The 144,179-nt window shown below is 42.7% G+C and overlaps 1 protein-coding gene across 2 annotated transcripts; it reads right to left on the bottom strand.

Annotated features, from left to right (window-relative positions):
• Positions 1-23,342: 23,342 nt before the first annotated feature.
• Positions 23,343-118,732, bottom strand: SERINC4 (serine incorporator 4). 2 transcript variants are annotated; one of them, XM_073618519.1, is made up of 13 exons: positions 118,506-118,732; positions 118,106-118,276; positions 115,874-116,041; positions 113,164-113,339; positions 95,985-96,064; positions 83,405-83,498; positions 81,071-81,282; positions 73,597-73,692; positions 71,487-71,613; positions 43,296-43,368; positions 42,911-42,956; positions 31,587-31,740; positions 23,343-24,645 (listed from the first exon to the last, which is right to left on the bottom strand). In XM_073618519.1, exons 2-13 carry the CDS (start codon positions 118,190-118,192, stop codon positions 24,432-24,434), a joined length of 1,527 nt encoding a protein of 508 aa, XP_073474620.1. In that variant the 5' UTR covers positions 118,193-118,276; positions 118,506-118,732; the 3' UTR covers positions 23,343-24,431. The 2 variants fall into 2 exon arrangements, with proteins under 2 accessions (XP_073474620.1, XP_073474621.1); XM_073618520.1 differs by having other exon boundaries at positions 118,513-118,732.
• Positions 118,733-144,179: the final 25,447 nt, after the last annotated feature.

The raw sequence follows: 144,179 nt of genomic DNA, 5'->3' as shown, positions 1-144,179 counted from the left end.
CGGGAAGTGAGAGGGAAATCTCTTCAAAGTGAGGGAAATTGGAATACTTCTCTAGTCCCAGTGACAATTGTCACCAGGACAAATGGAGGGATACAGTAACGAAGAAAGCAATAAAAACCTGACAGACGATCAAACCCATTTCCCATTCTATCCAAACTAAAAAAAAGTGTTACTAAACCCAGGACTCTGCATTCACTATATCTGGTCTCCCGTAGTACACAGAACAAGGAAATGCAATTATTTTAGTAAATTTAAACTGCCTAATATCCTTTCTCATCAGCAGTATATTGTAACCTTGTGACTTCTATGAGTCTCTGGTTAAAGCTTGTAGGAGAAGTTTTCATTCTACTCTGACTGTCCTATCAGGATGGAGGACCCCTGACCTTCTGTCTGGCCAGTGCTGATTGACCCTGTGCTGATCACATGCACCCTCCCAAGAAAAAAGAAAACCTCTCTAGCAATACACACCAAATTGAGCATGTGCAGCCTGTCCCCTAGTTCTGTATTATCAGGAAATATATTGGAGACAGTGGAAGAAGGGGAGGATCAGAGAAGACGAGATCAAACAGCCTTTTTACACAATGCAGAGGATTAACCCCTTGGGCTCCACAGTGAGCATAATAAGCATGCTTTTCTGCATATACAGACTGATTTTGTTGTCGTGGGTTTAGTAACACTTTAATATTAAAATAAAAATTGATCGGTGGGCCCCGAGATAATGGCAGGTAAAACTGTATGCAAAATTAAGCTTTTCCTTTAATTGTCAATGCCAACATTTCAAGCCTTCCTATTGGCCATTTAAAGGCATCATAAACCTTTTACCTGCACCATGTGCTTTTAACCTGCATAAGATGTACCTGCTCATATTTATTTGCCTAAGTTTGTGACAGTTTTACAGACAAGAACGTTAGCTTTCCAGAGTCTATTAAAATTGATGATTTTTTTAGCTCCTTACACTATGTTGGTAAATCTAGTAGTTAATTTTTTTACTCACATGCATTCATGATTTTCCGATACAGTCAAGCTGTGTTAATCATAAACAATATTTTGAAGTCACAGTTGAATTATCTTGCTGACACATAAAGATTAACAATATTTCTATTTTTCAGTGTGACGGGATGCTTAGAGGATTAGTCTGCAGGATCACTTGATTACTTCTCATGGTTCTGTAAATTGCCTTGTGTGAAAACTGTATCCAGCCTATGATGAAGTATTATTATACAGAGACTGGAGGCATTTTACAGAGCAAAAATGAAATTGCTGTCACTATATAAGCTTAGCTATAGAATATCCATTAATTTGGAGATACATAAACAAAAATCCATCTTGGTTTTCAGTAAATCAAATGAGAAAACTTGCAAGGCACCCACATGTTGTACGTCACTAATGAGACAATTTAAAATGGAACTATGATTTTTTTTTTTTAATTGTTCTGATTTACATAAAAAAGGTATCATCTTAAAGTGATACTAAACTCTGGTTTAAAAAATATATTACAAAATTATGGAAGACGAGAAATCAGTTTGTACTAATAGTAATAGACTGGAAGAGATCCACGCTAATTGGGAGCCATGGGTTAATTATAGCACAGTGAACAGGAGTACATAGTTTCCTTTCCCATAAATCCCCCCCCCCCCCTTTTTTTTTTTCTCTTTTCTCCATGTTTGTTGGTTATATGTTTGTTTATTGACTGTAAAAAGAAAAATGAACAAATAAAGCTTCTAAACAAAGATTTTAAAAAATTTTATATATATACATATATCTATATCTATATAGATATATATTCTATTATTCAAGTATGTATTCTCATCAAATTTGTTTATTAATTTGTCAATCTTTGTTATATTTAAAAAATGAGTACATACAAGGATGGTGGTACAATATTCAAATAGCAATAAAGCTAAACATATTGATTTATGAACAGAATGATTACATAACAATGTAAAAATGTAAAGAGTAGAGCAATGAATAAACCAATAAAGTATTGCATCGAAAGCATTAGAAAATTCCATCAGAAGGAAAAAAGTAAGCTAGTGACTATTGGTTCATTTTGCAAGAGCAGTAATTAGGAGATCAATCTAATAGGTATATATTAAAAACTGAAGAGATAATTGGGGTGACTTGCTAAAACCGGAAACCCCAAATTACGGCGCACCTCCGCATAGAAACCAATCAGCTGCAAGGTTCTATTGTCAAAGCCTAATTTCATAAGGTGAAGTTAGAAACTGATTGCCCCCCATGCACAGCTTCACTAGATTCTCAAGTATGTATTCTTAAAGTGGTTGTAAATCCCTGAAATGAAAAATAAACAAAGCATATCGTTTTATAGTGTGTACTTGTCTTGATCCAAAGCACCAGGTCTGCTTCCTATCTGATCTCTTCCCTGTGCTATCTGCATGAGTCACTGCTGAAAGTCTATGCCTAAACCAGATAATCCCCAGGAGACGTCTCTGTCCCCCCTCTGACACATAGCAGGTGATTGACAGCCTTAGCTTTGCATGTTTCCCAATAAGACTGTGAAGGGGTGTGTCATTTCTCTCCACTCAAGTCTCAGATTACACTCAGCTTCCTGCTGTGCAGTGTGTGATATCAGATCCCTGTCCACTGCTTTCATAAATGCTTTGTAAAATGTGTGCTCTAGAATGCCGTAGAGGACAGAGGCCAGCGGATAAACAGGTACACCTTATGTAGGAGGATTTGATTCAACTCTGTGTATCACCTGAGCCTAGTGACTTTATCATGTATATGTAAGGGTTGACAACCGCTCTGACTCAAAAAAGTACCCTCTCTTTCTCACTCTCAACATGGACATAGCTCTCTATAGAAAGGGATAGCCTTTATCCCTACCTATATGCCTAGCGGTTAAAGGAGTTGTGAAGGTATAAGGTTTTTTATCTTAATGCCTTTTAAACATTAAGATAAAAAACCTTTTCTGTATAGCAGCCTCCCCAGCACCCCCTAAATTACTTATCTGTGGTCCCTCTCTCTCCAGCAATGTCTACGATTCTCTCGGCCGTCCGGGACACTCCTCCTGATTGGCTGAGACACAGCAGCGGTGCCTTTGGCTCCTGCAGCTGTCAGTTAGTCAATCCAGGGAGAGAGGGGGCGGGGCCGGGTCGGGGCTCCATGTCTGAATGGACACATGGAGCTGTGATTCAGCTCGGGTGCCCCCATAGATTGCTGCTGGCTAACAAAAACATTATGAAAAACAGATGAAATCCCATAAAAGTGAGGAAATCCCTGGTTGTCACCAGAACTCGCCCAATGGAAGTTTCCCCTTCTATTCCTGTTCTGGAAATGTGGGATTTTATTGATAATGGTAAGCAGGACAAATAGGATGAATTTCCCTAACTGGCACACAGACAGCAATCAAAACCTGATAGGTATTGTAATCTCTCTTTCCTCTATCCAATGCAAAAGAAAAAAGTTTTGCCTTTAGTTATACTTTGATTTCCTCTGTTGTTTCTATACATAGCTTGCAATTACATATAGACATGGTTGTGCTTTGATGTCAGTTTATAAGTGCTATCTGTGTCTCAGAGATTTCCATTATCTTCAAGTCTATTTCATGGGTGTCAAAACAGGGATTGACTTACTTAAACCAGTATGTTGCTTAGCATAGTGAATTTGCACTTAGTTTAGTGAATGAAATGAAGCTCTGTTCATCCAACCAAAGGTGGAACGGTGTGTACACTTTAGTTAGCCAGCAGATGGCCCAGGGGTTAATGGTGTTAGCTCAGTTCCTGGGTTTTTGGTCCTAGCCGGCCCACCTGTGCTATAAAAAGGGGGACCAGCTAAGGTTAGAGGCTGCCGAAGTGGGAACAAGAACGTGGGTATCAGGGGATTTAAGTGCTGCAGACTCTTTGCGGCGATGCTGAAAGAACCACAAATTGGGGAGGACATCCAAGCCATGGACAATGTCATAATGGATTCCCACACCGTAGTATGCCTGGGCCACTACATTATTCTAGTTAGGATTAGGGACAGAATGTTGTTCAAATTGAACTGTATGCTGCATCATGTTCAGTAAAGTTATGTTAACTGTTATGAGACTGGTCTGAAGTTATTCAAAGGTGTGCATGTTGATTTTGGCATATTCCAAAGAACCTGGGTCTGTAATAGCATTATGGGGTATGAAGTAACACTACTACAAAAGGGTTAACTCCACTAGTTACGAAGAGGAGTTTAGTTGCTTTGGGTAACCACATGAAGGAACATGCCACATGGTACCTGGTAAGGTGACAGGACCTCCAGTAGTGAGGGGGTTGATGTTCTGGCTCCCTCCTTAGCGGTTGGTATTCAATAGCAACTGGATCCAAACCCACCTTACGGAGATCTAAGGCCTGATAATGAGGTAAAGGAAGGAAAGATAAAGTGAGAGCACATATGAGGTCCACGCTATGTGCTTGGAGTGAGGTAACAGCAGAGGTACGCTGGACTGGTTGATTGGGTGAAGACTTAGCACGTCCCTCCTAATGCAACATACATCAAGTTACAGTGTGTAGTGACATGGGGCAAGTTTTCAGAGGAACTCTGTACTTTATTGCTGCGCACAGTGAAGGCTCAGCTTCAAGTCAGGAAACTGCCTTAACGTTGGATTCTTCACATGACTGCAGTCCCCACCTGGTCCTGAGCATTAAGTAGTGCCCTCAGCGTGAGAGGTGCCCCCACAGGCACAGATGACACCATCCACATGTGTGCAAAAAAAATTATTTTTCATTTCCTTGCATGTGATTGGGTATTCTTTGAAAGGAGAATTTTCACAAGATCCGCTAAGCTAAGGGAAGAATCACTTTTCAAAGTCTTTTAGTAAATCAACCCAATCACTTCAAATAAGGCACACACAGAATATAAAACCTGACAGATGTTCTAAAATACTCTATATACAGTTAGGCAGCCCATTCAATGCGTTGCATGAAAAAAACTGACCTGATTACCCATCCACACATTCATGATGGATAGGGGAATTCTGACAGCAAGGAGACTTCCCACCTTCAGAATACACTAATACGTGATACAGGTGTAGCACCCTGATGTTTAGGCAGGGTTGCTATCAAATTTAGTTGCCAGGTGATACTTGCCCTGGCCAATCGTTAGGAGATTGATTGATTCCTCTCTAAATATGGACTTGTTGCACCCTCTCTCTTCTGTCGCTGGGAGGCACTGTACTAGTGACATTAGATAAGACAGGGGCTTTGCAGGCTCCAACATGAATGAATGGGGTGTCTCAGCCAATGGGCAAGGATGTTCTTTGGTCCCTTGGCTTGCTGGGAGAGCCTATTTATTTGGGTGGAGTCAGGTGATCGGGGTTCTGTGCCACCTGGACAGCTGTCTGGGTAACCGTGTCTTGTACTGCCCCGGGCTGCTAGGCCAGAAGCCTGAGGCCTATCCCGGGGACATCTGGCTGCTAGGCTGTCTGAGGCCTATCCAGAAGCAGGAGAGCAGTGTAGGGTTGGGACTGCTGGCTTGCAGTCCAACCAGAAGTAGCGGTTCAGCTGGACGGGGAACCAGCTGGGGGCAGAAGTAGAAGGAGAAGCTGTTGCCACTAAGGGACCATCCACCTGGTTACTGGAGACCACCGTGAGTAATCTGAAGTCAGTACCAGAGCAGTTTTCTTGCCAGCCAGGGACAGTGAAGAAGTGGGAAAACTTCAGTGAGTGCCAAGCCAGGGACCCAGCGGGACAATAGGTGACGCTTGTGGAGCATCAGCTGCTGCCAAGCCAGGGACCTAGCGGGTCAGCGAGGATTAAGCTTGAATAGCATTTGTGAGTGCCAAGCCAGGGACCCAGCAGGGAAGAGAGGGTGACGCTTGAGGAAGATCCTGAGTGCTAAAAGTGGAAGAGCTCAGGGGATCCAGTGGCTATTGGATCTGAAGTCTAGTGAAAGACTGGGAGTTCGTGAGAGAAGATCCACAGTGAGTGACTGTGGAGTAAGCAGAGAACTCTTTGTGTTGCCAATAGTTGAATACACTACCGTTAGTAACTACTACAAGACTGTTGCCATAGGAGACAGTGGTCCTACCTATACAGAAGTTGTGTCTGGCTGGAGGCCTTCACCTGTAAAGCTGTCTTCCTATAGAAGTCTCAGGGTCTGCCAAATATCATTGCATCTACTTAAGGGTGTCCTGGCCCTAACCCTCTCTGCCACAGTTCTGTTCAAGAGACAATAAATCTCTTTGCATCCAAAAAGTGTCTGGCACCCACCATTTCATCTTGTATTACACCCACCATGCCTTGCAACCCACTCTACACAGAAGGATGTCAGCTGTCCCCGACTCTGGAGGTCACCATTAGGCCTCAAGGCACTCCGGACTTTGCTACACAGGCAAATATCCTGCAGTGATGATCAAGCTGGGAAAATCCGATAAGCCGGTTGTACAGGAGCTGATCAGTGGATTGACTTTGATGCATCCACAGTGCCCACACATGGATCGAAATTTAGTTGGTCCCTGCTGAACCGGCCGAATTCCGATCCATGTATGGAGGCTGTTTGCCTGTAGTCTCACTTTATATGTCCTTGCCAGACCTGGCCACCAACTTATGGCTTCAAGATACTTTTGTCATTCGGCCTCAGAAGTAGAAGCAGCATGTCCCCAAGTCTGTAGGTGTTGATAAATGGAATTAGTCTTATCCAAAGGTCACACCTAAATTATACTGAACAAGATTGACAAAGCACTTACCTTGATACATCAACAAACACGATATTAGACAAAGGGGCTATAATGACAGTAATATGTACTAAAAGAACTGATAACTATTAGGCAGTACCAGCTTTTTGGTCACAGTTTTTTTTTGGGAGCCCCAAATATTCTCAGATACCACTGTCACAACACAACTGGAGTGAGCAGATTTACATGTCTAGCCACTTCAGCCCTGGAAGATTTGGCTGCTGAATGACCAGGCCATTTTTTGCGATTTAGCACTGCGTTGTTTTAACTGACAATTGCGCGGTCGTGCGACATTGTACACAAATAAAATTGACGCTTTTTTTTCCCCACAAATAGAGCTTTCTTTTGGTGGTATTTGATCATCACTGCGGTTTTTATTTTTTGCGCTATAAACAAAAAAAGAGCAACAATTTTGAAAAAAACACTATTTTGTACTTTTTTATTTAAAAAGCAATTTTTTTCTCAGTTTAGGCCGATATGTATTTTTCTACATATTTTTGGTAATAAAAATCGCAATATGCGTATATTGATTGGTTTGCGCAAAAGTTATAGCGTCTGCAAAATAGATAGGGATAAATTTATAGCATTTTTATTATTATTTTTGTTTTTACTAGTAATGGCGGCAATCTGCGATTTTTATCTTGACTACGACATTATGGCGGACACATCGACAATTTTGACACATTTTTGGGACCATTGGCATTTATACAGCGATCAGTGCTATAAAAATGCATTGATTACTGTAAAAATGTCACTGGCATTGAAGGGGTTAACACTAGGGGGTGACCAAGGGGTTAACTGTGTTCCCTGATGTGTGTTCTAACTGAAGGCAGGATGGGACTTGCTAAGGGAAGAGATAGATCGGTGTTCATACTTTATATGAACAAATGATCTGTCTCTTCTCCCCTCAGAGACACACAGAGATCCCGGTTCTCGCTGGGCCACGAACGATCATGGGAGCCCAGTGGTGATCGCGACCGCCGGGCACTTGTATCAGTTAGGGGGCGAGCAGCGGGAGCGCGCCCCTAATGGCCATAAAAAGAAGTGACGTAACATGACGACGATTCGCGCAGCCGAGCCATTTTTCCGCATTACAACTGCAGCGGCTGCTCGGCAAGTGGCTAGACAACTCGATTCCACAGAGATCATTCACAACATATGCCGCTGTACAGCAATCTAACCATGAATGGATAGAAAACTGATGTGACAGATGAACATAACTCATTTGGACGTTGATCAGATGAGCTGTAAAATCCTCCGGCCATTGCTATTACTCTCTGTCTATTGTGCAAAGAAAATGGTGGCACCATGAATACTAATCAATAGAGATTTGGCTGTCATACAATAATACAACAAATTGTTTGCTAGAAAAATGTGACCATTCTATGGTTGCTGATGATATGATTATACATGCCTCTGTATAGAATGCATATCTTAAACTGAACCTGTCAGTGGAGAAATATGAGAGCTGCTACTGCTGACTTGTTTTTACGGTGCATGCTCCAATGCCGCCATCTTCATCCATACTTCACTGACCTATTGAATACGCTGTTCAAGAATCATAATGGTTCTCTGGATGTATATCCATTTATATTTATATCTTAGTGTTGTATTGACGCACATTGCATAGCTCCCAACTGTCCCTGATTTGGAACAATGTCCCTCTGTCCCTCATTCCTCCTCATTTGTCCCTTATTTTGGTCTGATCTATATAGTTGTATATAAAATGAACTCCAAAAAGTGTTTCCCAGTGCTAAACCTTTCATTCAATTTCTAAATTGCTGCATTTATAAATACATTTTTGTACAATTCAACTTTAAATGGCGGGTGGGGGTGGGGGTGGGGGGTGTTAGGGGGTGTGTCCTATGCAGTGCTGGGACAAGGCCAACTGGTGCCCAGGGTGAAGATGGCAAACTGCCCCCCCCCCCCCCCCCCCAGGTATAAAGAGTCAGTGTCCTTTCAAAACTAGAAAACACTTAAAACAATACAACAATACAATACTGTAGCTTCAGCCCCATCGCAGTATATGTACTGCGGCGGATCTGCAAATGGACCCCCTCCCCATCCCCCCTAGTCCTGCTAACCTGGAGTCCAGTGATCCCCTGCACTGACCCCTTTACATTACACATACCCCTGCATCTCTGGATCCCTTTGCATTACACATCCCCCTGCACCTCTGGACCCCTTTACATTACACAGCCCCCTGCACCTCTTGACCCCTTCAAATTACACAGCCCCCTGCACCACTTTACATTACACAGCCCCCTGCATCTCTGGACCCCTTTACATTACACAGCCCCTGCGCCTCTGGGCCCCTTTACATTACACAGCCCCCTGCGCCTCTGGGCCCCTTTACATTACACAACACCCTGCATCTCTGGGCCCCTTTACATTACACAACACCCTGCATCTCTGGGCCCCTTTACATTATGCAACACCCTACACCTCTGGGCCCCTTTACATTACACAGCCCCCTGTGCCTCTGGATCCCTTTACAATACACAACACCCTGCACCTCTGGGCCCCTTTACATTACACAGCCCCCTGCACCTCTGGACCCCTTTACATTACACAGCCCCCTGCATCTCTGGATCCCTTTACATTACACAACACCGTGCATCTCTGAACCCCTTTATATTACACAGCCCCCTGCGCCTCTGGGCCCCTTTACATTACACAGCCCCCTGCGCCTCTGGATCCCTTTACATTACACAGACTCCCCCTTCAGTGTAGCCCCCCCGTTCAGTGCAGACACCCCCATTCAGTGTAGCCCCCCCATTCAGTGCAGATGCCTCCTTCAGTGTAGCCCCTCGCTCAGTGCAGACACCCCTGTTCAGTGCAGACCCCCCCTTCAGTACAGATGCCTCCTTCAGTGTAGCCCTTCACTCAGTGCAGATCCCCCCTTCAGTGTAGCCCCTGTTTAGTGCAGATGCCCCCGTTCAGTGCAGACCCCCCCTTCAGTACAGATGCCTCCTTCAGTGTAGCCCCTCACTCAGTGCAGACCCCCGTTCAGTGCAGACGCCCCCGTTCAGTGCAGATCCCCTCTTCAGTGTAGTCCCTCGCTCAGTGTAGACCCCCTTCAGTGTAGCACCCCTGTTCAGTGCAGACCCCCCTTCAGTGCAGACACCCCCCTTCAGTGTAGACCCTCGCTTAGTGCAGACACCCCCCTTCAATGTAGCCCCCATTCAGTGCAGTGTGCAGACACCCCCCCCATTCAGTACCTCAGATCAGCGCGGCGGCACATGCTCAGCAGATCCCCTGTTTACACATAAACAGAGAGGAGGGGGAGGTGGCTTCACTCTGCTCGGCTGTGCCTGGGTGACATCCGGGATCGCACAGACAGGCAGCCCGCAGCCGTGAGAGGAGGGGATGGTAGGTGCAGAGGTGTCACCCTGCACCCACCGCACACCCCCTCCTCCTTGCATCACAATATAGATCGCATCTCAATGCCTGCTGTGCCTGTCACTGCGGCGCTACCACAGCTTCAATCCCGGAGGGGGGGGGGGCGGCCTGACACCCCCCCAAGTGAGTGGTACCCACTTAGTATGCCTCTGCACTCGGCACATTCTTTGCAAGCAGGCGCAGTGTTGTAGGGGCGGCCAGTGGCAATTGCTAAGAAAGTTTAACAGCACACTGTCTGCCAGCACTGCGCCCCCTTCCTACATAAAATTGCTCCGCCCAGGGCATCCGCCCCTTCCGCCCACCCCTTGTCCCGGCCCTGGTCCTATGCCTACCTACTTTTGCCAATAGGTGTCCCTTGATCCCATCTCAAAAAGTTGGGAGGTATGCACATTGCATTATTGAATGGGGTACACAATGCACCAAAATGTACCACGAAAGGTGAGTGCACTGGTTGTATCAATGCAGCACGCACAACACAGTAGTGCATTACTATGGTGGAATTTACTAACAGTGGAGAGTGCAAAATCTGGTGCAGCTGTGCATAGTAGCCAATCTGCTTCTAACTTCTAATGCCCTGTACACATGACCGGTTTTGCCGTCGGAATAAACTCTGAAGGTTTCTCCGACGGAACTCCGATGGAATTCGGCTCAAGCAGTCTTGCCTACACACGGTCACACCAAAGTCCAGCCGTCCAGAACGCGGTGATGTACAACACGTAGGACGGGACTAGAAAAAGGAAGTGCAATAGCCGGTAGCCAACAGCTTCCGTCTCGTACTTGCTTAGGAGCATGCGTCGTTTTTGGTCTGTCGGAACAGCATACAGACGAGCGGTTTTCCCGATAGGAATTGGTTCCGTTGGAAATATTTAGAACATGTTCCATTTCTAGGTCCGTCAGAATTTTCAAAAAAAGTCCGATGAGGCCTACACACGATCGGAATAGACGATGAAAAGCTTCTGTCAGACTTTTTCTGTCGGACATTCCGCTCGTGTGTACGCAGCATAACACTCAACGCACCCTGGTAGTTCATTGAGAACTACAAGCCAACAGCTGCAAAGGCTGTCGATACTTGTCATTTCCCATTCACCGAATGTGACAGCTAGCAGGGAGAGAAGATCCCCCGCTAGCTGTCACAACGGGGGGGATCGAGAGAGGGAGGGTGTGTGGGGGCCGGTCTCACAGTTACATGTTACACCCTGAATATGGGTATGACATGTTGCGAAAGGTGAACTTATCCTTTAAATTGTATCTAAACCCAAAAGCAAACAATGTAATATATTGCACCTTACCAATCTTTAAAACTGGTGGCTCCATTCATTTTCTTATTTGAGGCTTGTTTTCCTTTATTTTCACCTAGTTATACAGTCAGTATGTCTGTTTTTTTTTTAAACTTGAAGGTTGTAGGTTAGAAGCTTGAGATATGTAGACAGAGGGTAGAGGGCAGAGACAAATCATTTACCACTGGATGCTTACAATTTACAAATTTTACTCTTCTATTTAAAACCTTTATCCCAAAAGGAAAAAAAAAACTGTTTTTGTAACTCCTTAAAAAATGTTACCTGGAGTTTGGCTTTAAATTGTTATTTGCTTGTGTAAGGTCCTACTAAATCTGCTATTGCATCTAACACTCCCCTCTCCCCAGATTGATAATGCTGCTGTCCAAGGTTTTCTCTGATGTTCCTCCATCCAGATTGGATATACCCTATTGCCGCGTACACACGAGCGGACTTTACTGCAGACTTTGCCCGGCGGACGGGATTTCGTCGGACAATTCGATCGTGTGGGCTCCAGCGGACTTTGTTTTCTCAAAAGTTGGACGGACTTAGATTTGAAACATGTTTTAAATCTTTCCGTCGAACTCGCGTCCGGTCGAAAAGTCCGCTCGTCTGTATGCTAGTTCAACGGACAAAAAGCCACGCTAGGGCAGCTATTGACTACTGGCTATGAACTTCCTTGTTTTAGTCCGGTTGTACGTCATCACGTACGAATTCGACGGACTTTGGTGGATTTTGTGTAGGCAAGTCCGTTCATTCAGAAAGACCGTCATAAAGTCCGTTGAAAAGTCCGCTGGGCAAAGTCTGCCGTAAGGTCCGCTCGTGTGTACGCGGCATAAGGCTCAATTCCCATTGATGCTGTGCTAATTGGTGCGACTTTACAGTGCGATTTGTGTTTTGACAGGTGCAAATTTCTGTGGGGACTGGGCATAGCTGGATATCAAATTTGCACCACACCCGCACTAAACTCGCACAGCACCTATTTTTTAACCGGATCAAAATCGCACCCCATCGATGTGAAAGGCCTTCAAAGAAAACAAAGTATTTTCAGATTACATGCAAATCTATGCCTTTTGGATCGCATCAGATTCGCATCAGTGTGAACCGGGCCTTAGGCAGAAAGTGTGTTATTGGCCAGATCACCAGATGAAAATAAAGTAGAACAGCCTAAAAAAGAAAGCTAATACAGCCACATTTAAGGATTGGAAAGCTGCAGTATATAACAGTTTTCCCTTTGAGTTTACATACAGTATCTCACAAAATTAAGTGCACCCCTCACATTTTTGTAAATATTTTATTATATCTTTTCATGTGAAAACACTGAAGAAATGACACTTTGCTACAATGTAAATTACTGATTGTATAGCTTGTATAACAGTGTACACTTGCTGTCCCCTCAAAATAACTCAACACACAGCCATTAATGTCTAAACCTCTGGCAACAAAAGTGAGTACACCCCTAAGTAAAAATGTCCAAATTGGACCCAAAGAGTCAATAGTTTGTGGCCACCATTATTTTACAGCACTGCCTTAACCCTCTTGGGCATGGAGTTCACCAGAGCTTCACAGGTTGCCACTGGAGTCCTCTTCCACTTCTCCATGATGACATCACGGAGCTGGTGGATGTTAGAGACCTTGCGCTCCTCCACCTTCCGTTTGAGGATGTCCTACAGATGCTCAATTGGGTTTAGGTCTGGAGACATGCTTGTCCAGTCCATCACCTTTACCCTCAGCTTTTTTAGCAAGGCAGTGGTCGTCTTGGAGGTGTGTTTGGGGTCCTTGCGGCCCAGTCTCCGAAGGGAGGGGATCATGTTCTGCTTCAGTATGTCACAGTACATGTTGGCATTCATGGGTACCTCAATGAACTGTAGCTCCCCAGTCCTGGCAGCACTCATGCAGCCCAGACCATGACACTCCCACCACCATGCTTGACTGTAGGCAAGACACACTTGTCTTTGTACTCTTCACCTGGTTGCCGTCACACACCCTTGACACCATCCGACTCAAATAAGTTTATCTTTGTCTCATCAGACCACAGGACATGGTTCCAGTAATCCATGTCCTTAGTCTGCTTGTCTTCAGCAAACTGTTTGCGGGCTTTCTTGAGCATCATCTTTAGAAAAGGCTTCCTTCTGGGATGACAGCCATGCAGACCAATTTGATGCAGTGTGCGACGTATGGTCTGAGCACTGACAGGCTGACCCCCCACCTCTTCAACCTCTGCAGCAATGTTGGCAGCACTCATACGTCTGTTTCTCAAAGACAACCTCTGGATCTGATTCTGAGCACGTGCACTCAACTTCTTTGGTTGACCATGGCGAGGCCTGTTCTAAGTGAAACCTGTCCTAATAAACTGCTGTATGGCCATGGTCACTGTGCAGCAACTCAGTTTCAGGGTCTTGGCAATCTTCTTATAGCCTAGGCCATCTTTATGTAGAGCAACAATTCTTTTTTTCAGATCCTCAGAGAGTTCTGTGCCTTGAGGTGCCATGTTGAACTTCCAGTGACCAGTATGAGAGAGTGAGAGTGATAATACCAAATTTAACACACCTGCTTTCCATTCACACCTGAGACCTTGTAACACTAACGAGCCACATGACACCGGAGAGGCAAAATGGCTAATTGGGCCCAATTTGGACATTTTTACTTAGGGGTGTACTCACTTTTGTTGCCAACAGTTTAGACATTAAAGGCTGTGTGTTGAGTTATTTTGAGGGGACAGCAAATTTACACTGTTATACAAGCTGTACACTCACTACTTTACATTGTAGCAAAGGGTCATTTCTTCAGTGTTGTCACATGAAAAGATATAATAAAATGATTACAAAAATTTGAGGGGTGTACTCACTTTTGTGAGATACTGTAGATACACTTTAAGGCAATGTAAAATTGTCAATGGGTCCTTAGGGTCTCTGAACAGATGTAATTATATAATGAAGAGTGCAGATGTGTACTATTACAATCAACAGCTGCATCCCCTCCATCACCACAAGGATATTATTTCATATTGTTTGGCCGATTTAGATAAGGTCACCAGGGCCAGATGCAAAAGCATATGAACGTAGATTTAAGAGACGATCTGAAAATAGAGTTTATTGCATTAATTCTTAATTAGAAAACAAAATAAAATAATTATATCAGTGTGTTTTATTGTTTTAAGAAACACATACATATATACAACGTACTGTATATGTGTTTATATAGTATATACAGTATGTAGTATATACACACACCCATAAATACACAAACTATTTCTGTACTGTTAGCACTGAACATTGCTTACGTCCTACCTCAGTGCAATTCTATCAGTTCAGTTATGCCTAGTACACACGATAAGAATATCAGACGAGTGATCGTCGTTTTTTTGTTTTTGCGCGCTAGTCTCATATCGAAAACCAATAGAATACTAAGGTTGCAAAAATTCTCGCAGGACAGAATAAAACTTTGGAAGTGATGTAATGTTTTGTATTGTATTGTAATGTATTCTTTCATTTCTGAGCATGTGTGGTCTTGGTCACAAGGTTTTTTTTGTTCAAATACCATACTAATTACACAAAAAGAGAAATATTTTTGTGCATGTCTCTTCGGGTATTTTCACATGAATTGCCGTGATTGATTATCGAAAGCTGTGTACTAATGATCAGATTATCTCACGATCGTTAAGAAAGCGGTCTTTTTCGGCCGATTTTCTTGTCGTGTGTACTGGGCTTTACGATAGGGTGAAGACAATGCACGCCCTAATGCCTAGCACGCTCAGGTTCAGCGAGTCAGTGCAGGCCCAGAGGAAGACTGGGAGTTGGTCTACCTCTCAGTCCCTCCTCTCCTTAGCCCAGGGAGAATAGCAGGCCCTACAGGGAGGAGAACCCATCTGCAAAAACACAAATAGCCTTCGGCAGGCCCTGGGACCAAGTGTTCCTTATTGCTGTTGGAGCTGTGTTGTGGTCTGTGACCCATGAAGAGCCATGTTATTAATTGAGGATTTCAAGCCAAGAACGTTAACCACATCCAGCCTTGTGGTACCTTTATTCGGTCATGAAGGAAAAAAGTTTGGGACTTTATATGAGGCATACAATAAAAACTAGGTAAGAATAATAGTAACACTTTTATTAGCATAAACATATATCATATCACATTGTAAAAAAATGCATATGTGGAACTATTTCATATATGTACAAGTCATAAAACATGGCAATTCATATATATACATAACTAATTAAGCAGCACATGGTAGTAATGAGTATTCATAGATATACATATGTGGATAAACGGTACATAGCAGTAACTGGTGTCCATACATATACAAAGGTGGCTATAAAGCACATTGCAGTAACCAGTGGACAAGGTAAGAGTACTCCATATAGTAAAATTGGTAAAAATAATTAAAAAAGTGATGATGTAGTCTAGATGGAACTACAGGTAAGTATACTAAAACATGGCAGCATCATAGTGCTCAATGCATTTCATGGACATGGCCACTTCTTTAGAAGATGCATCCAAAAATCTGTAGAAAAATGTAAATTTCAATATAATCTAATAGTAACTACAATGTCAAAAAGGTAATAGTAGGGGAAAAGAATGGTCCCAGTCCTAACTACTCACATAGGGCTAGGATATAGGAGCATGTTCTACTGTAGCTTCAGTACCGGATAGGCTTAATTTTTCTATAGATTTTTGGATGCATCTCCTCCTGACACAGTGGCCATGTCCACGAAATGCATTGAGCACTAGGATGCTGCCATGTTTTAGTATACTTACCTGTAGTTCAATCTAGACTACACTGTCAATTCTTTTATTATTACTTGTCCACTGGTTACTGCAATGTGCTGTATATCCACCTTTGTATACAGTTGTGTGAAAAAGTATTTGCCCCCTTCCTGATTTTTGCATATTTCTCACACTTAAATGATTCAGATCATCAAACACATTTTAATATTACACAGAGATAACCAGAGTAAATCCAAGATGCAGTTTTTAAACTATTATTTAATTCATTAAGGGAAAAAAGCTGTTCAAACCTGCTTGGCCCCATGTGAAAAAGTAGTTGCCCCCTTCCATGCGGAATCGTGAATGAACTGTGATTAACCACAATTTTTTGGAAAGCTGAGTTAAATTTCACTTGCCACACCCAGACCTGATTGCTGCCAGACCTGTTGAATCAAGAAATCACATAAATAGAAGCTGTCTGATAAAGTGAAGCACGCTAACAGATCACAAAAATCCACACATCATGCCACAACCTAAAAAAAAATCAAGAACAGATTATAAACAAAGTAATGTACATATATCGGTCTAGGAAGGGTTTCAAAGCCATTTCTAAGGCTTTGGAACTCCAGTGAACCACGGGGAGAGCCATTATCCACAAATGGAGATAACTTGGAACAGTGGTGAATCTTCCCAGGAGTGGCCGGCCTACAAAAATTACTCCAAGAGCATGACGACTCATCCAGGAGGTAATAAAAAAACCCAGACCATATAAAGAACTGCAGACCTCACTTGCCTCAGGTAAGATCAGTGTTCATGATTCAACAATAAGAAAGAGACTGGGAAAAAATGGCATCCATGGGAGAGTTCCAAGGCCAAAGCCACTGCTGACCAAAAAGAACACAAAGGCTCATCTCACATTTACCAAAAAAAATCTTGATTATCCCCAAGACTTTTAGGCAAGTATTCTGTGGACTGATTAGACAAAAATTTAACTTTTTGGAAGGTGTGCGTCCCGTTACATCTGGCATAAAACGAATACAGCATTTCATAACAAGAACATCATACCAACAGTCAGACATGGTGGTGGTAGCGTGATGGTCTGGGGCTGCGTTGCAGCTTCAGGACCTGGACGACTTACCATAATTGATGGATTCTGAGCTCTACCAGAAAATCCTAAAGGAGAATGTCCGGCCATCAGCTCGTGACCTCAAGCTCAAGTGCACCTGGGTTATGCAGCAGGACAATGATGTGAAACACAACAGCAAGTCCACCTCCAAATGGTTCAAACAAAACAAAATTTAGGTTTTGGAGTGGCCTAGTCAAAGCCCGGACTTAAATCCAATTGAGATGCTGTATCATGACCTTACACAGGTCATTAATGCTGGAAAACCCTCCAATGTGGCTGAATTAAAACAATTCTGCAAAGAAGAGTGGGCCAAAATTGCTCCACAGCAATGTGAAAGACTCATTGCCAGTTATCGCAAATGCTTGATTGCAGTTATTAGGTTTAGGTGGCAATTACTTTTTCACATAAAGCCTGGCAGGTATGGACAGCTTTTTTGCCTTAATAAATAAAACCATCATTTAAAAACTGCATTTTGTATTTACTTGGGTTATCTCTGTGTAATAATAAAATTTGTTTGATGATCTGAGTCATTTAACTGTATCAAATATGCAAAAAAATTCAAAATCAGAAAGGGGGCAAATACTTTTTTACACAACTGTATGTGTGGACACCAGTTACTGCTATGTACCGTTTATCCCCATATGTATATCTAAGAATACTCATTACTACCACGTGTCACTTAATTATTTATGTATATATATATATATATGAATTGCTACTTTTTATGACTTGTACATTTATGAAATAGTTCCAAGCATTTTTTTGCAATGTCATATGATATATGTTTATGCCAATAAAAGTGTTACTATTATTCTTACCTAGTTTCTATTGTATGCCTCATATAAAGTCCCAAACTTTTTTCCTTAATTATAGATTTAGGGATAGAGATGCATGATGCATGTGTCTCATATGCAATCGCACCTTTTTCACTTCCCCTTTCCTTTCATTAATACTTTTATTCGGTCGTCATGAATTCTCTGAAGAGAGAGTTCTACTGGTGTACCCTGGCTGTCGGGCCTGAGCAGGTATCGTATTGCCCTAAAGTTTAGTTTACATTGGGGGTTGGCTCGGCTGCTTGCTATGGTCACGCGTGAGGTAGTCTGATTCTTGAAAACACTGACGAATCTCCAGCTGGGCTATTGTATGCTGGCAGCTGCCAGCAGCGGCGGCCACAATACCCAAACGGTGACTGCATCTCCTCCTCCCCTAGGCCAATGACAGAAATGCTGCTATAATGGGTTACCCCTCAGCTGCCTGGGCCAATGACACCATTATTAAAGCTGGAAAGAAATCAGGGATACATTCTTTTAACCAGGGACGAAATCAGGAAGTTTTTTTTTTCCCAGGGACAGTCCCTACAATCGAAACTCCTCAAAACTCTGGACATCCGGTCATCCTAGCTTATAGGGCCACCAACCAAATGAATATTGGCTGGTTCATCAGGAACCAGCTAAAAATGTAAACAATGTACAGTGGGGAAAATAATTATTTGATCCCCTGCAGATTTTGTAAGTTTGCCCACTTAAAAAAAGTGAAGGGTCTATAATTTTTATCATAGGTGTATCAACCAAAAATCCAGAAAAAACACATGATATAAATGTTATAAATTGAGTTGCAGTTCAGTGAGTAAAATAAGTATTTGATCCCCTACCATAATTCAGGCTCCCACAGACTGGCTACAGTATGTGTTCATGTAGTACACAGATTAGGAAAAGAAGGGGAGGGTAGGAGCGTGAGGACAGTTGCTGAGGTTGTCCAAACATACACTCTAATGCCCTGTACACACGGTCGGATTTTCCGATGGAAAATGTGTGATAGGACCTTGTTGTCGGAAATTCCAACCATGTGTAGGCTCCATCACACATTTTCCATTGGATTTTCCGACACACAAAGTTTGAGAGCAGGATATAAAATTTTCCGACAACAAAATCCGTTGTCGGAAATTCCGATCGTGTGTACACAAATCCGACGGACAAAGTGCCACGCATGCTCAGAATAAATAAAGAGATGAAAGCTATTGGTCACTGCCCCGTTTATAGTCCCGACATACCTGTTTTACGTCACCGCGTTTAGAACGATCGGATTTTCCAACAACTTTGTGTGACCGTGTGTATGCAAGACAAGTTTGAGCCAACATCCGTCGAAAAAAATCCTAGGATTTCGTTGTCGGAATGTCCGAACAAAGTCCGACCGTGTGTACGGGGCATTACCCAACAAAAGTTTTTTGGTGGACTATCCTGGTACTGATACACACTAATACATTGTGGTAAAAATTAAATCAGTTATTACATATTAAAAAAATGAAGCGGTCTGTGTACCATGTAACTAGTAGAGGACTGGTTAATCTATGAAAAAACTCCATCATCAGATACTTCTTGAGGAAACCTTTGAGTATTTGTATAGTGCTTTTGAAATTTTATTGAGATCTAAATGTTTTTTTATATGTAATAAATTATTTTAATTTTTACCAAAATTTAGCACCTCAGCAACTGTCCTCACGCTCCTACCCTCCCGCTCTATTCCTATATAAATTCTGGATGATGGTACTTTTTTACTCCTAACATTGGGCTGTGTTATTTGAGGCTATAAGGTGAAGGTGCTGCTAACGACAACTCGTTATGTGTATAAGAGACATCTGTCCACAAAATCTCTTTTTTCCATTCAAACCTCACCATCATGGGCAAGACCAAAGAGCTGTCAAAGGACATCAGGGACAAGATTGTAGACCTGCACAAAGCTAGAATTGGCTACAAGACCATCAGCAAGAAGCTTGGTGAGAAGGAGGCAACTGTTGGAGCGAATATTTGCAGATGGAAGAAATAAAAGATAACCATCAATCGCCCTAGGTCTGGTGCTCCATGCAAGATTTTGCCTCATGGGTTAAGGATAATCATGAGAAAAGTGAGAGATCAACCCAGAACTTCATGGGAGGAACTTGTGAATGATCTCAAGGCAGTTAGGACACTGTCACCAAACAAACCATTGGTAACACAATACGCCACCATGGATTGAAATCCTGCAGCGCCCGCAAGGTCCCCCTCCTCAAGAAGGCACATGTACAGGCCCGTCTGAAGTTTGCCAGTGAACATCTAAATGATTCAGAGAAGGATTGGGAGAAAATACTGTGGTCAGATGAGACCAAAATTTAGCTCTTTGACATTAACGTGACCCGCCATGTTTGGAGGAAGAAACACAGTCCTCACCCCTACACAGCGCAACAGAGAGAAGCCACCTCCCTCTCCTCTCTTTTTACATCTACGGAGGAGAAGGAGGATAAAGGAGTCTGAGGGACACACGCCGCTGTGCCTATCCCGCGCTGTTCTGAGGTCTGTAAAGTTTTTAATGTAATGCAAATAGACATGTGCTGGGGGGGCGCTATGGGAGGGGAGAGAGGCGTCTGCACTGATGGGGGGTCTGCACTAATGGAGGGGAGTCTGCACTGATGGAGGGGGGTCTGCACTGATGGGTGTCTGCACTGAGGGGGATCTGCACTGATGGAGGGGGGTCTACACTGATGGAGGGGGGTCTGCACTGATGGGGGTTCTGCACTGATGGAGGGGGATCTGCACAGAGGGGAGTCTGCATTGATGGAGGGGGTCTGCGCATAGAGAGGGGTCTGCACTGATGGAGGGGGGTCTGCACTGATAAAGGGGGTTCGCACTGATGGGGGGGTCTGCACTGAGGGGGGGGTGCACTGATGGAGGAGGGAGATTGGCCTGCACTGATGGAGGGGGGTCTGCACTGATGGAGGAAAAGGGTCTGCACTGATGAAGGGGAGGTCTATACTGATAGTGGGGGTCTGCACTGAGGGGGGGTCTATACTGATAGAGAGGGTCTGCACTGAGGGAGGTCTATATTGATGGATGGGGGTCTGCACTGAGTGGGGGTCTATACTGATAGATGGGAGGGTCTGCACTGAGGTGGGCTATACTGATGGAGGAGGGGTCTGTACTTAGTGAGGGGGTGTCTGTACTGAGAGAGGGAGGCTATACTGCAGAAGAGGGGTCTGTAATTAGTGGGGGGGTCTGTACTGAGGGGGGGCTATAGTTGGTGGAGGGGGGGTGACACCAATTTTTTCTGCCACGGGTGACAAAAACCCTAGTGATGCCACTGCAGTCAAGCACGGAGGTAGAAACATTATGCTTTGGGGCTGTTTCTCTGCTAAAGGTACAGGACGACTTTGCCGCACTGAGGGGCCAATGGACGGGCCATGTATTGTAAAATCTTGAATGAGAACCTTCTTCCCAGAACACTGAAGGTTGTGGATTGGTCTTCTGGCATTACACTGACCCAAAACATACCGTCAAGGCCTATAGAAAAATTTATGGAGAGAGCTGAAACTTCGAGTTGCCAAGCGACAGCCAAGAAACCTTAAGGATGTAGAGAAGATCTGTAAAGAAGAGTGGACCAAAATCCCTCCTGAGATGTGTGCAAACCTGGTAACCAACTACAAGAAACATCTTACAGTGTTTGCCAACAAGGATTTCTCCACCAAGTACTAAGTCATGTTTTGCTTGGGGATCAAATATGTATTTTACTCACTGATACATTTATTTTTTCTGGATTTTTGGTTGATATTTTGGTTGATATTCTGTCTCTATCATTTAAAATTATAGACCCTTCATTTCTTTGTAAGTGGGCAAACTTACAAAATCAGCAGGGGATCAAATCATTATTTTCCCTACTGTATGGCCAGATTATGAGATCTAAAATCCACAGCATATTGATGTGAAAAAAAAAATGGCTGTTTGCAGTACTGGCAGCTTAAGCTACAAGACGATAGGGAGCAGGTTTCCCGTGTTCTATATCTGTACATAAGTGCCTAAACACAAAGTTGTCATGACATTAAACAACACTGTGTTTCTAAACAGATCCGATGGACATTGACCCCTCAGCTTTAGAAGGCTTGGCTTTTCCAGTGCTGTACACATCCAGCCTGACCTTGTAAAACAAGGTAATTCCCTCCCAGGATATTATGGGACACTTCAGGTAGCTCTGGTGCAGTAATCCCATTATGTATAGATGAGAGCAGAGGTATGCAGACTGCACAGCTTGTACGCACGTTCTATTGTGTTGCCTGTAGTTGTCAGGTCTACATGGCTCGCTCCCAGGATACTTTCTCGATAAAACTTGTTTGGCATTTCATGATAAGAAAAAAAAAGGTTGAATAAAGCTTAAGAATCACTAGAAGAGTTAATAGCTTGCAGTCATTCACAAAAATTAAACCCACAACAAGGACACCCTTACAAAAACAACCTTTGTAAGCAAGTGTCATTCATTCCTGGAGAATTCAGTGCCTTTTGTAAGGGTCAGTGCAAGAATGTCAGTTCACCAGAGATTTTCCACAGTAATGCTTCTTTGACGCTTAATTTATTGGGCGTTGGAGGAGCTTTGAATATACTGCCCACACAAAGGCCTCACCATCACCGCTCTGCTATACTGTCTAATATATGGGTGTAACTAGGTGGATAATGAATTTACTGCCTGACAACATTGTACTGCTGTGCTTTGGAAAATCCTCTTCCACTGCCTGTATCAGTGATCCAGTTGCTCAATCGCAGCTTGGGTCCCTTTTACTATACAGAGAATCACCAGCTGAAAACAACATCAGAATCATTGTTGTAGCCTCAATCATAATAACTACTTCAATCTTGAGCTGTTTATAAATAACCTAAGGGATGGGAAATTGTTAAAGCGGACCCTCACTCACTTTTCTTCTCTATCTCCCTAGCTCTCTCCCCCCCATATTCTAAAAAGTCCCACCTTTTTTTTTGCTTTTGCATTATTTTTTATAATTTGTCCAACCCCACTCCCTCGTCACCATTTTCACCAAGGCAACAATAATGATGTCCTGCTCTCATATCTACATCACAAATCCCAGGAGGCTGCAGGAGTAGGACAAACCGTGGTCGCTGTGTGGAGTTGGCAGGTATCATCAAGGGTAGGGTTCCTAAAGCCGGAAAAGGCAGCCAACTCATGAAGACGGATGTGGACCAGGATGGTGGCACAGGACTGACGCTGTCACACCTGAGCAGCAGATTGCAGCAGGACAGCACTGGATCAGCTGGATAGGTGAGTAGGTGAATTGAGGACAATGGAGCATAACATTGTATGATAACACATGATAAGTAAGCGGGTGTGAAAAAATAAAAGGCAGGGGGGTGAGGTACCTCTTAATTGATGATTTGTTTATTTTCCAGTTTGCAAATATACTGAACAGGCTTTCTCGACCAGGGTTCCTCCAGAAGTTGCTAGGGATATCTTGAGCAGTGAGCAATGACAGATTGATCTCCCACCTACAATGGCTACCAGCGAGGCAGTACCCACTGACATTCAATATACGCGGTTACTTCTACACTCACCAATCAGAGCAAAAGTTTTTTCATTGAACACCATAGTAAAAGGCCATATCCCCACTAATCACCAATGTAAGGGGCATTTCTCCATTGACTACCTATTTAAGGGGACACTTTTCCAGTGCTGACTAGTGTGAAGAGACATTTCAATTTTTACAGTCTGTACTACTTTTCTGGCCATTCGTATTCATTTATTTTCATTGTTGCCATATAGAACAATGGAGGGTTGTAACATATTTGGCTCTGGGTATGCCATATTCTTTATTCCTTTGTAGAAAACGCTCAACAACTTACTGATCTGTTATTTTACTGTAAAATGTAGCTATAATATTTTTTAACAGGGGTTGCTTGGGACATCAACATTTTTTGAGGGTTCTTCCAGGGTGAAAAGGTTGAGAAAGGCCATTGAAAAATATAACAATCCAATAGGAATTTTGTGCAAAACCGGGAGCAAATGAAAGCAGATGTAAAGCAACCAATCCAATGTCAGTTGTCATTCTAGGGAAGATCAGAAGATGAAAGCTATATCCAATTGGTTACTGTGGGCAACACCACTATATTCTCATATCATTCTGCCAAGCATCTGATAATGTTTGTTGCCTTAACGTACAAAGAAAAAGGTATTAAAAAAGGTTCCTATGGAATTGAACATTTAGAACTGTGTTGACTCATTAAAGTGGGACAAGGTATGACTGCTAAGAAATAATGCATTAACTCCAGGGTTATAGTACATTATATATCCCTTCTCATCACAAAATGTAATTTTTTTTTTCAGTGCTTGTATTTTCATCCAGTTACCTCCACTACAGCAAGTCCTTCCATAACACATTGGATATGCACTGAACTCATCAAACCAATGTTCAGTCTGAATGTCATTGCATCAATAAATATAATGGGAGTTACTACTTAGAAACTGTGACTCTGCGTAATTGCCTCCGTCCCAGCATATGCTGTGGAGGTCCATTCTTCTGGTTTTGTCCATGTCCAGGAAGACACGTTGGTGCCAAAAGTATCCACAAATAAAGAATCACACATGTCCAACAAGAGGCCACCTTGATCCAAAACGTGGGCCAGCTGCCATGGGTAAAGATGGACTCCAGAGATGAATCTTCATAGCTACAAAGGAAAAGGAGTAGCATGAGAACACACTAATCTTCAAACATTAGTCATGCTGATAATTAAACATTACTCATATATAAGGTGTGAGGTGTTTGAATAGATTACCATGGTGTGTGACCTTATGAATACACAGTGAACACCTCGCTATACTTTCTGGGGTAAACATTTCTCTGCTTTAAAGAGCACCTATTGTGTTGGAGAAAACAATATACTGCAAAGGAGAAAAGGAGGGAAGGTAGACATTGTCCTTATTTTTCTCTTTGCTTTAGAATACATTGGAAAGCAGTGACAGCCTGTGCATTGGGGGCGCATGGGTGCTGCCCCCCTGACACCTCCGCCGCCCTCCCTATTCAGATGCCCGGCCCCTTTTAGGACACCAGACACATGAAATACTATGGTGGGGTTAGGTGGGGGTAGGCGGGGGGGTGTATTTTGAAGCACGTGATTAGAACCAGAGGCTTTAATAAGCTTCAAAATAGGGTGGGCTCAGGACACAGAGCACTGCATCCCGATCCCACCCTGTTGTATAGCATAGCAAATTATTTTGATATTTTCACACTAACGTTCCCCCCTGCCAGTCAGCAGGCAGGTCAGCGAGACTTGTCTCCCGATTGGCCAAAGCATTAGGCGATCCTATTGGATGCCTAACGCTTTGGCGGAAGAGGAGACACGGCAGAGGAAGCCTGAGGAGCTGAGCGGACACGGAAGCCGTAGCTGCCGCTTCCCACCAAGGAGGAGAGCCGCCGAGGAGGAGAGCAGCCACTTCCCACCAAGGAGGAGAGCAGCCGCTTCCTGCCGAGAAGGAGAGCCGTTGAGGAGGAGTGCCCCGTCACTCCAGGAGAGGAGCAGAGCCCCACCACACGAGCGGTAAGTACCACCAGACCGGCCGCGGGGGGGTTAGTGAAGTGATAGCCAGGGGACGTTCCTGGCTGCATTTCATGGGCACAAGTGGCTGCATATACTGGGCACAAGTGGCTGCATTTGATGGGCACAAGTGGCTGCATTTGACAGGCACAAGTGGCTGCATTTGATTGGCACAAGTGGCTGCATTTGAGGGGCACAAATGACTCCCTGTGATGGGCACAAGTGGCTGCATATGATGGGCACAAGTGGCTGCATATAATGGGCACAAGTGGCTGCATATAATGGGCACAAGTGGCTGCATTTGACAGGCACAAGTGGCTGCATATGACGGGCACAAGTGGCTGCATATGATGGGCACAAGTGGCTGCATTTGATTGGCACAAGTGGCTGCATATGATGGGGCACAAGTGGCTGCATATGATGGGCACAAGTGGCTCCATATGATGGGGCACAGTGGCTGCATATGATGGGGCACAGTAGCTGCACATGATGGGGCACAAGTGGCTGCATATGATGGGCACAAGTGGCTGCATATGATGGGCACAAGTGGCTGCATATGATGGGCACAGTGGCTGCATATGATGGGCACAAGTGGCTCCATATGATGGGGCACAGTGGCTGCATATGATGGGGCACAGTAGCTGCACATGATGGGGCACAAGTGGCTGCATATGATGGGCACAGTGGCTGCATATGATGGGCACAAGTGGCTGCATATGATGGGCACAGTGGCTGCATATGATGGGCACAAGTGGCTCCATATGATGGGGCACAGTGAGGCTGCATATGATGGGGCACAGTGGCTGCATATGATGGGCACAGTGGCTGCATATGATGGGCACAAGTGGCTGCATATGATGGGCACAGTGGCTCCATTTGATGGGCACAGTGGCTGCATTTGATGGGCACAGTGAGGCTGCAATTGATGGGGGGTTCAGTATCTTTCAGTTTGTTTGTGCCCCCCAAAAAATTTTGAGCACCAGCCACCACTGATGGAAAGGTAATATTAAAGCTGAATTCCAGGTATGATCTATATTGCATACATACATTGGTCCAGCTTGACACAATGTAAGTATGTACAAAAATCAGTCATAGCATTATGACCACCCACAACAGCCTGTTCAGGCATGGACTCCACTAAACCTCTGAAGGTATGCTGTGGTATCTGGCACCATGCCGTAAATCATAGCTCCTTAGCCACTTCAGCCCCGGAAGATTTGACCCCCTTCCTGACCAGAGCACTTTTTGCGATTCGTCACTGCGTCGCTTTAACTGACAATTGCGCAGTCGTGCAACGTGGTACCCAAACAAAATTGACGTTTTTTTTTTCCCACAAATAGAACTTCCTTTTGGTGGTATTTGATCATCTCTGCGGTTTTTATTTTTTGTGCTATAAACAAAAAAACAGCGACAATATTGAAAAACATTTTTTTTACTTTTTGCTATAACAAATATCCTCCAAAAATATATAAAAAAACAAATTTTTTCCTCAGTTTAGGCCGATATGTATTCTACTACATATTTTTGGTAAAAAAAAAAAAATCGCAATAAGCTTTTATTGATTGGTTTGCGCAAAAGTTATAGCGTATACAAAATAGGGGATAGTTTTATGGCATTTTTATTATATATTTTTTTTATTAGTAATGTCAGCGATCTGCGATTTTTATCATGACTGCGACATTATGGTGGACACGTCGGACACTTTTGCCACTATTTTGGGACCATTGTCATTTAGACAGCGATCAGTGCTATAAAAATGCACTGATTACTGTGTAAATGACACTGGCAGGGAAGGGGTTAACCACTAGGGGGCGATGAAGGGGTTAAGTGTGTCCTAGGGAGTGATTCTAACTGTGGGGGGGGCTACCTAGGACATGACAGCGATCACTGCTCCCGATGACAGGGAGCAGCAGATCTCTGTCATGACACAAGGCAGAACAGGGAAAAGCCTTGTTTACATAGGCATCTCCCTGTTCTACCTCTCCACACCAAAATCGCGGGCCACCAGAGAACATCGAGTCCCCAGGACCCATGGGCACACTCCCACAGCGTGCGGCGGGCGCACTCGCATGCCCGAAAGGCAGCAAATTTAAAGGGACATACCTGTACGCCCATTTGCCTGCCTGCGCCATACTGCCGACGTACATCTGTGTGCGGCGGTCAGCGAGCGGTTAAAGTCCTGTAAGTTGCAAATAGGGGCCAATAATTTTGGAGAAGACAATATACTGCAAAGGAGAAAACAGGGAAGATAGACATTGCCCTTTTTTTTCGTCTTTGCTTTGGAATACTTTGGAATGGTAACATTAAAGTGGTTATAAAGCCTATAGTTTTTTTTACCTTAATGCATTCTATGTATTAATGTAAAAAACGTTCTGTGTAACAGAATCCCCGGCCCTGCCAACCCCCCCCCCCCCCCTGACCCCAGAAGAAGAGGATCTGAGCTTCTCTGTGCAAAACCATTGCACAGAGCAGGTAAGCATGACATGTTTATTTTTTTATTTTAAAAGGGGAACCTTTAATATCACTTTAAAGCCGAATTTTAGGTATGATTTTTATTGCATAAATACATTAGTCCAGCTTGGTACAATGTATGTACAGTATATCTCATATCTGAGGGGCTGATGGGGAAGATGACAATCATTGAAGTAGTCAGCACTACCAGAGTGATAGGCTCTATTTTCCAGGTTTTGTGCCGAGCACTTTTCCCACTGCTTACTGATCACAATGAATGAATACAAGGCATTCTCTGATAGTACGCGGTGGTGGAGAGGGGCAATATTGTCAAGATCTCCACCTCATCCAACGAGATAGCAAATTAAAAAAAATTCTGTGAATTTTTGAAGTGCTGAGTGAGCATCCCCCCTGTGGTCAATGTGCAGTGGGGAAACCATCCAGCATAGGACGCGGGCGTTCGTGGCTATCACTGTAGTAGCACAGACTATTACAGTGATTGTCAACTTCCCAACATTGGCATACTTACACCAGTGTAGAGAAGGTCTTCAGTGTGATACTTACTGAATTCACTAGATGAAAAAAGCACAGGACCTTCTTCCTTGTACTCCTGCTTTACGCCATTTATTTGCTACTACCAGTTCATACACAAGGCTATATGTACAAGAGGGGAGTCATTAGTAAGCGCTAGTCAGTGTGAAATGCGTCAACTTTGTCCCCTGCTCCCACAGTGTCCGGTTTGCTGTATGTGGCATTTTTATATGTACAATAAAGTGGATGATGTTTACAGAAGTACGGCCACTTGGATCTTATTTGTTTCCATTTTGCATGGCTGGATAAGTGGAACTGGCACCCAAGGAACGGTAGAGAGGATTGTAGTGGCGGATCCACCTGGAGCAACAGCATATACATTTTATATGTACAAGAGTGTTTAGGAGCCTGGTGTTCACGAGGAGAAGGGGGCCTTTGGTGGTCCTACATATAAAGCACTAACTGATCCTGAAGGGTAAGACTAGTATTAAAACAGCAAGGGGCATCCATACTCCCAGCCTTCTTGCTATGAATTACCAGTCTGTATATTTGGTGTACTGAGATGAGTTAAGATCATGGTATACTTTTTTAGTGGAAAAAAATTGAAAGTTTTTTTTTCTATAGTTAATAATCTGCAGACTGGTTTGGTGGATCGGTCACTGGAATTGCTTATGTTTGTGAATAACTGTTGTTCATGAACCAACATAAACATATTTTGATCTGAATCCCAAAAAAATGCTTTGATCATCTATATTAAAAAAAATCTACAATCTGATTTGCTGTTACTTGTTGGAAGGTTCACAAGTGGGAGAAGTTATTCCACTCTTCAGATAATTAAACTGGGACATGGCCAACTTTTCTATACTGCACTGCAGAGAAGGCCATATCTGATAGCAATGAGCTGCTTTATGCTATATGTCTGTACACATTCCAAGCATGTGCATTTTCCTGAGTATTGCAAAACACTCCTAAACTTACTCCAAACAAACCCATGTTTGAGTCAGACCAGATATAATAACCTCATTGCAGGATCGTATCATCAGATCATTAGATGCCAGCTGGTACATTCAGTTTTTCTTAGTTTCCTCCCAGACCTCTTTGAACGGGTTAATATAATGTTCAGAATGTCAGAGCATGATTAAAAATGCGGTCCACCCTCCACCATTCCAAGTGGCAACATCTTCGCCTATCAGTAGGTTACTGGATTAGTGCATCAAGTATAGGGATGTGTACATTAAGTGCAGGGTGGAGGCACAGAAGCGCCTGGTGTAGTCCCCCAAATTGGCCCCCACCTCCTCACCGATCATCCCGACTGTTCCTTGTGTCCTCCTCTGTTTCCTCCTCTGTGCTCCTAATGTCTACCTCCGCTACCCCTCCGTGCCCTCCTCTGCTCCCCCTCCATGTCCACCCCTGGTCCTTCTCTGCTCCCCTCCGTGTCCTCCTCCAGTTCTTCTCCACTCCCCCTCCGGTCCCCCCGTCCCAGATCTGTCAGGATGGAGAGCGGAGGAAGGAGCCGGTAAATGTGTCATTTATCGGCTCCTTCTTTTTCCGAATGGACAGATTCAGTGATCAATGACTGTCCATTCATAACTGAGCATCGTAAACTGAGTTTGGAATGCTTTAGTTTATGAATGGAGAGCAGACTGTCTGCTCTCCATTCATCTTTAGTGCAGCTATGGCTGCAGAGAAATGGACTGGGGAATCTCTGTTCTCAGTCCCTTTCTCTGTCTCAAAGGGGAGATGTCAGGACTCCTTATATCTCACCAAAAGGAAAAATTGTAATAAATAAATATTTAAAAGTAAAATTGTAAAGATAATAAAAAAATATTTACAAAAAGCACTGACAATGTCCACCCCCCCCCCCCCCCAAAAAAAAGTATTGTAAAAAAAAAAAAAAACAAATATATAAATTGTAAGAAAATATAATTAAACAAAAAACTACGGACACAGTCCACGCCTCATCAGTGCCACCTATCAGTGCCCATCAGTGCTACTGTCAGATGACATTAAAAAAAGTATTTTAGTACTTGAAAAAATGTATCGGTACTTGTTCTCTTTCTTAAAAAAGTGGTATCAGTGCAACCCTAATACTTACATTGTGCTAAGTTGGACCAAAGTAGCTATGTAATAAAGATCATACCTGGAGTCCAAAAAAAATAAAAAATTGGGCCCCGGGCAGCTTAAGTCATAATATGCTAGTATGGATTGCATACTAGCACATTATGACAGACTTACCTTAGAATGAAGTCCTGTAGCGGCACACTGTCACCCTTGTGGGTTTGCGGTGTCTGGCTGTTTGAATGGCGCATATGTCATTCATTCGGGTCGCAGCACAGCACTCTCAATGGATGGGCATACTCAAGTATGCCGTCTATTCAGAGTGCAGTGCACATGCGCCAATCATGTCACCAGTCTCTACAAATTCCCTGTTCCTAAGGCTCGAATCACACATAGGCGATTTGAATCGCGGGCGGAATCTTCACGATCCAGCCCTAGATATCAAATTGTGGCAACGCAGGGCGCGTTTGCGATGCCATTACTTCTTAATGGCACCCCAATCGCGGCGCGATTTTGCGGTGTGATAAATCACGCTGCAATCGCGGCAAATCGCAACGCACGCCGCTGTCGCCCAAAAGAAGCTCCTGCTCCTTTTTGAGTGACATGCTTAGTGTGTTGTGATTTTGCTGCGATCACAGAGTGATAAATCGCACCGCGATTGGGGTGCCATTAAGAAGTACTGACATGGAAAACGTCTTGCGACAATTTGGAATTGCAGGCAGAATCGTGGCGATTCTGTCCGCAATTCAATTCACCTAGGTGTGAATGGAGCCTAAAGGTAAGCCTTATTATAAGCTTACCAGTAGGTACAAGTTATGAAGCGGACTTTACTACCACCTTAAGAGACTTCTTTTTAAGACAAGTTGCTGCGCTCGCTGAAACCTCCCACACGAGAATGTCAATAGGCACAATAAATGAGGTATAAGAGCTCTTGTGGACTCTAGCTAAACATTCAGTAAATCACAGGGTCATTTCTCAGCCCGCCTCTTGAGCAGCAGGAGGACTAAGCACCTGAGAATGTGCGGAATGCGCACCTGAACCAGTTGGTGAGCGTCATCATCACATAGAGAGAGGCGAGCACAAATACAAAGTGGAAGAAAGAATAACTGTAGATTACACTTTCCCGTTCATCGTGAATCACCGCTTGTCCACCACTGGCGTCCGTGTCTTCCTCACAGCTCCGTTCCCCTAATAGACAGGAAGTAGATTGTGACTGGTATAAATCTGGTACATATCAATATATATATAAAAAAAATAAAAACAAACCTGGAAAATAACCATAACCAATATGTACCGGTAACATATATAATGGAGAACCAGTAATGATTTGGTATACTGATAAACCAGAAACAATAACATATTTAACTATTTTATCCACCAAAAGATATGTGATTCTGTTCCGCCAGTCTTATGATTTGGAGACCTCCATCACACTGCATGACCAGAAAAAGGACAATGCTATTTCCTAGTTGTGGCTGACAGCATCAACCTCCATCCCTAGCCTGCTTGTTCACCTCTGTCTAGGGCCACCATCAGGGGGGTACAGCCATTACAACTGTAAGGGGCCCCCGGGGCGCCAGAGGGGCCCGCCCGGGCCAGAAGAAGGCAGGGTGGGTGAAGGGGAGCCGTGCTGTGCATTACAGAAACGATCTCACAGCGTGTGCTCTCTGTGACATTGAGCTCAGACATCGAGCTCTTTACTGCCACCTCTGGCTACTATGCGCATGTGCACCCCTCGTGTACTGGGCTTTTCTGTGTCAGCAACATGTCAGCTGTGTACAGGAAGGGGCCAGAGCCTTGGGTATGTGTGGGGCTGACATATATATATATACAGGTGTGTGTGGGGGGCTGGCATATATACAGGCAGTGGCGGTGCGCCCCCTCTCTCCAGTCACCCACCTCTATGTATCATGGATAGATTCATGCATTACATTGCATGAATCTATCCATGGCCGCTGTAGCCATCCCCTATTCAGGCATCCGGCCCCTTTTACCGGGCGCCTGAATTACAGCAGCGGGCGTGTATTTTTGAAGCACCTGATTAGAGCCATAGGCTCCAATAGGCTTCAAAAAAGGTGAACTGTGAGCGCAGAGCATTGCGCTCGCAGTTCACCCAAGAATATTCGCTTTTCTAACACTGAACCACCTCTCCGCCAATCAGGAAGCGTGGGTGTGTTACCTACCACCTGACTGGCTAAAACCACAGTCGCTGTGATTGGACGCCTATCAGGAGGAGGAGAGGAGACCCATGGAGGACACAGCTCACCACTGTCACCCACTGCAATTGATGGGCACAGTGGCTATGTTTGATGGCACAGTGGCTGCGTTTGGGCAAAGTGGCTGCGTTTGATGGGCACAGTGACTGCAATTGATGGGCACAGTGGCTGCATATAATGGGCACAGTGGCTGCATTTGATGGGCACAGTGGCTGCATATGATGGGCATAGTGGCTGCATTTGATGGGCACAGTGGCTGCATTTGATGGGCACAGTGGCTGCAATTGATGGCCACAGTGGCTGCGTTTGATGGGCACAGTGGCTGCATATGATGGGCACAGTGACTGCATTTGATGGGCACAGTGGCTGCAATTGATGGGCACAGTGGCTGCATTTGATGGGCACAGTGGCTGCAATTGATGGGCACAGTGGCTGCAATTGATGGGCACAGTGGCTGCGTTTGATTGGCACAGTGGCTGCGTTTGATGGGCACAGTGAGGCTTCAATTGATATGTTTTTTTCTGAATTTTTCAGTTTGTTTGCGCCCCCTCCTGAAAAATTTTGAGCACCAGCCGCCACTGTCTACAGGTGTGTGTGTGTGTGGGGGGGGCTGGCATTTATACAGGTGTGTGGAGGGGTGCTGACATATATACAGGGGTGAGGGGGGGACTGACATATATACAGGTGTGAGGGGGGGACTGACATATATACAGGTGTGTGGGGGGACTGACATATATACAGGTGTGGGGGGGGACTGACATATATACAGGTGTGTGTGGGGGGGGGACTGACATATATACAGGTGTGTGTGAGGGGGGCTGACAAATATACAGATGTGTGTGTGGGGGGGCTGACATATATACAGTTGTGAGGAAGGCTGACATATATACAGGTATGTGTGTGTGTGTGTGGGGGGGGGACTGACATATATACAGTTGTGAGGAAGGCTGACATACAGTGGGGCAAAAAAGTATTTAGTCAGGTACCAATTGTGCAAGTTCTCCCACTTAAAAAGATGAGAGAGGCCTGTAATTGTCATCATAGGTATACCTCAACTATGAGAGACAAAATGTGGAAACAAATCCAGACAATCACATTGTCCGATTTGGAAAGAATTTATTTGCAAGTTATGGTGGAAAATAAGTATTTTGTCAATATCAAAAGTTCATCTCAATACTTTGTTATATATCCTTTGCTGGCAATTAGGGTTCGCACCAGAACATGCGAACAGGAAAAAAGTTCGTTCGAACATGCGAACACCGTTAAAGTCTATGGGACACGAACATGAATAATCAAAAGTGCTAATTTTAAAGGCTTATATGCAAGTTATTGTCATAAAAAGTGTTTGGGGACCTGGGTCCTGCCCCAGGGGACATGGATCAATGCAAAAAAAAGTTTTAAAAACGGCCGTTTTTTCAGGAGCAGTGATTTTAATAATGCTTAAAGTCAAACAATAAAAGTGTAATATCCCTTTAAATTTCGTACCTGGGGGGTGTCTATAGTATGCCTGTAAAGGGGCGCATGTTTCCTGTGTTTAGAACAGTCTGACAGCAAAATGACATTTTGAAGGAAAAAACTCATTTAAAACTACCCGCGGCTATTGCATTGCCGACAATACACATAGAAGTTCATTGATAAAAACGGCATGGGAATTCCCCAAAGGGGAACCCCGAACCAAAATTTAAAAAAAAAATGACGTGGGAGTCCTCCTAAATTCCATACCAGGCCCTTCAGGTCTGGTATGGATATTAAGGGGAACCCCGGCCAAAATTTAAAAAAAAAAATGACGTGGGGTTCCCCCTAAATTCCATACCAGACCCTTCAGGTCTGGTATGGATTTTAAGGGGAACCCCGCGCCAAAAAAAAAAAAAAAAAACGGCGTGGGGTCCCCCCAAAAATCCATACCAGACCCTTATCCGAGCACGCAACCTGGCAGGCCGCAGGAAAAGAGGGGGGGACGAGAGTGCGGCCCCCCCTCCCTCCTGAACCGTACCAGGCCACATGCCCTCAACATTGGGAGGGTGCTTTGGGGTAGCCCCCCAAAACACCTTGTCCCCATGTTGATGAGGACAAGGGCCTCATCCCCACAACCCTGGCCGGTGGTTGTGGGGGTCTGCGGGCGGGGGGCTTATCGGAATCTGGAAGCCCCCTTTAACAAGGTGACCCCCAGATCCCGGCCCCCCCCCTGTGTGAAATGGTAAGGGGGTACATAAGTACCCCTACCATTTCACGAAAAAAGTGTCAAAAATGTTAAAAATGACAAGAGACAGTTTTTGACAATTCCTTTATTTAAATGCTTCTTCTTTCTTCTATCTTCCTTCATCTTCTGGTTCTTCTGGCTCTTCTGGTTCTTCCTCCGGCGTTCTCGTCCAGCATCTCCTCCGCGGCGTCTTCTGTCTTCTTCTCCTCGGGCCGCTCCGCACCCATGGCATGGGGGGGAGGCTCCCGCTCTTCTCTTCTTTTCTTCTTCTCTTCTTCTCTTCTTCTCTTCTTCATTTTCTTCTCCGGGCCGCTCCGCAATCCATGCTGGCATGGAGGGAGGCTCCCGCTGTGTGACGGCGCTCCTCGTCTGACAGTTCTTAAATAACGGGGGGGGGGCGGGGCCACCCGGTGACCCCGCCCCCCTCTGACGCACGGTGACTTGACGGGACTTCCCTGTGGCATTCCCCGTGACGTCACAGGGAAGTCCCGTCAAGTCACCATGCGTCAGAGGGGGGCGGGGTCACCGGGTGGCCCCGCCCCCCGTTATTTAAGAACTGTCAGACGAGGAGCGCCGTCACACAGCGGGAGCCTCCCTCCATGCCAGCATGGATTGCGGAGCGGCCCGGAGAAGAAGAGAAGAAGAGAAGAAGAGAAGAAGAGAAGAAGAGCGGGAGCCTCCCCCCCATGCCATGGGTGCGGAGCGGCCCGAGGAGAAGAAGATAGAAGACGCCGCGGAGGAGATGCTGGACGAGAACGCCGGAGGAAGAACCAGAAGAGCCAGAAGAGCCAGAAGAACCAGAAGAACCAGAAGAACCAGAAGATGAAGGAAGATAGAAGAAGCATTTAAATAAAGGAATTGTCAAAAACTGTCTCTTGTCATTTTTAACATTTTTGACACTTTTTTCGTGAAATGGTAGGGGTACTTATGTACCCCCTTACCATTTCACACAGGGGGGGGGCCGGGATCTGGGGGTCACCTTGTTAAAGGGGGCTTCCAGATTCCGATAAGCCCCCCGCCCGCAGACCCCCACAACCACCGGCCAGGGTTGTGGGGATGAGGCCCTTGTCCTCATCAACATGGGGACAAGGTGTTTTGGGGGGCTACCCCAAAGCACCCTCCCAATGTTGAGGGCATGTGGCCTGGTACGGTTCAGGAGGGAGAGGGGGCCGCACTCTCGTCCCCCCCTCTTTTCCTGCGGCCTGCCAGGTTGCGTGCTCAGATAAGGGTCTGGTATGGATTTTTGGGGGGACCCCACGCTGTTTTTTTTTTTTTTTTTTGGCGCGGGGTTCCCCTTAAAATCCATACCAGACCTGAAGGGTCTGGTATGGAATTTAGGGGGAACCCCACGTCATTTTTTTTTTTTAATTTTGGCCGGGGTTCCCCTTAATATCCATACCAGACCTGAAGGGCCTGGTATGGAATTTAGGGGGACCCCCACGTCATTTTTTTTTTTTAATTTTGGTTCGGGGTTCCCCTTTGGGGAATTCCCATGCCGTTTTTATCAATGAACTTCTATGTGTATTGTCGGCAATGCAATAGCCGCGGGTAGTTTTAAATGAGTTTTTTCCTTCAAAATGTCATTTTGCTGTCAGACTGTTCTAAACACAGGAAACATGCGCCCCTTTACAGGCACACTATAGACACCCCCCAGGTACAAAATTTAAAGGGATATTACACTTTTATTGATTGACTTTAAGCATTATTAAAATCACTGCTCCTGAAAAAACGGCCGTTTTTAAAACTTTTTTTTGCATTGATCCATGTCCCCTGGGGCAGGACCCAGGTCCCCAAACACTTTTTATGACAATAACTTGCATATTAGCCTTTAAAATTAGCACTTTTGATTTCTCCCATAGACTTTTAAAGGGTGTTCCGCGGCATTCGAATTTGCCGCGAACACCCCAAATTGTTCGCTGTTCGGTGAACTTGCGAACAGCCAATGTTCGAGTCGAACATGAGTTCGACTCGAACTCGAAGCTCATCCCTACTGGCAATGACAGAGGTCAAACGTTTTCTGTAAGTCTTCACAAGGTTGTCACACACTGTTGCTGGTATGTTGGCCCATTCCTCCATGCAGATCTCCTCTAGAGCAGTGATGTTTAGGGGCTGTCGCTGGGCAACACGGATTTTCAACTCCCTCCAAAGGTTTTCTATGGGGTTGAGATCTGGAGACTGGTTAGGCCACTCCAGGACCTTGAAATGCTTCTTACGAAGCCACTCCTTCATTGCCCGGGCGGTGTGTTTGGGATCATTGTCATGCTGAAAGACCCAGCCACATTTCATCTTCAATGCCCTTGCTGATGGGAGGAGAAACAGCCTCAAAGCATGATGTTGCCACCCCCATGCTTCACAGTAGGTATGGTGTTCTTTGGTTGCAAATGAGCATTCTCAAACTCTAATCAAGAAGTGGATAATGAGGGGTTCTGTTGAAACCGAACCACGGTCAGGTAGACCAACTAAAGTTTCAGCCACAACTGCCAGGATAAATTGTTCAGGATGCAAAGAAAAACCCACAAATAACTTCAGAAATACAGGACTCTCTGAAAACATGTGGTGTGGCTGTTTTTAAGATGCACAATAAGGAGGCACTTGAAGAAAGATGGGCTGCATGGTCGAGTCGCCAGAAGAAAGCCATTACTACACAAATGCCACAAAGTATCCCACTTACAATACGCCAAACAGCACAGAGACAAGCCTCAAACCTTCTGCCACAAAGTCATTTGGAGTGATGAGACCAAAATTGAGCTTTTTGGCCACAACCATAAATGCTTCATTTGGAGAGGAGTCAACAAGGCCTATGATGAAAGGTACACCATTCCTACTGTGAAAATCAGAGGTGGATCGCTGTTGTTTTGGGAATGTGTGAGCTACAAAGGCACAGGAAATTTGGTCAAAATTGATGGCAAGATGAATGCAGTATGTTATCAACAAATACTGGAGGAACATTTGCATTCATCATCCAGGAAGCTGCGCATGGGACGTACTTGGACATTCCAACATGACAATGATCCAAAACACAAGGCCAAGTCGACCTGTCATTGGCTACAGCAGAATAAAGTGAAGGTTCTGGAGTGGTCATCTCAGTCTCCTGACCTCAATATCATTGAACCACTCTGGGGAGATCTCAAACTTGCAGTTCATGCAAGATAGCCCAAGAATTTACAGGAACTGAGGCTTTTTGCCAAGAGGAATGGACAGCTTTACCATCTGAGAAGATAAAGAGCCTCATCCACAAATACCACAAAAGACTTCAAGCTGTCATTTATGTTAAAGGGGGCAATACACGGTATTAAGAACTGGGGTATGTAAACTTTTGATCAGGGTCATTTGGGTAGTTTCTGTTGTCATTATGATTTAAAAAGAGTAAACAAAGTTGATTGATAATAAATGGCTTCAGCCAAACACTAACCATGAGTGAAAGAAAAGTGTTTGTGTTATCATTCATATTCTCTGAAAATGGCCAAGAAATCATAAATTCTGCCAGGGTATGTAAACTTATGAGCACAACTGTATATATATATATACACACACACACACACAAACGTGTGCCTGAGCTTTGGTGTGCACACCCTAATACAATAGGCTGAACACATCTATGGCATGGTTAGCTTTAGTTATGAACTCAGCGGGTCACCAAAGGAACAGTCATTCTCTGTAAATGCTGAGTGATCCCAATGGCCATTACAGCCAGTAAACAAAAGCCATACAGTATCTATGTATTACACAATCCTCCACTGACTTTGACACTGAAAGAAACCTTCTTTTAAGTCTCAATTTTTCATGCCTCCCCTTGTGCCTGGCCTAGGCCCTAGGGGAACATTTCTTTGCCAGCTCATCTCCATATACATTTTTTCTTTATGATAGATGTGTTGGTGACAGTTACTGAGATACTGACTGGTACTCCCTGTCTCTACAAATAAGAAAAAAAATGTCTGGGAACACATAATTATGGTACACAGTGGTGAGTAATAGAAACCCACAAATCACATCATACAGCTGTCTGGCACATCATCCTCAGCACATATTATCTGGTGTAGGTACTTGTAGACAGATGTACATTTAGGGCTCCCAATAACATCTATATGGATGACACAATAACTTTGCCACCCTGAAAGATATACCTTTCAACATTCAGTTTTTCTCAGCATGAAGTCATAAAACACGGCATTGGGTCCAATGGAATCCATTTTCTCATTGAAAGTATTTAAGATATGTCTTGCCTCCCAGTAAGTATGTTATCCAAAGAGATAAACCAATCCACTTGCGCCATTTCTCAACCATTTTCCCAACATGTTTGGGATTTTAGAGTACTCTCAGTGACTGTTATTGTATTTATCTTTTCATAATAATAAGCACAATCACTCTTCCAACTCATGCAGTTATGTGTAAATTGGAGCTTGAACTATTGAGCTTTGTAAGCAGGTATTTTTCAGCACAGCAGGTAATACTAGTTTGGCTAGCTGAGATCTCCAGCTGCTGACTCAAAATGAAAATACTAAATGTTCACATACAATATCTCATATTTACTTGACTAAAAGAAAAAAATATATTTTAAATCGTTTTTTTGTTTTTGTTTAACTTTGACACCTACCAGGCCCTCAGTAACATTGTTTTATAAAAACGGTGAATAGCTCAGTTTACAAGCTGAGGACTGCAGCATCAGTTGGCTTCATTATATGTGCCTCATTCACTATGGCTGGCCCTGAGTCAGAAAATGAGGACAGATGCACCTATACAAGTAATAATAAGGGGTATTTTTATAAATAATTTACTGCGTGAATGTCTCAAGCATTCACTCAATTCTCACAAATAATCCTGTATTTTGCTTAACCACTTGCTTACTGGGCACCTAAACCCCCCTCCTGCCCAGACCAATTTTCAGCTTTTAGCGCTATCACACTTTGAATGACAATTGCGCTGTCATACAACACTGTACCCAAATGAAATTTTTATCATTTTTTCCACAAATGGAGCTTTCTTTTGGTGGTATGTGATCGCCTCTGGGTTTTTTATTTTTTGTTAAAAAAATTAAAAAAGACTGAATTTAAAAAAAAAAATACAAAACCGTTTTATATTTTGTTAATAAATTTTGCAAACAGGTATTTTTTCTCCTTCATTGATGTACGCTGATGAGGCTACACTGATGGGCACTGATAGTCTGCACTGATGGGCACTGATAGGCTGCACTGATGGGCACTGATAAGGCGACACGTATGGGCACTGATAAGACGGCACTGATGGGCACTAATAGGCGGCACTGGTGGGCACTGATAGGTGGCATTGGTGGGCACTGAGAGGTGGCACTGATGGGTGGCACTGATGGGCAGCACTGAAGGGCATTGATAGGTGGCACTGAAGAGAACTAATAGGTGGCATTGATAGGTGGCACTGATGGGCACTGATGGGTGGCAGTGATGGGCACTGATGGGTGGCAGTGATGGGCACTGATCGGTACTGGTAGGTGACACTGACAGGCAGTACTGCTAGGTGGCACTGATGAGGCACTGATTGGCACCACTGGTGGGCATTGATAAGTGGCACTTGTGGGCACTGATAGGTAGCACTGATTGCTGGCACGTAAGTAACGTGGGCACTGTAGGCACTGATTGGTGGGCACTGTGGGCACCGATTTTTGGCACTAATTTGTGGCACTGGCAGGTGGTACTGGTGGGCACATAACATGCTGCTCTTGTTCGGAACCGATGTCTCTGCAAACTGAAGCCAGTGATCAGCTTTTTTTCTTTTCATGCTGGCAGCGTGAGAAGTAAAAAAAAAAACATTACCGATCCTCTGTTTACACCACGTGATCAGCTGTCATTGGCTGACAGCTGATCACGTGGTAAGGGGCCAGGATCGGCCTCTTACTCAGATCTGTGATCACCCGAGTCTCATTGACCTGATGATCACAGAGCGCGCCGCGCGCTCCCATCAGGGGGGCGTGGCGAGGCTGCAAAGGGGAGGACGTCAATAGACGTACTCCCTGGCAAAGCAGATCCGCGCTGTAGCCGTCGTTCGGCTATAGCACGGATCTGAAGGAGTTAATATTGTTATTTCTTATGATCGTCAGTGCCATCTAGTGCCATAATGCAGTATTTTCCTGATTGATGTATTTAATACTGCATTGTGAGCACTAGATGGAGCTGATGATCATAGGAAATAAGCATATGAGGCAAAATACAGGTTTCATTTTTTCATACTGTATTGGTCAGGTTACCAGGTCAAAATAAAGGAAAAGAAACTAAAAAAGCAAACTAATGCAGACATCTAAGAAGTAATCTGCAATATATTATATTTTTGTTTTTGGGCTTTAATACCACTTTAGGATAAAAACAGGCAGCCCTTTCACCATCCATTATCCTCAGCAACAGATATGGGGGCAAACCATGCATTGGCACTGGGTTTCAGTTGAGGCCTATTTATATAAAGCAAACGTCTTTTGATCCTTCTATCCTAAAGTGGTTGTAAAGACAGAAGGTTTTTTTTTTCTTAATGCATTCTATGCATTAAAATAAAAAGCCTTCTGTGTGCAGCAGCCTACCTAATACTTACCTGAGGTCCCTCTCTGTCCAGCGATGTCCACGAGTGTCCCAGCCATCCAAGATTTACCTCTACTGTTGTCTTATTTTTTTATTCAAAAAAGTGATTTTTTTTTCCAAAAAAAGTGCACTTGTAAGACCGCTGCGCAAATAAATGACAAAAAGTATTGCAACAACTTCTATTTTATTCTCTAGGGTGTTAGAAAAAATATATATGTAATGATTGGGGGTTCTAAGCAATTTTCTAGCAAAAAAACCTGTTTTGTAAACACCAAATCCCAGAAAGAGGCTTGGTCCTTAAGTGGTTAACCGGTACCCGACCGGCTCACACAGATATACTGCAGCACAATGGCTCTTCTGGCCGAAATCCTGTATGGGTACGTCCTTCCATTTTTTGGCCACCAGAGGGCGCGTGCGCCGCCGGCCATGCGTGATCGTGTGCACGAGCGCCAGCACGGGGATTTGTGTTAACACACAAATCCCTGTGCTATCAGAGGAGAGGAGACATGTTGTTTGTTCCCACTAAATAGGAACAGCGATATGTCTCCTCTCCTACTCAGTTCTATCCCCATACAGTTGAAACACACTAAGGGAACACACATTTAACCCCTTGATCGCCCCCTAGTGTTAACCCCTTCACTACCAGTGACATTTACACAGTAACCAGTGCATTTTTATAGCATTGATTGCTGTATAAATGTCAATGGTCCCAAAAATGTGTCAAAAGTGTCTGATCTGTCCATCGAAATGTTGCAGTACCGCTAAAAATCGTAGATCGCCGCCATTACTAGTAAAAAAAAAAAATTAAAAATGCCATAAATCTTTCCCATAGGTTGTAGACACTATAACTTTTGCACAAAACATTCAAGATACACTTATTACAATTTTTTTTACCAAAAATATGTAAAAGAATATATATTGGTCTAAACTGATGAAGAGATTTTTTTTTTTTTTTAATTGGGGGATATTTATTATAGCAAAAAGTAAAAAATATTGTTTTTTTTTTTCAAAAAATGTCTGTCTTTTTTGTTTATAGCACAAAAAAATAAAAACCGCAGAGGTGATCAAATACCACCAGAAGAAAGCTCTATTTGTGGGGAAAAAAGGACGCCAATTTAGTTTGGGTACAGCACTGCATGACCGTGCAATTGTCAGTTAAAGCGACGCAGTGCCAAATTGTAAAAAGTGCTCTGGTCAGAAAGGTGGTAAAACCTTCCGGGGCTGAAGTGGACTGGTCCAAACACTCATGCATACTGTCCTGGACTTTTCTCATTGGGTTTAACAAACTCTACCTACAGTGTCAGCACAAATACTGGTCAACATGAGGTGGGCTGAACTCAACCCATGAAAAGCTTAATACATTTGAGCCTCAAAGACATTAAAACACTTCACAGATTCCTCACCTCTTTCTTCGTCTTCTTCAGGACAACAGAAGCAGCAGGACGCTTTCTACATAAAATGTATAAGAAACAAATTTTATAGATGTCTAGAGTAAGAATAATCTACAATTTAACCTTCAACATTGCAGTCTGCCGGTATGTCCTATCTCACGTCTGACTCCAGCTCAGTGCACTGTGGATCATTGTTCTCTTTTTGCTCAATTTACTGCAGTTATTCTCTCGGTGAATATGCTGATCTGAACTAGCAATGAACCTCCTAATATCCCCTGTACTGAGCACATGTAATGCTTACCCACCAGGAAAGAAATGCAAGCAAAATGACTTCTGCTAGCAAACACAGATTATGTCAAATAGATGTTTCTTTAACTATTGCAAATATTATACTAACTTGAAACTCGTAGGTATAGACTTTAATCATCCACATTGGACCAAACATTTCTGCAAGGTATGAGGCTTCATTACTGCAAAAAGAAAACAAAAAGCTTATACTTAGTATGCAATGCATCAGACATTTAAATATCATGTAGACACTCAGTAGCAACAAGCTGCATTACTTTTCTTATATATTCTTTATTTATACAACAATATTGACAATCTGTTAAATACAATATCAACTTGAGTGTTCCATAACATAGGTATCTAATTCATCAATTCATAGCTGCATAATATTATATAATAAATCCCTACATCCTGGCCCACTACACTGGTTCTTTCCTTCCCCTTTTTCTCCTTTTCCCAAAAAAATAAAAAATATCCTTACCCAATTTCCTTTCCCACCCTTTTTCCCTCCACCCATGTTTCCCCCCCCCTCCTCCCCCACCAACAGATGGACACGACAAACTCTGGGGGATCAAATGCCTTATTCTCCCAGTTAGCTTTCCAAGAGTGACTTTCCCTCATCTGAATATATAAATTTTACCCAGTGCGACCATGTTTTAATATATTGTTCTCTTTTTTTTCCCGAGCCATGTGCACTAGGTCCTCCATTGCTTTAGAACTCCTCACCTTGTTAAGCCACATAGAAATTGTGGGGGGGTTAGGGTCTTTCCAACGTAGGGTAATACATGCTTTAGTAGCATTGACCAGATGACACAGAACTGATTCCCTATGTGTCTGGGTTGGCAATTGTGAGCAGTGTAACAGGAAGAATATGGGGTCTTCTCGTATTGGCCAACCCGTAAATTTTTGTGCTATCCTCTGTACCTCAGACCAATAGTTTTTAATCTTAGGGCATGACCAGAAGATATGAAATAAAGTACTTCGTTCTTCCTGACATCGCCAACAACTGTCTACTACTTCTGGGAAAATCTTACATAAAACCGACAGTGTACGATACCACCGCGTCAGTAATTTATAATTCATCTCTTGGATGCGTGTGCAAATCGATGTATTTAATGAGAGGTAGATGATGTTATGATGCTGATCTAAGGTAAATGTCCTATTCAAGTCTTTTTCCCATTTACTGAGACTCGGTAACTGAAAATATTCTGTAGGGGCTACAAGCAGGGAGTATGTCTTGGAGAGGGTATTTCCCAGGGGTTCTCCTTTCTCGCAATATGTTTCATATTGTGTTTGCTGTCATCTATAATTTCCCGGGGGTCCTAATGACCTAAAAAAATGACCCAACTGCAGCGCTTGCCATTACCTTAGCCTATATCAACCTCTGGGTGCTTCAGCATGACAGTCGTGGGCCAGCTTTCTGCCTCTAAAAAGTGAGAGGCTTGAAAGAATCCTCTCTCCAGTATACTACTAAATGATCACGTCACTGCTCCTGTTGGGAAACCCGGGTTTACCAGTATTGGATATAGTGGTGATTGTATGGACGAGAGTCTAGAGGTCTTGCAGACCATATGTCCTATTCTAAGTGTAGGGCCTACCGCAGGGTGTTTCTTAAGAGGAATTGGTAATCCTGCGTAACACCACATTGCCCTAGGTAGGGGGATGGAACTAAACTGTTGCTCCATAACCATCCTTAATATAAAATCTCTATGTCTGCACCAATCAACTATTCTATTGAGGTGTGCCGCTTGATAATATTTAAGTGTATGCGGTACCGCTATCCCACCCAAGTTTTTGGGCATTGTCAAAAGGCGTCTACAGAGCCTCGGTTGTTTCTGAGCCCATATAAATTTAGTGAAAAATGTGTTGATTTGCCGAAAGAAGGCTTCTGGGATTGCAATGGGAAGTGTTTGAAACAAATATAAAAATTTCGGTAGTATTCTCATCTTAATGATATTACAATGGCCAAACCATGAGTGTAGTCCCCGATACCATTTATCTAGCAGGACCCGAATCGAACTTAACAGGGGTACAAAATTCAACACAAAAATATTAGTCAGGTTTGGCAGGATATTTGTACCTAGATATTTCAATGCAGATGTCCATTTAAATTTAAAATTAGTCTGGTTTGTAAGTTATGACGCAGAGATACAGGTAAGGTAATCCCCATACCCTCTGATTTAGTATAGTTTATTTTAAAGTTTGATAGGCTTCCATACTTCTCTATTTCCTTCATAAGGTTAGGTAAAGAGACCTGTGGCTTAGTCATTGAGAAAAGTAGATCATCTGCATAAGCTGAGATTTTATATTCAGAATCTCCTATTTGTAACCCTGAGATATGCGGGTTTAGCCGGATTTTATTCAAGAGAAGGTGAATAATAGGGGTGATAAAGGACACCCCTGACGGGTGCCATTTGAGATAGAAAAGGTGTCTGAGAACACTCCATTAATCTTTACCATTGCTTGTGGGGCTGAGTATACACTAGTAATCCATTGAAGCATTTGATCCCCAATACCCATATGCTTTAGCACCCCAAACATAAATTCCCAATTCACCCTGCTCGAATGCTTTCTCAGCATCGGTGTTTAAAAATACACAAGGGACACCTGTACGATTAGCATGATGTATCAGATTAAGCGCTTTTATAGTGTTATCTCTCGCTTCTCGGGAGGAAATAAACCCCACCTGGTCCAAGTGTACCAGCTGGGGAAGCTGTGATTGAAGACGGGAGGCCAGTAATTTAGTCAAAATTTTGAGGTCAACATTAAGTAAAGAGATTGGCCGATAACTGCCACATTCAGTTGGATCCTTTCCTTCTTTTGGAATGACAGATATATATGCCATTAATGTAGCTGGCGGGTATCTAACAGATTGTCCTAGCCCGTTAAATACTTTGGTCATATGTGGTCCTAGTAATGGTAGAAAAGTCTTATAATATTGTATGCTAAATCCGTCTGGCCCCGGTGCTTTCCCCAGTTTAATGCTGTTTACTGTTTTTTGTAGTTCTTCAACTGATATTGGTACTTCCAGCTCCTCGCTAACCTGAGATGGGAGACAGGGCAGCTGTGCCGAGATAAGATACTCCTCTAAAGAGGGGGGAGTTATAGAGGATATTGGTAGGTTGTATAAGGAGGCATAAAATTCCCCAAATACCTGTGCAATATCATTTGGCTTAGTGATCAACTGTCCCTTTTTCTCTTTTATTTAGGGTATGTATGTTGCCATACGTTGTTCCTTAAGGGTTTTAGCCAGTAATTTACCGCATTTTCCTCCTGATTCATATGAGACTTTCCTCCCAGCTTGTATTGATGCCTTAGCTTTAAAACGGAGGAGATCTGATACCTGTCTCCGAAGATGGACCAGGTCCTTCCCCGTTTGTGGGTCCAGTATTCCTTTATGTTGTAATTCTAAGGCCTGGATGTCGGCAAGGAGTTTTGTTAATTGTGCCTCCCGTGCTTTCTTAATCTGGGACCCATGTTTAATTAGGATCCCTCTTATGACCGCTTTATGTGCCTCCCGCACTATATCTGGATCGCTTCCTGGTGTATCATTCATCTCAAAATAGACCATAAGTTCCTTAGACACATCGGTTAGAACTTCAGGGGTTTGTAATAAACTCTCGTTCAAGCACCATTGCCATTCCGAAACACAAGGAGAGTTAGATAACGAGAGACGCATCATAACCGGTGTTTCGGAATGGCAATGGTGCTTGAACGAGAGTTTATTACAAACCCCTGAAGTCTGACCAGGTTATATTTCCTATAGAAATATCTAGTTCCGAAGGTAACAGTTAGTGTGGGACCAAAAAAAGATCTATACGTGAATATGACCGAGTAGTGGGGCTCCCCACCTTTTGCCCTCCAGCATTTAAAGAAACAAGAAAAATAAAAAAATATGCTGCAATACTTTTCAAGTGTAAATTACTGTGGGTTCCAATGCTGTCCTGATAATATTACAAGTACAAAACAATAAAGGTAAGACCTTTGGGTGTCTGTCAAATAGCTTAATGAATTAAAAAATAGAAAGCCACAACTATGAACCATAAGGCACTGGTGCAATTTCAGATGTGACTTGAGTAGGGTTGCCACCTTTTCTTCAAGCCAAACCTGAATACTTTAGCGGCTGCATTTTTTTGGTCTGGGGGGGTGAGGAGAGTTAGATATGTCTGGGGGGCAGTGGTGGCTGCTGCTCAAAATTTTTTGGGGGGGTGCAAACAAACTGAAAAAGTCTGAATAAAAAACATCAATTGCAGCCTCACTGTGTCCCATAAAATGCAGCCATCGTGTCCATCAAATGCAGCCACCATGCCCATAAAATGCAGCCTCCGTGCCCATAAAATGCAGCCTCTGTGCCCATCATATGCAGCCTCTGTGCCCATCATATGCAGCCTCTGTGCCCATCATATGCAGTCTGTGCCCACCATACAGCCTCTGTGCCAATCATACAGCCTCTGTGCCCATCATATGCAGCCTGTGCCCATCATACAGCCACTGTGCCCATAATATGCAGCCTCTGTGCCAATCATACAGCCTCTGTGCCCATCATACAGCCTCTGTGCCCATATTTGCTGGGGGAGCTTGTGCGGGGGTCAGATATGTGCTGGGGGGCACTTTGTGAGAGAAGTGGGCCAGTGCAAGGGGGAGGGGGTGTAGGATATGTGCTGGAGGGGTCCCTTGGTAAGGAAGAGAGATAATGCTTGGAGGGGTTGTCAGATTTTAAATCCAATCCACACTTCTAGCATATCTTCCCCCTGCCAACCCCCCCCCCCGCACATATTCTCCTAACCCCTTAATCACTCCACATATTTACTACCTTGTCCTCCTTTCCAGCCGCTCTCTCCCCCTCCAACCTCCAACTACAGAGCATAATAAAAACTTTCTACAGACCTGATATCAGCACATCCCTGCTCCCCCCTCCATCCTTGTGTGTGTACAGAAAAGAGAAAGAGGAGGAGGGGAGGAGCTTTGATACACTGACACTGTGCTCTGCTCTGCTGAACCAAGCTGCTGTCACGGAGAGGAGAGGGGAGACATTTCAATCTCGCTGCAGTCGATTGTCATGTGAATGATGTGTCCGAGTCTGGGGTAGAAGTAAACCCAAACACATCATTCAATAACCGGACTGTCCGGGAGAAAACCGTACAGGTGGCAACCCTAGACTTGAGTGCCACAGAATTGCATGACAATGAAAATCACATTGTTTTTAATAGTGCCCATTCATATCAATGCAACTCAGCACAGCAAAATTTTGTTAAAGGTTCCTCTTTTTGGTGCGATTCCAGCATGATTTAGCCCCAAAGAATATGCAAACCACGTCAAAGTAGCATCCAAGTTGCACTACATAATCCCACTGAAAGTCAGATAAAAATTGGATTACAGCAGTGTGAACCTAGCCTGAGACCATAAGGTAAAGCACACTAAAGCCTAGTAGCTTTGATGGGGCTCTGTAGCTTACGCATGTACATGTACACTATATTACCGAAAGTATTGGGACGCCTGCCTTTATATGCATATAAACGATAATGGCATCCCAGTCTTAGTCTATAGGGTTCAATATTGATTTGGCCCACCCTTTGCAGCTATAACAGCTTCAACTCTTCTGGGTAGTCTGTCCACAAGGTTTAGAAGTGTGTCTATGGGAATGTTTGACCATTATTCCAGAAGCGCATTTGTGAGGTCAGGCACTGATGTGGATGAGAAGGCCTGGCTTGCAATCTCCGCTCTAACTCAGTCAAAAGGTGTTCTATCTGGTTGAAGTCAGGACTATGTGCAGGTCAGTCAAGTTCTTCCACCCCAAACTCACTCATCCATGTCTTCATGGACCTTGCTTTGTGCACTGGTCCAAATCATTTTGTAGAGGGGGGGATTATAGGTGGGGTCGTTTTTCAGGGGTTGAGCTTGGCCCCTTAGTTCCAGTGAAGGGAACTCTTGTGCTAGAAGAGGTCATTTGGTAGATGGGAGGGGTATTTGTGCTAGGAGGGGGGATTCGGGGGGGGGGGCTGTGCTGGGAGGGGGGATTTGGAGTTTGGGGGGGGATTTGTGCTCGGAGGGGAAATTTGAGGGGTATATGATTTGTGCTAGGAGGGGTGAATTTTGTTTTGTTTTGGGGGATTTTGTGGAGACAGAGGATTTGAACTGGGAGAGGAAATGGGAGATGTCTGCTGAGAGGCAGTATTTGTACTGGGAGCGGGACTTAGGGGGTAAGCAGGCAGATTAGTGCTCAATTCCTTTTTTGGGGGGAGGGGTGTTTTGTTGACACATAATGCCCATGCATCTTTGGGGGGGGTGCAGTTTGGCATTTTCGCCCTGGGATCTAAATGACCTTGTCCCGGTACTGTTTGAGAAGCATACTGTATATCCACATATCACTTGGGAACGGGGGGGCACATTATTAGAGCAAATCCTGCGTAGATTTAAACAGAGTTCATTTCATCAACCTGAGGTTATGGGTAGAATGCAAATGATAAACAATTGAAGTCAGTCCTCAGGGATTTATGTGGTAGAACATTTATCCATATACATCAAGATGTCAACTAAATTGAGCATTAATATCCACGGGATAATCCAGAATATATCCACACAGACCTCCCCAGGATTACTATCTGATTTAAATCAGAATTCCATCCAGTAAACAGTGAGTATATTTAGGGTAATGTAACAATTTAATCGTGAAGATTGTAATCAGGAAATCTTCATATTTACACCAACTGTTTTGCCCAATTGGTCCAACTTCATAACATCCATAAACATAGAGATCATGTCCAAATGTTATCTGGAAAACCCTCTCTGGTTTGTCTGTGGCATCAAATGTAATCTGAAGGTCCAAGACCAAAATTCAATGACTTTGACTTAAATGTGAAAAGACTACAAAATGACCAGACAACCACTATCTATTTGGTGTAAAATCGCCATAGAAGCACCTTATTAAAACACAATAAACAGAACTAAATACAAAATAAGAAAACACAATATATAAAACAACAACAAAATATCAGTGTAATTGACCCTACAAGAGATAAGGCCTTTGAAGGCACCTATATAATCACAACAACCCAACTGTATGTGCAACCCTGTGAAATGTCCCCAGCCACTACTACACTGCCTCAGGGAAAATTAACAACCATGTACCCCCAGATACAGCCTAATCACATTCTAATGTTACCAATGTAACCTATTGTTAGGAAGTGACACCCATACCTAGGATAGGCTCAGCCCATAATTCTCTCCAATTTTTAACCAGCACAGCCTTCAAAGACCCTGAGTGACAACAAAAATGAACTATCACAGCAAAATGCTCCATCAGCTTGTAGGCTTATTCTATGGTTTCCTGGGTCACTGGAGAAGCTATTCGATGGGATGCTGCCGCCCCATGTCACTCTGGTGGCCATCTTGGGTCAGGTCAGAGTCTATTTGAAAACCTTGTTCTCCATATTGGTGCCCATCTCATGTGTGGGTTGTGTAGGGAGAGCCAGAAGCAGTCTGCACATCTGAGATCTGCTCCGCTACACACTGATGTCACATTCTATGAGCGTTTCCGGTCAGACACCTTCCCGACGGGCTTGTTGTGAATGATTGAATTCTACATTAATACAAGTTCTGTTCTCTGCAACTGGACTCTGAGTGTTTACTGACGCCACAGCACGCTGCGCCTCCCCACATGCTGATTAGCAATAACATTAAATTAAAAAAAAAATGTTGATGAGGTTGTGTCTAGTTCCTGCCTTTAATTCCCACTCACTCTCCACCTACCCCCTAGATTGCTTTAGAAGATGAATAGAACTAGGCACCTTTAAACATATCTGGTGGGATTGTCCTAAGAGCACATACAAACCAATATTCAGTATATTCCTAGATCATCCCACTAGGAAAAATCCCCTAGGAGCCCTACTCAACAAAAAGCTTGATAACTGCTCCCATCATGAGTTTTGCCTCCACAATCATATCTCTATTACCATTAGGAAAACAATAGCTAGGGCCTGTAAATGCTTACATTTTAAGAACTTGATCTCAAATAACCCAGTGCCTGATCTATGAAAAGATGTATGCAATTCAGGGTCTGGGTCCCCTGAATTACACATTCCACCAGGGCCATCTTTAATATTGATTGGACCCTGGGCAAAATTTTTCTTGCCCCCCCCCCCCCTGCAATTTCACTCTCCACCTGCTCTGAGACATACAATAAATAGCAGCTAGACTTAAAATCAGTTTACTGTATCAGATCAGGCAGAAATTGCGATTGGTTGCCAGCAGTTACAGCATATCATTACTGCTTACTGACTGGTTGCTAGAGGTTACAGCACACATTAGGGCTCACTGATTAGTTGCTAGAGGTTACATCACATCATCTCCTCACTGCAGGGGAGCATGATATACATATGAATGCTGCCTTTATTTACATATCAATGCCGCCGTCCGCAGCTATTTACTTAGTAATGCCGCCACTATTTATATATGAATGCCGGCTATTTACATGTAAACACAGGGTCTGCAGGTGAGTCATCTGTACACAACAATAGGGCAGAGCTGGGCAGCATTATGACCAGCACTTCACACTGAAATATCAGGACACAGCACAAGACTAAAACTTCAAGGGACAGGGGAATTTAAACTGGGATAGTTGGCAAGTATGAGGCAGCTGCTTTGGGCCCCACAACAATGACAGGGCCCAGGGCAGCTGCCCCTTTTGCCCTGCTTTATAGATGGCCCTGCGTTCCACTCATCTTTGACACACTCATAACTGTTTAATTGGACTGCGAAAACTAACCTTGGTCACACATTACCCATTATTCTGCCCCTCCCTTTTCCCCTCCTCTTCCTTTCTCCTCCTTTCCCCTGTTCCTACCCTTCATCCCTTCCTCTCCCCTGCTCTCTCTACACCCTCACAACCCTCTCATTACCCCCCTCATTCCTGTACTTTCTTTATGTGAAATAAATTTTTTCTTCTATTGAAGGAATTTGACTTCACTCCATGAGATGTGCACCATTCTAGGCTTTTTTTAATATCCCTATTCTGTTATGTCACCTCAAAAATGTGCCTACCAATATTTAACCTTCTTAGCGGTATTCCTGAGTGTGGCTGGGAGTGAATTTTCAGTACCAAAAGCGGTAATCCCCGAGCCACACTCGGGATCACATCACAGGATCCAGGCAAAGTTAGTTACCTTGTCCCCAGGATCCTGCAATGTCCTCCTGCTCTGTGTGTGAGCCGTGTCTCCGCTCGATTCATCACAGTGCCGAGCTCTGTTCCCTGCGAGCGTTGCTACGCACGGGGGGCGGAGCACGGCGCCAAATTCAAAAAGTTAACAACATACAATACATACAGTACACTGTAATCTTACAGATTACATTACTGTATCAAATTATTTCACATCCCTTTTGTCCCTAGTGCTTTGTCCAGAGCCCTGCATGCAGTTTTATATTATAAATACTATTCTTTCTGCCTGGAAACTGGAGATTGTCCATAGCAACCAAAAAGTGTCCCTTTATGTCAAAAGTGGTTTTAGACCACCTAGAAAACAGCGATAATAAATTAGAATCACTCGCAGAATTGAGCAATAATGATTGGTGGGGAAATCCGTCATCAAACACTGAAAGTAATGACAGTGACAATTCTGCAACTGAGTAAATTTCAGCGTTTTTAATTTGATTACATTATTGAATAATTATTATTATTATTATTTGTTATGATTGTAGTTATTTTTTTATTATAATTTATTATTTCGTGTGTTTAAAACTTTATCATATCGGGGATGTCTACTAGACTCTTGTTTGGACAGATTTAAGTGTTATTTCTAAGAATTACAGACCTGCAATATAAAACGATTTGAGCATCAAAAATCTGACATAATCATATCGCCAGGGAAGTTAATGTTGTTAATGCTTTGTGGTAATTTAAATGTAAACACCTTTAATAAAAAAATCTGTTGAAATAGAAAGAAAAATGAATAAAACTTAGCCCCAACAAGTAAAAGTGTATTACCTTGGGCTAAATAAAGATAAAGATACTGTAATGGAAAAGGGCCAAATACCTGCTACATAATACAGTTACTGCGACTTCTTAAATTGGAACTTTACTCTCTCAATCAACATTAACTATTTAATCCTTATGCTGTTAGCCTTAGTAAATAGATAGGAAAGCACATTATATTTACTTTTTTAAACATTTTCTTACATTTCTTCAAAAAGGATGCCTTACATCTCAGAAATCTTTATGGGTATTTTCTTTTATCTGGAGGAGGGGAGGAGGGGCTTTCTCAGCTAAGCACACCCTCCTGCCTGCATGCCTGAGCTAAGGGCAGATGGATTCCAGGAAGTGAATGCTAAATTAATCATCTGCCCTTGTGCAAGATGGCTACGGCTAGAAATGCTAGGGGGTGTATCTCAAAGTTACTTCTGAACAAAATAAAGCATGGAGACATGGATGGATGGGTGAGTTTGCTGTGACTATTAACCGCTTGCCTGCTGGCCACTTTTGTCCCCTCCCTGTTCAGCTTTCAGCGCTGTCGCACTTTGAATGACAATTGCACGGTCATGCAACACTGTACCGAAACAAATGTTTTAAAAAATTTTTATTCACACAAATAGAGCTTTCTTTTGGTGATATTTAAAGTGGATGTAAACCCAATGTCATCCTTTCTAAACTACTGCCATAGGGGTTATCTATAAGGATATACATGCCTCCTGCATGTATCTTTACCTGTCAAATGTCTCCCCTCTGTCTGTTATGAGACCCGAAAAACTGCAGATTCTGTGGGCGGGTCTGTTGTCTGGAGCTCGGTGGGTGGAGTCATGATGTCAGACTCCCCGCCCACCTCTACACTCCACTTGTCAATATGCATATCCTGTGTATTTCTTACACTGAACTTCTGCTATGATCTCTAACATCCAGTGAAAAGACAGGAAAGTAACCACATGACTTCAGTATGCCAAATCATGCTGAGGTGTGGAACAGCCAATCCTTGCAGAGTTGCTGACGAAAGGAGTGGGGGAGGGAATTAAAAAATAATGCATGTCTTAGGCTAGTGCACGAGATATGTAAATCACCTGTCACTCACAGCAAGGGGGAGGATTTGACAAAGTTTTTCTGTTTGTCAAGATTTATCTCACTGAACAATAAAAGAGGATTGCTCAGAGATGGATTAACTCTGTGTGGCAAGACTGGGCTCAAATGATAGGAAATCTTATACTCTACAGTATGATAAAAAAAAATTCGGGTTTACATCCACTTTAATCACCACTGGGTTTTTTTTTATTTTTTGCTAAATAAACGAATAACGAGCACAATTTTTGAAAAAAATAAATACAATTTTCATAGTTTGTTATAAAATTTTGGAAACAGGTAATTTTTCTCCTTCACTGATGTGCGCTGATGAGGAGGCACTGGTGGGCACTGATGAGGCTGCACTGATACGCGGCACTGATGGGCACTGATGGGTGGCACTGATAGGCACTGGTAGGTGGCACTGATGAGCACAGATTAACAGCACTGGTGGGCACTGATTGGCAGCACTGGGGCACACACATTGGCAGCACTGGTGGGAACACATTGGCAGCACTGGTGGGCACTGATTGGCAGCACTGCTGCACAGACATTGGCAGCGCTGGTGGGAACACATTGGCAGCACTGGTGGGCACTGTTGGGTCTACACTGATTAACAGGACACAGATAATCAGTGCCCTGATTATCAATGTGCATGTCCCTTTTAGAGAAGCCAGTTATAGGCTCTCTTCTTCGATCCTCATGCAGTAGGCATGAGGAAAGGAGTGCAGATCACCGGCTTCTATTTACATCTGTGATCAGCTGTGTCCAGCTGATTAGCTCTTTACCTCAATCTTTGATTAGCAGTGTCCTCCGGAGTGCCGTGCGGTGGGCCTGCAACAGGCGCGCGGTGGGCGCAATCACGGGAGGCCATCATATGATGGCCTCCCAGGACTAGCCGTCCGCTCTGTAGCCGTCATTTGGCTATAACGTGGTCGACAAGTGGTTAAAAGTGAATTCAATTGGGTTTTCAGTTTGTGGTGCTCGGATGCAGTTATGTTCTGCTTTAATAAACTCTAAACAATGCCTAAACACAGTATGACACACATTTTATGTTAGCAAAATATAAAGTGTGAAAGAGATGGCATCAGCACTTTACAGGGAAAAGGAGTCGTGTAAAGTCAGATCTTCCGTCAGCAAATCTTTATTGAGCTTCTAGAAGCCTGACCTCAGTAATACACTAAAGACAGAATAGGATTGCTTCCTTCTTAGTGACATAAATCTGATGCACTTAGGTAGCGGCCAATACTAACATTTTCAACAAAAGAAGCATTTCTGGTGCTCCTTAAAAGGGTGAGATCTGCCTTAAAGCGATATTAAACCCAAAAACAAAAATGTATTATAATGCAGCTTACCAATCCAGGGGTGGCCCGTGCATTGTGGGCGCACGGGCGCCGTCCCCCCTAATCCCTGCCGCCACCTCCCTATCCATGCGGCCAGCCCCTTTAAGGACGCCGGACGCATGAACTCCTATGTCAGCGTGGGAGGGGGTGTTTTGTTTTTTTTTTTAGAGCCTGAGGCTCTAATAGGCTTAAAAAAAGGGTGGGCTTGGGGCGCAGAGAGTGCGCTCTGATCCCATCCTGTTGTGTGACCACAGCAAATTAATTTTCACTAGTTTTACACCATAGTGCCTCCCCGCCAATCTGGAGGCAGGTCAGTGAGCCCTGTTTCCCGATTGGCCAAAGCTTTGGCGGAAGAGACACACAGGGGAGGAAGCTGATCTGACTCCTCCATTGCCACTGCTGCCCACACTGAGACACAGGAGGAGAGGACCCCACAGCCCGGTAAGTGCTGGACCTCCTCCCACGGGGGGGGTAGTACTGCTGGTGTACGTGCCCCATGCTCCGCGGAATGGAGGAGGAGACACGCGGGAACCATGGAGGATGCAGGAGCCATCGCCTGCCCATCCCACAGCTCGCTGCCGTCACCTGAATGGGGTAAGGGTAAGTGTCGGTCTGATGGCGGGCAAGCGGGAGGGTCACAGTGGCTGCATTTTATGGCCAGAGAAACTGCATATAGTGGGCACAGAAGCTGCATATGGTGGGCACAGAAGCTGCATATGAGGGGCAGAGAGGCTGCATATGACGGGCACAGAAGCTGCACATGATGGGCACAATGGCTGCATATGATGGGCACAGAGGCTGCATTTTATGGGCACAGTGGCTGCAACTGATAGCACAGTGAGGCTGCAATTGATGTTTTTTTTTCAGTGTTTTTCAGAATTTTTCAGTTTGTTTGCTCCCCCCCAAAAAATTTGAGCACCAGCCACCAATCCTTAATTGTGGTGGCTGCAGTAGTATTCTGGTTTTTTTTTAATACTTTTTTCCCCTTTATTTTCACCTGATGATTTAGCCAGTAACACATTTCATGTCTTAGGCTAGGTTCACACTATACTGGTTTCCTGGCGGCCACATTTTACTATTCCTTTTTCCTCACTGACTGTGATTGACAGCAGAAGGAGATAATGGCTCCTGCTGTTGTCTCTCTGTCCAATGAGGCAAGAGAGAGCTGAGAGAGCTGCTGCTCTCCTACACATCGCTGGATCAAGATTGGACACAGGTATAAGGGGGGGGGCTGCGTGCAGAAGGTTTTTTACCTCAATGCTTAGAATGTATCAAGGTAAAAACCTTCTGCTTTTAGAACCACGTTAAGAAATAATGACACCTCTGCTAACAGCAGCATGGTTTTGATGCAGGTGTGGGGAATAGTGTGATTACGTGCAGTCTCATACACAAATACAGCCGTGGCCAAAAGTTTTGAGAATTTCAAAAATTTTAATTTTCACAAAGTCTGCTGCTTCTGTTTTTTTTAGATCTTTTTGTCAGATGTTACTGTGGTATACTGAAGTATAATTACAAATTTTTCATACATGCAAGACTTCTGCAGTTCACCCTGGCATGCTGTCAATCAACTTCTGGGCCACATCCTGACTGATGGCAACCCATTCTTGCATAATCAATGTTGGAGTTTGTCAGAATTTGTGAGGTCTTTTTTGTTCACTTGCCTCTTGAGGACTGACCACAAGTACTCAATGGAATTAAAGGTCTGGGGAGTTTCCTGGCTATGGACCCAAAATGGCAATGTTTTGTTCCCCAAGCATCTTGGCTATCACTTTTGACTTATAGCAAGGTACCATTCTTTATTCATGGCTATGTTCTTAGGAAAAATTGTGAGTGAGTCCACTCCCTTGTCTGAGAAGCAACCCCACACATGAATGGTTTCAGGGTGCTTTACTGTTAGCATGACTGATGGTAGAACTCACCTTTTCTTCTCTGGACAAGGGTTTTTTTCTGAATGCCCCAAACAATTAGAAAGGGGATTCATCAGAAAAAATTACTTTACCCCAGTCCTCAGCAGTCCAATCCCTGTACCTTTTGCAGAATATCAGTCTGTCCCTGATTTTTTTCCTGGAGAGAAGTGGCATCTTTGCTGCCCTTTTTGACACCAGCCCATCCTCCAAAAGTCTTCTCCTCACTGTGCATGTAGATGTACTCCCACCTACCTGCTGCCATTCCTGAGTGCCGATCCCGCAGCTGAATCCATTGTAGGAGACGGTCCTGGCAATTGCTGGACTTTCTTGGGCGCCCTGAAGCCTTCTTCACAAATGCAGTGGAAATGTTTTTGATGGGATTAAGTTAATTTTCATGGCAAAGAGAGACTGTGCAATTAAAGTGGTTGTAAACCCACTTTCACAAAATCACATAATCCATTCTGTATCTTAATGCAGTTCCCCGGCTGTCTCTGTGTTTTATTAAAAAAAGACCTCCTTTACTGTATTTCACGGCGGCTCCCGGCGCTCATGTAACCGGCCGTGTCTCCTCTCTGCCCTTTGGACAGAAGCAGCGGGAGGGGCCGAGATTCTCCCGCTGACGTCAGCGGGACGTGAGGAGGAGAGCAGAGAGGAGACACGGCCGGTCACGTGACCGCCAGGAGCTGCTGTGAAATACGGTAAAGGAGTTATTATTTTAATAAAACACAGAGACAGGGGGCGTTGCGTTAATATACAGAACGGATAGTATACAGAAATATTTGGTATTCCTGCACCAGGAGGGGGATGGGGCAGCACTGTCACTAAGTGACACGCAGAGAGGAGGGGGGGGGGAGGACAGAGGAGACAGACACAGAAGAGCAGGCTGTGGATGACGGAGGCACGTAAACTGACCATGGTGTCAGGGCTCAACAGCCATGATTACCATGGTTAGTTTACAGAGGGGAGGGGAGTGACTGTCAGGATCAGCCAGGTTTTTTAGGTGTTACAGGGGTCCAAATTACACAGCACGAGCACTGTGCTGTAAAAAATGCTTTAAAGAAGTATGATCCATTTTTTTTTGGGTTAACAAACACTTTAATTGCAATTCATCTGATCACTCTTCATAACATTCTGAAATATATGCAAATTGCCATCATAAAAACTGAGGCAGCAGACTTTGGGAAAATTAATATTTGTGTCATTCTCAAAAGGTTTGGCCATGGCTGTACAGTGTGAACCTAGGTTTAGAGTATCTGCAGCAGAGGCACCTTTGGGCAGCAGCATTGACTAATAATTGATATGGACTTGACTAACACTTTTTAAGCAGAAACAGGTTTTTTTTTTTATCATTTTGGGATAAAAGTTTTACATAAATTAATTAAATCTGACCATTGGTAAATGGTTTATCTCAACCCTCTTACTGCTACTTTTGCGGGACTGCTAGGTCTGTTGAAGCAAGTAGAAAAATAATAGATTTACTGGCTGGATAACCAGGTGAAAGAAAAAGGATAAAAAAGCCTAAAAAAAAAAAAAAAAAAGGAATGCAGCCAGCACATTTAGGCAGTTTTACATTTTTGTTGAAGGGTTTACTATCACTTTAAAATACTGTGCAACCCAGGAGCAATAACCACTACTGTACTATTTTCAGTTAAATACTATGTTTGTAACCAACAAATAACTGTAATTAGAAATCTACTGTATATAACAATTTCATATTTAAAAGCACCACCTACTACAATGTGCCTGAACACTGTATAAAAGTAATTAGGACAGGAGGCCATAAAACAAGATGAAACAAAATGCCATTTTATACATATTCTGCCCATATTCAGCTCCAAAATTTTAATACTACAGTTCATTACATGTACACCAAAATGCAATAATATGTAGAAAGATGAAAAAGAGTCAGATAAATGGAGCAGTCAATAAAAAAGTAATGTAAAGCAAGTAAACTGACCATGGTGTCAGGGCTCAGCAGCCATTATAAACCGTGGTCAGTTTACAGGGGGGAGGGTATAGCCAGGCAGGATCAGCCAGGTTTTTTAGGTGATAGAAGGGGCCAAATTACGCAGCACAAGTACTGTGGTGTATAACATGCTTTAAGGCAGTGGTCATCAACTCCCATCCTCAGGGCCCACTAACAGGCCAGGTTTGCAAGATAACTGAAATACATCACAGGTGATATCATTTGCTGCTCAGTGATTGCAGTATTCTAGTCGGCATCTCCCCAAGGTAATACATAAAACCTGGCCTGTTAGTGGGCCCTGAGGATAGGGTTGATGACCACTGCTTTAAGGGAACAGGATCTGTTTTTTGTTTTTTTAGAGTAACAAACGCTTTAAGTGTGTGTCGCAAAAATTTCCCAATTTTCCTTTGGGATTAATAAAGTATTCTGTATTCTGTATTGGGCCTTGACATGAGATAGAACCCAAGCTCATTCCTATTCAGGACCATTTATGGACAGAACCTCCCACAGGATACTCAAGTGAGTCTGTAGGCAGGTGCTATCTACTTTCTCCACTGCAGGTGGTGCTATTCCGCAGCAGCACTGCAGTTGGAGAGGAAGTCAGGAAGAACATGGTTCCTGTATGGTTTTCTGGGTCACTGGGGAAGCAATCCGATTGGATGCCGCCAACCCATGCGTCTCCAGCAGTCACCTTGGGTCAGGAAGAGCATTTTAAAGCTCTGGCTCCCAAGTTTGGTGTGCGTTTTGCGAGCTGGTAGAGTAGGGACAGGTACCCCATCGTTCCCCCCCCCCCCCCCCGGTAGGGACAAAACTAGCGTCAGGAAAAGGTTTCTGACAAGGAGGGAAAGTGGAGGGTTCGCAACCTCTCTAGACATCTGCCTGCTTGGGCTCAAGATGACCTGGCCACATTCTTTCCCTATCTACAGATGCTGTCTGTTCGACTGAAACCTGCTTCTACACGCTATTGGAACTGTGAGTGTTCCCGGCTGGGCTGCCTTTCCACTGGGTGTTTGCGAACTGGCTTTGCATTATTTCAATACAAATAATTTAATCGCACTGTAACTGTGTGTGTTATTGCCGCTGCACCCCACTGCACAGCTCAATGTTCAGTAAAAAGATTGTGTCTATGGAGGAGCAATTTAGCCACTTCAGCTCGGGGAAGGTTTACCCCTTTCATGACCAGGCCATTTTTTGCAATACGGTACTGCATTATTTTAACTGACAATTGCGCGGTCGTGCGATACTGTACCCAAATTTGATGAAAAAAATTCTGGACGATGCCAGATCGTACGATTTTCATTTAATCAGTACAGCTGTCATCACTTCGAATTTTTTATTCTGTCATATGCGAATTTTCATGACTTTAGTAAACTCATCAGATTGATCTAAGATTAGCATGCAAAAAAAAACGTACGATCATTCGTCCGATAATCTCATCATGTGTACTGGGCATAACTGCCACTTTTTTCTGGACAGCTTTGGTCTGCTAAACAAAAAAAAAAATTACAGACTTACTGGCAGGAGCACCAGGTAATAAAACTATGTTACAGGGTTACGGGGGGACTCAGAAAAGATGCTGTGTAAATGGTTGTGACAGATTGCATTGCATTTCATTTTTGATGTTGCCCATAGTTCCACTTTAAGGAAACTATAGATATCACACAATCTAGCCTATATTTGGCCTGTATTGACACACACACACATATATATATATATATATATTCATTATGTAATTATAAATGGTATATTATATTAACTTTTATTATTAGAATACATAATTATTTGCATTGCCTTGTTGTTCTTATGGCCAATATAGTGTTGCCTGTCCAAAACATTCTTTTTTACAAATTTGCCATTAGTATGGTTTTTGTCAAACCCTTTATATCACTTTCCCAGTCTATAGCTTTCATTAGTCTCAGGTATTAAATATTTTGCAGTATATTTAGCTGAAGGCAATACATAATATACAAAATACCGTATGTGTTTTTTCCTAGAAACAGGCTCCCGCAAGTATGTGTAGTTACTACAGGTATAAGTGAAAGAGCAGCGCATCATTGAAGAGCCGTGACAGCAGCAAAAGAACAATAACTGATTTAGTCCTTAGCAGTTATAACCCCAAAAATACAAAATGTAATATATTGCGGCTTACAGATCCTTAAATGTGGTGACTGTATTAGTTTTTTTTTTTTTTAAAGACTTTTTCCCCTTTTTTTTTACCTTGTGATCTGGCCACTAACAATTACAACGGAACTCATAAAGCAGGGGTCAGCAACCTTTTTCCACTTATTGGCCGGATTTAATGCATGGAGGGCTGCATTCACCTGCTAATAAATGAAGATAATAATCTGGACCCCTTTACATTACATAGCCCCCGCACTTCTGGACCCCTTTACATTACACAGCCCCGCACCTCTGGACCCCTTTACATTACACAGCCGGAATTTACACAGCCCCCCTACCCAGCCCCCCCTGCATATTACACAGCCCCCCCCCCCGCATATTACACAGCCCCCCCCTCTCCCATGTTATGTTTTAAAATTGTGCACACTCATGGAATAGCAACAAACCACAGTACTTAAAAATTTCCACAGTTACAGGGGAGGTCTTGTACTAGAATTATTGCTCTCGCTCTAACGATCGTGGCGATACCCCACATGTGTGATTTGAACACTGTTTACATTTGCGGTCATAACTTACGTATGCGCTCTCTTCTGCATGCGAGCACGGAGGGATGGGGCGCTTTAAATTAGTTTTTTGTTTTTTTCTTTATTTTATTTCATTTTTTTATTTTTACACTGTCCCTTTACAAAAAAAAAAATTCTGATCACTTTTATAGCTGTCACAAGGAATGTAAACATCCCTTGTGACAGTAATAGGCAGTGACAGGTACTCTTTATGGATCTATAAGATCTTATTTATAAGACCCCAGATCCCTCCTTTGCACTTTAAAGCATTCAAAACACCAAGTTTGACAGTTTTGAATGCTGTCATTTTTTAACATTTGGCACCTTTAAGTCTTCTGTAAACCGGAAGTGATGTCATGACATCGCTTCTGGGTTACTAGATCCGAGACCCGATCGAAGCCAATTACGGCTTAGTTTGGGTCTCTGGGGACATGCCGGCTGGTCGCTCGGGTCTCCCTGTCGGGAGTGCCTGGGCAAACCATGGAAGGCGGCGGGATAACAGCCAAGCGTCTTCTTAGCCGTATCGGTTGTTATCCCAAGAAAGCCGACCGGGGTTAATATGCCCGGGGTTAATATGAATTCATCACGTGCATTGACAGCCTGGACACTTAGCAGCGGAGGGCTGGGTGCGGCCCGCGGCCCGTAGGTTGCCGACCCCTGTCATAAAGGGTGTGGTAGACATGCTTTAGAACTCTGTCAGCTGCCGTTTCAAAAGTGTTGGTGCTTGTGGCCAGTTCATGTACCTGTCACAAAGTCTGCTGCCGGTGCTGACCACTGAGGCCATTGCATTGATCACACTGACTGGTGCATGGCCGAGGAGTTTTGTAATAGGATCGGATGGAGAACTGAGAGACTAATTCCTCATCAGTCTTGTCTATATGCTTTACATTCGCACACGTTCCTGGAAACAGGGCCCATCAATAGTGGTCATGGCAGGGACTACCATCTGGTTACTGGAAACATCACAGATAAATACACATATTCGCCAGCACACCAGGATCTTGAAATGTCATCCAAAGGTTTTAATTGCAGAAGGATTACACGCAAGAGAAAGTGCAACGTTTCGGAGCCTCGCAGGACCCCTTCGTAAGGCAGGTGGTAAGTGAACCAATGACAAGACAAAATATATGTATAACATCCACCATTCAGAGTACAAGAAAAACTAGTGCCACCCCCTCCATCTGATGTCAAATGACGTCATACTCCTGCCAAAATAAACTAAAATACTGCTGCCATTCAGAAAAAACAAAACTACTATTGTATAATTTTGCTCAAAGAGGAGGGGAGCCGGGTCAGACCGTTATTGCCAATGAACGTGATTCCAAACAAATTCTCCATCAGGTCCACCTGGCTATTGATTGACAATGCATGGCAGTGGGCAGATCCATAGCTGCTATTTCATTCAATATCAATCAACAGTCAGACGGATCTGATGGGGAACTAGTCTCTCAATTCCCCATCAGGCTCCACCAACCCAGCAACAAAATCATTTCCCAATCAAGAGCATTGCCATATTTGGGTAATGACATCACCACTATCCCGACCCCTTTTTTTTGCATATAGCTTTAGGCCTGGGAATCTTCTGGCTGAAAGATGTATGGGTCCACGAATACAGTACTGTTCGAGTGTATCTCCATACGCCAGCTCAGAGCTGGTCTTAATTGCCTCCAGTTTCCAAATAAAAGAAATGTAGGTAAGAACCTGTTGCTGTCATAGTGGAGGTATTAAGAACTATTCAAGCTTATTTCCCCTTTTTGGACAGCAGCATTGTCAATTTGGGGAGAGGGTTGTGTTAGATGGACTAGCAGATTTAGGTGGACCCGACCAACAAATTAAAGTCAAACTTCAGCTAACACCTCTTTAAGCAGTTACAGCAACAGTTCTTTTTATCCTTTGGGATTACGTTTTACATAAATGAATAAAAGTTGATCATTGTAAGCACCCCTATCAGGATTAAATGGTGTGTCTACACCATTTAATTGCCACTTTTTCTGGACAGCTTCGTCTGTTAAAGGAAGTTGAAAAATAACAGACGCAAACTGGCTTTACACCTGAAGAACTTTGTTAGAAAACTGTCATTTTCAAAACATTTCTTTGATTACCAAAGAGTTAAAGGGGATGATTAAACAATCAGTTTTGACCAGAGAGTGAAAAAAAAACAAAGGACAAGGATGGAAAATATTTGTTGAATCCAATGGGAATGAACTAACTTGTATTTGTTGAATTCGCCTCCTGTCCAGTCCTATGCGTGTGCATTTGTCATCATTTCTTCAATGGAAATCAATACTTTGATATGGAGTTCTTCAAAATTAGTTGAGTCCAAGTGGAACTAAACCCCCCTATCCTTTACAAAGAAGCTGCCCTCTTAGCCCCTGTTTGATTGGTAGTTGCCATGGTGCTGCACATGTGATCAGTTACGACACCAGCCATTTGATGGCTTGACAGTTTGCTTGAAAGCACAGGCAACTGTGACAGTTATCACTCATGGCATGTCTTGACCAGTGGTGGCCCATCCATTAGGGGTGCAGGGGCACCGCCCCCCCCCCCTAATCCATGTGCCCGGCTCCTAATCTACATGCAGGACGCTGGATGCCTGGATTCCAATGGGGTTTATATATTTTTTGAAGTACCTGATTAGAGCCTGAGGCGGGTCCTGAGACCCGATTGGCCAGGGAGTCTCAGGACCCACTTCCTGTTCGGCCATGAAGAGAAGCAATGCCTGTTCGGCTGGGAGGAGAAGCAATGGCCCTGGCTCTTCCCTCGGTAAGTTGGAGTGAGGAGCAGCCTCCTAAGGTAAGGCCACTGATCGCCGCCTTCCTGCCTGTCTCCTGCGGGGATGGAGGGGTGGGGGTGGCAGGTGTGTGAGTGAGGGGACAGGCTTGTTTGGATGTGAGCTTGTTGGCGGAAAGTCCGACTGTGTGTACGCTCCATCGAACATTTGTTGTCGGACTTTCCTCCAACAAATGTTGGCTAGCAGGTACTCAAATTTTCCTCCAACAAATTTTTGTTGTCGGACTTACCAGTTGTGTGTACACAAGTCCGTCGCACAAAAGCCCGAAGTACAAACACGCATGCTCGGCATCAAGTACGAGAAAAGCGTACTCGATCGGTCGAAACGTCCTTTTTATCAGCTCGCCGTATGTCCTGTACGTCACTACGTTCGTAATTGTTGGCCAACATTTGTGTGACCGTGTGTATGCAAGACAAGTTGGAGCAAACAACCTTCGAACAAAATTCCACGGTTTTGTTGTCGGAAAGTCCGAACGTGTGTACGGGGCATAAGACTTACTAGCCTGATCGCCAGATGAAAATAAAGGGGATTAAAAGAAAGAAAACAAATGCAGCCACCATGTATATAATTATTTTTGGTCTTTGGGTTTAGTACTGCTTTAACAAAAACTCCAGCTTGTATAAATCAGTCTAATAGCAATGAAATACTACTGACAGGACCACACCTGTATAATGCTTTACAAGGAAGACACTTTCCTCATCGTAATCATTTTATTGGGAGCAGTCAAGTCTTTTATGGATGACCTTTTCTCCTTGCGGCAGTAAAAAGCTTGGCTATAGAACAATTACAATGTGGTTAGAAACATTGACGTTGGCATAGTCCTAGCATAGACCCATAAGTAGGACTCTATAAGAGAAAAAACCTCCAAAGGGCAGCTGCGGCTTGCCCGGTGTTTTCAGCCTCCAAGGTTGCTGGCTTAATTAAAGAAGATATTCTGCATGCCTGGAGAACCAACAATTCCCCACGGTCCCCTTCTGCTCTGCTCGTGACCTTTCAGCGTTTCCACTCAGAGCTCAGTTAAGTATAGTAAACCACATTATTTATAACAGCTGCCAATGCCTTATTGCCTTATTCAGATACCGTAAATATTTTCATGTTTTTGCCAACCATACATGCTGCCTCCCCTTGCATTCCTTGCCACATCCACAACGATGCATTTATTAGTACAGGATAAGCCCAACTCATCATGTTGCAAAGAAAACAAGTTGCACCTGTCCAAAGGATAACATTTGTAACATGTCTGGCAACTTGGCACACAATTACCCATTCAGAGATTTGGTCATGTATGTTCTTTTTGACCACTTAATATTTTACTACCTATATCTGTCTCTCATCTATATACCTGTACTGAGATACTGAAAGGTAGTGAGGAAAATGATGTTATAAATGTAATAAATTATGAATATCCCCCCACGCTCCAATTAACTCAAATGCGAAAAACAAATATTACAGAATTCAATTCATACAATACTGTAATCAAGTGCTGCTACTTTCAATATCAACCGTAAAATCAAAGTGAAATTACAAAAATTCAATATGACTTAGAATTGTAAGTCCACAGAAGCGCAAAACATCTTTCACCAAACCAAACCAAACCAGTCATCACAAAAACTTTAATATTGGACAAAAGTCTAATATAGGTCCTCTAAAAAGTGATTCAATGCAGAGATATGGTCCCCAGTGATGTCCTATTGGGAATACGTCACCCAGAATTCCACCACCGCTGTGTGTCACATCAGACCCACTCCCATCAATCTGCAACTCTGCTTAAGGATCAGTTGTTGAAAATCTCCTTAGTAAGCCACTCCACAGTAGTGTAATTCTGGGTGACGTATTCCCAATAGGACATCACTGGGGACCATATCTCTGCATGGAATCACTTTTTAGAGGACCTATATTAGACTTTTGTGCACTAATATTTAAGTTTTTGTGATGACTGATTTGGTTTGGTGATAGATGTTTTGCTCTACTGTGGACTTACATTTGTAAGTCATATTGAATTTTTGTAATTTCACTTTGATTATATGTTATATGGGCTGTGTATATATTGTATTGCCCCGTACACACGGTCGGACTTTGTTCGGACATTCTGACAACAAAATCCATGGATTTTTTCCGACGGATGTTGGCTCAAACTTGTCTTGCATACACACGGTCACACAAAGTTGTCGGAAAATCCGATCGTTCTAAACGCGGTGACGTAAAACACGTACGTTGGGACTATAAACGGGGCAGTGGCCAATAGCTTTCATCTCTTTATTTATTCTGAGCATGCGTGGCACTTTGTGCGTCGGATTTGTGTACACACGATCGGAATTTCCGACAACGGATTTTGTTGTCGGAAAATTTTATAGCCTGCTCTCAAACTTTGTGTCGGAAAATCCGATGGAAAATGTGTGATGGAGCCTACACACGGTCGGAATTTCCGACAACAAGGTCCTATCACACATTTTCCGTCGGAAAATCCGACCGTGTGTACGGGGCATATGTGTGTATATATATATATATATATATATGTATATATATATATATATATATATATATATATATATATACACACACACAGGGCCGGGGCAAGGGTTGGGCAGGAGGGACGGCTGCCCTGGGCACTGTGGTATCATGTGAGGTGCTGCAGCACCACAAGGAGATGAGGTGGAGGGGATTTGTGTTGGAAGGGGGAATTTGGGGGGGTTGCAGGGGATAAGTATTGTTCTTGGAGGGGAAATGGGGGGTATACGTGGTGATTTAGGGGGGTTTGTGTTGGAAGGAGGATGGCGAAGAAGATTTGTGCTATGGAGTGGAATTGGGGGAATTTGTCATGGGAGGGTGGGTTTGATGTGGTGGGGAGAAGATATGTACTAGGGGAAATTTTAGGGGGGATTTGTGCTAGGCGGGGTGAATTTTTTTTTTTTGGGGGGGGGACTGAGCTGGGGGGGATATAAGGGATGGGGAGGGCAAAGATTAGTGGTGAGATGGGAGATTTCAGCAGGAGGGCAGATATGTACCGGGAGGAGGGGGTATTTATACTTATGAAAAATCAAAAGTGCTAATTTTAAAGGCTTATATGCAAGTTATTGCCATAAAAAGTGTTTGGGGACCCAAGTCCTGCCCCAGGGGACATGTATCCATGCAAAAAACAGTTTTTAAAATGGGCATTTTTTCAGGAGCAGGGATTTTAAGAATGCTTAAAGTGAAACAATAAAAATGAAATATTCCTTTAAATATCGTGCCTGTCCCCTTAGTCTGCCTGTAAAGTAGTGCATGTTTCCCATGTTTAGAAAAGTACCGCCTCAAAATGACATTTTTAAAGGAAAAAATGTCATCCAAAATTGCTCACAGCTGTAATGTATTGCCAGATCCCGGCAATATACATAAAAAAATCATCAAAAAAACAGCGTGGGTCCCCCCCCAGTCCATACCTGGCCCTTCAGGTCTGGTATGGATATTAAGGTAAACTCCAAGGCAATTTTTTTTTTTTAATGGTGTGGGGGTCCCCCCCCGTCATCCATACCAGTCCCAAAGGGGAACCTATGCCGTTTTTTCTTAATTCTGTCATAGGGCTCCCCTTAACCACTTCAATACACTATTATATATATTGTATACTGCACTATATACCCTGCACTGTATTATATACATACTATACGGACTGCACTATATACTCTGAGCTGCAGTATATATACTATACGGACTGCACTATATACTCTGCTGAATATATCAAATACACTGCCTGTAATGACTGAATATAGAGTTTACACTGTATATAACCCCAAGCAAAACATGACTTAAGTCTCGTACACACGATGCGATTGTTGACAGGGGATTGTCTGTTGACAGACTGTGGCCTAAAATCTCACCGTTAGTACGCTCCTTTTGACAATTGTCCAACTTTCTGCCGCCAAATGTTGGATGACAGGCTAGTAAATTTTCGGTGGACAACGGTTGGTTGTCAGATTTTCTGATGGTCAGTACACAAGTCTGTCACACAAAAGTACAAACACACATGCTCAGACTCAATGCTCACCAAACACGAAATTAGCAGAAGGGGCCCAAAGGGTGGCGCTCAAGAGCTGAAATTCCTCATAGTACGTCACTACGTTCGTGTTTGTTGGCCGATAATTGTGTACCATTAGTATGCAAAACAAGATCCAGGCACACGCCTTTTTGACAAAAATCAGATGCTCGGTTGGCCAACAATCGCATCATGTGTACAAGGCTTGGCGGAGAAACCCTTGTTGGCAAGCACAGAGGTAAGATGTTTCTTGTAGCTGGGTACTAGGGATGAGCTTCGAGTTCGAGTCGAACGTAAGTGCGACTCGAACATCGGGTGTTTCGCCCATTCGCCGAACAGCAAATTTTATGGGGCGTTTACAGCAAATCCAAGCGCCCCATAATGCACTGCAAGATCGCAGTGCATTGCTGTATGATGATTGGCCAAAGCATACACCTGACCTGCATGCTTTGGCCAATCTCAGCACGCTCCTCAGCGAGAGCCATAATTGGCCAAAGGCAAGGTGCCTTTGGCCAATCATGGCTCAGGGGGACAAAGTCCACGCCCCACACTACATAAGGCTGCTTACACAGCGCCCGTATAGTGTGTTATAGTGGACGGAGATAGAGAGATTGAGCTAGATTAGGCAGGCAGGTTAGTTAGTTAGTTAGTTAGTTAGTTAGTTAGTTAGTTAGTTAGTTAGTTAAATATATACTCTGCATTCAGCGTAGCCTATATATACAGTGTAAACTCTATATACTCTGCATTCAGCATAGCCTATATATACAGTGTAAACTCTATATACTCTGCATTCAGCATAGCCTATAAATACCTATTTTACTCACTGAACTGCAACTTAATTTATAGCATTTGTTTTAGGTGTTTTTTCTGGATTTTGGTTGATGTTCTGTCTCTATCATTTAGAATACACATGTGATAAAAATTATAGACCCTTCATTTCTATGTAAGTGGGCAAACTTACAAAATCTGCAGGGGATCAAATAATTATTCTCCCCACTGTATACTTGCATTGATACAATCTGTAACTATGCTACAAAATGCATCTCTAAACTCCAATCTTAAAGCTGATCTTGCAACTAAGTAGCAAGGTCCTCGTTTTCAAGGTGCAACCCTCCCCCCCCCCCCCGCCCCACTAAAGCACTGGAAGAAAAAAAAAATGTAGGGGGGGGGAGATTGAACTTTTCTGCTGGATTCTGTGCACGGTGTGTTATGCCCTGTACACACGATAGGATTTTCCGACAGAAAATGTTTGATAAGAGCTTGTTGTCGGAAATTCCGACCGTGTGTAGGCTCCATCGGACATTTTCCATCGGAATTTCCGTCACACAAAGTTTGAGAGCTGGTTCTCAAATTTTCCGACAACAAAATCCGTTGTCGTAAATTCCAATTGTGGGTACACAATCTTGACGCACAAAGTTCCACGCAAGCTGGGAATCAAGCAGAAGAGGCGCACTGGCTATTGAACTTCATTTTTCTTGGCTCGTCGTACGTGTTGTACGTCACTGCGTTCTTGACGTTCGGAATTTCCGACCAACTTTGTGTGACCGTGTGTATGCAAGACAAGTTTGAGCCAACATCCGTCGGGAAAAAAACATGGATTTTGTTGTCGGAATGTGCGATCGTGTTTACGGGGCATAAGGGTGATGTCATCCTTCTTCTGGTGAGTTCTCAGAGAATACTGAGAAGCCCACATCTTGGAAAAAAATGATCCTGCACTGCAGCATCTTGCGTGAGATTTGTCATACCCAGCATTCCCCAGGATCTACCACCTTGAATAAGCAGTCCTTGCCTGAAGTGCAAGATTCACTTTGAAATAGCTTTGGATTGGCAATACCTGTGAGTTAATGAGTTAAAATAACATAATTTAAATTACTCATCAGTCTCAGTGGATTGAACCTATAGCCATTGACTTTACTAAAAGCCATAACAGTTACCAATATCTTAATCTGTGAAAAAAATCAAAAATCCATGAAAAATACAATTAAACCTATTTTCCTTAGGGTTGGTTGATGATATTCTATTAGCAATGAAGAGTTCAGTACGCAATGAATCGTCGCTCTTTGCTACAGATTTTAAGCAAGAGAAAAGCAAGGATTTTATTTATGCAACTTTGGCATGACTTCTGAATACACAGTAGTAATAAAACCTAGCTTCTTTTCTGTCCGCATTATTAACCTTCACAAACTTGGGTGTGAAATCAGTTGAGTTATTCCCATTGGGGCAATGTGTTTTCCATTGATTGCGCATATTAAAAGCACCATGATCCTGCCATGTGAATATTTATTGTCTTAGCAGTTATGTCTTTGTACCTGTTCTAAGTCAATGTACAATCAGTCCACCTCACTAGCTAAAACCAGCTAGGGCAAAAGGAACAGTATATAAGTTCTCTGTACATTTAATTCCAATACAAAATGCACATTGAAAGATGTTGAAAGACAGCAGCTTGTGCTATGACTTTATCATGTCAAAGTGAAAATCTATATTGGAGAACAGTCTCCTACTTTTTTCTTTTCATTTGGTATTTCTAATTATATGCACAAATTGAAAAAAATATGCACCTACCATGCAAACAAGACACACAAATACATAATGACTGTCCCAATAATGGCAATTGAAGTGTCTTCGGTCTGCATTCCATCCCTGCTGATACTTGGAACGCACACTGTGAAATTCTCCCCTCGAAACTGAACTGCAAGATATGCAATTAAAAAAGCAAAATGAGAAAGCAATATATATAGTAGGAGGAATAGTACCCCGTCGTAGGTGTCAGTGAGAAGAATTGTTGTAGTCCAATTGTTTATATCAGTAAGAGGAATTATGCCCATTGTGTTGGTGTCAGCGGGAGGAATAGTGCCTCCTTGTTGCTGTCAGTGGGAGGAATACTGCCTGCAGGTCTGTCTTTAACAGGGGGCTAAAGGAGCAGCTGCCCTGGGCCCAGTCATTGGTGTGGGGCCCAAAGCAGCTGCCCCTGAAAGCAGAGTTCCACCCAAAAGTGGAACTTCTGCTTATTTATTTCCTCCCCCCCTCCGGTGCCACATTTGGCACCTTTCGGGGGGGGGGGCTGTTTTTGACAGGTCCTCTGCCCCACTTCTGGAGACAGCACCACGGCAAAGCTAGGCCTCCCTTCTTCTTCCTCTGCCTCCGAGCCACCTAGAAAGTGCAGCGCGCTTCGCACATGCACAGTAGGAAACCAGCTGTGAAGCCGAAAGAAAATGTTTGCCCTGGGTCCAATAAATATTAAAGATGGCCCTGACTGCCTGGTATCAATAGGAGTAATAATGCTTAGGATCAGTAGTAGAAACAGTGCCCCAGGGCCTGATAAAGGCAAACAAAGAGATGCATCTGGCCTGCAGGCTTAAGTTTGGAGACCACTGTGCTAATGAGTTGTCTTTGAGGGAAACGGTGGTGGTTGGTTGTAGTTAGCTAAATCTCTAGCTAGTTTAGATGAGAAATAAATATTTTTTATTTTAAGCAAGCCACAAAGAACCTCTCCATTGCAGTTGCAAGAAGGCCAATCTGAAAAACACTTAACTGTCTATGGTGGTGACAAAGGCTATCAGATATGGGCTTCGGTCATGTGCAGAATAGTTGCATTCGGAATTACAAAAGCACTTATACTAGCAATCATATCAGAACCACATACAATGTGGTTTTTATATGACCGTGTCTTCTGTACTGAGATATTATTTATTGTTTATCTATATCAAACTATACTACCTACCTATTTTGAAGCAACTTCAAGACATTTTTGCCTTTTGCAAACAGCTGGTGTTAAGAAACTAATCTGAGAAAGGCAGAGTAAAAGTAATACCCGCAGAAAGGAAAGCATTGCTATTACACAGTAGGTAAGACAAAAGTGATTCAAGGGGGTTGATTTACCAAAGACAAATAGACTTTGCAAAAGAAATTGCACTTTACAAAGTAAATTTCCCTAGAGCTTAGTGAATGAGGTAAAGCGCTGCTGATGTCCATCATCCAATCGTATTAAAGCAAAAAAAAAATGTTTTTTTTAATTTTCCTTGCATGTGATTTTGTAAAGTGAAATTCCACTTCATTCACCAAGCTCTGGGGAAAATTACCTTGCAAAGTGAACAGCTTTTTTTTTTCCTTTAGTAGATCAACCTCAAACTGGTGATAACATGCGTGAGACATAGTTGATGGGATGTGACATTTGGGATGTTTTACAGAAAAAGATAAATAGAAGAAAAAGGGATTTTTAAAACAATGATCACAGAAACATCAGAACATGATACCTTCTAAGATATGGTAATGGCAAGCTACTAAATGTCACAAAACAGACATTTCTACGAACAGAAAGAGATAAAAGGGGCCATTTTAGACTCAAAGCAGTAAAATGGTAAAGATAAAAAAGACAAACTTGTTTTGTTTATTGTGAGCTTGTCATGTAAGAGAATGGCCGTGTTCCATTATAATGTGATGACAATGAGTGTTTGATCTATTTGGGAGACTTTGATATAAAACCTCCATGGTGAACACAATCCCCATTATTGATGGAGTCTAATAGACTGCGCTGTGGCTCATAGAGCCAGACTTGACAGCTCCAGAATGGAAAGGTTCAACTCAGGACACAGCTAGTATATCAATATTTGAAACCACAATGACAGTGATTGAAATGCTTTGTTCTTCACAACATCATCACTTTTTCACTGACCTCTTTCCGGAGGTCGGCTAGAAAGAGCTGAAAATGTAAGGTATGTGACATAGCAACTGATGATGGAGGCTTGCAGCAATCCAGAACGAGGTTGCTCTAGAAAACAAGAAATAGAGTTATAGAAATATTCATTTACATAGTTAAATAGTAAGGTTGGAAAAAAAAAAACCACAAGTCTATTTAGTTCAACCAACAGAGAAATAATTAAATAAATAACTACTAACCAATCCGTGACTGCTGCTCCTCTCTGTCAGTCTCTTCATTGGCTTTCCCCTACCCCATCATATAAAATTAAAAATACTAACCACAACATACAAGGCCGTCCACAACACCGTCCCCAGCTACATCACCAACTTCATCTGCAGATATCGTCCAAATCGTCCCCACCGCTCCTCCCAGGACCTCCTGCTCTCTAGCTCCCTTGTTACCTCCTCCCATGCTCACCTTCAGGACTTCTCCAGTCCAGAGACTTAAGAGACATTCTCTTAAACTCCCTGCCCCAGTATGTCTGGTCAGCTCCTAACCTGTCTGCCTTTAGGCAATCCTTGAAAACGTATTCAGGGAACCCCACCTCCACCTAAGAACTATACCCAAGTCGCCTCCATCAGATCATCCCCCCTATTACCTTTTGTACCTACTCCCCCTACCTTTAGATTGTAAGCTCCATGAGCAGGGGGCCTCCTATTTCTTCTGTATTGATTTGTATTGTAATCATACTGCCCCCCTTTATATTGTAAAGTGCTGTGTAAACGTATATAAATCCTGTATAATAAATTTTATATAATAAAATATACAGAATTATATAACCACAGCTGATCCAGAGGAAAACAGGAAAAAATCCTATACACTATGATCCAATCTTTTCCAGTGGGGAAAAATAAATTCCTTCCTGATCCCCCATAATTCACTGGATCAGCAATCTCTGATGTTGTTGCCTATACTGTAAATGTTAATGAATAGCACTCTGTCACACTTGGTGAAAAAAAAATAAAGCATGTTTTGCTTTTGTTCGTTATAATGGTGTAAAGGCAAATAATCTAAGTCAGGGGTCTACAATCTTTCTAAACAAAGGGCCAATTTTCTGCTCCTTAGTCTTCAGAGGGGGCAGGACTGTGGCCGGTGGGAGTAGAAAATGCTTTGGCAAAAGAGGGAGTAAACAGTGTCCCATCATTGATGTTTGTGAGAGGAATAGTGCACCAATTTTGTGTTCAGGTGGAGGAATAATGCCCCATCCTTGGTGTCAGTAGAAGGCATAGTGCCCCATTGTTGATATCAGTGGGAGGAATAGTGTCCCATCATTGGTATCAGTGGGATAAATAGTGCCCCATCCTTGGTATCAGTGAGAGGAATAGTGCCCCATCCTTGGTGTCAGTAGAAGGAAGAGTGCCACATTGTTGATATCAGTGAGAGAAATAGTGCCCAATTCTTTGGTATCAGTGGGATGAATAGTGCCCCATCCTTGATATCAGTGGGAGAAATAGTGCCCAATCCTTTGGTATCAGTGGGACGAATAGTGCCCCATCCTTGATATCAGTGGGATGAATAGTGCCCCATCCTTGATATCAGTGGGAGGAATAGTGCCCCATCCTTGGTGTCAGTAGGAGGAAGAGTGTCCCATTGTTGGTGTCAGTGTGAGGAATAGTGCCCAAGGGCCAGTTAAAAGCAAACAAAGGTTCATAGTTTGGAGACCACTGATCTAAGTCATCATAACAAACAATCTCCAGGAACCATTAGTGGAAGGAATAACCCTGGGAACAAATGCAACTGATGCTTATGGTGTCGGGAAGGAATTTTTCCTGATGTAGATAAATTGGCAACTGAGTGCAATTGTATTCCCTTACTCTTCCGATCAGAAATTTATCATAAAATGATCAAAAAAGGTGTCATTTTATAAACCTTTCTAACAATGAAGTAGAATGTTTTATAAATAAAATGTATCTAAACCCAAAATCAAAAATGTGATATGTTGCAGCTTAATGCCGTGTACACACGATCGCACATTCCGACAACAAAATCCATGTTTTTTTTCCCGACAGATGTTGGCTCAAACTTGTCTTGCATACACACAGTCACACAAATCTTCTCGGAAATTCCGATCGCAAAGAACGCGGTGACGTACAACTCATACGACAAGCCGAGAAAAATGAAGTTCAATAGCCAGTGCGGCTATTGACGGATTTTGTTGTTGGAAAATTTGCAGATCCAGATCTCCAATTTTCCAACAGAAAATGTACGATGGAGCCTACACACGGTCGGAATTTCCGACAACAAGCTCCCATCGAACATTTCCTGTCGGAAAATCCGACCGTGTGTACGCGGCATAATAGTTCTTGGTGTGGTTTCTACATTAATTTTCTTTTTTTTTTCAAGATTCTTTTGCTTTATTTTCACCCACCATTATGATCCTGCAAATAACACTCTTCCTGCCCTAAGGTGGCTACGTCACTCCTTCACTCTATCTATGGAGGGGATCACGTTGTCACCCTAGGCTGCTCTCCTGACATGAACTACAAACAAGTACATACAGTGGGGACGGAAAGTATTCAGACCCCCTTAAATTTTTCACTCTTTGTTATATTGCAGCCATTTGCTAAAATCATTTAAGTTCATTTTTTTCCTCATTAATGTACATACAGTACCCCATATTGACAGAAAAACACAGAATTGTTGACATTTGTTGACATTGTTGACATTTTTGCAGATTTATTAAAAAAGAAAAACTGAAATATCATATGGTCCTAAGTATTCAGACCCTTTGCTGTGACACTCATATATTTAACCCAGGTGCTGCCCATTTCTTCTGATCATCCTTGAGAGGGTTCTACACCTTCATTTGAGTCCAGCTGTGTTTGATTATACTGATTGGACCTTATTAGGAAAGCCACACACCTGTCTATATAAGACCTTACAGCTCACAGTGCATGTAAGAGCAAATGAGAATCATGAGGTCAAAGGAACTGCCTGAAGAGCTCAGGGACAGAATTGTGGCAAGGCACAGATCTGGCCAAGGTTACAAAAAAATTTCTGCTGCACTTAAGGTTCCTAAGAGCACAGTGGCCTCCATAATCCTTAAATCGAAGACGTTTGGGACGACCAGAACCCTTCCTAGAGCTGGCTGTCTGGCCAAATTGAGCTATCGGGGAAGAAGAGTCTTGGTGAGAGAGGTAAAGAAGAACCCAAAGATCACTGTGGCTGAGCTCCAGAGATGCAGTCGGGAGATGGGAGAAAATTGTAGGAAGTCAACCATCACTGCAGCCCTCCACCAAACTGGGCTTTATGGCAGAGTGGCCCGACGGAAGCCTCTCCTCAGTGCGACACATGAAAGCCCACATGGAGTTTGCTAAAAAACACCTGAAGGACTCCAAGATGGTGAGAAATAAGATTCTCTGGTCTGATGAGACCAAGATAGAACTTTTTGGCCTTAATTCTAAGTGGTATGTGTGGAGAAAACCGGGCACTGCTCATCGCCTGTCCAATACAGTCCCAACAGTAAAGCATGGTGGTGGCACCATCATGCTGTGGGGGTGTTTTTCAGCTGCAGGGACAGGACAACTGGTTGCAATCGAGGGAAAGATGAATGCGGCCAAATACAGGGATATCCTGGACGATAACCTTCTCCAGAGTGCTCAGGACCTCAGACTGGGCCGAAGGTTTACCTTTCAACAAGACAATAACCCTAAACACGCAGCTAAAATAACAAAGGAGTGGCTTCACAACTCCGTGACTGTTCTTGAATGGCCCAGCCGGAGCCCTGACTTAAACCCAATTGAGCATCTCTGGAGAGACCTAAAAATGGCTGTCCACCAACGTTTACCATCCAACCTGACAGAACTGGAGAGGATCTGCAAGGAGGAATGGCAGAGGATCCCAAAATCCAGGTGTGAAAAATTTGTTGCATCTTTCCCAAAAAGACTCATGACTGTATTAGATCAAAAGGGTGCTTCTACTAAATACTGAGCAAAGGGTCTGAATACTTAGGACCATGTGATATTTCAGTTTTTCTTTTTTAATAAATCTGCAAAAATGTCAACAATTCTGTGTTTTTCTGTCAATATGGGGTGCTGTGTGTACATTAATGGGGGGAAAAAAATGAACTTCAATGATTTTAGCAAATGGCTGCAATATAACAAAGAGTGAAAATATGAAGTGGGTCCCCACTGTACCTCTATATCTTCATTACATGAGGGGGAACCGCAATTGGTAGTTTACAGAAGATAGCTAGGAAGGAATATATTCTTGAGTACACCTTACAGGAAGTGATAAGGACATTTTTGGTTTTCTGGCTAGATTAACAGGTATTTTCTGTATTTGCTGAAAAATTTTAGCTTGAAAAAAAAGAAGAGAACTAATGCAATCACCACATCTAAGGACTGTAAGCTGCAATATATTACATTTTTGATTTTGGGTTTAGCTATCCTTAAAAGAAGATAGACTGTAGAGGTAATATATGTTATCATCTGGATACATTTGCTTCATCAAGCACCCCATGTAACATCAGAATTTAGATTGGTTCCTACTGGGGTAATGTGCGTCAGTGCTCTTTGCAGCACGCTATTAAATACAACCACAGCAAGCCTATAATACTCTATTTTATTCCGTTGGACCATTTCAAAGCCCCGACAAAATATCCTGGCGGCTTCTTAACTGTGGGGGATACAAACATCAAAGTGGGATGATACTCAAAGTCCCGTTTGGTACAAATGTCAAGATACAAGAATACCATTCACATGCTAAGTAGACAAAGTCATGACCTCACATGGCCTCACTATATGATCGGTGCCAATTGAATTACTAGAGGGGGGTAGGAGAGAGCTGACGGCTCTTATGTGATTTCAGCATGTTTATTTACTTGATGGTCAAAGGGCAATCACTCTTTAGACAAGGCCAAATAACGATTAGCATTGCTGCCAGACTGGAACACATGCAGGGTGTAATGTCAGCTGGCTATTATTTTTTCACAACTAAATCTTTAATGTTCCTGCAGTAGAGTACACACATGTATCATAACAGTAATTCAAAACTTTGATATAATTCAAAACCTAAATATAATAAGTTATGTTTAGCGGAAGTTATTCTTTAAGCTTAATGATGACGTAATCATGTATGCACAAGCCTGTTTGACTCACTGCTTCAAAACCACACATACTTGGCAATCTATAATTGGATTTATAAATAGATATAACATAGCAGGTTAAGTCAGCAAGCAGCCTACATGTGCCAGCTTTTTCTTTGGAATATCAGAATACAGACACCAATAGAGTAGTAAATATGGTGTCATCAACCAAAGTCAATAAAAATGAAGGCACTTTTTTAAGGTCAATTTTTCTATACTTAGCAAAAGAATATTTTCAGAAAACCAATGGCCAAAAATAGTTCAGCAGATAACCATAATTTATGTGACAGTCAGTGCGGCTAACGGTGCAAAATGCAGTAACTCAAAGTGAGCAACTAATCAGAAACTGGCTTTTACCAGTCATTCCTAAAGTGATCCTGTCACTTCTTTACAGAACAAAATAACAAGTTTCTTTTAATAACCCACCTCCTATGGTAATGATACCTTCCTTACGCTCTTCCACTGCTCTGTTCATCTAACAGAGCCCCGAATAAGTAGCCCATGTTGGTTTGTGTTGGAGCTTTCACAAGGCTAAGGATTTTCCCGTGGCGTCAACACTGCTCAGGCCTGGCAATTGGCCAATCAGATGCAGAGCAAAGGGGAGTGGGTAAAATTCTCCGACATACCAAGTAGTTCACAAAGCTCTGGCTGGTGAATGGAGCAGTACGAAAGCGTCAGTAAAGTATCAGGTGACTGACCCTTCTTCTCATAAAGAATGGCTACAATGTATGGGGGAACCCTTAGATTAGAGAAGTATATCTATCAACATCGGGGTCGTCCTCGTAAATTCGAAAACGTATGGGGTCCCTGGTTGGACACCCCAGGCTTGAGTCCACTAGACTGGTAATGGACAAACTGCTCATAGGCTAGGCAGGATACCCCTAACTAGTGAACTTAAAGTGGAAGTGCATGAAAAATCTAAAATCCATGCATCTATAGACAGTGACACCAGGGATCTAACCCTAACCTCTCTATCCCTGTAAAGAAAAGATGAGTATACATACCTTTTTGGAAGCCGATCTGACCCGCTCCAACCCGATCTCCAGTGCCGAAAGCTCTGCAGAAGATACAGAGGACAACGGCTGTGAAATGGCAGGGAAGTGACGACACCCATAAACTTACTATGGGGCTTCCATTGTCCTCTATCTCCTCTGCATCCACCTCTACAGTAAAGCCGCGGCTGACAACTCAGTTTGGAATCCGGTCGGAGCATTTCAGATCGGCTTCCAAAAAGGTATGTATACTCTTTTTTCTTTACAAGGATACAGAGGTTAGTGTTAGATCCGTGGTGTCTATAGATGCAGGGATTTTAGATTTTGCACGGACTTCCACTTCAAAGCGGAGTTCCACCCTGAAAAAAGTTTTTTTTTTTAAAGTCAGCAGCTACAAGCACTGTAGCCGGTGACTTTTAATAAGGACGCTTATCTGTCCAGGGAGCCCGCGAGGTCACCCCCCAAAAAGGCCCCCCCCCCCAGGCCGATCCTAGTAGCTAAGGGAAACTGGCAGTGGAGCCTGCAGGCTTCACAGCTGGTTTCCTATTGCACATGCTCAAGTCACGCAGTGCTGTCTGAATGGCCCTGTTGTCTTCTGGGACACACACAGGTCCCAGAAGGCAGCAGGGATAAACTACTAAGGTAAGTGAAAAAAAAACTATCCAAAAACGATGGGTGGTCTCTCCTTTAAGGACAAGTTCTAAAGTTGGGTGAAACTCCTCTTTAAGCGTATGTAAATATAATGTAAATCGCAGCCCAAAATCGCAAAAAGCAGTACAAAAACTACTTTTTGAAATCGGTGCAGCGGGTCAAATGCAGCGGCGCAAATACAGCGGCGCAAATGCAGCGTCGCACCGATTAGAACGGTGCCATTGCCGGAAATTGCCGCCGTTTTGACATGCGAATTGAAATGTCAAATCGCATGTCAAATTGTACCAATGTGAACCAGGGCTCAAACTCTTTTAAAAAAAAAAAAAAGTATCAGATGAGCTTGTTACTTTGTCACTAAAATCTGATTAGTAGTTATGAGCTAATGCTCTTTTCATTAGGTAGTTACATACATAGTTAGGTTGAAAGGAAAAGTCCATCTTGTTCAACCTTTAGAAAAAAGAAATAAATAAAAAACCTCTATATAAACAATCTACTGTATATACCCCCAGTTGATCCAGAGGAAGGAAAAAAACCCCTAATAAGCAAGTTCCAATTTGCCACAATGGGAGAAAAAATTCCTTCCTGATCGCCCAGAAGGTAACTGAAATATTCCCTGGATCAACAATCTCTGGATCAAAAATCCATCATTTACTTCATTGAATAAGTCTTGAGCCTATAGATCCAATAGATACAATGTACACAGTATAAGAAGACTTACTGAGCTGTACACAAGGTGTGATTGAAATGAAGGACATGATTATACACAGGAAGATGTTAATACTGATGAGTCCTTTGTTCAGTAGGCAACCAGCGGGATGGGTGAAATACTTGTATAGTAAATAGAAGGCCAGGGAGGCAATGGAATAGAAGAGGAGTGTGGTGAATAGGACAGCAATATACCAGCGCTTGTCTTTAGAAGCACCGGTCAACCTGGAAGAAAGAGAAGACATAAGAATTCACAACACAAGCCATGTAGAACCATTTATTTCACATATTAAGCCAGTGCCTATGAGCTTTGATCCCTGTTATCTGCTGAAAAATAACAGAGAACAATAAAAGGAGAAACACAGCATTTGTTAATGAGATCAAACTGTCTAGAACAGACTTTCTCAACCATTTAAACAGAGGAACCCCATGAAATACTTTTTTTGGGCTCAATGAATGCAATTTACAGATCAAGGTACCTTAGTGGGTAGGATGCTCCCTATGTTTGAAGGCATTAGAAAGAGTGCCCCCTACAGATAGCTAAAAAGATCGATGGTGTCAGTGGTTACTCATCTCAGAGGTAGAAGTTGTTCATTGAACAAGGAACTCCTGGCAACCTGTGGAGGGGCTTAATGCCGCGTACACACAATGGGACTTTCCGCCAACAAAACCGTGGATTTTTGCTCGAAGGATGTTGGCTCAAACTTGTCTTGCATACACACCGTCACACAAATGTTGGCCAACAATTACGAACATGGTGATGTACAAGACGTACGACGAGCCGAGAAAAAGGAAGTTCAGTAGCCAGTGTGGCTCTTTCTGCTTGATTCCGAGCATGCGTGAACTTTTGTGCGACGGACTTGTGTACACACAATCAGATCTTCCGACAACAAAGCTTTGTTGGCTGAAAATTTGAGAACCTGCTCTCAAACATTTGTTGGTGGAAAGTCCGACAGCAAATGTTCAATGAAGCATACACACGCTTGAACTTTCTGACAACAAGCTCACACACAACATTTCCCGCCGGAAAGTCCGACTGTGTGTACGCGGTATTAGAGTCCGACAGAACCCTGGATGAGAATAGCTGGTCTAGAACTTTGAGGACAGCAATGTATCATTATTAGCAAGGCCAATGTTTAGGAAAAACTATTCAATTGTAGGTATTTCTAGTGGTGTCATGACTGAAATCCATACTAATGGATGCCACTTCTGTAATCCTCATATATATATAAATATATATATATATATATATATATATATATACACACACACACAGTATACTACACTGATGAGCGACAATCAAGAAACATTGCACTAAAGGTGTAACATCAAACATGACCACAGTCCAGCCTCAAACCTCCCCAAATGACAGAATCCACGGATTTTTCAACCTGCCATCTACTGTCAAATTTGAAATTGGTGAAGCTGTGCATGGCTCCACCTGCACAGCCTTGTCATTCATTTACAGGGATTTTGGAATGATAAAACTACAAGTCCCATTTTCCGGCGTGGCACTGATACTTCCTCCAGCTTTTTGCTGAAGATCTGTACTGAGATGCAGACCTGAGCTCAAGGAACGGTCTGCAAGAACCATTGCCCGGAGTTGCCATACTTTGCAGGCAAAAAAAATGCACATTTTTGCAATACGGGTGCATTTATTATTTTGAAGAAGGTGGAGCTCTTGTTTAACTCCCTCACCTTTTTAAACTAAAATTTGGAATTTAAACATGCCTATTGCCTCTTAAAGAGGAACTGCAGTCTGCTCACATAATTTGGAATAAAAACACCTTTGCCTTTCTGAAGCTTCCCTCCAACCGCTTTGCATATTATTTTATATATACTGTGATTCTGTACTTGCCAAATATGCTGCAGAAATCTCCCTCCACAAAGTCTGGCTGCAGCTATTTTAACTGTGGGTAGCTGAAGCTGCTGCCTGTTCACTTCCTGGATTTACACAAACACACAGAGGCACACCTCCAGCTCCGCAGCCCTGCAGCTTTCATTGGCTCTCTTATGACTCATCCTCCCTTCCCTTCCTGGCAAACTATCACGAGAGTGAGAGAGAGAGCTGTGCATGATGGCATAAGCCTAGGCTAATGACCAGACAAGAAACATGAAGTGGGCTGTATAAGGTATTTACTATCCAAAGTTAAAACAACAAGGGCAGAAGATTTAATAGATGGAAAGTTGAAAAAATGAATGAAGGTCTGCTTTAAATGGAATACATCCATGGATAATTGAGGATAAAAAAAGCAGACTTGTTTCTGGCACCTTGCCAATACTGCCCCCATGTGGTGACTGACTCTATCACATACAGTTATGGGTTGTACATTTGTGGTTCTCTCACCAGTTCTTGTTCCAGGTGTGAGCAAAAGCTGTTATCAGTATCAGCTGGATGAGGACAAAGGAGAATCCACCACATACACCAATATAGTGCCATACTGCGGAGACAAAAACAAGAGTTCCAGGTATTTCGGAGATTGGTTTGGTTTCAGGTAAATTAGGCTAAACTTCCTAAACTTTATTCATTCATCCATCCCTTTTTTTCATTCATTTATTTCGTATGGGTTTATATTTTTTCCCATAAAATCGAATTGGTAATAAGTATTTTGATATAAACAAGTGGGATGTACTACTAGAACTTCCCTAATAAAAAAACAAATATGGCACCTTTTTTTTAAAAAGCAGACATGTCTATCTGTCAACATTAAAGGCTGAAGTTTTGATAAAAAGTAATAATTAGCTACAACTGCAGTCACATAACCTGGCTGTAATAAAGGATGCCCCAGACCGTGCAGGCTGTAGGTTCCTATAGAAATCTTCTCTTCTTTGATGCCCGGTCCTCTTCACAGTGCGGGAACGTGGTGCCAGCTGTCACACTAAGACATGCTGTTTGACTAATGCGTGTGCATGTATGTATAGGTGAGCACATTCTTATGAGCATGCGTGCATGTCCACTGCTGCCCATTTAAACCTAAACTCTGCACTAGTTCTTTGCTGTATGGTCTTCAGCCTTGTTCCTGTGATCCAGTCCTGTTGGGCATCTGTGATCCTGTTACTGACCCAGCTTCCTCTCTGACTTTGCTCTCGGATTTTCCTTGCCTGCTCATTTTCTCCTGTCTGCCTTTGCTACCGACCCTGGCCTGGACTACTCAGCATGCTTCTGCCTAGTGCCTCTGTACCTCGCTGCCCATTTGTTCCCAACTTCTGCCTGTTTCTAAACAGTGGTGGCTGGTGCTCAAAATTTTTTGGGGGCGCAAACAAACTGAAAAATTCTGAAAAAAAAACCCATCAATTGCAGCCTCACTGTACCATCAATTGCAGCCACTGTGCCATCAAACGCAGCCACTGTGCCCATCAATTGCTGCCACTGTACCATCAAACGCAACCACTGTGACCATCAATTTCCGCCACTGTGTCATCAAACACAGCCACTGTGCCATCAAATGCAGCCACTGTGCCCATTAATTGCCGCCACTGTGCCATTAAATGCAGCCTCTGTACCATCAAACGCAACCACTGTGCCCACCCATCAATTTTCACCATTGTGTCATCAAACACAGCCACTGTGCTATCAAATGCAGCCACTGTGTCCATCAATTGCCGCCACTGTGTTCATCAAACGCAACCACTGTGCCCATTAAACACAGCCACTGTGCCATATCAAATGCTCCCACTGTGCCATATCAAATCCTGCCAGTGTGCCATATCAAATGCTGCCAGTGTGCCCACCATCTGCACTTACTCTGTCTCGGTAGGACAGCTCCTTGATGCTCCTCAATGTCTTCTCCCATCCTCTCTTCCTGTCCTCTACTATGATTGGACGCCTGATAGGCGTCTAATCACAGCTTCTGTCGTTTCAGCCAATCAGGTGACGGGTAACAGATCTGAGCACCTGATTGGCGGAGAGGCGGTTTAGTGTTAGCCAAGCGAATATTCATTCGCTTGCCTAACACAGCTGAGTGGCCGGCGCTCGCAGGTCACCTTTTTTGACACCTATTAGAGCCTAGGGCTCTAATCAGGTGCTTCAAAAACACCCCCCACAGCTGTAATTCAGGCGCCCGGTGCCCAAAAAGGGGCCGGGCGCCTGAAAAGGGGGTGGCAGTGGCGGCCATAGATAGATTCATGCAATGCATGAATCTATCTATTGGTGATAGTGGGGGTGGCAGGAGAGAGGGGGCGGCGCCCGTGCGCCCTTATGGATGCACCGCCACTGTTCCTGACTCTGATTCTGCTTAGGTCCTGGTGTCTGTCCATTCAGCTGTCACTTAACCAGGTGTAGGACCTGACTCCACCATCAAGTGGGTGCATCCACAGTTCATCTCCAGCTATACCTGTGCTCCTCAGATACCAGCTCTCCCAAGTTCCTGCTCACAGTGTCTACAACTTGCTTCACCCCTGCAGTCCCTGTCTCAACATCCAGGGGTGCTCGGATAGAAACTGTGAAGAGGTCACCCTTGTAATCTCAGGCTGTGCATATAAGTACAGATTAATAGCTTTGCATGTAACATTAAAGTACATTGAAGAAGTGCCCGACAGCCATCTGCCATCTTTCTGTTCTCTCCTCCACTGGCAAAAGTCCATGCATTGTTTTCACAGAATGCAACAAATTTTCCAAATGGTGCCGAGGATCCTGTCAATAATCCACCTCTCCCCCATCATTTTGTGAATGTGTTGCATTGGTTAGCGGTTCCTCAATGTACTTCTATGTTAGATTCAAAGCTATTAATCCCTGCAGCACCAGAAGTTCTGCTCTGTGAAGAGGACTGGGCATCACTGAAGAGAGTATTTCTACAGGAAACATCAGCCTACCAGATATGGGACATACAGTATTCCATTGCAGCTAAAAAAAAAAAAAATTAACCAAACTGTGGCCCTAATTTTATAATTCAATGGACCTCTGATTGGGTCCTCTTCATGCCCTGAAACTGTCACCTCCTGCTTTCCCCACCAAAGGAAAACTAAGTGACTTGGCCCACTACTGTAAATGATGGCTCATCTTCTCATATATAGACATGCTGTAATGATCAGCCTTAAGCCTTCCACATTTGCCAGTAAATTACACAGTTAATAGTTACATTTCACAGAAGCAAAAAGTTAAACTTATAGTTCTTACTTCCCATCACATTTGGCTTTACAGCTCACAGAGCACAATGAGTTGCATTTTGAATGTAGGGACACTTAGGGGTGTATTTAAAAAATAATTCAGAGCTATTCTTCCTGCCAAACTGCATGTACATTCATTCAGGCATAATTGAATGTTACTAGGCTATTTTCCAGGTCAGATGTTTGTCATTCATAAGAATAGCATAAATGAGGAAAATACAACATTATGGCCACTAGATGGAGCTAATAATCCTAATGAAAGCATGGATAAGAAACAGTGGTATTTAGTAAAAATCAGCACACATTACACATAGTTAGGCACACATTTAACCCTCTGATTGTCCTAGATGTTAACCCCTCCTCAGCCAGTGTCATTAGTACTATGTCAATGTATAGTATTAGCGCTATTCACTGTATTAGTGTCACTGGTGACGTCAGTGGCAGTTAGTCCGTTCCCACTCAGTGTCGGTTAGTGTCAGATTGGCTGCCGCACTATCGCATTCAGTGGTGGCCTGTCCATTAGGGGAGCATGGGGAGGGTTTGAAGCATTAGATTATAGCCAGAGGCTCCAATAGGCTTCAAAAAAGGGTGGGCTCGGGGCGCAGAGCACTTAACTCTGAGTCCACCCAGTTGTGTGACAATTGCGAATGAACATTCACTATTATCACACTGATTATCTCCTCCCGGCCAATCAGGAAAAGCGGGTCGTGAGACCCATTTCCTGATTGCCTGACAGGAGAAGTCTTCTGATTGGAGGAGAAGACGTACGACCGAGGAAGAAAGGAGGAGACGCAACGCAAGGGAAGTCCAGGACACGGACTGAGAGAGGGAGAAAGCCACCGCCGCTGCCTGTCAGCACAGGGTGAGTGAACTGGTGACGGGGGTGTGTGGGTGCAGTGGGGGCTGGAGTGACAACGGGGGGGGGGGGGTGGTCAGGTCCGTCTTAATTTTTTATTGGATATGTTTCATAGTAGAAAGCAAAAAATAGTGTTTTTTTTTTTTTTAATTCTTGGTCTTCTTTCGTTTATATAATAAAAAACCCAGTGGTGATCAAATACCACCAAAAGAAAGCTCTATTTGTGTGAGAAAATGAAATAAATTTTGTTTGGGTACAGTGTTGCATGACTGCGCAATTACCAGTTAAAGTAGCAAAGTGCTAAATAGCAAAAAATGGCCTGGTCATGAAGGGGGTAAAACCATCTGGAGCTGAAGTAGTTAAGTTTTAGATAATGCTGGACACCGGGTGGCACAAATGCACGCCTATATTAAATATTTATGAATACAATGAAGAATTTATATACAGTGCCTTGAAAAAGTATTCATACCCCTTGAAATTTTCCACATTTTGTCATGTTACAACCAAAAACGTAAATGTATTTTATTGGGATTTTATGTGATAGACCAACACAAAGTGGCACATAATTGTGAAGTGGAAGGAAAATGATAAATGTTTTTTTACAAATAAATATCTGAAAAGTGTGGTGTGCATTTGTATTCAGCCCCCTTTACATTGGTTCCCCAAACTAAAATCTAGGAGAACCAATTGCCTTCAGAAGTCACGTAATTAGTAAATAGAGCCCACCTGTGTGTAATTTAATCTCAGCATAAAACAGCTGTTTAGAGAAGGTTTGTTAGAGAACCTTAGTGAACAAACAGCATCATGAAGACCAAGGAACACATCAGACAGGTGAGGGATAAAGTTGTGGAGAAGTTTAAAGCAGGGTTAGGTTATAAAAACATATCCCAAGCTTTGAACATCTCACAGAGCACTGTTCATTCCATCATCCGAAAATAGAAAGAGTATGGCACAACTGCAAACCTACCAAGACATGGCCGTCCACCTAAACTGACAGGCCGGGCAAGGAGAGCATTAATCAGAGAAGCAGCCAAGAGGTCCATGGTAACTCTGGAGGAGCTGCAGAGATCCACAGCTCAGGTGGGAGAATCTGTCCACAGGACAACTATTAGTCGTGCACTCCACAAATCTGGCCTTTATGGAAGAGTGGCAAGAAGAAAGCCATTGTTGAAAGAAAGCCATAAGAAATCCTGTGTCCAGTCTGCAAGAAGCCATGTACACAGCAAACGTGGAAGAAGGTGGTCAGATGAGACCAAAATTTAACTTTTTGGCCTAAAAGCAAAACGCTATGTGTGGCGGAAAACTAAAACTGCACATCACCCTGAACACACCATCCCAACTGTGAAACATGGTGGTGGCAGCATCATGCTGTGGGGGTGTTTTTCTTCAGCAGGGACAGGAAAGCTGGTCAGAGTTGATAGGAAGATGGATGGAACCAAATACAGGGAAATCTTAGAAGGAAACCTGTTGAACTCTGCAAAAGACTTGAAAATCCAATTGAGAATCTGTGGCAAGACTTGAAAATTGCTGTTCACAAACGCTCTCCATCTAATCTGACAGAGCTTGAGCTATTCTGCAAAGAAGAATGGGCAAAAATGTCCCTCTCTAGATGTGCAAAGCTGGTAGAGACATCCCCAAAATTACTTGCAGCTGTAATTGCAGCGAAAGGTGGTTCTACAAAGTATTGGCTCAGGGGGGCCAAATACAAATGCACGCCACACTTTTCACATATTTGTAAAAAAAAAAAGTGAAAACCATTTATCATTTTCCTTCCACTTCACAATTATGTGCCACTTTGTGTTGGTCTATCACATAAAATCCCAATAAAATACATTTACGTGTTTGGCTATAACATGACAAAATGTGGAAAATTTCAAGGGGTATGAAAACTTTTTCAAGGCACTGTAGATCATTTTAAAATGATATAAAACAAATGTTTATAAGCCTATAAACATAATAATACTGACTACAAGCCGTTATACTTTCCCTAAAATCACTTGAAGGAGGGAAACAAATTATAAAGTGTCAACGCAAGCAGGAACCCATCCATAGTAAGTTTCAGAAAAACCGAGTAATGTATGGGAATACTTTATTTTCCTGTATAAATCTTCCATTGTAGTTGATTGCATTCTAGTGGAGCTGTTAATCCTCTGCAATGCCTTTAATGTAGTGAAGCAGCACTGTAGTTCTCATAACTTATTCATGTCCTCAAGACTCCTAAATACTTTTCTAGAGATTAAGCACCGGGAGTCCAGTGCCCCCCAGTGACACAATTATGTAGCTGATTACAGTACCTAGAAAGAGCTTAGCTCAGTCACCGAAACTGAAAATTAGAACATAATAGTAATTGAGCATAAACACATTAAACTGCTCTGAACTTTTTTTGTCTCCAGAAAGCTCTGAACCAAATTAAAACGCTGTTTATATTCCGGTCACGGCTCACAATATAAAAATGTTATACATTAAACTGCAATTCAGAATTCATTTGATATAATTTATAACCAGTTGACAGCTTTAGAATAAAGTACAAGATCTAGTGTTTGGAATATATCATGGTCCCATTGCTAAAGCGCTCATTTTCTTTCTAGTTCATCAGTCCAAGTTCATTCTTGTCTCACCCACAACTTCTGGAGCTTGACAGCCAATTCCTTTTAAACAGCCACTAATCTTAAAATAAAGACCGATCGATGTGATGAAGCATCTTGAAGCATCCCAAAAATCAATATAAAAGTTCCAATACCATGGAACATTTAAAGACGGATTTTATTGTATGCAGTACATTAGCTGGCAAATTACTGTTAACTGAACATTTATAATAGGGTCAGTCCGCTCAGAACTGATGAATGTTGGTGAGATAAATCACCCACTGGCATCCTATTTCTCTTGGGGACTTGGTGAGAACTTTCCCTTATAGTTCAAGGCTATTTAACTCTCCTCAATGAAGTTAAAACCAAAAACCAAATTTGGTCAGTGACTCCGTAGAGCTAAAAATATGCAGAATAAAAATCTTCCTATTTTTTTACGTCTGGGTATATTTTAGAACGAATGGATAACATATGTGTCCATTATATTCCTGGAAACAAAACAAAAGTCCCCAAAAGAAGAGGACCATGTTGCAATTTAACTGTGTTTTTGCTATAACAAGTTTTTCCTTTAGAAATGTCATTTTGCTGCGGTACTGTTAGAAACATGGGGAAAATGTGCTACTTTACTGGCAGACTAAGGGGGACCCCCCTGGCACGATTTTTTAAAGAAATATTTCATTTTTAATTTTTTTTTTCAAATAACAATTTTTATTGGTTGTCTCAATAGAAAAACAGTACAAGAATCTAAGAGAAAAATAAAACAATGCGTGAAAGAACGCAGTAGCATTGAGAAGGGAGGAACCTTCTTCAAAATTAGCATTATACATTTCAACTTCAGTGATAACATTGCTTTAGAACAGTGTTAAGCAGTACCTGAAGTCTGGTATCATACAAAACATTGCATGGAGAGTAACAAGAAGGGGAGAGGGAAAAGAGAAGAATAAAGAGAGTAAAAGCCCCATACACACTATCAGATTTTTTTTTGATGATTTTTGTCTTCAGATTTACCAAAACCATGTAGGGCAAGGGCCTGCCTGATTGCATACAAAATGAAACTCCTAAGGTCTGACCTCATATTATATGGTTTTGGTAAATCTGAAGACAAAAATCAACAGAAAATCTGATATTGTGTATGGGGCTTTAGGGGGGAGAGAGAAAGAAAAGTAGAGAGTTACTGGTTTGGCTCCATCACCGCCTCAAGGTGGATCCTACCGGAGATGCCACAGCTCCCAGACCTTATCGTGATCTTCTAGTCTGTCCTGTATCCTAGTGGTCATTTTCTCCATAAGCTCAACATCCTTGACCCTAGTATACAGGGCTTCTGGGGAAGGTGGTGAGCGTTTCTTCCAGTTAAGGGCAACCAGGCATCATGTAGCCGTGAGAATGTGTCCAAGTATATATAGGGTTTATAGAGTTTGGCTATTTATAGGGTTTGGCTATTTTCAATTGAGAGAGGCCCAACAAGAATTTCGGTGTCATGGGTATTGGCACCTTGAAGAGGCGGGTCTGTAGTTGTTTTGTTGAGTGCCAAAATGGAGCTATTAACTACTTGCCGACATACTGATATACTGATATACGTGCTGATATACGTCGGCACAATGTCAGCGGTGGGCAAATGGGCGTACCTGTACGTCCCCTTCAATTTGCGGGCTAGCGGGCGTGCGCACGCTGGCGGTGTAGTGCGTGACCGTGCCGCAGGTCCCGCGGACTTGATGTTCGCCGGTGTCCCGCAATCATGTTCCGGAGCGGCAGAATGGGGAGATGCCTATGTAAACAAGGCATTTCCCTGTTCTGCCTAGCAACATGACAGAGATCTACTGCTCCCTGTCATCGGGAGCAGTGATCTCTGTCATGTTGTAGTGAGCCCATCCCCCCTACAGTTAGAATCACTCCCTAGGACACATTTAACCCCTTGATCGCCCCCTAATGTTTAACCCCTTCCTTGCTAGTGTCATTTACACAGTAATCAGTGCATTTTTATAGCACTGATCGCTGTATAAATGACAATGGACCCAAAATAGTGTCAAAAGTGTCCGATGTGTCCCCCGCAATGTTGCAGACACAATAAAAATCTCAGATCGCCGCCATTACTAATAAAAAAAAAAATTATAATAGAAATGCCATAAATCTATCCCCTATTTTGTAGAAGCTATACATTTTGTGCAAACCAATCAATATACGCTTATTATGATTTTTTTACCAAAAATATGTAGAAGAATACATATCAGCCTAAACTGAGGAGAAAATGTGTTTTTTTTATATATTTTTGGGGGATATTTATTTTGTTTCTGGTGAACCTTGAACTCTGCTTCTCCCATGAACTTCCTATTCAGCTATGCCTGTGCACCTCCTGTTTGCCAGATTATTGTTGCTCTCTTCAGCCATCCATATCTTCTTATTCTGATTATTGTTGCTCTCTGCTTCCACCCATATCTTCACTACCACTAGTCAATGATCTTTAGCTCATTCCTCGACTATGCTTCCACTTGATCCCAACCTGCAACCACTTGATACAGACCTTTGACATGTTTACTGACTACACTTCTGCTTGATCCATACCTGCTATATCTCCTACTGGACCACGGGTTGCCCACCTCCTGGTATGGCGGTCCTGAGGACCTTGACCTGGTGCTAACATCAAGCGAAATCCATCTACACCATCAGGAGCTCTGGTGAATACCAGTTAGTGCTTAGACTCCGCACCTCAGGTGAATCTGTGCAAAACAAAGAGCAACCAGTTGGGACTTTATATGAGAACGCAGGGCTACCACCGCCAAGCGCCTCCATCCCTGTTAATTGATAAGGAGAATTGATAACGCTTCTATGAAAATGGCTCTCTATGATGTGCATGATATGAATTCATTATGCTATTATTGTTGTTGTCATTATTATTGTTATACCTATCTACCCAATGTACTTTGTTTTTATATAATATTTGATATTATGAACTTATTATATCATTATTTTATTATGGTAACATTATGAATTCATTATGTCATTATTTTATTATGGTATCATTACCACTATTGTTACCATTTTTTACATCAATAAACCATTGACTACTAATTGTTGCCTTGTAATGTTGTCACCAATGCCTATAGTTTTATTTACCTAGTACTGCCCATTTTCATATGTATCGTGATTTCTCCAGGGATGCATTCTTCATATAAAGTCCCACCCTCCTTTCTCCTTATCAGTTAACAGGGATGGAGGCGCTTGGCGGTGGTAGCCCTGCGTTCTCATATAAAGTCCCAACTGGTTGCTCTTTGTTTTGCATATATACAACAGGGATGGAAGCATGCACCCTACCCTTATACATTTACGCTGGTACTTTCCATTGTCATGGTCACTTAGGTCTTGTATATTCAAACACATTGCTTTTACTTATCATTGAGAGATACATAATACTATAGGTTTTTAGGAGCTGAGCTTTGCTGTTTACCATGTTGTTATGGCTACTTGGGGTGCTATGGATACTGGGCTGGGCTATGTTCAGGGCTGGTTTATTCCGGCCGGGGCCTGCCCAGTTCCGGGAGCTGCGATGCGCTCCTGGGGCCCTCCCCCTCCCCCTTCTTCCCTCTCCGGGTCGCTCGGGTATTGGGTGGGCGCCCAATTGCGCATCGGCGTCACGCTTCCCACGCCCCCTGCGCTGCGTCGCATACTTGTGACGTCAACGCGGCGACGCTGTGTTTACATCCTACGCCCTCCACGAGGTGATTGACGCCGGACGGGGATGGCGGTTGCCGCTCGTCGTTTTGGCACCTTCTCCTCTTATTGGCCGCTAGCGTGACGTTGGTGGACACTCCCCCCTTCATTGGAGTGTATATATACTCCTCTCAGCAGATAATTTCTCCCTTCTAGGGTTTGTTACCCCCATGGCTATGATGTACTTTGGATTTAATCAATTTCACTGCAAACCAGGTATCTTTTCTGTCCCCCCTGTTTACATCTTATTTTGTTTCTACCACGTTTTTGCTCCAAACTGTCTCCATCTTGGGTACCTATACCCCAGTACTGGGGTTTTACTAGTATTTACTCTTTCCCATTCACTTTCGTCACCAACTTACCCCTATACTCTGCACCATAGGTATTTTTTATGACACTATTACCACTGGATGGTTCCTGTCTTATAACTTGTTCTATTAATATCTTTTTCATTACTGGTCTCTTTTTTGCAACACATTCATTGTTATACCCCTCTTTCATTTCACCTCATATTTCCTTTTTCACAGACAGCTACACTCCCGTGCTACACTATCTCCTCTCTACCCATGGGGGCCCCTCCCTGGGGAACATTTTCTCCTTTTGGCGATACATCTACGCCCGGGTTTGTCCACCTCAGCTCCCGGGACTGATGTCTACATCCGGTCGGCCTTCCGGCCCTCCATGCCTTCACCTAGTCCCATTGACATCTCTGTAAGTAGTTGTGGTAAATTGGGGCTATTCCCCCTCTCCTTTTCCTATCCAAAACAATGATTATTTTAGTTTACCTTATAAATTAACTATGTGTTTCAATACATACAGACATCTACCTCATACTTGCTCCTGAAGAGTGGCAGTCGCCACGAAATGCGTAGAGCCAATAGATGCCCTTTCGCTCATACTGTACTTTATCAATACTTACCATACTTACCAATTGGATCGTACCAACATATCTAGACACAGCTCTCTATCAGGGAGACACGCTTCTATGAAAATGGCTCTCTATGATGTGCATGATATGAATTCATTATGCTATTATTGTTGTTGTCATTATTATTGTTACACCTATCTACCCAATGTACTTTGTTTTTATATAATATTTGATATTATGAACTTATTATATCATTATTTTATTATGGTAACATTATGAATTCATTATGTCATTATTTTATTATGGTATCATTACCACTATTGTTACCATTTTTTACATCAATAAACCATTGACTACTAATTGTTGCCTTGTAATGTTGTCACCAATGCCCATAGTTTTATTTACCTAGTACTGCCCATTTTCATATGTATCGTGATTTCTCCAGGGATGCATTCTTCATATAAAGTCCCACCCTCCTTTCTCCTTATCAGGTGAATCTGTGTCATCCACCAGGGTGACCTACTTGCATACTTATCCTGCTCGTTGGTGGTCTTCGAGCCTGACCACTGACCGTGATTTTGTTTTGTTTTGTAGCTTGAAACTCAAAATCAAAATCTAATGGTTTTATATTGTGCCTGCTCTCATATGAACGCTTATTCTCCTATAGCTACTTTTGACGCAGAATTGGGCATTTTTGGCTCTATAGACAATGGGAGCACCTGAAAGATAGCTAAAAGATTTGCATTTTCTATTCTGGACCACCATCTCTTCTTGTGAGTAACTAGATTTCCATTGGCTAAAACAAAAACCCTCAACCCTAAATACACCTGAGAAAAAAAAAACATAAAAATATTCTCCAAAATCGCCGTAAACGCTCAAACTCATGTGTGAATGAAGCCTTAGATTGTAATTGTAATTGCTTGTAAAAACAAGCATGTCTATTGATGACATTTGGTGAAAGCAACTTTTTGTAATTTTTCTATGAATGATATCATCCAATATCTCCCCTTCCTATCAATGGTTAGCTAATGTTTTGTTCTTGGAATTTACAACAGGCAATAATGTTTGTTTATTTATCATCAATTTGTATAACAAAAAATCACCCTAAGTATAGCCAGCTAAGCATAGCTTTAAATGACAGAACTATACATTGCTCATATATAAAATGTATATTCTTAAACAACTACCAATATAAATATGCAGAAATCTGAGAAAAATGTAGTCTATTTCATTAAAGTGGAATTCCAGGAATTCAGCCACTTTGTAAAAAGTGAAGGCAGGCTATGAGTTAAGTCCAAGGTAATGTATCACATATTTGGCTTATTTCTGTTATTTTTACATTTGATAGGTTTATTGCTCTGCTGGAAAGAAAGAAACACACAGATCAACTATGCCCACCTCCCCCTTCTGCTGCCCATTCACAGAAGCCTTTGTATTTTGTAAATGTGTACACATAATACCAAGGTTTCTGTGATTGGGTAGGAGGGGGGAAGGGGCAGGCATAGCAGCTGCAACGACTCTCCTGTTCAAAATACAGAGCTCACAAAGGTCAGCGTCGCTCTCCCGGATCTACAGTGATAGCTGTCCTCCAGGAGTACTATAATGCTGTAAGATGTAAATAAGGGAGCTAAGCCCAGGACATGTCATACACTTCACTGGACTTAACCCATAGTGTGCCTTCATTTTTTACAGAGGAGCTGAGTTAATGGAATTCAGCTTTATAGTATATTAATATGTATTAATAGTTATATTGTCAATTGTCAAACACTCTTCAGGAAATATGAATGAGGTCCTGTCTTTCCCTTACCTCGTATAAAGGTTTCAGCAGGAATGAAGAATGCTGCAACACACATTCCAACCAACATCATGAACTTCAGGAACCAAAAACTATGGAATAGAAAAGAGATTGCAATCAGGATATGGCAATTAATAAACCAATATATTATCCAAGAGACATTTGTTTAAGTTAAAACATGAGCTCTGTGGGTAAGGCTAATACATGTACATAAAAGTTACAGCCATTGAGTACAAAAAGGAAAAACATAGCATGATATAAGTATGTAAATCATACTAAAGAACCCAGACGCGTTTCAACCTTTATCAGTAGAGGTCTTCTTCTGGGGAGCGAGTAAATACTCTAAAGAAAAAATACATATATAGTAATAGAAACATTTAGAAACCAAAATGTCAACAGGCAAAAAATATATACATATATTGCTCTTGACATATATGCTATGAATAGTTCAAATATATTTACCAATCACGGCTGAGAGAAACCTCCTGATTAGCTGTACCCATGAGCTGCCAGAGAATCCAAGCAGTACGGCAAGACACCCCCACCTCAACTCCGAAGGGGGAAGGGCAAACCCAGCGGGCCAAAAGAGGAGGGCCTACAAGAGGCCGCGCTAAAGCCCATATAAAGGAGGGGGCAGGGAGAAGCCAATGACCGAGAGACAAGCCAAACGCTCGCCCAATCACTGTTGGAGTGTAAAAAAGTAATGCTTTAGGAGAATATCACTTAATTAATGGTTATTATGAAAAATAATAAAATAAAATATTAGGGTATGATTTGATTGAAACGGGTACAGAAAAAAAGGGGGGTGGAAAGGGGAGTGGACAATACACGTGGTGGAGATGAATAGTGGGGGTGAATGAATAGTGAACAAAGTGAAAAAGGTGTGGAAATGAGTGATGAGATGAAAGTGATAGGGAACGGGAAGGTGAATGATGGTGGAATATGAAGAAAAAATACAAAGAAAAACCAACAAAAGTTGAAAACCACTAAGCCAGACCAAAGCACATTCAAAAAAGTGAAGAGAGAGAGAAAGAAAAAAATATGAAAAACATGGGGGGAGGGGAAAGAGAAGGAAAGGAAAAATAAGGGGGATTATTTATTTATTATTTTTCCTTTCCTTCTCTTTCCCCTCCTCCCCGTGTTTTTCATATTTTTTTTTTCTCTCTCCCTGGGTGGAGCGACGCGCTGACGTCACCTCGTTTTTCGCTTTTATCCCGGAAGGACGGGTTTGTCTGGTTGTGCGCAGGCCGGCACACCAGACTTAAGGCTTTCTATTGACGCTGATGTTGTAAGTGTAATATTTCATTTTATTATTAAACATGTAAAAGGTTTTACACTATATGGGGGCAGTTAGTTTACTGTGCCAGTATTACATGAATGGTGAGAAATGATAGGGGTATAGTTGATGGGGAATCAGGCCAACATCTCAAATGAGTGAAAACAAAATGGAAATAACCCCCTAGGAGAACTCAAGACCTGTGGCATATTAACACATCATAATGTATTATAAATTACTAAGAAATTATTTAAAAGGATCTTAAATACAAATTTTATTCGCAAAATTACAATATTTAAAAACAGATTAGGGCTGGTGTAAGGTAAAGCCAACATAATGCGAGTCACATACATGTAATACAGTTCTACAGATTCCAAAAACTGCCACGCTAGAAATACAGTGGCAAAGCATACATGGAAAACATCCAACGCGTTTTAGAAGTTCATTCTTTCCTCAGGGGTGTATCTATTAGTAGAACGGATCACTTATATTGACAGCAAGTAGAACTTACGTACATCAGCCAAAGTGGTTAAAAAAGACAGTCAGTGATGGCTATCCCAGTGCCAGGGAGAAGAGAAGTTTGGTGGTGATAATGCCCCAAATGAGGTCAAACAAGACCTGCCAGGGTGCACGCCAGTAAGAGGGAAGCGTAAATATATGATGCGTTTTAGCAAGTGGACAGTTTGTGCTTAATCCCAGGCAGTGGGGGAATACGTACGTGACACTAGGGTAGTAACGCTTGCTCGTATTCCCAACCATCCCCGGCCGATAATACAGGGCTAGTACGATCTGGTAAATGAGGTGACATCAGCATCCCTGCCCCACCCTATGCGTTTCATCATACGTTTATTTGAAAAAATTGTATTCATTCATTTATTGAGAGTTACATTTCACTTATTTTGCACTGCATTTGCACTTTATCTTTGTTAATTCTACTTTATGATTATGCAATTGTTGCACATTATGATATAAGAATATTGGTCAATCTAGGTTTACATTTCCATATTTAGCAGTTGCAATATGTATGTTTTTTAACACATATGATATATGATTGGGTATTGATATCACATTGTCACTAGTATACTAAGTATTCATTATAGGTTAGGATTGTCCAGCACTGCTTAACTTTCTGTCTCATAACTAGAAGCTAAACTTTATTTTAGTTCTGGATAGAGCGGAGAGAGATTAGAACCCCTATGTGGTTTTTAATTTGTGTCTTTGCCCCCGTCAGGGAGATTCACCCTCTGTTTGTCCAGTTTACCATTATCACAGAGAGTGAGCCTAGGTTCACACTTATGCAATGCAGGAAACACAGCAAATCCTGTGCGTTTCCCTCATTGCATTGCAATCACACGGGATCCATGCAATCTGCTGCGGGTGTCAATGTTATCTTAATGACACCCTGTAACAAACCACAGTGCGATTACCAGAATAGAAACACCCATGCAATGCGATTCAGGTGCGAGGGAAAAAAGGATCGTGCACTATTTTGGTGCAGATACAATGCAATTTCAGCCATACAAACTGTATGGCTGAAATCGCACTGTACAGATATCGGATCATCATTCTACTTGCAGACAGCAGAACTTTATGAGAAGTGAGGTATTGTGGAAGACATTTTGTAGTTTATTTTCAATGCCAAAAAAAATAAATCAAACTTACACAACAATATTTCACCAAGACTAGCTGTGATTTGACAGAACTAAGCTATTTTACCATCACTTTATCACAGTTGTAAAGAATTACTGTACTGCTGGCAGAGGTAAGACTTCTCTCTGCGGAATCTTATGTTTGGTTATTTTAAAGGAAAAAAAATATCCTTAGGAGAACTTTTTATTCATAACTTAAAACTGAGCTTCCTAATATATAGTTCAGCAGAATGAAATCCTGGGACAGAAGTAAAAATGAGATCCAGCCTAAGCTCCTGGCGGTGTTTAACGCAGCCAGGGAAAATAGAACTCTGCCCCCCTCTATGTCCACAGCCAATATCATTTTGATACTAAAGCCTGGAAAGGATCCTGTTGACCCTGGATCATATAGACCCATTTCCCTGTTACAGAGCGATATTAAGCTACTGGCGAAAGTCCTAGCAATAAGACTAAATGAAGTCATTACATCAATAGTGCATCCAGACCAGGCAGGGTTTATGCCAAATAAATCAACGGCAGTGAATCTCAGGAGACTTTATTTGAACATTCAGTCTCAGGCCGACAATAGGGGACAGAGGGCTCTGCTCTCGTTGGATGCTATGAAGGCCTTCGATAGCATCGAATGGGAGTATTTATGGGGCGTTCTTCAGAGGTTTGGATTTGGGGAGACATACATCTCCTGGGTCCGTTTACTTTATTGCAGTCCGCAGGCAGCCATTAGAGCGTCGGGCAGAATGTCTCTTACCTTTGCGTTGGGTAGGGGTTCAAGACAGTTGTGCCCTTTGTCTCCCCTGCTCTTTGCGTTAGCCATTGAGCCCCTGGCCATTAAAATTAGAGATCACCTGGGTATCACTGGCTTTCGTTATGGGGACAGACATGAGAAACTGATGCTCTATGCAGATGACACTATGATTCTGCTCGGAGACGTTGAAGAATCTCTTCGGGAAACCATGGCCACCATAACGGAATTTGGTACTTACTCGGGACTCCAGATCAACTGGACAAAATCCTCCCTAATGTTAATAGATAAAGGGGCAAGCCTCCCACCAACAACTCAATACCCCTGTCTACATCCTTTAGGTATCTTGGAGTCCAAGTGACGCCGATTGTGAGAGAGTATGGGAGATTGAATATATCCCCATTACTACAGAAATTCCGAGACCGGATTAATACATGGAACTCACTATGTTTATCGATAGCTGGTAGGGTGAATCTGATCAAGATGATCCTCATGCCCCAGCTATTATATATACTTCACAATTCTCCAGTGGTGGTCCCTTTGAAAACATTCAGAATTGTAAACTCACTCTTCCGTCTGTTAATTTGGAAGAATCGCCCTCCCAGAATCAAGCTTGAGCACCTACAGCGCCCTAAAGATGAGGGGGGACTGGCCCTACCGAACTCTTGGCTTTATTACTTAGCAGCCCAACTTCAGCACCTAATAGGGATCATGGGTGGAGAGACAGATAGGTTAAGTATCGCCCGCAGCTCCTCGGAGACTGTGATGCTACATACGGTAAAGCGAGATTCAGTGCCGTTGGCACTTGGGTCTCTTGCCTTTGGGAAACAAAATAAGATATACCCGACCTACAATCTTCTCCATAAAATCTGGAACAAAATTAGATACCTGCAGGGGGTGAGGGATACACTGACTTTAGCCCGATATGGTCTAACGGGACTTACCCTGAAATAGCACAGTTACAGCATGGGGCACTATGGAAGAGATATGGGGTGGTATATATTAGAGATATTTTTGAGAACGGAGTTTTGCTATCTTTTGAGGCTCTTCAGGAAAGACACGGCTTGCCGTCCAATATGAGGTTCCATTATATGCAATTGAAACATGCGGTGAAGGTTCAGAGCATTGCTTCCGAGTGGTCCCCTTCACCTACACCGCTATTTAACTTAGTCCTGAGAGCTACTAATACTAAAGGCTTTATCTCTCAATGTTATAATATGCTCCTGCAGGGCTTCATGAATAAACATCCCTTGAGAGTGATGGAGAAGTGGGAGAGAGATGTGGGACAGATGGACGGGGATCAGTGGGAGGAGATTTTACAAGCAGTGCCCACGAGTTCACTTAATGTATCGCAGAGGCTAACACAACTGTATCTTATTTTTAGAGTGTATTATACCCCACACAGACTGCACCAAATGGGTCTTAGAGCCACCCCGATGTGCACTAGATGCAAAAGAGATCATGGAAATCTGATTCATCTTCTGTGGCGGTGTCCGAAGCTTCATCCCTATTGGGGCGGAGTGGTGGTTACCATTAATAGGGTATTTCAGATCTCTTTGCCTACTGACCCAAAACACTGTTTATTAAATGTGCTAGAAGTATTTGAATGGGAAGAAAGCGTCAGATTAGCAGTCACTAGGACACTATTGGTAGCACGTAAGATGATAATGTTGCATTGGATATCAGAGGACCTTCCCACAGTTAAGGAATGGATTGCTACAGTTGGGAACATGATCAGAATGGAGAAAATGGTATACCAGCACAGGGGGTGCACCCGAAAGTTTGAGAAGCTATGGGAACTGTGGCTAGATGTACCGGGACTAGTCCCGGTGGACCTGGTGATGGAGAGATTATTGGGTATTAATGCTGACTAAATGCATTTGAACATACTATTGACTGGAATGATGGGCCGCACTTAGGATTGTGGTATTGCCAAAATGTAATGAGAATTCATAAACTATGCAATGTAACTGAGTATTGTTGAAGCCTGGCTATGTATGTTTGTTTATGTTGAACAAAATAAACTTTTCTTTGGATAAAAAAAAAAAAATGAGATCCAGAATTTCTTGTTACAGTGCCTTGAAAACGTATTGATACCCCTTGAAATTTTCCACATTTTGTCATGTTACAACCAAAAAACATAAATGTACTTTATCGGGATTTTATGTGATAGACCAACACAAAGTGGCACATAATTGTGAAGTGGAAGGAAAATGATAAATGATTTTCAAAATTTAAAACAAATAAAAGTGAAAAGTGTGGGGTACATTTGTATTCAGCCCCCCTGAGTCAATACTTTGTAGAACCACCTTTCACTGCAATTACAGCTGCAAGTCTTTTTGGGGATGTCTCTACCCGCTGTGGAAATGTGGAAAATTTCAAGGGGTGTGAATAATTTTTCACTGTATGTCTCACTGGACTGACAGTTACTTTTGCTCTTTGACCAGGGGAATCTGCTCTTTTCAGTATGAAGGCTATATCACATATTTTACAAATTAAAAAAAAATCTGGTTTATATATGAACGAAAATTCAAATGAATAAATACATTTTAATTGAATCTTTTTTGTATTCAGCATGATATGATTCAGAAGAAAAGAGAAAGAATTTTAGCAACACGTGTATCCCCATCAAAGTCCCCCCTTACATCACAGTCATCATAAGAGCTCCCCTTACACCAGGGTCCCCATCAGAGTCCCCCCTTACATCAATGTCCTCCCTTACATCATGGTGCCAATCAGGGTCCCCATCAGAGTCCCTCCTTACATCCAATTTCCCCCTTCATCATGGTCAACATAAGAGCTCCCCTTACATCACGGTCCCCAACAGAGTCCCCCCCCTTACATCACAGTCATCATAAGAGTTGAAAAGGGGTACTAATGCGCTACCACTATAGTGTTAACAAATGAATAGAGTGCTCCTGTGCTAAAAGTGCATAAATGAACAGTGCTTAATGAAGTCAAAAGCAGCCAAACTTCTAAAGTGTTGCCAACACCCTTAAAGGGGACGTAAACTCTCCCACTCTGATGCTGCTTTTCATTTAGTCCATTATAATAAGTAATTATCAAACTATAGCCACTGTAATCCAGCCCAAATCGCCTATTACCTACTGTTTAAAGAAACTTTAAAAAACTTGTTTCCAGGGGTTAGGCAGCGCCATCTTAAGTATTGTTTTCTGAATCCACCGTAGAGTGTATTTCCGCCCTTACATTGAGCACTTCCTGTACTGTTAACCAAGCCTCCTTCTCAATCCAACGTTTCTATGGCAACCCTGCTTTACTGCTAATAGCTGACTTGTTTGATTTCATAGTATTTACTTGTGCCGATTATCTAGTGTTTGCCTTTGTCAGTCTTATCAGCTTCAGCTGATAAGGCTGCAGTAATGCTGTCCGATGCCCAGGTTTACACTCCATGTGATGTCACATGGTCACATGAGGTGTAGTAGGAAGCTCTGAATGATTATGCAGTCTCCTGGGATTTCAGAGTTGTGCCCTAGGAAGATCTGATAATAGACAGACAAATACACAGAGTGTGCCGTAAAACAGGAGAGATCTGGGCATGCTCAGTGAAGTCATTCTAAAGAACAAAAAGGATTACAACAATACTAAGCAAGTAATGAGATATCTACAAGCAGTGTTCATTAGGGTTTTTTATGCTGATTTACATGGGACAAAGTTGGGGAGAGTTTACAACCACTTTAAGTATGTGTATATAAACTGAAGTAGCGCTAATTACTATCAACAAAGCAAAATAATAAATACTGAAGTGAAAAATATCTCAAATAGGTCTCATAAAGAGACATAAATAACCTGTGTTCAATAAAATTGTGTTTAAAATGAAATTGTGTCATAACAACATGATACCTTACAATAATCATTCAATATAAATAGTCCAATAATAAAGTGCAATGATAGAGTTCAGTCCAACGGAATCTAATGATTCAAAGTTGTGATCAGTCTCTTATTCAAGATGTAAATCACTATTTTCCTGTGTAGACAAATAACGATGAGAGGGAAAGGGACGAATCCAATTTTCAGGTGTACGGTAATCACACACAAACTTGATACAATCCTCCCCCAGTAGTACTAGCCTTCACTTCGTGACTGGAAGTCTTTACTTGTTTGACACGTTTTTTGTTTGCTGTTTGGCTGGTTATGCCATTTTTAACCCTGAAAGATTGTTTTAATAAATGCTGAGAATTTTTTAACACTACTACACTATAGAGAACCTTCTTTTTTGCTCTTGCCTTTGATACCGTGGAGATAATTCCTTCTAGGAAGCCACCGCCTTGATGGCTATCAATGCACCATTAGAGCCGTTGGGGTCTATCCTTAAGGTGAGAGGCTAGTACTACTGGGGGAGGATTGTATCTTGTAAGTTTGTGTGTGATTACCGTACACATGAAAATTGGATTCCCATATTCGTCCCTTTCCCCCTCATCGTTATTTGTCTACACAGGAAAATAGTGATTTACATCTTGAATAAGAGACTGATCACAACTTTGAATCATTAGATTCCGTTGGACTGCACTATATCATTGCCCTTTATTATTGGACTATTTATATTGAATGATTATAGTAAGGTATCATGTTATGACACAATTTCATTTTGAACACAATTTTATTGAACACAGGTTATTTATGTCTCTTTATGAGACCCATTTGAGATATTTTTCACTTCAGTATTTATTATTGTGCTTTGTTGATAGTAATTAGCGCTACTTCACTTTATATACACAGTCATCATAAAAGCCCCCCTTACATCAGGGTCCCCCCATACATTACAATCCACATCAGAGTCTCTCCTTATATCACGATCATCATAAGAGCCCCTCCCCCTTACATCAGGGTCCCCATCAGAGTTCCCTCTTACTTCAGGGTCCCCCATCAGTGCCCCCCCTTACATTAGGGTTCCCATCAGAGTCCCCCCTTACATCACAATTATGATAAGAGCCCCCCGTATTACTTCAGAGTTCCCCTTACATCTCAGTCCAAATCAGAGTCCTCGTTACATCAGGGTCCTCATCAGAGTCCCCCCGTACATCACAGTCCAAATCAGAGTCCTCGTTACATCAGGGTCCTCATTAGAGTCCAACCTTACATTAGGGCTGAAAATATGTCACCAGCACAGCAAGGTTTCTCCAAAGGGGTCCAAAGCCTAATTCAGCAGTCACAGCATATTAACAAAGGCAACATTTTGGGACCACACAGGTCTCTTCATCAGGCAAGTAACAAAGTGCAGTGCAGAACAAAAGATATTTAACAAACCATCCACCAATCAGTAAAGCAACAAGCCCAGCTCCGCCCACTGACAACATAAAGATATCATGAGCCCGCCATTACAGTATATATTATAAAAATTACATAACTGCCAAACCACTCATAGAAGATGCTATCAAAACAGCAATCAATAAAGATGCATGACGTGCAAATAAAATAAAGTATTAATGGTCACTATTAATCAAAAATGTGTAAAGAAGCAGCAGAGTTTAATTGAGTTACGGCGCACTGATATAGTTCTGGGATTTGTTTATAATGGTTGCCAGGCACCTAGGGGGGGTATTGTGACCCGCCGCTGTCATAGCACTCCACGAGGCCGGGCTGGCCACTGGATATTTATACGCAGCTGGACACAGGATCGGGGTAGGCGGCTTCGCCTCCAGTTGTGTAGTGATAAGGATGCATAGGGTGAGAAAACTGGTGACAGAATAAGTGGAAGGAAACAAGGAAGATAATAGAAGAGAGGAAGGAAAAAAAAACAGGTAGGGAGAAAAAGAGAGGAAAAAAGAAAAAAAAAACGGAAAAAATAAGAAAAGAAAATTAGAAAAAAAAAAAAAAACAAGCATAAAAAAAACAAATAAAACAGAAAAAAAGAAAAATAAATAAAAAACAAAATTGAGAAAAAAATATAGCAAAATAACAATCAAAATAGAAAAGAACATAAGAGAGAGTAATAAAAGAAAAAAAAGAATAAAAAACAGAGGACAATAACTGAGCATTAGAGAAAAGCTAAAGCCGGCAGAGCAGTGGGAGAGGACTAAATAAGGAGAAAAAACAGACGTAAACAGAGGAGAGAAACCGAAAACGGAGGGTGGGGGAAGAAGGCGGGGATGATGGACGGGGATATGAGGGTTCAAAAAAGGGGAAACGGAGAAAAGCAGTGGTGTCCGTAAAAGGAAACAGGTGCTAACACTAAGCAAACTATGTACAAAAATTTGATTCTGAAACATCCTCTATTAAAACTCACTTAAAGTGGCGTTCCACCCAAAAGTGGAACTTCCACCTTTAAGGCCTCCTCCCCAGGTCCTGTTTGTGAAACTGAGCTTTTGGGGAGGAGGGGGGAAGCAGGTACCCGATTTTGACAGGTACCTATTCCCACTTCCATTCTGGTTGCCTTAGGCGATCAGAAAAGGTAGTTATGCCTTTATGAAGTCTTCTGGGACACATGACAGGTCTTAGAAGACTTTAGGACCAGTCACAGAGCACAGCGCCGCTCACGCAGGTTCAGTGGGCACCAAGCTGTCACAGCTGGGTGCCCATAGCAGAGATGCCGGCACCACCCAGGGAGCACACGGGGAGAACACAGCGTGGGCGAGTGCACCGCTGGATCATGGGACAGGTGAGTGTCTGTTTATTAAAAGTCAGCAGCTACACAAAAATACACAAAAATATCACTGGAACTCTGCTTTAAAGTTAAGGAAGCATGTAAGGGATAAATTAGTGTTAAGGCCCCCAGGCTGTACGGTGTTCAGCGTATATATCCAGTATGTCTCCCAACAAAGGAGGAAACAGTCATGGTCCCCGCCCCTCACAACTTGATGGACATGTTCAATTACCATGCCTCTTAATTCGTGTACCTGATGTTTCTTTGTGACAAAGTGTACTGTCACGGGTTTAGTGAGGTCGACAGGGTCATCCTTCGCAGGGTCATCCTTCTTTAGCTAAAGCTGTTCTAATATCACTCCTGTGTCTTTAGAACCTTTGTTTGAACGGACTGGTTGTCTTACCCACATACACCAGTGAATATGGGCATTTTAAGATGTGCACACAGTAATCAGCATTGCAATTCATATAATCATGTATGCGATAGAGCTTGCCGTTGGTGGGTATACACAATTTGCATCACATATCAAGAACTTACAAATGTTACAATTGTAGCATCTGTAGCAGCCATGTTTTTGTGACATCCTCATCCTAAAATGTAGTATACATGACTTCAAGCTGTTGTGTCCTCTAATCATCCCTGGAACAAATATGTAGAACTGTTCTTAGGATGTGCACGCCTGTAATGGAGCAAAGTGTTTCTATCAGTGGGCTTTGTGAAGACAGTGGTCATGAGTGAGCCCTGTACATTTGTGATCCTCACGTCAAGGTAGGTAATGCTATATGTAGAAATCTCTGGATTGAATGTTATGCCAGGAAAGATCCCATTCAAATATTTCACAAATGTCAAAAAATCTGATTACTCTCCATCCCAAATGAGAAATATGTCATCAATGTACCTTAACCAACATATAACATGGTCAAAGAAAAGTGTGGTTATATAAATATTACATTCCTCCATATACCCTACAAACAGATTCGCGGATGAGACCCCTCACTTGCATACTGATTATTTCAGCATACTTAAAGTATATGTATACACAATCACTAAAATCCTATGTCATTTTTAAAGTCATGTTCAATATGTTTAAATCTGCAGCTCTGCTTAAAAAAATAAATCTTGTGATCCTGCCATAACATTTCTTGTTCAGGCATTTCCTGTTATAGGCTGACAACTCTCTCCAAATTGTACTCTTGCTTAGTCACTCTGCTACGTGCATCAAATGATTGAAGCAATAAGCTGTTGTGCAAACACACACTTCATACATATGGTTTCCTGTTGTCACTGTAAGACAGTCCAGAGCAATCATGTGCAGGAGACTCTGATGTGAGTGTATGTCGGCAGGAAGTGTCTTTGGATTGGGGATCTGTCTATCAAAGTGCCCAGACAAAGAGGAGGGGCTGTATGTGACGGCGCACAGTGGGGAACACACAGCTATTGAAATTAAAGCTGTGATGTTTCTGGAGCTCAAATCAACAAGGCAGATCTCCTCTTTCTTCCACTGCACAGGCAGGCTGCAATGGGGACACTGGCTGTGGACACTGACTGGCTGGGGACACTGGCTGCAATGGGGACACTGGCTGCAATGGGGACACTGGCTGGGGACACAGGCTGCAATGGGAACACAGGCTGCAATGGGGACACTGGCTGGGGACACTGTCTGCAATGGGGACACTGGCTGGGGACACAGGCTGCAATGGGGACACAGGCTGTGGACACTGGCTGCAATGGGGACACTGGCTGCAATGGGGACACTGGCTGAGGACACTGGCTGCAATGGGGACACTGGCTGGGGACACTGGCTGCAATGGTGACACTGGCTGAGGACACTGGCTGCAATGGGGACACTGACTTCAATGGGGACACTGGCTGGGGACACAGGCTGCAATGGGGACACTGGCTGCAATGGGGACACTGGCTGGGGACACTGGCTGCAATGGGGACACTGTCTGGGGACACTGGCTGCAATGGGGACACTGGCTGGGGACACTGGCTGCAATGGGGACACAGGCTGCAATGGGAACACTGGCTGGGAACACAGGCTGCAATGGGGACACAGGCTGCAATGGGAACACAGGCTGCAATGGGGACACTGGCTGGGGACACTGTCTGCAATGGGGACACTGGCTGGGGACACAGGCTGCAATGGGGACACAGGCTGCAATGGGGACACAGGCTGGGGACACTGGCTGCAATGGGGACACTGGCTGCAATGGGGACACTGGCTGGGGACACTGGCTGCAATGGGGACACTGGCTGGGGACACTGGCTGCAATGGTGACACTGGCTGAGGACACTGGCTGCAATGGGGACACTGACTTCAATGGGGACACTGGCTGGGGACACAGGCTGCAATGGGGACACTGGCTGCAATGGGGACACTGGCTGGGGACACTGGCTGCAATGGGGACACTGTCTGGGGACACTGGCTGCAATGGGGACACTGGCTGGGGACACTGGCTGCAATGGGGACACAGGCTGCAATGGGAACACTGGCTGGGAACACAGGCTGCAATGGGGACACAGGCTGCAATGGGAACACAGGCTGCAATGGGGACACTGGCTGGGGACACTGTCTGCAATGGGGACACTGGCTGGGGACACAGGCTGCAATGGGGACACAGGCTGCAATGGGGACACAGGCTGGGGACACTGGCTGCAATGGGGACACTGGCTGCAATGGGGACACTGGCTGGGGACACTGGCTGCAATGGGGACACTGGCTGGGGACACTGGCTGCAATGGGGACACTGGCTGCAATGGGGACACTGGCTGGGGACACTGGCTGCAATGGGGACACTGGCTGGGGAAACAGGCTGCAATGGGGACACTGGATGCAATGGGGACACTGGCTGGGGACACTGGCTGCAATGGGGACACTGGCTGGGGACACTGGCTGTAATGGGGACACTGGCTGGGGACACTGCCTGCAATGGGGACACAGGCTGCAATGGGGACACTGGCTGGGGACACTGGCTGTAATGGGGACACTGGCTGGGGACACTGGCTGCAATGGGGACATTGGCTGCACCGGGGACACTGACTGGCTGCGCTGGGGACACTGGCTGACGGCACTGGGAACACAGGCAGGCTGAATCTGACGGGCACTGGTGAGGCTGCATTGATCTCCTGTACCATGTCCCCAGTCTCTGACCATCTCCTGTACCATGTCCCCAGTCTCTGACCATCTCCTGTACCATGTCCCCAGTCTCTGACCATCTCCTGTACCATGTCCCCAGTCTCTGACCATCTCCTGTATAAAAATATTTTTTTAAAAATAAGTTTCAGTATCGGTCATTTTCGGTATCGGTTTCGGTTTTCGGCCTAGTGTGTTTTTCATTTTCGGTATCGGTTTCGTCACCAAAAAAACGATTCGGTGCATCCCTAGCAGCAAGGGCTGACGCAAGTTTGAACAAGCCCTAAGCATATTCTCTTTATTAGTCCAATCCTGAAAGTGAAAGCATACATAGAAGTGTACATCGCCAGAGAAACTTAGTAGATCTAAAGCCTTTTGTGGGAACATTCTACAGATTACACTGTATATCTAATGGGTATGGTCATCATCTATATCTATAGTATAGATCTAATGGGTATGGCCGTTATCTATATCCATATTGCAGATCTAATAGCTATTGTCATTATCTTTATCTATATGGTAGATGTAAAAGAATTTCCATTATCTTCAATATATACACTATATTACCAAAAGATTCTGTACGCCTGTCTTTACACGCACATGAACCTTAAAGTGGTTGTTAAGGCATTATTATTATACTATGCCAGCCCCTCTATTAGAGGCTGGCATAGCACAATGTGTAAGTTGTATTTAAAAACAAGTGCTGTAAATACTGAATATCAGCTGTCTTCAGGCCGGTCACATAACTCGTGGCAGCTTTCCAGCTCTGATAGATGTCTTCTGCGGGTGGGGCCATGATCTCCCTCTGAGATCAGAGGGAGATCACGTGGCCATTTTTTCTCCTCCGCAGAAGCCACCCACCGGAGCTGGAAAGCGGCCGCCAGTCACGTGACTGGCCTGAAGACAGCTGATATTCAGTATGTACAGCACTCGTTTTTAAATACAACTTACACATTGTGCTATGCCAGCCTCTAATAGAGAGGCTGGCAGTGACAAATATAATATTTTAATAATACCATAATAGCGGCGGGGGGTCGGGGCCGGGCCGGAGACAGACAGAGACGCTGACAGGGAGGAAGGAGGAGGTGAGGGGGGAGAGAGGAGAGCAGGCAGCCTATCATGGAGGGAGGCACTTTGACCACGATGATCAGGGCGGAGCTGCCCTGGTTATCGTGGTCTGTTTAGAGAGGGCAGACAGGAAGTGGTAGGTTTAGGGATTTTTTTTTAAAGTTTAGAGGGGGGCAGATTACATAGCACAAGCGCTGTGCTGTTTAATCTGCTTTAAGGGACCAGAATCTACATATATTTTTTTGGGATTAACAAACGCTTTAATGGCATCCCAGTCTTAGTCCGTAGGGCTCAATATTGAGTTAGCCCACCATTTGCAGCTATAACAGCTTCAACTCTTCTCGCTCATCCATGTCTTTATGGACCTTGTTTTGTGCACTGGTCCAAATCATTTGTTGGAGGGGGGATTATGATGTGGGGCTTTTTTTCAGGGGTTGGGCTTGGCCCCTTAGTTCCAGTAAAGGGAACCCTTAAGGCGTCAGCATACCAAGACATTTTGGACAATTTCATGCTCCCAACATTGTGGGAACAGTTTAGGGATGGCCCCTTCCTGTTCCAACATGACTGCACACCAGTGCACTAACAAGGTCCATAAAGACATGGATGAGCGACTTTTGGGTGGAAGAACTTGACTGGCCTGCACAGAGTCCTGACCTCAACACGATTGAACACCTTCGGGATGAATTAGAGCGGAGACTGCGAGCCAGACCTTCTCGTCCACATCAGTACCTGACCCCACAAATGCGTTCCTGGAAGAATCGTCAAACATTTCCATAGACACACTCCTAAACCTTGTGGACAGCCTTCCCAGAAGAGTTGAAGCTGTTATAGCTGCAAAGAGTGGGCCAACTCAATATTGAACCCTACGGACTAAGACTGGGATGCCATTAAAGTTCATGGGCGTGTATAAAGGCAGGCTTCCCAATACTTATATATATATAGTAGATCTAATGTGTATGGCCATTATTTCGATCTATTTTGTATATTATAGATCTAATGGATGTGCTCATTATCTATATCTATATTGTAGATCTAATAGGTATGTCCATTAAAGTAGAATTCAGAACTTTTTTTCAACTTTTCTTAATGCTGACCATGTCCCCAGCTGGGAAAAGTTCTTTCACTCTGTCTTGGGCATATAGCAGGAAGTGAGTAAAAATTTTCCCCAATTAAAGAAAATCTCACATGGTAAAAGTTGTCATTTAGAACTGGTGTACTTATGGGAAGATATCCTCTCTCCTTTTACAAAACTTTAAATTTCCACCTAATTTCTGTCCTGCTGAATAATGACCAATGAGGCTCTGTAAAATGAAGTCATAGACAGTGACAAAAACTTGAAGGAAGTTTAAATCCTTCACTACACTATCCAAAAATAGAAAAAAGTTTTGGCTGAAGTTTCACTTTAACGTTAAACTGTGCTTTGCCCATGCTGGCAGTGGCATGTACCCCTCTCTCCACCACCATTGTTTGTCCTCACCAATCAATTGTTCCTCTGCCCTCTATTTGCACACCTAAGTAAACTGAAGTACCCGGTACTCATCCAGGCGCCCCGGGGCAAAGATGCCAAACTGCCAAGCCTTGTAACAGTATGAAGGCGACCCTATCCCTACAGTAAACCATTGCACCCCAAGAAGCCGCCCCTCCTGGCCACTTGGTGTTCCGTCAGAATCGGTGACCCATCAGATTAGGTAACGGAAGTGGCTTTCCGTCAGCTGTACACCCGTTCCACCGCTACCAGGTTTGCTAATCTTACAGAACACCTGTAGTCACAGCGGACATCTTACTACACCCAGCTATGTCTTGAATTTAACCACATACAGACCGGAAGATTTGCCCCCTTAATGAGAAGGCCATTTTTTGCAATACTGCACTGCGTCGCTTTTACTGACAATTGCGTGGTCCTGCGACGTTGTACCCAAGCAAAATTGACGTCCTTTTTTTCCCACAAATAGAGCTTTCTTTTGGTGGTATTTGATCTTCTCTGCATTTATATTTTTTGGGTTATAAACAAAAAAAGAGTGACAATTTTGAAAAAAAAATATATATTTTTCCTTTTTGCTATAATAAATATCCCCAAAAATGTTTTTAAAAAACGAATTTCTTCACCAGTTTAGGCCAATATGTATTCTTCTACATATTTTTTGGTAAAAAAAAATCGCAATAAGCATATATTGATTGGTTTGCGCAAAAGTTATAGCATCTACGAACTATGGGAAAGATTTATGGCATTTTTATTATTTTATTTTTTTCTACTAGTAATGGCGGTGCGATCTGCGATTTTTAGCAGATGGCGACATTGTGGCGGACAGATCGGACGTTTTTGACACATTTTTGGGACCACTGACATTTATAAAGCGATCAGTGCACTTCCTCTCCTTTTGGCAATGCAGTGCAAGCTCCTGAGCATCCAATTGTGATGTCCAACCACTGTCTGGGAAGGGGGAGGGTTCCTAGCATTGTGTAAGCTCTGATCACTTTTACTTGAAGCTTACACATTTTATATAGTGAAAGAAAGGGGGGGGGGGTTGGCAATGGAGTATACCTGCTGCTTTGCACTTTCATTGCAATCTGCCATTCATTTCTTCCTTTTATCCCCAACAATTCCTTGTTATGACCAGTAGTGTTTTTGGCAAAAAACTGAGCAGCGTTTGGCTAGCCTAACTCATTAAACAGGGTAAAAACGGTGATATTACAATAATTAATTAAAAATGGTGCCATTTACCCATTGTGAACCATCGCCCTGAACTCCTGTGTAGATTTCACATTGAAGAGGAAAACCGACAGGATGAAGTAAAAAGATGCGGTCCCAAAGCAGACTCTATACACAGCTGTGTACCCCACAAGATTATCGCAGTCTGATCCGGGCAAATGTTTGCACAGCAGAGACATCCAAGGCACCTGTATGCAATAAAACAGACATATTACAAGGGGGACACTGAGTCATGGGCATTTGTTAGACATAGCCAGCTTTCCTAAATCCAAATTATAGAAAAGAATATGCTGATGCAGTCAGTGTTCTAGAAAAGTAAAGTATAACTAAGAGCAAAACGTATAATTTAACGTGAAAATAAAAGAAATACAATTTATGCCCTTTTTTCTCACAAATAGAGCTTTCTTTTGGTGGTATTTGATCACCTCTGCGGTTTAAATTTTTTGTACTATAAACAAAAAAAAAGACAGACAATTTTGAAAAAAAAAAAAAAAAACAATATTATTTACTTTCTGCTATAAAACACATCCAATAACAAAATTGAGAAAAATCTAATTTCTTCGTAAATTTAGGCCAATAGGTATTCTACTACATATATTTGGTAAAACAAATCCCAGTAATCGTATATTGATTGGTTTGCGCAAAAGTTTTAGCGTCTACAAACTATTGGATATTTGTATTTATTTTTTACTAGTAATGGTGGCGATCAGCGACTTATAGTGGGACTGCGATATTGCGGCGGACATTCTGACACTAACTGACACTTTTAACACTTTTTGGGAACCAGTGACACTAATGCCGTGTACACACCGGCTGACTTTTTCTACCAGACTGGTCCGACGGAACAAATCCGTCGGACAATCCGACCGTGTGTGGGCTTCATCAGACCTGCAGCGGACTTTTTCGGTCGAAAATCAGACAGACTTTAGATTTGGAACATGTTTCAAAGTTTTCCGCTGGAACTCCGCTGGACCCAGTTCCTATCGAGAAATCCGCTCATCTGAATGCTAGCCCGGCGGACAAAAACCATCACTAGGGCAGCTATTGGCTACTGGCTATCAACTTCCTTGTTTTAGTCCAGTCGTACGTTATCACGTACGAATCCTATGAGTAAGCACTTAGTATAAGCGTGAAACGCGTCAGCTTTTCCCTGTATCGTTCTGCGGTGACTTGTACGTTGTACCTTCTGATCCCTATCTACAATAAAAGGCATATGAAATTTTCTTCGGAGTGTGGCTGTCCAGAGTTTTTCCGTTCATTTCCATTTGCATATGCATTATCCAGCACCTGGGCCTCTTCTCTCTCTGGAGGCGAAGGACACACCTAGTGGATCTACCTGGAGCGGTGGTGCCTTTCTCTCTCATCACATACGAATCCGTTGGACTTTGGTGTGATCGTGTGTAGCCAAGTCCGTTCGTTCGAAAGTCCGTCAGAAGTCCGTCAAAAGTCAGTCGAAAGTCCGTCGGAAAGATGGTCGGACCTTTGATGCCGAAAAGTCCACCCGTGTGTACACGGCATAAGACCCCTTTCACACTGAGGCAGTCTTCAGGTGTTTTAAAAATATCCCAGATGTGTAGCACCTACAGTGATGATGTGCATCAATAAGAGTATACCGTATTTATCGGCGTATAACACGCACTTTTTTCCCCTGAAAATAGGGGGAAAATCGCGGGTGTGTGTTATACGCCGATAGTGTACCAAGGAGGGGAAGGAGGGGGACAAGTGCCGCCGGAAATCACCGAGCTCCACTTAGCTCTCCGCTCGGCTCTAACTCGGCTGCACGTCACACACACAGTCCCGCCTCCGCCCCCGGAGCTGCTCCAATGCCGATGGAGGAGGCGGGACTGTATGTGAGAACCGAGGAAACAGATGACAGATTACCAGAGAATCCTCTTGTCCGTAGACGTCATTCCCATTCCCGCCCTTCCCTGCTAGACCACACCTAACGCCGTACCCTTGACACGCCTCTCTCCTCTGCCCTCTCCCAACCTCGCTCCTCTTGAATCATCTGTGGAGCCCCGCCCCGAACACGTGTTTTTTGGACTGTCCGCCCACTCTGATGGCTTTGCTCCCGAGGCATTCTGGGATGTGTAGTCTTTTAGGCACAAAACGCTGGCGACTGCAGCTTTTTGCACGCACGTCTTTTCTTAGACTCCAAAGAAAGAAACTGGTAAGTAGAATGAGCCTCCTGTACTGCATTGTAGTAGTTCACAGCCTTCCATATAAAGTAGAATACACCCAAAAAGTAACACCTAACTCATCTGTGCACACATCTGTATTCACTAAACCCCACAGAAGTGGAAACTTCCTGCCTGCAGACCTCCTGCACAATAACATGGTGGTGGCAATTTTTTGTTTGCACAGCTAATCAAACATATATTTCAGGAGAAAATACACTAAAATTAATTTAAGTGGCACAACACCCAATTTTTTAGTAAAATATAAAAGATGGGCTTACATTGAGTAAATAGATACCAAACATGCCAATCTGTAATGCTTCAAAGTGGTTTATTTAAAAAAAAGTTTTTTTCCTGAAACTTCCCTCTTAAATTGGGGTGCGTGTTATACGCCGGCGCGTGTTATACGCCGATAAATACGGTACTTCCAACAATTTGGAAAAGGTACTCTTGTAATCATTTGCCATACCTGAGGACCAGCCCACTAAACACCAAATTAATATTATTTGGTATCCAGACCATTGGGGATAATTGATGCTACTCACATGTTCCTTGACAGTTTCTGACACTTTTTTGGAAAGCATGAGGCAGCAGACAGTGGAGGCCAGAATGTGGAAGAATGTGTACATGAGCCTGGTACCAGTGGACACTTTAATGCTGGGGCAGCAGGCGCAGCAAAACGAACATGGAGAAGGTCCACAGCAACAAAATATCTAAAAGTCAGAACAATTTAGTTTAGCATTGTAAACACACATTAGTATATAATGGAAAACAAAAACAAATGATCAATTTATTTAGGGCACAACTGCAAATAGAATTTCTTTCTAATAAAAAAAAAACAAAATTAACTCTAATAGCTGGGTTACACAAAATAAAAGTATTGACTAAGTAGAGCCCGCAATAACCTGATACCATTAGCATAAGAATTTTTAACCACTTCAATACCAGACACTTTTGCTCCCTACCTGTCAATTCTCAGCTTTCAGTGCTGTCACACTTTAAAAGACAATTGCGCAGTCATTCAACACTGTACCCAAAATAAATTTGTATTTTTTTTTTTTTTTTTAACACAAATAGAGATTCTTTCAGTGGTATTAAATCTCTGCTGTTTTTTGTTTTAATAAATAAATGAAAAAAGACCGAAAATTTTGAAAAAAAAATGCGTTTTTATTCTGCTACATTTCTTTGTTGAAAATAACCCAAATCAGTGTATATTATTTAGCCCCCAAATTATCCTCTTTTGGAAAGTAGACTGTCCAAGGTATTTAGTAAGAGGCATGGTGAGTTTTTTTGAAATTGTAACTTTTTGTCACAATTTTTTTTGAAAATTAAGAAATGAGAACAAAAATATATATTAAAAAATTTTGTACATACTGTTTCCAGTGCAGTACAGTGTCATCATATAACTGGTGTGGGACACTGATTGGTGACAGTATGTAAATAAAAAAACAAAACAAAACTTTTTAATACATTTTTATTCAATTCTTTAAAAAAATATATATTTTTTATATTAAATATTTTCATTTTTTACAATTTTTTTATTACATTAATTGACCAGAGCAAGTGTTACCATAGTGACACTGTACTACTCTGGGGAGGTGATCACGAATTTTCTTTCCTTTTTTTTTTTTACACACTATGATTCCTTATAACTGTGAATTTCACAGTTATACGCAACCATTTGTTGCTAAATGAAAATGATTTATTCACTGTTTACTGTTGTGATTAACTGTGATTGGCCATAGCTAATCGCATGATACAGATGGGCTGTGATTAACCCTGTCTATACCATGTGACCAATCACAGAGCTTATCACAATATTACACAATGAAAGGCATGAATCAAAGCCTTTCATTATGTACAATTGTCATGTGATTTTCTGTGATTGGCCACAGCGATCACATGGTACCAGCCGAAGGCCTGTACAGTGATTTGTCATCGACCGTGTCCGGTGGACACACCAGGTGACAGATCGTGCTGGAGTGCGGCCTGTGGGACATGCGTGAGGGCGCAATCCTGGGAGGACATCATATGTCCGCCCAGGATAATAGGGCTCCAGCCCGGCTGTCATGTTACAATAGGCGGTAAGGGGTTAAAGTAGAACTATAGGCAAAATGATTTTTTTTTCCATATTAGGTAGAGTAACAGAGAGTCATAACCCTTGTCAGTTTATTATTTGCCATATGTTCCCCTATTTGGGGAGATTTCCCTTCACGTCCTGTCCCATAGCCAAAACAGGAAGTGAGAGGAAATCCCTGCAAACTAAGGAAATCCCTTGGGAACCTCCAGATCACCAAAAATAGTGTTCTCATTGGAAGATTTCCCCTCTATTGCTTTTCTGGGGACAACCCAAAATGTGGGATTTTTTTTACATTCACTTTCAATAATAATGGCAAACAGGACAAATGGAAAGGGTGAATCGAGGGGCACAGGTAGCAATAAAAAGCAATAAAAAACGATAAGTGTTCTAATCCCTCTCTACTGTATCCAAAAAGAAAAAAAAATGCCTTTAGTTATACTTTAAATATGATATCATTGTAAGATATAAAGGTTGTGACCCCATTATGCATGTACTATAAATGGGTCATGACGCTCAAGGCCGGTAAAATGGGCTCCTCATCAAGTAGTACTGTACAGCCCAGCGCTGATGTCATTGGGAGCCCGTCCTATTGGCAATAAGGCCCACCTGCCCTGCCACCACATATACGTATATTGCTGTCATAAGCTGATTAAGCAGCATATACATGATCCAGATGATGATATTAGCTCACATATACCTGATACGAGGCTGAATTTATAAAGTCGGTGCATAGCTTGTTTCTTCTCAAGGCTTTGCGGACAGCAGTTTCATCCATTAGCCTCATAACTATAAATGAATGGTGGAGGGCTCTTTACAGTGTTATGCTACTCAGATGAAAGCATCTTCTGGTTCCTGGTGGGATGTCTACCTGTAGCAAAAAATCAACCCTTATCTGTAAAAACATATGTGCTATGGTAAGGAACAAAATGCATCTAAAAATATCAATTTTGTCAAATAACATACCCATAATCATTAACAGCAATTGGCAATAGATACTATTTTAAATTCCTCGGACTACAGATACATATGGTAGAACATAGTCTAAAGTAATACTGACAGTCTTTCGAGTACTAAAGAACTCAGCAAGTAGTACTTACCCCCTACCTCTTCAGGATTCCAAATAAGGCCCGTCTTATAGAATCCACCACAAACAATCCCATCCTCTTTCTACTGGCATTTTCTTGCTTCTATGTAGATGGAGAATTGTTTTTTCATCTCAAGCAGCCATCTCATGTAGGGAACATGCAATGCTATAAGAGATAAGCCTCTGACTTACACATGGCACTCAGTGTCAGAGTCTTACCATCTGCACAAGAGGGGGAAGGCTGTGGAAGGCTCAGTACATTAAATAGGATTTATCCAAAGCCAGTTACTTACATTTCAAGCCAACCGTACCTACAATGTCTTCAACACGGCAATCTCAATGTTGAAGCCATAGCACAAGTCGTATGCTGGCAGAGCACAACAAAATATGTGCAAGCAAGGGCCTATTCACCTCAGATACATTTCCATATTCTCCAATACTGGCAAAATTCATGGCCTTAGAAATATAAGTTGTTTTTCAGGCCTTGTTCATTTTCTACATTACAGTGCATTGCAGGAAGTTCTACATGTTGGATAGTGGTATGCTGGCCTGCATTTTAGCATCCAAGTTAATTGAATCCTATTAAAATGCAATGAAAAGGCAAGTTAATGTTCATTATTGAATGCATTATGATAAGAACAATCCCTAAAACCTGGCTTATGGGTAGCTGATGTGAAGACTTAAGTTAATTTGATGAGAGACAAATTCTGCTGTATACGATTGCAAATAGAATTAAAAATGTGTCACGGAGCACACATCAATTAACAAAAGAACATCACGTCTATCAAGAAACACTTTCCTGCACCTAAAGCTGCTAAGGGTATACATAAATAGTGTCACCGAGGTAGATAAGCCTATTATCTCTTAATTTAGCCAGGATAACAATATAGCCAGCAGCTATTAAGTGACAGGGGGGTCACCAAAAGAACGATGGCATTTGCATACAAGGTGACAGCACCCACTAATCTACAAATCCCCTCCCACTACAGTGTGGTGCATCCTCAATCAGGGATGTATTTATCATAATGGTACCGATGGTTTAGTGCCCGAGGCAGAAGACTTAGAGGGGCATCACCAAGCCTCAAAATGTGCACATTGTGATAAGTGTCTGTGGACATTAAAGACATTGCTGCTATATGGAGTGAGTTTGTTAGTTGGTGATGGCCCTGCTATATTTGCTTTGGGCTGTTTGTATGATATTTTGTGTGCACATGCGGTGGCTCCTGGCGGCCGTCTCCATCCTGGTGCATAGGGAATAAGGCACTTGGATTTTTACCTTTGTTTGGTTACATCAGAAATAATAGCATACCCTCACCCCTGAGGAAGATAAAATTTGAAATGCATTGGAATATCCCGGCTGTGGGGGCAAATATTGGACTATCAACACAACAATTGTAATTTGATCACTGACCAGTGTTAATGATGTTATTTAAAGGAGAAGTATGGAGATGCAAAAATAGGTAGTACATGTTACCATCATACCTGCATTGCATTTCTTTTATTCCTCAGCCCTTTAGTTTTTGCAGAATAGTCTTTTGAAGTGTCCAGAATCAGCCTCTAAAGGTTTTCTCTCAGTTCAAAAGTTTGCAGGGGGTGGATACCGCTCCACAATCCAGCCACTCCTTTACTCCCTCCCTCTGGAGGACATGTGGGTGTGATTGGTGAAGAGGTGCACACCCAGGCTGCTATCTAGAACAAGCACATTCTTCACGTGCCTCTGTTTCCATGGCAGCCTGTCCCCAGCTAAAACCCGGAGATACAAGTGAAGTTCTTCTTCCTATTCTAATCTATTCTTTTCTATTCTATTCAAATTCAAATTGATTCTATTAGAATTTTGGTAAATGGTTATATTCATTCTATTCTAGTCTATTCTATTCTATTTTTTAAATTATACTCTTTTTTTAATTTGTTTATTCTATTCTATTTTTTTCTTTTCTATTCTATTATTTTCTTTTCAATTCTATTGTTTTATATTCTATTCTATTATTTTCTATTCAAATTCAAATTTATTCTATTAGAAATTCGAATTTCAGAAGATGGTTATATTCTTTCTATTTTATTCTATTCTGATGTTTTTTTTCTATACTGTTCTGTTATTTTCTATTCTATTTGAATCTATTCTTTTCTATTCTATTTAAATTTGAATTGATTCTATTTGAATTTTGGGAAATGGTTATGTTTTTTTAATTCTATTCTTTTCTATTCTATTATAGTCTATTCTATTATTTTTTTCTATTCTAGTCTTTTCTATTCTATTCTTTTCTTATGTATTCAAATTCAAATTTATTCTATTTGAAATTCGAATTTTAGAAGATGGTTATATTCTATGTTATTCTATTCAATTCTATTTGTTTCTATTATATTCTAGTCTATTCTGTTCTTTTATTTTCTATTCTATTTTGTTCTGCTTTACCCCATTTATATTATATTCTTTTATTTTCTGTTATATTCTTTTCTAGTCCATTATTTTTTTTCTATTCTATTCCTTTTATTTCTATTCTATTTTATTACCGAAATTCGCCTGAATTTTAATTTGGAACGAAACAAACCGCACATGTCTAGGAATAACATATTGTTATCAATTTGCTTTGACCCTGTTTAGAAATATTGTCCTTTTGGTTTTAAAGTGCGTTCTTCCATTCTTTTTCCCTTAAAGCATGCTAGTAGGCCTTTATCACACAAGTGTACTTAGGCATACATCAGTGTGAGGGACGTGTTTGCCAGCACAGTGAAGCACAGGTGTTCCCTGCATCCCCTTGCAGGCAGTCCCATTCATGTCTATTGGGATGCAGCAAATGCACGGAAACAGCCATTGTGCCAAAATATGACATCTGTTTGGGTGGTGGGTGGTGTACATTTAAGGACACGTACCTTCACAGATGTCAGATTGGCAACAGTAGCTGTGTCCATGCAGCCGCTGAATCCCAATTGACATCAATGGGACTTCCTGCACAAGGACTTATTCGTCTTGTATCTTGGTTGTTAATACAACTGAGCACTGTTTTTTTTTCTCCCAATTGAGAAATGGCCCACAGTCACATAACCTAATTTGTGTAGTTAAAAGATGAAAGCGGGGACATTTTGATGTTACACTTCCTTCTGTGGGTGGGTATGACCTCCACAACATTTGGTTGTGATCCAACCACAGCCATTGATTGGCAGGTATGCAGGGCCGGATTTGCCACAAGGCCACCGAGGCCAGGCCACGGGGCGGCAGTGGTGCAGGGGCGGCGCCGCTCCTGCGGTGACTTTGCGGCCGCCCCCCCCTTCAGGCTGCCTGTTAAAGTCGATTAAGGGCACCGGTGAACTTAGAAATGATGTCCGCGAGCCGGCCACTACTGCGCATGCGCCGTTCCGAAGTCGGCCGGGCTCGGGAAAGCTCGTACGTGCTCGGCTGGGCGGTGCATGCGCAGTAGCGCCATTTTTGAAAAGATCGAGAAGTAATGTCAGCGGTGCGGCGGCGGGGGAGAGTGCTTGCGCAGGATTGTGCCTGCTCACATGGACGGCTGAATATTGGATGGTATTATAGGCATGGATCGTTCCCGTCACATTCGTTCAAGATATGGGTATATAGGAAACAAAAACAGTCTCTATAGCGTAAAACCATTTATTAAAATATAAACAATAAAAATAGCCAAGTGGCCGCTTACATTAGTGGGTGCCTACCTGGCACTGGGGCTGCTCGTATGTCAGGGTAACTCTGAAGTTAGAAAAGACCCTTCATATCTCATCCTAGCCGGCGTGCGTTCCAGCTCGCATAGAGGGACAGCCAGAGGATCCGGATGTTGGCAGACAAAAAGGACATGTGACCACGTACCGCTCCAACGTACGTTTCGTTGTGAACGTCTTCAGGGAAGCGTACGTTGGTCACTAAGGTGCTGGTTTATATTAAGAGGGAAGGGGGCGGGTGATTGGCGAGCGTAACAACAGGCTTGTGCTCGTAGTAATAAAGTTGGATAACTAGTCAATGCTTAGGAGCGGAGCTCCATCTAGTGGTTGTTAACTATACTGATCCTATTTATCCAACTAAAACAGATATTCAATACTATCAACGTCTCCTGGAAAATTGTGGTAGTCCCCCTACTGGTCAAAAACAAGTAGGCGGATATAACCCAGATTAACATTAATAAAAGGTAGCTTATGGATAATTGATAATTGAAAATTGTTGTTAGATATTAATTGATAAACAAACAACTATTTTACCCTGTATTTTGTGCAGCCACAGTCTCGGTTTACATAACGAAAAATGATATTAAATTAGCCTATAAGGCATTATTAGACGCCAGAGTATGGGGGCTCATCCAAATCAAATCAATAGTGATCAGTATGGTCCCATAGGACAGACTATGCCTCAGATCTGTCCACCCTGATTAACAGAATTCCCCTCGAAAAACAAAAAATTAAAAAATAATAAAAAATATTGAGATTAAAGATATAATCCATCATAGAAGTGTGTCTCTATAGACAAGAGAAGGGGGTAGTACTGAAATTCAACTTCCTCCCATTAGTCACTTGAGGATAATATGGTTGATGAATAGTCCTAAACTCAATCATTCGTTAAAAAACAATTGAGGTCTAGATCTATATTCATCCCATATGGTTGCATACTCTGTAATTTATAAAGCCAGTACGTTTCATTTCTGGATATTGCCCTTTTCATATGGGTACCCCTCCAATCCCTTGTGATTTTGTCAATCCCATAAAATTTACATAATGCTGGATCACTATCATGGTGAAGTTTGAAGTGTCTTGAGACACTATGATTGGGATAACCATTTTTAATGTTTGTCAGATGTTCATTAATTCTTACTTTTAATTGACGTGTGGTTCTGCCCACGTATTGTAGGGAACACGGACATTCCAAAACGTAAGTTACGTGGTCAGAATCGCATGTAATGAGAGCTTTAATATTAAATTGTTGTTGGGTTACTACCGATTGAAATTGGACCTTCTTTTTCTTAGAGCCCGGTTTCCTAGTTATTTTACAAGCATTGCATCTGGTACAATAATGGAAACTAGACCCATCCAGGAAAGTGAGGGGTTTCCTAGGGGGATCCGGTACATTTGGGGCTAATCGGTTCCTGAGAGTGGGAGCTCTACGATAAATACATTTTGGGTTTTTTGGCAGGGAGGACTGGAGATCTTTATCTTTTAACAAAATGGGCCAAAATTTCTTAAAAATACCTTCTACTGTTTTGTATTGGCGATGAAAGCCCGATATAAATGCACAATCACCCTTAAATTCTTTTCTTGGTTTGGGGACTAGTAGGGACTGTCTGTCCATGTTTGACACTTGTAAGACCAATTTGTCCAATACATGGGCAGGGTAACCCTTCTCTCTAAATCTAGTGGTAAGAATCTCTGCTTGTGTAAAATAATCCAAAACATTATGGCAATTCCGCCGTATGCGCATATATTGCCCTTTAGGTACAGCTCCTATCCATTGCGGATGGTGACAGCTGTGCGTAGGGACATAAGCGTTTCAGTCAGTTTCTTTAAAAAAAGTTTTTGTACTAATGTGGTTACCTTGTTTGAAAAGTATTAGATCTAAATAGTTCACTGTGTTCAAATTATACTCTGCTGTGAATTTTAAATTATATCTGTTCAGATTCATACAGTCTAAGAACTTTAAAAGCTTTCTTTAGTTCCCTCCCACAAAATGATAACATCATCTATGTATCTTTTGTATAACAAAAGTGATTGGGGTCTATTCTTGAAAATGGTTTCTGATTCCCATTTGTTTAGTGTGATGTTTGCCACACTGGGGGCATAGCGGGCTCCCATGGCTACACCGCCAATTTGATTATAGTAGTCATTTAACGCCCAGAAATAATTGTTCCCCATGGCCATAGATAGTCCTTCAATCAGGAATTTGATTTGTGATTTTTTTCAAGGTGGATTTATTAGTGAAGGCCCACCTTACTGCTTCTAGTACATCTGATTGCTGTAGATTGGTATAAAGAGACTCAATATCTATTGTTACTAATAAGGTTTGATCCGTGGTCACAATAGATTGTAGCAGTGTGATTAATTCTCGGCTATCTTTGAGATAGGATTGGCTCTGTGGAACCAGAGGCTGGAGGAAGGTGTCAAGGTATTCCCCCACCCTAGAATACAGAGAGCCAATCCCACTCAATATTGGGCAGCCTGGTGGGTTTTCTTTGTTTTTGTGTATCTTTGGTACTATATAAAGTACCGGAATTCTGGGTGTGGTTAGATTAAGATAGTCTGCTTCTTTCTGAGTTAATATTTTTTTATTGGTTCCTTGAATGGTCCATTCTAATAGTTTTTGTTTTAGTTGTGGGGTAGGGTTACTTTTAAGTTTTTTATATGTTGAGGTGTCATTCAATTGTCTCCTTAATTCTTTATTATAATTTTCCTTGGTTAGTATTACCACCCCCCCCCCCCCCCCCCCCCCCTTGTCTGCAGGTCTTACCACTATCTGTTTATTCTCTTCCAGTTTTTAATTCCCTCCCATATTTTTTGGTTGTTTTGGTTTTGTGATATTTCTATCTGTCGTACTTCATCCTGAACCATATTTTAAATACTTCTATATGGTGATGGGAGCCCTTTTGTGGATTAAATACAGAGTGATTTTTCAAACCACTATGTACAAAAGGGTCGTTTGTCTCCTGAATCATAGGTTTACTATTTTGGCCTAAAAATGTTTCATGATATTTAGTTTTCTTATATATTTCTCAATGTCTACAAATAGGTTGAACTTGTCTATATTTTTGTTTGGCGCAAATTTTAGTCCGTGAGCTAGGACTTCCAATTCTGCGTCGGAAAATTCTATAGTGGTTAGGTTGAATAACCCTGATTTTAGTTGTTTCTCTTCCTTTTTCTTTCTCCCTCTGCCTCTTCTTCCTCTCTTTCTACTCTTTCCATATAGTTTTGTTGTGGGTTGGTTGGGATTCTGTAGGGTTCTTTCCAATCTCTCCATTCCCCCCTCCTTGATGTGGGTAGGGATTGTGTACTGGTCTACCTCTAAAATTACCTCTAAAATTGCCCCTAGGGGGTCTCGGTGGATAATGGTTGCGGTTGTTGGCATAGTATCCATAATCTGGGGGTCTGTAATCTATAGGGGTGGATCTATTATAATTGGATCCCCTATAGGGTGAATTATAGGTTGGAGGATACGAATGGGAATTCATCTTAGGGTAACTATTTTGACTGTGAACTTCCCTGTTGTTTTTATGGGGTGTAATTGGGTCCCCTTTATTTTTTGTTGCCATAGAGGCTACAGTATTATGTATTTCAACTTCCCTCTCTGCTGATGGTTCCTGAGATGGGTTTGGCTGTAAATTCTCACTTTTTTTAAAGAAACTGACCGAAACGCTTATGTCCCTACGCACAGCTGTCACCATCCGCAATGGATAGGAGCTGTACCTAAAGGGCAATATATGCGCATACGGCGGAATTGCCATAATGTTTTGGATTATTTTACACAAGCAGAGATTCTTACCACTAGATTTAGAGAGAAGGGTTACCCTGCCCATGTATTGGACAAATTGGTCTTACAAGTGTCAAACATGGACAGACAGTCCCTACTAGTCCCCAAACCAAGAAAAGAATTTAAGGGTGATTGTGCATTTATATCGGGCTTTCATCGCCAATACAAAACAGTAGAAGGTATTTTTAAGAAATTTTGGCCCATTTTGTTAAAAGATAAAGATCTCCAGTCCTCCCTGCCAAAAAAAACAAAATTTATTTACCGTAGAGCTCCCACTCTCAGGAACCGATTAGCCCCAAATGTACCGGATCCCCCTAGGAAACCCCTCACTTTCCTGGATGGGTCTGGTTTCCATTATTGTACCAGATGCAATGCTTGTAAAATAACTAGGAAACCGGGCTCTAAGAAAAAGAAGGTCCAATTTCAATCGGTAGTAACCCAACAACAATTTAATATTAAAGCTCTCATTACATGCGATTCTGACCACGTAACTTACGTTTTGGAATGTCCGTGTTCCCTACAATACGTGGGCAGAACCACACGTCAATTAAAAGTAAGAATTAATGAACATCTGACAAACATTAAAAATGGTTATCCCAATCATAGTGTCTCAAGACACTTCAAACTTCACCATGATAGTGATCCAGCATTATGTAAATTTTATGGGATTGACAAAATCACAAGGGATTGGAGGGGTACCCATATGAAAAGGGCAATATCCAGAAATGAAACGTACTGGCTTTATAAATTACAGAGTATGCAACCATATGGGATGAATATAGATCTAGACCTCAATTGTTTTTTAACGAATGATTGAGTTTAGGACTATTCATCAACCATATTATCCTCAAGTGACTAATGGGAGGAAGTTGAATTTCAGTACTACCCCCTTCTCTTGTCTATAGAGACACACTTCTATGATGGATTATATCTTTAATCTCAATATTTTTTATTATTTTTTAATTTTTTGTTTTTCGAGGGGAATTCTGTTAATCAGGGTGGACAGATCTGAGGCATAGTCTGTCCTATGGGACCATACTGATCACTATTGATTTGATTTGGATGAGCCCCCATACTCTGGCGTCTAATAATGCCTTATAGGCTAATTTAATATCATTTTTCGTTATGTAAACCGAGACTGTGGCTGCACAAAATACAGGGTAAAATAGTTGTTTGTTTATCAATTAATATCTAACAACAATTTTCAATTATCAATTATCCATAAGCTACCTTTTATTAATGTTAATCTGGGTTATATCCGCCTACTTGTTTTTGACCAGTAGGGGGACTACCAAAATTTTCCAGGAGACGTTGATAGTAATGAATATCTGTCTTAGTTGGATAAATAGGATCAGTATAGTTAACAACCACTAGATGGAGCTCCGCTCCTAAGCATTGACTAGTTATCCAACTTTATTACTATGAGCACAAGCCTGTTGTTATGCTCGCCAATCACTCGCCCCCTTCCCTCTTAATATAAACCAGCACCTTAGTGACCAACGTACGCTTCCCTGAAGACGTTCACAACGAAACGTACGTCGGAGCGGTACGTGGTCACATGTCCTTTTTGTCTGCCAACATCCGGATCCTCTGGCTGTCCCTCTATGCGAGCTGGAATGCACGCCGGCTAGGATGAGATATGAAGGGTCTTTTCTAACTTCAGAGTTACCCTGACATACGAGCAGCCCCAGTGCCGGGTAGGCACCCACTAATGTAAGCGGCCACTTGGCTATTTTTATTGTTTATATTTTAATAAATGGTTTTACGCTATGGAGACTGTTTTTGTTTCCTATATACCCATATCTTGAACGAATGTGACGGGAACGATCCATGCCTATAATACCATCCAATATTCAGCCGTCCATGTGAGCAGGCACAATCCTGCGCAAGCACTAGTGACTCTCTTTTTAACTAAAGGAGTCATTGGTATCTGGTAAGCAGATATCTATTATCTCAAGGTGTATCCCTTTCCTTCTCTTCTGGTGACGGAATTTTTCTCACAACAGCAAGATTGTGACACTATTGCAAGATACCACTTCATTCACTTATGTTATGGGGACAATAATCACTATTACTATCATCACTTCAATGTGTAACTCAAATGTGAATTGTTACTGCTAGCATTTTTATATATTTTTTTTTCACCCTTCAATGAGAAGCTTTGCTGTTTGCTTCTTTTATGCACCCAATTATGTTTGATAACCTCTAGCGCCCCCTATCTATCTAAAATGACACAATATGACACTGAGGCAGCCGGAGCCGAGTGGAGCTGCCTCCCCACTGCATACTGACAGGTCTGACTAAAGGGAGATGCCACTGACCGCTGAGAGAGCCAGCGCTGCCCTCTATATCATGCAGCGGCCGCCGATCCATAAGGGGTGCAGGGGCACCGCCCCCCCTAATCTCCATGCGCCAGCCCCTAATCTCCATGAAGGGTGTCAGACACATGGATTTCTACAAGCTTTTTTTTTTTTTTTAATTTTTGAAGCACGTGATTAGAGCCTGGGGCTCTAATTGGCTTCAAAAAGGTTAGGCTCGGGGCGCAGAGCACAGCTCCCCGAGCCCACCCACTTGTGACATTTTCTATTGTCTTCCTGCTTCTCCTCCCGGCCAATCAGGGACAGAAAGGGTCACAGGGGCGCCTCCCCCCTAATCTTCATGCGCCGGCCCCTAATCTCCATGCAGGGTTTCGAATGCACAGATTTCTACAAGCTTTTTTTTTTTTTTTTTGAAGCACATGATTAGAGCCTGAGGCCTCGAGCCCGCCCACTTGTGACATTCGCTATTGTCTTCCTGCTTCCCCTCCTGGCCAATAAGGACAGATAGACGGTCTTAAGTCCAGATTGGCCAGGAGGAGAAGCCGGGGAAGCCATCTGGATGGGGAAAGTGCGGACCTGGCGGAGGGGGGGTGTTTGCTGTCCCTCCCAAAAAAAGGCACACCAGCCACCACTGATACCACGTCAGATCTTCAGTCAGCTGAGCGCTGGATTGGTGACAAATCTTTTGGAGAAAACAGCTGCCCAATGAGTGTAACTGTTCACCTGTATATTCAGTCTTGTGAGTCCTGTGCCTGTATGTGTGTCTCCCGTTCCTGAGGTGCAAAAATTACTTTGTATATTGAGTAGAAGCCTGCCTGAGGTCAGCCTGGGAATTTTTAACTACCTGCAGGCAGACCAGCAGCCGTGACAGGTCCTTTGAGAGCAGCATCAGGACCAACATCTGCATCCAGGGAGGAATGAGGCAATGCGTTACTGCATGGTCAAGATGTCTACTGCCCACTGGCACATCACTCTCAAAGAGACTGCCAGGCAGATGGATAAGATTGTGAGGCTGGACCAGTGCCTGAGCATTAATCAGGTGGCCACCAGGATCAAGAGGCCCCCAGGACTTGTTGGGGGCCCAGAAGAGGAGGACTGCAGATGGGAAGTGTCACCATGCAGGCCAAAAGGGGAGAAGCCACTATGCAGGAATATGCAGGTTTTCGAGACCCTACTCTCCATCAGATGCCCACAGCGCCAGTCAACCTGCCACTGTTAATGAGGTAGGCAGTGGGCCTGAAGCTACTACCCTGGCCCAGCAGCCTGAGTGTGGAAGTTTTTTCTTAAACCATTGGGGAAAATGTTTGGCCTGATGTCATGGCATATGCCTTTTCCCCATGAAGACTCCTGGGAAATGCTTTTTAAGGTACCTCTACTCTGCTGTTGCATAGGGACTCATCTTTGTAAAAAAGTGGACCTACAACAGATACATATACGGATGTGTCTAAGCAAGATATGAGTAGGATTGGCTTAGCAGAGGTCCTAGGGTGACATAAATTATGGTGATTTTAATAATTGTTTATGTAACAAATCTGTAAAGAATGTATATAAAAAAAAATATTTTGCTCAGTGTTATTAGTTACAAGTGGCACCAAGAAGGTACCAAGAAATATGTTCTTTGTTAAAGTGTTACTAAACCCACAACAGTAAAATCTGTCTGTATATACAGCATAGCATGATTGTTATACTCACTGTGGAACTTAAGTGATTAATCCTCTGCATTGTGTAAAAAGGCTCTTTGATCCTTTAGGCACAGATCCTCCCACTCCTGTAGGGTCTCTCTTGGCAAGGCAGAAAAGACACAGTGAGGGTAGTAAAGCTGCACATGCTCAGTTTGGTCTCTATTGCTGGAGAGAATATTTCCTTGTTGAGCTGAGCTTTTCAGGTCACATGATATTGATTTCACACATGTGGGCGTGTATACCGATCCTAAATAACAGCCCAGTCCCTCCCTTCCTTCTCCATGCCCAGTACCTAAAAAAGAACACAGTGGGTGGGATGTCACATCTTGATTGATGAATGATCCACCTCTCATAACAGCATGAGGACACAGGCTATAGTGGAAATCTCCTCCTACCTGAACACTCAGCACTTGGGCAAACCTGCAGTTTATCATGTGACAATGGTATACAGATCAGCCAAAAAGGTATATAGTGGCAGTATTTTATTGTAAAAGAAGATTTATAAGCTGTGAGCACTGTGTGGGGGGGGGGGATACATTTAAATTTTGACTCAACAGGAAGACATATTCAATTCAGCATTTCACTGGTTGCTAATATATGTATGATAGGTCATAAAACATAGCTAATGGGCTTTCCGTGGTGATGTCTGAATTGGAAACTGAAATGTTTTACAACTGCTACTGTTACTATTATTTTACAGAATTAATATAGGGCCAACAGTTTGTGCAGCGCTTTACAACATACAAGGGGATCTATTCCAGCAGGCTTCAACTTAATTAACCAATAAACGGTCTCACCGTTCTGTTACCAGATATTCTGTCAGGGACATTCAATTAGCTAGTTAAAGTCGTATTAAAGTCAAATTTGCAAAAATTGCTGACTGGCAGGGTTTTTATAACAGGTGAGACGTTAGAGGTCTCTTCTGTCATAAATGCCTCTCCTGTATGTCATCATGCACAGCACAGATCACATTTTTTTAAAAAATCAAAATAAAGTTTATTGAGCATATTGAAAGAGCGTACAGATAGTTACAGAGTGCAACAGGCACTATACCAAAGGATATAACAATGACATGACCATGTTGATACATACAATGTGAAATATAAGGGATCCAGATACCATGAGCTACCGAAGCTCATGGACAACAGTGCTGAATATACCAAAATGGGGGGTCAATAGCCAGCCCCGTATTTGTGTAGCATGAGTGCAGGAGAGCTCCAATATGGGAGGGCGTACAGACACTGGAAATAGCAAGAAGATCATAAAGCGTGTATGATATAACAAGCCCGCTCTGGAGAAGTGAATTACTCCACATCATTACAGGTGGAGGGGTCTTCCAGCCACCTGTCCCATATTTTGTTGTATTTGGTCAGACAACCCCTATGTAAGTATAATACTTTTTTGTAGGGGAGAGTGGCATTTACTGCCCTGATCCATTGTTGGATAGTGGTGGGCGAAACCCTGATCCAGGACTGGGCTATTTGCATTTTGGCCAGAAACAGGGATTCCTGAAAAAAAATATTTAGATGTTTCTATTCTTCAGAGATAGGGAGAAGGCCCAGTAAACACTGACGGGGGAATAGAGTCAAAGGGGAACCCCAAGGAAAACAGAAATGGAAGGCACACACACCTAGTGCATTACCAAAGATAATTTAATAATAAGAAATTTTTATATAAAAGTGGGTACTCACAAAATGCAACTGACAAAAGGCCATAACACAGAACACGGGGTACATCTAACGCGTTTTGGGGGCTAATCAAAGCTCTGAGGAAGGGGGTGCGCCCCCGAAACACATTTGATGTACCCTGTGCATGTCCATGCACTCTGTTTATGGCCTTTTGTCAATTGCATTTTGTGAGTATCCACTTTTATATAAAAATTTCTTATTATTAAATTATCTTTGGTAATACACTAGGTGTGCGTGCCTTCCATTTCTGTTTTTCTTGTAGTTCCTTTTAGATTACCATCTGAGGAAGGCAGCATCCACCCAGTTTTGGATACCATATATACCTTTCACACCCCTATTTTATCTGACATCTGTTACTCCACACCTTGGAAGACCTATTAGCGCTGGAAGTGACTGTGTTTTTTGTATCTCAAGGGGGAACCCATGCGATTGTGGAGGAACTTGACCACCTGTGACCAATAGTCTTGGAGGGAGGGGCAGGACCATAATAGGTGGTAGAAGGCCAGGGTCTCCACATTTGGGGCAAGCAGGGCTATGGTCTGATTTATATTTGGAGAGACGAATTGGTGTAGGATAGGACCTGTGAAGGATGTGAAGGTGCGTGAGGCAGTCTGACAGTTTAGGGGATACTACTATATAGGAGGCTAGTACCTCATCCCAGTCCTCATCCTCCACAACCCACACATCCATCTCCCACCTGGATTTCAGTTGGTAAGCCTGAGCAGTAGCTACAGGCAGCAAAAAGTGCTTATAAAATGAGGATATTAATTTCTTGGGATCCTGACCCAAGACCAGATTCGCCAGGTATAAAGAATCAAGGCTAGGGACAGAATCACAGAATTGGGAGTTGAGGGCGTGTCAGCGTTGGAGGTAGTGAAAATACATATGATTGGGCAGATCAAAGCCATCTTTAGGGGCTTGAAAAGACGTGATTGTGCCATTAACTATGACCGGTGAGAGTAAATATAAAAACCCCCCGAGCAATCCACAGTTTATAGTCTGGTACAGTCTGCAATTCAGGTAAGTGTGGGTTATCCAAGAGTGGTGTGTGGGTATGGAATATAGGGGACTTAGTGATGGTTATGGCCAATTGCCAAATTTTACAGTGGTGGAATATCATGCGACTCCTATTACCCAAATGAGATGATTCGCGAGTGCCACAAAATAAAACTTGGAAGGGGTGGGCAACCTGATTAGAGACAGAGGAGCAGACCATGGTGGAGTACCTATCCCTGTCTGCCTGGTTGTAGTGGAAAAAGTGGGATAGCTGAGAAGCAATATAATACAGGGCTAGATCTGGTAGGGCAGTGCCACCCAGGTGGGCAGGACATTTCAGAGTTCTCCGTGATAGTTTGTAGCGGGAAGGGCCCCATACAAATGTATTGAGGATAGATTTCATGGATTTAAAAATATGGGTGGGGTTGTAGAGGGGGGCATGCCAAAAAAGGTAAAGCAGCTTGGGAAGAAGAATCATCTTCACCAAATTGATTCGCCCCATAACTCCGAAATAAAACCTCTTTTGCATCCAGGAAGTGTCTGGCGCCCAATAACTTTAACCATCTTACACCCACTATGCCTCACAACCCATCACATTTAGACACACATTTAGGATGTCAGCTATCCCTGGCCCTAGAGGTTCTCATCAGACCAAAGGAGGCCTGGGACTTTGCTACATAGAGATCTGGGGGGGGGGACTTGGCAGGGGAGAGAAAAGTGGGTGACATGTGAGGTTACCACCCTATATTACTCAATCTCTCATGGAGAAGGTTTGGAGGCACTTTAATATCATCTAGATCGATATGGTGGACATTCACAGGACTTAAAGACAATGATTATCTCCTCTTTATATACAACTATTTCCAATTTTCTATTTTCAGAGACGTGGCACCTCAATGAATGTCAGGTGTGCACCAACATACTAGAATAAAGAACTATATGTGTTCCTGCACCACTATTATTAAATCCACTCCCCCTATGCTGCTAGAGACAAATATGTGCCTTGATATATTCCACAGTGGAAAACAGAAAAACCTGCGCTATCAAAACACCCCCCAAAAAGTAGCTGCAGTTCAACTGTGGATAAAGCACAACAAGGAAAAACAAAAAGAAAGAACTGCGCTATACGTGAAATACCAAAAATGAACGGTTCCCCAGATGACGTCAGTGACAGGACGAAACGTACGTCGGGAAGTTGACGCTCTGACGTCATCGCACTCATCTGTAAACGGGCGCTCGCTTTCTGGCTTGGCGAGTGCTCTTTTTAACTGCAGCTTTGTAAGTTTTTTACCTCTCTCTTTTCTGACCCTCACTGATATTATCATAGGATTCCTCTCATCTTTTTTGCACCTATGGACTTTATATCACAATTATTTTGATTTGATGTGGTTTAGATACACTTTGTTGGTTTTATTGTGCACATTAATTTATTGCACACAAGTCATTTTTTGGTATTTCACGTATAGCGCAGTTCTTTCTTTTTGTAAATTCCACAGTACTTGAAATGGGGGGACTGAGTAAGCTGTGTGGTTATAAACAAAGGTAGACCATAACTATTGCCTGGGAATCAAACCTGGGTCTTTTACATGGCAGGCAAGAATTTTACCACTGAACCACCAATGCTACATGTCACATGTGTTAGCACCAAGTCCATTTGCACCAACATATACCAACCTTTTTCTGGGTTGGTGGGAGGAGAGCTGCATCTCTAAAGATAGAAACCCATCCGGATCCTTGATTAAGATGTTCTATAGGTACGCTGAGGATTTGATCTTTGTGGTGGATGAGGATTTGGATGTGTCAGGTTTTGTTAGGTATTTGAATTCAAATGATTTAAACTTGAATTTTACTTGTGAGGAGCACCCCAATACAATTCACTACTTGGACCTTATTAGACAAGGGGACCCCATTAAGTTTATCTCCACTAGTACACCTATAGAAAGCCAACAGCAAAGAATTAATTGTTGCCATCCTCCACATACGATTAGAGCGATACCATATGATTAGATTGAGGAGGAATTGCGCTAATCAGACTACCTCTGTTTTTGTTATATTTTTATTTACACATTTAATTTATTTATTTTTTATTGTCCCCTAGATTCTAAGCCCATGCCATTATTGAACCAGACTGGTTCATGCATATACTTACTTATATCATATACTACTTTACTTTTATGCTGTTATGAGAGCATTTATTGATACATATGCCTTTATGTTTCAGATGACAAGATTAATGGATATTGAGAGATCTTCGATGACACACACCCCCATCCCGGCCATGTCTGCCCCCCAGTTTGTGCTCTGTTGGGTTGGTTTTTTCTCTGCCTCCTCAGCTCCTGAGCCAGACGCTCATTGCTGCAGCCTCTGGGTATTCAGCATTTGGTAGTCTGATCCAGCCTATGGTGAGTATAGGGCCATGCGTTTTGGACCCTCTTGACTAATTGTCACAATACCATCTCTGTGTTGATACTTATTTGGTTCATTATACCAATTGAATATGTACTACACACGCATCTACCCCTGATGAAGCAAGCATGGTCTTGCGAAACGTATTGGGTTACTTTTCATGCCTGTGTACTGTCAGGGCTGGGCTCAGCTCTTCCTTCTCAGAGCAGGCCACTCAGCTGTCGGTTAAGTGCCAGCTCTAAATCTTTCCACAGTGACTCACCTGTCGATGATATCCTGTTCGTTAGTCCTGCTGGTTATTTAAGCTGTTCAGTTCAGATCATCTCTGCCTTCCCCTTGGTCAACACATCCAGAGACTCTCTCCTGTGTACCTGTTGAAGATTCGCTTTTAACTGCACTTCTGTCTCGGTCGATTCATGGTTTCTGATAGAAGGTAAAGGCCATGAATTCAGAAGATGCAGTCAATCCACTTGTTGGTAATATTTTTTCAAGGTTGGATGAGCAGGATCACCATATGGATCAGTTTGCCATAGCGTTACAGACGCTCCTGAATCGCGCATCCCACCTGGAATCTCCCACTGTGGCTGCTCCTTTACAACCTGTGTTGCAGGCCATCCCTGCTGCTGCTCCAGTCTCTGTGCAGGCACCCACCTCGAGTATTACCTCTATAAAAGGTATGTCTGGTTCCGCTCCACTTCTCCAGCGATTTGGGGGCAATCCAGTTCAATGCAGAGGGTTTCTCAATCAGGTTGAGATATACTTTGAGATGTTGCCCCAGGCATTTCCCACAGACAGAAGCAAAGTAGGTTTTGTGATATCTTTAAGAGCCTTGGCCTGGGCAAACCCTTTATGGGAGATGCAAAAACCCGCTGTCCTGAGCTACTCAGAGTTTGTGGCTTCCTTTAAAAGGGTATTTGATGTTCCCGCACGCTCTGCTTCTACTGTCAAGTGCCTCATGTCCATCAAACAGAGTACGAGAACTGTTGCCGATTACGCCATTGAATTCCGTACTCTGGTAGCAGAGGTTGCGTGGAACAATAAGGAACTCGTAGGTGCTTTTTCTCATGGTCTCTCGGATACCATCAATGATGAGATAGCTGCCCAAAATATACCCACTGAACTGGAGAAGTTGATCACGTTTGCCATCCTCATTGACTCCAGACTCAGAGAAAGACTCTCTTTTAAGGAGCTCTTGCGGAGGCCTTCTGAACGCTTGTCTCCGAAACTTTGCCTCCCTCACCTCCCACTCCTCCTGTTACCGAGTCGGTCAGTGAAGGTGAACCCATGCACTTGGGCTTCACACGTCTCTCTGCGGATGAGAGAGCCCTTAGGAGGAGGGAGAGATTGTGCCTTTATTGTGGCCAGGCAGGTAACTTCTTGAAGTCTTGTCCTACCCGTCCAGGGAACGTCCGAACCTTGAGGTCCTGTAACGAACAAACCTAAGGCGTCATTTCGTCCCCAGTTATCCAGAAGGATAAGCCCCTGGTTCCTGTTACCCTTTCTTGGTCTGAGTCGTCCGTCAAGATACAGGCTCTAATCGACTCTGGGGCTGCAGGCCTATTCATTGATGCTGCCCTTGTATCTAAGCACTCCATTCCGCTGCAGCTGCGTGCCACTCCACTTGCCATTGAGGCTCTTGATGGGAGACCTCTACAACCTGACCATGTGACGCATGAGACTGCTCTATTGTCCATGCCGTGGGGGCTCTTCACCATTAGTTAATCCAATTCCAAGTTGGTTCCTCACCTAAGTTTCCACTGGTTTTTGGTTATCCTTGGTAACAGAGGCACAACCCCTCTTTTGATTGGCTTTGTGCTGAGGTTCTCTCCTGGTCACCACAATGCAGCAAGACATGTTTACAGAATGTGGCTAAGGTCCTATGCACCTCTTCACTCTCCTCCCTGCCTGAGGAGTATCGCTATTTTAGTGATGTCTTTGACAAAGGTTAAGCCAGTAGTTTGCCCCCACACTGGTCGTTTGATTGCGCAATTGACCTTCAACCTGGTGCCATACCCCCTGTTGGCCGGGTTTACCCTTTGTCGGTCTCAGAGGATAAGGCCATGGAGGAGTATGTTGCAGACGCACTTTCTCGAGGATTCATCCGCAAGTCCTCATCCCCTGCTGGTGCTGGGGTTTTTTTTGTGAAGAAGAAGAGTGAGGAACTGAGACCTTGTATTGATTATAGGGGTCTCAATTGTTTCACGATTAAGAATGCTTATCCTATTCCATTGATTATAGAGTTATTTGACCGCCTCAAGGGAGCAACGGTATTCACAAAGCTTGATTTGAGAGGAGCATACAATCTCATGAGGATCAAGGGGGGCGACGAATGGAAAACTTTGCTTAATACCAGAACAGGCCATTATGAGTACCCCGTAATGCTATTTGGCCTTTGCAATGCTCCAGAAGTTTTCCAGGAATTTATCAACGATGTCCTCCAAGATTTGTTGCAGCTATGTGTGGTGGTTTAGATGGACAATATCCTCATTTTTTCCAAGTCCCTAGAGAGCCACCACACAGATGTCCGCCGTGTGCTTCAGAACCTGAGAGACAATAATCTCTTCTGTAAATTGGAGCAGTTTCTACGTTGCTATATTTCTGACCATCATAACAACTGGTCAGACCTCTTACCTTGGGCGGAGTTTGCTTACAATAGTGCCTTGAATTCTGCTTCCTGATTGTCCCCATTTATGGCGAACTATGGTTTCCAAGCATCCATGCTGCCTGACTAATTTGTTCCCCAGAGCATTCCTGCGTTAGAGGAGCATCTCCGTGGTCTTCGTGCCACTTGGGTACAAGTCCAGGCCTTGCGACATGCCAATGATGGGTACAGACTCCATGCTGACCGCAGACTCCTGTCTGCACCTTCCTACCAGGTTGGGAACAGGGTCTGGCTGTCATCTCGCAACCTCCGACTCCGTGTTCCCTCACTGAAGTTGGCTCCTTGGTTTATTGTGCCTTTCCGTATTCTCTGCAGTATTAACCCAGTGGCTTACGCTTTAGACCTTCCTTCCAATATGTATTCCATGTCTCCTTATTAAAACCTTTGGTCTGCAACCACTTCACCACCTCAGTGCCATGTTCTCACCCAGTACAGGTTGAGAACCATGAGGAGTATGAAGTACAGTCCATTATTGACTCCCGTAGATTTCGTGGGCACATACAGTACCTGGAGCATAGGAAAGGGTACGGTCCGGGGGAACGCTCTTGGGTCTCATCCTGGGAGGTACATGCCCCTGTCCTCCCCTGTGCTTTCCATAGATGTTTTCCCATCAAACCTGGTGGTCCTCCGAGGGGGAGAGGTCGTTGAGGAGGGGGGATACTGTCAGGGCTGGGCTCAGCTCTTCCTTCTCAGAGCAGGCGGCTCAGCTGTCAGTTAATTGCTAGCTCTAAATCTTTCCACAGTGACTCACCTGTTGTTGATGTCCTGTTCGTCAGTCTTGCTGGTTACTTAAGCTGTTCAGTTCAGATCATCTCTGCCTTCGCCTTGGTCAACACATCCAGAGACTCTCTCCTGTGTAGCTGTTGAAGACTCGCTTGGCTGACATTCCTTCTGATTCCTGATCCTGCTTGCTGTTCCACTAAGCTGATTCTCCAGTTTCCTGATTTCCTGGCCTGTCCTGATGTATGATTTGGCTACGTCGCTCTGTTTAACTTTTACTATTATTATTATAAAACAAGTGTGATTTTAACTGCACTTCTGTCTCGGTCTGATTCATGGTTTCTGACATGTACTTTGCAATTTACATTTTATACCATGATACGTGTAATGGCATTTTTTACCGTATGTATCCTTTCAGTGGTTTGGCAATGATTCATGTTGTTTATGTTTGCATGACAATTTTAATACGTTTTGAGACTGCATTGACTCTGTCAATTGTTGGTTAACCACATTCACCTCATTTAAAGTCCCGGGGCGATTTCCTGTATTTTCTCAGCAGGGAGGAGGAGCCAAAAAGAAGATTGGGGCTGTTCTGTGCAAAACCATTACACAGAGCAGGTAAGTATAACATGTTTTTTTATTTTATTTTATTTACTCTTAAGAATCACTTTCAGTACACAGACATAATGGGTTTGATTTACTCAAACTGAAGAGTGCATAATCCGTTGCAGCTGCGCAATCTTTTTTTGTGAAAAAAAGTAAAAAATAAATAAAATGACATAAAAAACAACTTGCTAGAATTGACTCCAGTAAGAGTAAATTCCCTAGCACAGCCCCCTTCCTAATTGCATATTATAGCTATCGAGTGTTAAATTATTGTCTGTGCTGACCCAGGTCCTCCACCTCTCCCCTCATCTCCCTGCATGGCTTTTTTCCTTTGTACATGCAATACTATGATGTTTAAATTGAAGAGATGTCCCACTTCACAGGCAGATTTTAGGGGACTCCCCTTCTTCCCCCCAAGCAAGTTTTGTTAAAGGAATGGTGCATTTTTAATGTTGCAGTTTAAGCATTATTAAAGAATATGTAAATCCAACATTTAATATTCCTGATATGTGCCTGCTGTACCATGTACTTGTATGAAAAAGTATTCTTTTCTCTTTGTATTTGATTCCTTTGTGTAAAATCCCTGGTGTTCCTACCAGTCCCTCTGCTTTCCTATTAAAAACTGAAAATACATGGAGAAGAAGAGCACAGCATGGTCAGTTTTCTGGCTGTGCTCCAATGATCAGACAGGAGCTGACACACCCCTCCCTCCCCCTGCGCAGCCATTCACTTGGAAGATAAGTGTGCTGCTGTTTCTCTTCCTCCAGCTCTCTGAGCTCCTTATATAGCTGAGAACCGAGATTATGTGATTACTTATATAAAAAAAGGAAACAAAGGTATTCAGAGACATGCCCATCTTCTCTACAGAGATATTATCTTCTTCCACTCTTCTCCTCTTCCTCATAGCCATGCCTGTCTTCCCTGCAGATATTTCTTATACTCTTTTCTCCCTCAGAGTCTTGCCTGTTACCTCTGCAGAGATTTTGGTTTCATCCACTCCTTTCCTCTTCCTCAGAGACATGGCTGTTTTATCTACAGAGATGTTATCTTCTTCAACTCTTCTTTGCTTCCTTGGAGGCTCAGCTGTCTCCTCTGCCTAGTTCTGTGCTGCCTCGGTTCTATAAAACGTTTCCTCGCTGCTCAACTTCATCAAAGTCTTGTCTGACTCTTCTGCTTCCTCCTTAGTGCCATAGAATTTCCTCACTGCTCCGCTTTCTGGTCTTAGATTTGGCCTTTCAGATTTTTCACAGCAGAGTTTCTCCTCTCTGTTGACACTTTCTTTTTTCATCATGGATTTCTCCATGGTGGTTGTAGTAGTAACCACTGCCTTCCTCCTAGGTCCTGCTTTTTTCTTTCCTTCATAATCAAAAAAAATCTCTCTCTCTCTCTCTCTCTCTCTCTCTCTCTCTCTCTCTCTCTCTCTCTCTCTCTCTCTCTCTCTCTCTCTCTCTCTCTATATATATATATATATATAGAATAAATCAAGTGGGATTGCTGCACAAAAAATGTTTTAATGAAGACGTTTAAAACATAAAAAAATTCAAGCAGTCATGATAACAGTTTTGGACTAATACAGATCACGCCCTTCTTCAAAACCTTATGCCTATAAATGACCACATACATGGAACAATATATATAGAGCTCATCAGCAATCTGTTAAACAATCAAACAATCTGTAATCAATTAATTGATAGATCATTGTGTGAAACATTTGGTGAATACATAATATGCAGTCAGGTCCATAAATATTGGGACATCAACACAATTCTAATCTTTTTGGCTCTAAACACCACCACAATGGATTTGAAATTAAACGAACAAGATGTGCTTTACCTGCAGACTTTCAGCTTTAATTTGAGGGTATTTACATCCAAATCAGGTGAACGGTGTAGGAATTACAATAGTTTGTATATGTGCCTCCCATTTTTTAAGGGACCAAAAGTAATGGGACAGATTAACAATCATCCATCAAACTTTCACTTTTTAACACTTGGTTGCAAATCCTTTGCAGTCAATTGCAGCCTGAAGTCTGGAATGCATAGACATCACCAGATGCTGGGTTTCATCCCTGGTGATGCTCTGCCAGGCCTCTACTGCAACTGTCTTCAGTTCCTGCTTGTTCTTGAGGCATTTTCCCTTCAGTTTTGTCTTCAGCAAGTGAAATACATGCTCAATCGAATTCAGGTCAGTTGATTGACTTAGCCATTGCATAACATTCCACTTCTTTCCCTTAAAAAACTCTTTGTATGCTTCGGATCATTGTCCATCTGAACTGTGAAGCGCCGTCCAATGAGTTCTGAAGCATTTTGCAGGATATAAGCAGATAATATTGCTAGAAACACTTCAGAATTCATCCTGCTGCTTTTGTCAGCAGTCACATCATCAATAAATACAAGAGAACCAGTTCCATTGGCAACCATACATACCCACGCCATGATACTACCACCACCATGCTTCACTGATGAGGTGCTATGCTTTGGATCATGAGCAGTTCCTTCTCCATACTCTTCTCTTCCCATCACTCTGGTACAAGTTGATCTTGGTCTCATCTGTCACTGTGAAGGCTTTTTTAGATGTTGTTTGGCAAACTCTAATCTGACCTTCCTGTTTTTGAGGCTCACCAATGGTTTACATCTTGTGGTGAACCCTCTGTATTCACTCTGGTGAAGTCTTCTCTTGATTGTTGACTTTGACACACATGCACCTACCTCCTGGAGGGTGTTCTTGATCTGGCCAACTGTTGTAAAGGGTGTTTTCTTCACCAGGGAAATAATTCTTCGGTCATCCACCACAGTTGTTTTCCGTGGTCTTCCGGGTCTTTTGGTGTTGCTGAGCTCACCAGTGCGTTCTTTCCTTTTAAGGATGTTCCAAACAGTTGACTTGGCCACACCTAATGTTTTTGCTATCTCTCTGATGGGTTTGTTTTGTTTTTTCAGCCTAATGATGGCTTGCTTCACTGATAGTGATAGCTCTTTGGATCTCATATTGAGAGTTTACAGCAACAGATTCCAAATGCAAATAGCACACTTGAAATGAACTCTGGACCTTTTATCTGCTCCTTGTAAATGGGATAATGAGGGAATAACACACACCTGGCCATGGAACAGCTGAGCAGCCAATTGTCCCATTACTTTTGGTCCCTTAAAAAGTGGAAGGCACATATACAAACTGTTGTAATTCCTACACCGTTCACCTGATTTGGATGTAAATACCCTCAAATTAAAGCTGAAAGTCTGCAGTTAAAGCATCTTGTTTGTTTCTTTTCAAATCCATTGTGGTGGTGTATAGAGCCAAAAAGATTAGAATTGTGTCGATGTCCCAATATTTATGGACCTGACTGTAATACAATCTTGGAACAAAAGATCAACAGGTATGACAATATTCCCACACTTCACAGATTATATCAATCAGGAATCCTATATAGAAAAACAAAAAATAAAAATAAAAATGTATAAAAATATATAAATTGATAAAAAAAAGTTAAAAAATTAGATTTAATATATACACAAAAACAATAATTAATGAAATTAAATAAATAAAAAAAAAACATTTATATACATGAAAAAAATATATGTAGATAAACTGTGATCTGTAAACCTAATTAATAGTGTGCATGCCCATGTGATTCATATAAAAACATAAAAAATAAAAACTATACCATTTTAGAGAAATAAATACAAATCAAAATCTGAATTTAACCCTTCAGGTTGAAGGACATCAAGCCGATGTGTCCAATTAACTTCTCTTTTTCTCAACTCCAATTCTCTATTACCCCCCCCGTCTGTTTATTGACACACGATCAATGACCATAAATCTAAGTTGCGAAACCGTATGGCCTTTTTCTATAAATGTCTAGCTAGTGGTAATTTGTCCAACTTATCCCTAATGGGGTATTTGTGTCTTGCGATACGATCATTTATTTTCTGTGTGGTCTCCCCCACATAGAGGAGGCCACAAGGGCATTTGATGATGTATATGATGTAGGAAGATTGGCAGGTATAATAGTATTTTATTGATATATCATAACCTTTTTGGAGATGTGAAAAACTTTTGCCCTTAATCATACTAGTACATTGTATACCGCAAAGGCAAGGGAAAGATCCCTTGTTTTTAGGTCCCAAAAAGGTCACACGAGGATTAGGTGCAGAATATTGGTCAGATTTGACTAATTTATCATAAATAGTCTTCCCTCGACGGTATGAGGGTAGAGGGGGCTGGTAAAACTCTGGGACCGAACAGTAACTGCTATTCAGAATTGACTAGTGTTTTTTAATAATGTTATTAATTTTGTTAGAAAATGGGTGAAATTGAGAAATGAAAGGCATTCTGCGACCCTAAGCCTGGATTTTAGTGTTATTATGTAAATTGATACGTTCCCTATGAACCGTATCTCTGGATATCCTCGCTGTCGCAGCCTGTCTTCCATTTCATTTAGTCTTATTTGCCCAAGTGTCAGAATTGCTAGTGATCCTTGCTACCCGTTTGAATTGACTCCAGGGGATAGATGTAAAAACCTCCAGGAGATGGAAGCGAGAAAATTTTAATAATTGACTTTGGTCAGTTGGTTTTCTATATAGATCACTGATAATGTGCCCATCTTGTATAGATAACAATGTATCCAAAAATGGAGTTTCCTCATGACTGATGGACATGTTGAATTTTAAACCAGGAGTCAGTCAATTTAAATATGAATTGAACAATGATAGAGAATCAAGGTCACCTACCCATATGGCAAAGGCGTCATCAATGAACCTGTACCAAACTGTACAGTTACCATTGAACAATTTGCCATTATAGATAAATGCCTTTTACAGCATGTCCATAATTGCACTGGCATATGGGGGTGCCACATTTGAGCCCATTGCAGCTCCGGCGAGCTGTAAATATCCTTAAATAGGAAAAAATTCTCTTCTAGAACTATCTTTTTTTTAAACATCAAAAAGTTTATTGAGAGCATATTCGGTGTAACAAATCAAGGCGTATTTCCACATCGGTTTAAATACATAGGTAAGTATCACAAGATATTCAGTAGAAAGGCGTATTGTGTATGGAAATGTCATATAACATTGAGTACACATCAGCTTAATTTCTCTTAATATCTAGAGGTAGACAGCTCAAGTATTTTTGCTGAGGCTCCGACCGCCTCTAACCAAACA

This window comes from Aquarana catesbeiana, linkage group LG03 (genome assembly GCF_042186555.1).
Source record: "Aquarana catesbeiana isolate 2022-GZ linkage group LG03, ASM4218655v1, whole genome shotgun sequence".
In the NCBI taxonomy this organism is placed as follows: Eukaryota; Metazoa; Chordata; class Amphibia; order Anura; family Ranidae; genus Aquarana; species Aquarana catesbeiana.
The sequence above is the reverse complement of the archived record's forward strand: the minus strand, read 5'-3'. Positions and strand labels throughout refer to the sequence as shown.

Coding starts and splice junctions, on each gene's coding strand:
- SERINC4 (XM_073618519.1), bottom strand. CDS start 118,192: ATGAGGCTAATGGATGAAACTGCTGTCCGCAAAGCCTTGAGAAGAAAC. Junction 116,042..118,105: donor TAAATTCAGCCTCGTATCAG/GTATATGTGAGC, acceptor TCTGACTTTTAG/ATATTTTGTTGCTGTGGACC. Junction 24,646..31,586: donor ACGCTCACCAACTGGTTCAG/GTGCGCATTCCG, acceptor TTTCCTTTGTAG/CTATGAAGATTCATCTCTGG.